The sequence below is a fragment of the Lissotriton vulgaris genome, chromosome 8 (assembly GCF_964263255.1).
Source record: "Lissotriton vulgaris chromosome 8, aLisVul1.2, whole genome shotgun sequence".
Lineage (NCBI taxonomy): Eukaryota > Metazoa > Chordata > Amphibia > Caudata > Salamandridae > Lissotriton > Lissotriton vulgaris.
The window spans coordinates 545,463,731-545,607,225 of NC_141696.1; the positions used below are offsets into that span (position 1 = coordinate 545,463,731).

General features: G+C 40.2%; 51 non-coding genes across 51 annotated transcripts; all 51 read right to left on the reverse strand.

The window, feature by feature from the left end:
• Positions 1-1,522: 1,522 nt before the first annotated feature.
• Positions 1,523-1,595, reverse strand: TRNAV-CAC (transfer RNA valine (anticodon CAC)). The gene has a single exon. It is a non-coding gene; the product is annotated as a tRNA-Val (tRNA).
• Positions 1,596-4,544: 2,949 nt separating this feature from the next.
• Positions 4,545-4,616, reverse strand: TRNAP-UGG (transfer RNA proline (anticodon UGG)). Its single transcript has one exon. It is a non-coding gene; the product is annotated as a tRNA-Pro (tRNA).
• Positions 4,617-12,313: 7,697 nt separating this feature from the next.
• On the reverse strand, positions 12,314-12,386 carry TRNAV-CAC (transfer RNA valine (anticodon CAC)). The gene has a single exon. It is a non-coding gene; the product is annotated as a tRNA-Val (tRNA).
• An 8,223-nt stretch (positions 12,387-20,609) lies between these two features.
• Positions 20,610-20,682, reverse strand: TRNAV-CAC (transfer RNA valine (anticodon CAC)). The gene has a single exon. It is a non-coding gene; the product is annotated as a tRNA-Val (tRNA).
• A 5,200-nt stretch (positions 20,683-25,882) lies between these two features.
• TRNAV-CAC (transfer RNA valine (anticodon CAC)) lies at positions 25,883-25,955 on the reverse strand. Its single transcript has one exon. It is a non-coding gene; the product is annotated as a tRNA-Val (tRNA).
• A 300-nt stretch (positions 25,956-26,255) lies between these two features.
• TRNAP-UGG (transfer RNA proline (anticodon UGG)) lies at positions 26,256-26,327 on the reverse strand. Its single transcript has one exon. It is a non-coding gene; the product is annotated as a tRNA-Pro (tRNA).
• An 8,651-nt stretch (positions 26,328-34,978) lies between these two features.
• TRNAV-CAC (transfer RNA valine (anticodon CAC)) lies at positions 34,979-35,051 on the reverse strand. The gene has a single exon. It is a non-coding gene; the product is annotated as a tRNA-Val (tRNA).
• Positions 35,052-35,351: 300 nt separating this feature from the next.
• TRNAP-UGG (transfer RNA proline (anticodon UGG)) lies at positions 35,352-35,423 on the reverse strand. Its single transcript has one exon. It is a non-coding gene; the product is annotated as a tRNA-Pro (tRNA).
• A 2,184-nt stretch (positions 35,424-37,607) lies between these two features.
• On the reverse strand, positions 37,608-37,680 carry TRNAV-CAC (transfer RNA valine (anticodon CAC)). Its single transcript has one exon. It is a non-coding gene; the product is annotated as a tRNA-Val (tRNA).
• Positions 37,681-40,239: 2,559 nt separating this feature from the next.
• TRNAV-CAC (transfer RNA valine (anticodon CAC)) lies at positions 40,240-40,312 on the reverse strand. Its single transcript has one exon. It is a non-coding gene; the product is annotated as a tRNA-Val (tRNA).
• Positions 40,313-40,612: 300 nt separating this feature from the next.
• On the reverse strand, positions 40,613-40,684 carry TRNAP-UGG (transfer RNA proline (anticodon UGG)). Its single transcript has one exon. It is a non-coding gene; the product is annotated as a tRNA-Pro (tRNA).
• A 2,446-nt stretch (positions 40,685-43,130) lies between these two features.
• TRNAV-CAC (transfer RNA valine (anticodon CAC)) lies at positions 43,131-43,203 on the reverse strand. The gene has a single exon. It is a non-coding gene; the product is annotated as a tRNA-Val (tRNA).
• Positions 43,204-43,503: 300 nt separating this feature from the next.
• Positions 43,504-43,575, reverse strand: TRNAP-UGG (transfer RNA proline (anticodon UGG)). Its single transcript has one exon. It is a non-coding gene; the product is annotated as a tRNA-Pro (tRNA).
• Positions 43,576-48,697: 5,122 nt separating this feature from the next.
• On the reverse strand, positions 48,698-48,770 carry TRNAV-CAC (transfer RNA valine (anticodon CAC)). Its single transcript has one exon. It is a non-coding gene; the product is annotated as a tRNA-Val (tRNA).
• Positions 48,771-53,887: 5,117 nt separating this feature from the next.
• On the reverse strand, positions 53,888-53,960 carry TRNAV-CAC (transfer RNA valine (anticodon CAC)). Its single transcript has one exon. It is a non-coding gene; the product is annotated as a tRNA-Val (tRNA).
• A 2,514-nt stretch (positions 53,961-56,474) lies between these two features.
• TRNAV-CAC (transfer RNA valine (anticodon CAC)) lies at positions 56,475-56,547 on the reverse strand. Its single transcript has one exon. It is a non-coding gene; the product is annotated as a tRNA-Val (tRNA).
• Positions 56,548-59,124: 2,577 nt separating this feature from the next.
• TRNAV-CAC (transfer RNA valine (anticodon CAC)) lies at positions 59,125-59,197 on the reverse strand. Its single transcript has one exon. It is a non-coding gene; the product is annotated as a tRNA-Val (tRNA).
• Positions 59,198-61,702: 2,505 nt separating this feature from the next.
• Positions 61,703-61,775, reverse strand: TRNAV-CAC (transfer RNA valine (anticodon CAC)). The gene has a single exon. It is a non-coding gene; the product is annotated as a tRNA-Val (tRNA).
• A 2,539-nt stretch (positions 61,776-64,314) lies between these two features.
• Positions 64,315-64,387, reverse strand: TRNAV-CAC (transfer RNA valine (anticodon CAC)). The gene has a single exon. It is a non-coding gene; the product is annotated as a tRNA-Val (tRNA).
• Positions 64,388-66,952: 2,565 nt separating this feature from the next.
• Positions 66,953-67,025, reverse strand: TRNAV-CAC (transfer RNA valine (anticodon CAC)). Its single transcript has one exon. It is a non-coding gene; the product is annotated as a tRNA-Val (tRNA).
• Positions 67,026-69,560: 2,535 nt separating this feature from the next.
• Positions 69,561-69,633, reverse strand: TRNAV-CAC (transfer RNA valine (anticodon CAC)). Its single transcript has one exon. It is a non-coding gene; the product is annotated as a tRNA-Val (tRNA).
• Positions 69,634-72,202: 2,569 nt separating this feature from the next.
• TRNAV-CAC (transfer RNA valine (anticodon CAC)) lies at positions 72,203-72,275 on the reverse strand. The gene has a single exon. It is a non-coding gene; the product is annotated as a tRNA-Val (tRNA).
• Positions 72,276-74,814: 2,539 nt separating this feature from the next.
• TRNAV-CAC (transfer RNA valine (anticodon CAC)) lies at positions 74,815-74,887 on the reverse strand. Its single transcript has one exon. It is a non-coding gene; the product is annotated as a tRNA-Val (tRNA).
• Positions 74,888-77,528: 2,641 nt separating this feature from the next.
• On the reverse strand, positions 77,529-77,601 carry TRNAV-CAC (transfer RNA valine (anticodon CAC)). Its single transcript has one exon. It is a non-coding gene; the product is annotated as a tRNA-Val (tRNA).
• Positions 77,602-80,148: 2,547 nt separating this feature from the next.
• TRNAV-CAC (transfer RNA valine (anticodon CAC)) lies at positions 80,149-80,221 on the reverse strand. The gene has a single exon. It is a non-coding gene; the product is annotated as a tRNA-Val (tRNA).
• Positions 80,222-82,730: 2,509 nt separating this feature from the next.
• On the reverse strand, positions 82,731-82,803 carry TRNAV-CAC (transfer RNA valine (anticodon CAC)). The gene has a single exon. It is a non-coding gene; the product is annotated as a tRNA-Val (tRNA).
• A 2,515-nt stretch (positions 82,804-85,318) lies between these two features.
• Positions 85,319-85,391, reverse strand: TRNAV-CAC (transfer RNA valine (anticodon CAC)). Its single transcript has one exon. It is a non-coding gene; the product is annotated as a tRNA-Val (tRNA).
• A 300-nt stretch (positions 85,392-85,691) lies between these two features.
• On the reverse strand, positions 85,692-85,763 carry TRNAP-AGG (transfer RNA proline (anticodon AGG)). Its single transcript has one exon. It is a non-coding gene; the product is annotated as a tRNA-Pro (tRNA).
• A 2,169-nt stretch (positions 85,764-87,932) lies between these two features.
• On the reverse strand, positions 87,933-88,005 carry TRNAV-CAC (transfer RNA valine (anticodon CAC)). Its single transcript has one exon. It is a non-coding gene; the product is annotated as a tRNA-Val (tRNA).
• A 2,539-nt stretch (positions 88,006-90,544) lies between these two features.
• TRNAV-CAC (transfer RNA valine (anticodon CAC)) lies at positions 90,545-90,617 on the reverse strand. The gene has a single exon. It is a non-coding gene; the product is annotated as a tRNA-Val (tRNA).
• A 2,645-nt stretch (positions 90,618-93,262) lies between these two features.
• On the reverse strand, positions 93,263-93,335 carry TRNAV-CAC (transfer RNA valine (anticodon CAC)). The gene has a single exon. It is a non-coding gene; the product is annotated as a tRNA-Val (tRNA).
• A 2,547-nt stretch (positions 93,336-95,882) lies between these two features.
• On the reverse strand, positions 95,883-95,955 carry TRNAV-CAC (transfer RNA valine (anticodon CAC)). Its single transcript has one exon. It is a non-coding gene; the product is annotated as a tRNA-Val (tRNA).
• Positions 95,956-98,450: 2,495 nt separating this feature from the next.
• On the reverse strand, positions 98,451-98,523 carry TRNAV-CAC (transfer RNA valine (anticodon CAC)). Its single transcript has one exon. It is a non-coding gene; the product is annotated as a tRNA-Val (tRNA).
• A 2,535-nt stretch (positions 98,524-101,058) lies between these two features.
• Positions 101,059-101,131, reverse strand: TRNAV-CAC (transfer RNA valine (anticodon CAC)). Its single transcript has one exon. It is a non-coding gene; the product is annotated as a tRNA-Val (tRNA).
• Positions 101,132-101,431: 300 nt separating this feature from the next.
• Positions 101,432-101,503, reverse strand: TRNAP-UGG (transfer RNA proline (anticodon UGG)). Its single transcript has one exon. It is a non-coding gene; the product is annotated as a tRNA-Pro (tRNA).
• A 2,386-nt stretch (positions 101,504-103,889) lies between these two features.
• TRNAV-CAC (transfer RNA valine (anticodon CAC)) lies at positions 103,890-103,962 on the reverse strand. The gene has a single exon. It is a non-coding gene; the product is annotated as a tRNA-Val (tRNA).
• Positions 103,963-106,505: 2,543 nt separating this feature from the next.
• On the reverse strand, positions 106,506-106,578 carry TRNAV-CAC (transfer RNA valine (anticodon CAC)). Its single transcript has one exon. It is a non-coding gene; the product is annotated as a tRNA-Val (tRNA).
• A 2,591-nt stretch (positions 106,579-109,169) lies between these two features.
• On the reverse strand, positions 109,170-109,242 carry TRNAV-CAC (transfer RNA valine (anticodon CAC)). The gene has a single exon. It is a non-coding gene; the product is annotated as a tRNA-Val (tRNA).
• Positions 109,243-112,185: 2,943 nt separating this feature from the next.
• On the reverse strand, positions 112,186-112,258 carry TRNAV-CAC (transfer RNA valine (anticodon CAC)). Its single transcript has one exon. It is a non-coding gene; the product is annotated as a tRNA-Val (tRNA).
• A 2,499-nt stretch (positions 112,259-114,757) lies between these two features.
• TRNAV-CAC (transfer RNA valine (anticodon CAC)) lies at positions 114,758-114,830 on the reverse strand. Its single transcript has one exon. It is a non-coding gene; the product is annotated as a tRNA-Val (tRNA).
• Positions 114,831-117,383: 2,553 nt separating this feature from the next.
• Positions 117,384-117,456, reverse strand: TRNAV-CAC (transfer RNA valine (anticodon CAC)). Its single transcript has one exon. It is a non-coding gene; the product is annotated as a tRNA-Val (tRNA).
• Positions 117,457-119,994: 2,538 nt separating this feature from the next.
• TRNAV-CAC (transfer RNA valine (anticodon CAC)) lies at positions 119,995-120,067 on the reverse strand. Its single transcript has one exon. It is a non-coding gene; the product is annotated as a tRNA-Val (tRNA).
• Positions 120,068-122,594: 2,527 nt separating this feature from the next.
• Positions 122,595-122,667, reverse strand: TRNAV-CAC (transfer RNA valine (anticodon CAC)). The gene has a single exon. It is a non-coding gene; the product is annotated as a tRNA-Val (tRNA).
• A 2,534-nt stretch (positions 122,668-125,201) lies between these two features.
• TRNAV-CAC (transfer RNA valine (anticodon CAC)) lies at positions 125,202-125,274 on the reverse strand. Its single transcript has one exon. It is a non-coding gene; the product is annotated as a tRNA-Val (tRNA).
• A 2,533-nt stretch (positions 125,275-127,807) lies between these two features.
• Positions 127,808-127,880, reverse strand: TRNAV-CAC (transfer RNA valine (anticodon CAC)). Its single transcript has one exon. It is a non-coding gene; the product is annotated as a tRNA-Val (tRNA).
• Positions 127,881-130,447: 2,567 nt separating this feature from the next.
• TRNAV-CAC (transfer RNA valine (anticodon CAC)) lies at positions 130,448-130,520 on the reverse strand. The gene has a single exon. It is a non-coding gene; the product is annotated as a tRNA-Val (tRNA).
• A 2,854-nt stretch (positions 130,521-133,374) lies between these two features.
• On the reverse strand, positions 133,375-133,447 carry TRNAV-CAC (transfer RNA valine (anticodon CAC)). The gene has a single exon. It is a non-coding gene; the product is annotated as a tRNA-Val (tRNA).
• A 2,531-nt stretch (positions 133,448-135,978) lies between these two features.
• Positions 135,979-136,051, reverse strand: TRNAV-CAC (transfer RNA valine (anticodon CAC)). The gene has a single exon. It is a non-coding gene; the product is annotated as a tRNA-Val (tRNA).
• Positions 136,052-138,578: 2,527 nt separating this feature from the next.
• TRNAV-CAC (transfer RNA valine (anticodon CAC)) lies at positions 138,579-138,651 on the reverse strand. Its single transcript has one exon. It is a non-coding gene; the product is annotated as a tRNA-Val (tRNA).
• Positions 138,652-138,951: 300 nt separating this feature from the next.
• TRNAP-UGG (transfer RNA proline (anticodon UGG)) lies at positions 138,952-139,023 on the reverse strand. Its single transcript has one exon. It is a non-coding gene; the product is annotated as a tRNA-Pro (tRNA).
• Positions 139,024-141,173: 2,150 nt separating this feature from the next.
• TRNAV-CAC (transfer RNA valine (anticodon CAC)) lies at positions 141,174-141,246 on the reverse strand. Its single transcript has one exon. It is a non-coding gene; the product is annotated as a tRNA-Val (tRNA).
• Positions 141,247-143,495: the final 2,249 nt, after the last annotated feature.

The following is a 143,495-nucleotide window of genomic DNA, read 5'->3' on the forward strand; positions in this document are numbered from 1 at the left end:
CCTTCTGACTATCATAGGATTGCTTGTAAGAGTGGCCAGGGTCAGAGAAAAAACTTTCAACCCTTCTTAGTGTTCTATCCAGAAGCAGGCATTTTCTGTGCCTTTAATGTCAGGCTTTTCCCAGCAGTCTCTGTTCTGCCTATGTAAATTAACAAAAGCAGTGCTTATTCCTCACTTACTCTAATGTCCTTACTGTCCAGAAAGCTCTGCCTAAGTATGCTTTTTTTCTTTTTCAGTGAAATTCTAAATGTTTTTTCTGCCCAGTCTATGGCAGTAGAATGCTGCTTATGATGCCACATTTTGTTGAATCACCAAGGTACAACTACAGAGGAATATATGAGTCTGAACGGCATGGAACTCTTAGCTAACACATCACAATGTGTGATGCTTGCCAACCAAGCACTAGATTCTGGAGCGCTGATGATCAGAACATTCTGCTCCAGAAGGAAAGGAAAGACAGCTTGATGGAAAATAAAGTCTCAGTTTATATTAACGCTCTCTCTCTCCCAATATCTATCTATCTATCTATCTATCTATCTATCTATCTATCTATCTATCTATCTATCTATCTATCTATCTATCTATCTATCTATCTATCTATCTATCTATCTATCTATCTATCTATCTATCTATCTATCTATCTATCTTTATATATGGATACCTGCGTACACATACATATAGATATGCCATGCATTCCTTTAGATTTGTTCCAACCTCTTACCATTTATTTGAGAATCCCTACTTTTCAAGTGACTGCAAATGAAGTCATCTCCGGCACTTTTTGGCCGGTGCAAGGGGACAAAAACACATGACAACTTTTAATAAAAATCATTGGTCTCTTTATTAACGCGCACTGTCAAACATGGGGCTTTCACACGTCAGGTAAACATGATAACCAATACACAACAGAAGCAGATGTAGATTGCTTATCAATGCCGGGATAGAACAGTTGTGAATTGAGTAGAAGAAGGGCCCCTGAATTGATACTTATTATATACAGCCTGTAAGATAGTGAAAAATGCAGGCTAGGAAAGGAGATGCAAATATCAATGTATTAGAAAAATACATAAAGAGGAGTGATTTGGTTTTATTCATTCAAGGCTAGAAAAAATCAACATACTATTGCAAGCATTCATACACCACCAAATAGAAATAAACAATTCTGACATTAAACGTAAAGGTGACGATGCATTTGTATCATCACCTTGAGAAGGGTCACCGAGGAATTGAGCCCAGGGCTTCTGCACTTAAACACCAGAAACACTCCACTAAACTAAGATGCCTGTTGGTGCCAACAATTCCCAAAGTTAATGCATGTTCTAGGTGAGCAATGAACAGAATGCAGGGCTCTTATGAAAGTGAGGTCTGTGAATCAACAGATACATCCACATGCCAATTACTTTAGTGTTTTCAAGAGAATTCACTTTCTTGGAACGAGTCTGCATGAAACCATCTTCAGGGCCTGGACAATTTCATGGCAAAACAGCACCTCTCAACATTGCAGCCAAGACAATATAACAACTGTTTCTGCCTGGTTTCGAACCGGGGACCTTTCGCGTGTGAGGCGAACGTGATAACCACTACACTACAGAAACAGATGTCTACAGTTGATTCTTCTGTGATGAAACTTCTCAAAACAGGCTATTCCAAGGGCCTCTGGTTTTAGATTTCTTTCATGCAACCTTCCCAGGCAGCCCTAGCTGAACGCTTGTATATGCCATGCAAGTTCAGCATTTTTGCAAAATGCTTAAAGAGAAATGTTTCCTATTTGCTCAGGCAGGGCAAGGTTAAAAGCATGAGACTCTAGCAAATATTCATCCACTACTGCAAAGAGAAAATTGATATTGGCTTTGAAATGCATACTTCAATACTACTTTAAAAAAGCACCAATGAAAGGGCTCGCCTGGGATTTGAACCCGGGACCTCTCGTACCCAAAGCGAGAATCATACCCCTAGACCAACAAGCCTTCGAAAGGCCCGCACCTCTGAAAAGCTAATACCAGCTCTAAGCACGCAATGAAGATCATGCTAGGGACTTTTTCATGCTTGGTCTGTGAATACACATGAAATTCAGTGTCAACTTACCCTTTCTCAAATGATATCACTATCATTTATAAGTGTCCCCTTTTATTTTGTCCCAGAATTGGACACGTCTTACAGGAAGTCAGCACTTATTTATCTATTTCTGCAGTGGCTAGACCCTAAAGAGAAAGAAGAAAAAGCTGTTCATAACAACATAAGAAACACATGTTGCATTTTTTCTCAAATGCTTATTCCCTTTGTGCAAATCGGAATGCCAAGCTTAATAACTTGGTCACAGATTCTGGCTAATTATCTTTCCCTTGAATGCAAGTAGCAATAAAAACTGCCTAATGCAGGACTAAAGCATTCCTTGCAAGCCTCTAACATCATAACATAACTGAGCTGCTGGTAGCAAGCTAAGCAATACCTTCCCAAAATGAGAAGTACATGTGCTAATCCGCTCAATCAGTGCTCAATCAGGCTCGATCAGGCGAGATATAGAAAAGGTGGAAAGGGTCCAAATGGCTGTCCTTTCCTTTTTAGGGTGGGTCCTTCTGACTATCATAGGATTGCTTGTACGAGTGGCCAGGGTCAGAGAAAACACTTTCAACCCTTCTCAGTGTTCTATCCAGAAGCAGGCATTTTCTGTGCCTTTAATTTCAGGCTTTTCCCAGCAGTCTCTGTTCTGCCTATGTAAATTAACAAAAGCAGTGCTTATTCATCACTTACTCTAATGTCCTTACTGTCCAGAAAGCTCTGCCTAAGTATGCTTTTTTTCTTTTTCAGTGAAATTCTAAATGTTTTTTCTGCCCAGTCTATGGCAGTAGAATGCTGCTTATGATGCCACATTTTGTTGAATCACCAAGGTACAACTACAGAGGAATATATGAGTCTGAAAGACATGGAACTCTTAGCTAACACATCACAATGTGTGATGCTTGCCAACCAAGCACTAGATTCTGGAGCGCTGATGATCAGAACATTCTGCTCCTGAAGGAAAGGAAAGACAGCTTGATGGAAAATAAAGTCTCAGTTTATATTAACGCTCTCTCTCTCCCAATATCTATCTATCTATCTATCTATCTATCTATCTATCTATCTATCTATCTATCTATCTATCTATCTATCTATCTATCTATCTATCTATCTATCTATCTATCTATCTATCTATCTATCTATCTATCTATCTATCTATCTATCTATCTATCTATCTATCTATCTATCTATCTATCTATCTATCTATCTATCTATCTATCTATCTATCTATCTATCTTTATATATGGATACCTGCGTACACATACATATAGATATGCCATGCATTCCTTTAGATTTGTTCCAACCTCTTACCATTTATTTGAGAATCCCTACTTTTCAAGTGACTGCAAATGAAGTCATTTCCGGCACTTTTTGGCCGGTGCAAGGTAACAAAAACACATGACAACTTTTAATAAAAATCATTGGTCTCTTTATTAACGCGCACTGTCAAACATGGGGCTTTCACACGTCAGGTAAACATGATAACCAATACACAACAGAAGCAGATGTAGATTGCTTATCAATGCCGGGATAGAACAGTTGTGAATTGAGTAGAAGAAGGGCCCCTGAATTGATACTTATTATATACAGCCTGTAAGATAGTGAAAAATGCGGGCTAGGAAAGGAGATGCAAATATCAATGTATTAGAAAAATACATAAAGAGGAGTGATTTGCTTTTATTCATTCAAGGCTAGAAAAAAATCAACATACTATTGCAAGCATTCATACACCACCAAATAGAAATAAACAATTCTGACATTAAACGTAAAGGTGACAATGCATTTGTATCATCACCTTGAGAAGGGTCACCGAGGAATTGAGCCCAGGGCTTCTGCACTTAAACACCAGAAACACTCCACTAAACTAAGATGCCTGTTGGTGCCAACAATTCCCAAAGTTAATGCATGTTCTAGGTGAGCAATGAACAGAATGCAGGGCTCTTATGAAAGCGAGGTCTGTGAATCAACAGATACATCCACATGCCTATTACTTTAGTGTTTTCAAGAGAATTCACTTTCTTGGAACGAGTCTGCATGAAACCATCTTCAGGGCCTGGACAATTTCATGGCAAAACGGCACCTCTCAACATTGCAGCCAAGACAATATAACAACTGTTTCTGCCTGGTTTCGAACCAGGGACCTCTCGCGTGTGAGGCGAACGTGATAACCACTACACTTCAGAAACAGATGTCTACAGTTGATTCTTCTGTGATGAAACTTCTCAAAACAGGCTATTCCAAGGGCCTCTGGTTTTAGATTTCTTTCATGCAACCTTCCCAGACAGCCCTAGCTGAACGCTTGTATATGCCATGCAAGTTCAGCATTTTTGCAAAATGCTTAAAGAGAAATGTTTCCTATTTGCTCAGGCAGGGCAAGGTTAAAAGCATGAGACTCTAGCAAATATTCATCCACTACTGCAAAGAGAAAATTGATATTGGCTTTGAAATGCATACTTCAATACTACTTTAAAAAAGCACCAATGAAAGGGCTCATCCGGGATTTGAACCCGGGACCTCTCGCACCCAAAGCGAGAATCATACCCCTAGACCAACGAGCCTTCGAAAGGCCCGCACCTCTGAAAAGCTAATACCAGCTCTAAGCACGCAATGAAGATCATGCTAGGGACTTTTTCATGCTTGGTCTGTGAATACACATGAAATTCAGTGTCAACTTACCCTTTCTCAAATGATATCACTATCATTTATAAGTGTCCCCTTTTATTTTGTCCCAGAATTGGACACGTCTTACAGGAAGTCAGCACTTATTTATCTATTTCTGCAGTGGCTAGACCCTAAAGAGAAAGAATAAAAAGCTGTTCATAACAACATAAGAAACACATGTTGCATTTCTTCTCAAATGCTTATTCCCTTTGTGCAAATCGGAATGCCAAGCTGAATAACTGGGCCACAGATTCTGGCTAATTATCTTTCCCTTGAATGCAAGTAGCAATAAAAACTGCCTAATGCAGGACTAAAGCATTCCTTGCAAGCCTCTAACATCATAACATAACTGAGCTGCTGGTAGCAAGCTAAGCAATACCTTCCCAAAATGAGAAGTACATGTGCTAATCCGCTCAATCAGTGCTCGATCAGGCTCGATCAGGCGAGATATAGAAAAGGTGGAAAGGGTCCAAATGGCTGTCCCTTCCTATTTAGGGTGGGTCCTTCTGACTATCATAGGATTGCTTGTAAGAGTGGCCAGGGTCAGAGAAAAACTTTCAACCCTTCTTAGTGTTCTATCCAGAAGCAGGCATTTTCTGTGCCTTTAATTTCAGGCTTTTCCCAGCAGTCTCTGTTCTGCCTATGTAAATTAACAAAAGCAGTGCTTATTCATCACTTACTCTAATGTCCTTACTGTCCAGAAAGCTCTGCCTAAGTATGCTTTTTTTCTTTTTCAGTGAAATTCTAAATGTTTTTTCTGCCCAGTCTATGGCAGTAGAATGCTGCTTATGATGCCACATTTTGTTGAATCACCAAGGTACAACTACAGAGGAATATATGAGTCTGAACGACATGGAACTCTTAGCTAACACATCACAATGTGTGATGCTTGCCAACCAAGCACTAGATTCTGGAGCGCTGATGATCAGAACATTCTGCTCCTGAAGGAAAGGAAAGACAGCTTGATGGAAAATAAAGTCTCAGTTTATATTAACGCTCTCTCTCTCCCAATATCTATCTATCTATCTATCTATCTATCTATCTATCTATCTATCTATCTATCTATCTATCTATCTATCTATCTATCTATCTATCTATCTATCTATCTATCTATCTATCTATCTATCTATCTATCTATCTATCTATCTATCTATCTATCTATCTATCTATCTATCTATCTATCTATCTATCTATCTATCTATCTATCTATCTATCTATCTATCTTTATATATGGATACCTGCGTACACATACATATAGATATGCCATGCATTCCTTTAGATTTGTTCCAACCTCTTACCATTTATTTGAGAATCCCTACTTTTCAAGTGACTGCAAATGAAGTCATTTCCGGCACTTTTTGGCCGGTGCAAGGTAACAAAAACACATGACAACTTTTAATAAAAATCATTGGTCTCTTTATTAACGCGCACTGTCAAACATGGGGCTTTCACACGTCAGGTAAACATGATAACCAATACACAACAGAAGCAGATGTAGATTGCTTATCAATGCCGGGATAGAACAGTTGTGAATTGAGTAGAAGAAGGGCCCCTGAATTGATACTTATTATATACAGCCTGTAAGATAGTGAAAAATGCAGGCTAGGAAAGGAGATGCAAATATCAATGTATTAGAAAAATACATAAAGAGGAGTGATTTGCTTTTATTCATTCAAGGCTAGAAAAAATAAACATACTGTAGTATTGAAGTAGACTGGACAATAAGTAAGCTTGTAGGTTAGGTTTATTCAGCTTAGGAGAAGCACAGCGACAGGCACCAGGCACAAGCTATCAACTGCCAGAAGGCAACATTCTATTACAGAGCTATAGAACATAGGAACACAAGGGTTCCAACTACAGGTGCCAGGAAGGCACAGAACAGTGAATACTACATTATCCTCTTTTCAGTAAAACAAAAGAAGAAGCGTTCGTACAAGGAGAAGAAGAGGAGAAAAGGAAAAAGAGAAAAAGAAAAGGGGAAAGAAAAGAAGAGAAAAGAAACCAGAAAATTAGAACAAGAATAGTAGAGGAAAGAAAGCACAACTGGTAGAGAAGGAGAAGGCAGAGGCAACAGGTTATCTGAACCTGGCAGGAATCTTACACACTCTATGACTCCTGCGAGGTCCAGGAACAGAAGCATCAACAACATTACCGCCATTACCATTAATAGCAACAGTACCAGAACGTTTGTCACTTGAAACAGAGCAGGGATTGGGCTGAGAAACACCAGTGTAAGCATCATCACTACTAACTTTAACAATTTTGCAGATGTTCCACCAATCCTTATTATTCACACGTACAGCATTACCACAGACCTTGTCAACTACAACAGGTTGAGAAAACTTGCTCCTACCTTTGGTGACATGGACAGGATTTTTAATTCGAACCACATCACCAACACAGATGTCATGGGCAACAGATCTCTTTCTTTCATCAAAATAAGTTTTTTGCTTCTTCTGAGCATCGGACACATTGTCTCTGACAAAAACATCAACTCCATCCATAACATTCATTTTTACCCACTTGGACATCCAACCCGGACAAATTTTGGTGGAGGGTTTTCTACCCCTCAGGAGCTCAAAGGGGGAGACCCCAGTAGAAGAATGGGCTGTAGTACGATAAAACCACAACATGGAACGCACAGCATTCTCAACTACACACTTGCTAGCAATGGCCCACTGGATGCAGTTGTTGAGAACACGGTTCATCCTCTCAACAAGGCCATTGGCCTGGGGGTGGTAAAGGGAACTTTTCTTATGTGTCACACCACCTTGTTTGAGGAAAGATTCAAACTCACAACTGACAAATTGGACACCATTGTCAGTCATGACAACAGAAGGAAACCCCTCTCTCAAGAAGATGTCTTTCAAAAAGGAAATTACACTAGCAGAGGAGGCTTCACTGACGAAGCGAATTTCCGGCCATTTGGAGTAGTAATCAATGGCAACAATGGCAAAACGGGAACATGAAGGTAAAAGGTAAAAAGGACCGACCAAGTCAACCCCAATCTTTTCCCACGCCCTTTCCGGAAGTTGAACGGGCTCCATGGGGGGAGACCTAACCTTATGACTTTTATCTGAGGACTTACAAATTACACAGTTGTCAATCAAGGAATCAACGCACACGTCCTCTGCGGCCACCAGAACACATCTCTCAACCTACGTTTGGTGAAAGTCTTCCCTAAATGCCCTTCATGTGCACCATCCACCAGACGCTTCCGCAAGCTCTCAGGAGGAATGAGCCTCCCACACCGCATGAGAATGCCATCCTCAACAGTGAGCTCGTCAGCAACCTTGACAAAAGTTTGGAAGAGCCCAGTAACATTCTTCTCCTTGGGCCAACCAGACTTCAGATAGTCGACAACTTGTAGGAGAACTGCATCCTTCAATAACTCTCTTTTCCACTCACCCTCACTGATTGCACACATCCCTTCAAGATCCAGACCTGCGACAAAACAATCCTCAAGATCTTCATCTTTTTCAACCTCGGAGTCATTATCAGTTAAAGGAAAGCGAGAAAAATAGTCGGCTCTGACATTCTTTGAGCCTGGTAGATAAACAACCTTAAAGTCATACTGAAGAAGCTTAGTGGACAGCCTCGCGATTCTAGGGGTGTGCTCCTTAATTTTTTCCCCGGACAAAATAGAAACTAGTGGGCTGTGATCGGTACGAATAGTGAAATGACTACCCCAGAGATAGGGATTGAACTTCCTGACTGCCCACCAACAGGCCAAAAGCTCTTTCTCAATAACAGAGAAGTTAACTTCTGCTCCACGCAGTACCCTAGAGGCATATGCGATGGTGTTGTCGACTTGTCCATTCCTCTGAGTAAGGACAGCCCCAAGTCCAAACCCACTTGCATCAACAGTCACCACACACTCCTTGTTGGGATCGAAGGGTTTGAGAATGCTCTCCCCAACCAGCTGAGATTTGATCCACTTGAAAATCTCTTGGCAATTTTCATCCCAAACGAAAGGCACACTTTTCTTTAACATGTTAGTCAAAGGCTGAACCTTTGACGCGTAGTCTTTGATGAATCTGGAGTAAAATTCACTGAGACCAATAAAAGATTTTAGTCCAGACTTGTCGGTAGGTGGAGGAACATCAACAATGGCTTTCACTAAACCAGGACGTGGTTCGACACCTGCATGAGAAACAACATGACCTAGAAATTCCATCTTTTCTTTTAAGAAAACACATTTCTCTTTCTTTAAAACAATACCCTTGTCTTGCATGATTTCCAGGACCTGATTTAAGGAAAAGTCATGATCCGCCTTGTTCTCGCCAAAAATCAAAACGTCATCCTGGAAGACAATCACTCCAGGAGTATCCCTAAACATCTGACTCATCAACCTTTGGAAAACTGCGGCCGCTGACGCAAGGCCAAACGGCATCCTACAGTACTGAAAACTGCCAAAGGGGGAGACAAAAGCAGTCAGATGTCTAGAAGATTGACTCAACACCACCTGGTGATAAGCGGAGGCCAAGTCCAGCTTAGTGTACCATCTTGCCCCCCTGGTAAGGGACAACAAATCTGTTATTTTTGGTAAGGGGTGTGAGTCAATCCAAATGTTCTTATTGAGGCTGCGCAAATCCACACAGACGCGCAAATCCCCATTCCTTTTTCTGGCGACAACAAGGGGAGACAACCACAAGGACGACTCAATGGGTTCTATGACTCCTTTTCTGCAAAGGCCCGTCAACTCCTTTTCTAAATCATCCCTCACGCTGAAAGGAACACTCCTCACCTTATGTTTTACAGGGATGGCACCATCCTTCACTCTAATTTCGTGGTTAAAACCCTTGATGATGCCAAGGCCACTCCCAAAAACTCTTGGGAATTTTGAAATTAGACTCTCAACATTGTCACCTGAAACGATAACAGCTAAACTCTCAACATTATCACAAGATTCATCAATACTGATCTGTTCTTTGGACCCTGGTCTAAGGATCATCTTGAACAACCCCTGGTGGAACCAACCCAAGATGTTTAGGCCCTTCAAGGAAACATACACTTTACCAAAGATCCTCCTTCCCCTGAACTGAATAATGTCTTCAAAGAACCCTAGAAGAGCAATTCTACGCCCTTCATAAGAAACAGGGGTCCTATCAGGAGGTAGGAGGTTCCTTTCAGGCCAAGTTACATCAAACAACTTTTGCGTAATCATAGTTACTCTAGCTCCAGAGTCCACTAATAGGGTAATTATCTTGTCACCCACACCAAAATCTTCGAGAGGATCAACACAGTCAGATGGATCACCTATAATGACCCCATCATCTCGTACTACTACAACCATGTCTCTGAGATCGTCTTGGATGCCATTCATGGAGTCAGAGTCATCATCGGTATTTCCATAGGACTCTGAGACATTCCCAATAGTGTTGACGGTACTCAGACTCTGAGACTTGTTGCTGAAAGTGGAATTTCCCTGTTTAGAGATTTGGCAAATTTTCGCAAAGTGCCCAAACTTCCCACAGTTGCGACAGGTAGAGTTCCTGGCAGGGCAAAACTTGTTATTTTTATTATGGGAGGGATTTCCACATCTGTAACAAATGTCATTTCTTGAAAAAGCATTCCTCTCAAAACGTTGAGAACCAGGAGTGTTGTTTCTGTCAAAACGTTGACTGCCAACCACTTTACTGTCTTTGTTCTCCTTGGTTCTAACTATCGAAACTCCCTCATCACATTTCTTTTCAAGTTCCTTTACTTCTTTTTTTGACAGCTCTATACTCTTGGCCACACGAATAGTCTCTTCAAGTGTGGGATTGCCCAAAGTAAGAAGCTTCTGCTGAATAGATTTATCGGAGCACTTGCAAACGTATTGATCCCTTATTAATTGCTCTCGAAAGCCTTCGAATTCACAATCAGCACTTAGTTGTCTTAGACAGGAAACATACGTCTCAACATCCTCCCCAGATAGTTGTTCTCTCTTGAAGAACTTGTGCCTTATGACAACAAGACTTGGCTTGATATCAAAACGTAACTCAAGCCTTAATCTTGTTTCTGTGTACTCATCTACGTCCTCTTCAGCGTTGTTTCTTACTAAGGGAGGTAAATGTTTGAAGATTTCTCTTCCCTCGAAACCCAAAGAGTGCAGTAGAAGACACTTCTTCCTTTCTGCGCGATATCTGGACGCGCCTATAGCCCCCAAATAAGTCTCAAAGGCATCAAACCATTTTTTCCAGACTATGGGAGGATTGCCTGGGGTCTCGAGAAAAGGAGGAGGAGGAGAAACAGATTGCATACTGGAAAAGATTGGAAATTTCCCTCTTTATAGACTCTGCCGCTGTGCAAAAGAAATTCAGTATGCAAAAATAGATTTTCCTTGAGAAAGGATCATGTGATAATTTTTCCCACCACTAGATGGCACCAACGTGTAGAAATAACACTAGACGAACACCTTTCCTAAAGAGGAAGTGAAGTCTGTGATTAAAGATGAAGACGCTTTTCTTTATGTTCGTGTGTCTTTATTTCCAATGAGAATGGTGCCAAAGTGTGGACGATGCAGGTCGCTTCCGAAGAGTTAGCGCTGGATAGAGACGCGAACAGGCTCAGAGACGCGTTGCCAGGGAGACGCGTCTAGTTGGAGGTGCGCACGTCAGGCGATTGTTGTAGATCGCTATGGAGACGCGTCAGGTCAGGGAAACGCGTGCCAGGTGGTTGCGTTAGCAACAGAGCCTCGCGCTGATGTCAATGACGTGGCGCGCTCGCGCTGGAGATGACGCTGCGGCTTCCTCGTCAAACAATCTCGCGCTGACACCAATGACGTTGTGCGCTCATAAATTAAGCTGATTAAAGGCTTAAAATTAGCTTAAAACGCGCAAAATGAAAGCGGACCACTTATCTTCACTGAAGATCTTCACCAGAGAGTCGAACAGCTGCACTTCAAGTACACTCGATCCACAGTGTAATCTCGGCAGGAATACGAGGAGAAACGAGGTAAAGGCAGGTTCTTTTACCTTCTCCTAAGCAGCATCGTCGCCAACAATTTTGTAGTATTGAAGTAGACTGGACAATAAGTAAGCTTGTAGGTTAGGTTTATTCAGCTTAGGAGAAGCACAGCGACAGGCACCAGGCACAAGCTATCAACTGCCAGAAGGCAACATTCTATTACAGAGCTATAGAACATAGGAACACAAGGGTTCCAACTACAGGTGCCAGGAAGGCACAGAACAGTGAATACTACACATACTATTGCAAGCATTCATACACCACCAAATAGAAATAAACAATTCTGACATTAAACGTAAAGGTGACGATGCATTTGTATCATCACCTTGAGAAGGGTCACCGGGGAATTGAGCCCAGGGCTTCTGCACTTAAACACCAGAAACACTCCACTAAACTAAGATGCCTGTTGGTGCCAACAATTCCCAAAGTTAATGCATGTTCTAGGTGAGCAATGAACAGAATGCAGGGCTCTTATGAAAGCGAGGTCTGTGAATCAACAGATACATCCACATGCCAATTACTTTAGTGTTTTTAAGAGAATTCACTTTCTTGGAACGAGTCTGCATGAAACCATCTTCAGGGCCTGGACAATTTAATGGCAAAACGGCACCTCTCAACATTGCAGCCAAGACAATATAAGAACTGTTTCTGCCCGGTTTCGAACCGGGGACCTTTCGCGTGTGAGGCGAACGTGATAACCACTACACTACAGAAACAGATGTCTACAGTTGATTCTTCTGTGATGAAACTTCTCAAAACAGGCTATTCCAAGGGCCTCTGGTTTTAGATTTCTTTCATGCAACCTTCCCAGACAGCCCTAGCTGAACGCTTGTATATGCCATGCAAGTTCAGCATTTTTGCAAAATGCTTAAAGAGAAATGTTTCCTATTTGCTCAGGCAGGGCAAGGTTAAAAGCATGAGACTCTAGCAAATATTCATCCACTACTGCAAAGAGAAAATTGATATTGGCTTTGAAATGCATACTTCAATACTACTTTAAAAAAGCACCAATGAAAGGGCTCGCCTGGGATTTGAACCCGGGACCTCTCGCACCCAAAGCGAGAATCATACCCCTAGACCAACGAGCCTTCGAAAGGCCCGCACCTCTGAAAAGCTAATACCAGCTCTAAGCACGCAATGAAGATCATGCTAGGGACTTTTTCATGCTTGGTCTGTGAATACACATGAAATTCAGTGTCAACTTACCCTTTCTCAAATGATATCACTATCATTTATAAGTGTCCCCTTTTATTTTGTCCCCGAATTGGACACGTCTTACAGGAAGTCAGCACTTATTTATCTATTTCTGCAGTGGCTAGACCCTAAAGAGAAAGAAGAAAAAGCTGTTCATAACAACATAAGAAACACATGTTGCATTTTTTCTCAAATGCTTATTCCCTTTGTGCAAATCGGAATGCCAAGCTTAATAACTGGGTCACAGATTCTGGCTAATTATCTTTCCCTTGAATGCAAGTAGCAATAAAAACTGCCTAATGCAGGACTAAAGCATTCCTTGCAAGCCTCTAACATCATAACATAACTGAGCTGCTGGTAGCAAGCTAAGCAATACCTTCCCAAAATGAGAAGTACATGTGCTAATCCGCTCAATCAGTGCTCGATCAGGCTCGATAGAGAAAAGGTGGAAAGGGTCCAAATGGCTGTCCCTTCCTTTTTAGGGTGGGTCCTTCTGACTATCATAGGATTGCTTGTAAGAGTGGCCAGGGTCAGAGAAAAACTTTCAACCCTTCTTAGTGTTCTATCCAGAAGCAGGCATTTTCTGTGCCTTTAATTTCAGGCTTTTCCCAGCAGTCTCTGTTCTGCCTATGTAAATTAACAAAAGCAGTGCTTATTCATCACTTACTCTAATGTCCTTACTGTCCAGAAAGCTCTGCCTAAGTATGCTTTTTTTCTTTTTCAGTGAAATTCTAAATGTTTTTTCTGCCCAGTCTATGGCAGTAGAATGCTGCTTATGATGCCACATTTTGTTGAATCACCAAGGTACAACTACAGAGGAATATATGAGTCTGAACGACATGGAACTCTTAGCTAACACATCACAATGTGTGATGCTTGCCAACCAAGCACTAGATTCTGGAGCGCTGATGATCAGAACATTCTGCTCCTGAAGGAAAGGAAAGACAGCTTGATGGAAAATAAAGTCTCAGTTTATATTAACGCTCTCTCTCTCCCAATATCTATCTATCTATCTATCTATCTATCTATCTATCTATCTATCTATCTATCTATCTATCTATCTATCTATCTATCTATCTATCTATCTATCTATCTATCTATCTATCTATCTATCTATCTATCTATCTATCTTATCTATCTATCTATCTATCTATCTATCTATCTATCTATCTATCTATCTATCTATCTATCTATCTATCTATCTATCTATCTATCTGTCTGTCTGTCTGTCTGTCTGTCTGTCTGTCTGTCTGTCTGTCTGTCTGTCTGTCTATCTATCTATCTATCTATCTATCTATCTATCTATCTATCTATCTATCTATCTATCTATCTATCTATCTATCTATCTATCTATCTATCTATCTATTTATCTATCTATCTTTATATATGGATACCTGCGTACACATACATATAGATATGCCATGCATTCCTTTAGATTTGTTCCAACCTCTTACCATTTATTTGAGAATCCCTACTTTTCAAGTGACTGCAAATGAAGTCATTTCCGGCACTTTTTGGCCGGTGCAAGGTAACAAAAACACATGACAACTTTTAATAAAAATCATTGGTCTCTTTATTAACGCGCACTGTCAAACATGGGGCTTTCACACGTCAGGTAAACATGATAACCAATACACAACAGAAGCAGATGTAGATTGCTTATCAATGCCGGGATAGAACAGTTGTGAATTGAGTAGAAGAAGGGCCCCTGAATTGATACTTATTATATACAGCCTGTAAGATAGTGAAAAATGCAGGCTAGGAAAGGAGATGCAAATATCAATGTATTAGAAAAATACATAAAGAGGAGTGATTTGCTTTTATTCATTCAAGGCTAGAAAAAATCAACATACTGTTGCAAGCATTCATACACCACCAAATAGAAATAAACAATTCTGACTTTAAACGTAAAGGTGACGATGCATTTGTATCATCACCTTGAGAAGGGTCACCGAGGAATTGAGCCCAGGGCTTCTGCACTTAAACACCAGAAACACTCCACTAAACTAAGATGCCTGTTGGTGCCAACAATTCCCAAAGTTAATGCATGTTCTAGGTGAGCAATGAACAGAATGCAGGGCTCTTATAAAAGTGAGGTCTGTGAATCAACAGATACATCCACATGCCAATTACTTTAGTGTTTTCAAGAGAATTCACTTTCTTGGAACGAGTCTGCATGAAACCATCTTCAGGGCCTGGACAATTTCATGGCAAAACAGCACCTCTCAACATTGCAGCCAAGACAATATAACAACTGTTTCTGCCTGGTTTCGAACCGGGGACCTTTCGCGTGTGAGGCGGACGTGATAACCACTACACTACAGAAACAGATGTCTACAGTTGATTCTTCTGTGATGAAACTTCTCAAAACAGGCTATTCCAACGGCCTCTGGTTTTAGATTTCTTTCATGCAACCTTCCCAGACAGCCCTAGCTGAACGCTTGTATATGCCATGCAAGTTCAGCATTTTTGCAAAATGCTTAAAGAGAAATGTTTCCTATTTGCTCAGGCAGGGCAAGGTTAAAAGCATGAGACTCTAGCAAATATTCATCCACTACTGCAAAGAGAAAATTGATATTGGCTTTGAAATGCATACTTCAATACTACTTTAAAAAAGCACCAATGAAAGGGCTTCCCTGGGATTTGAACCCGGGACCTCTCGCACCCAAAGCGAGAATCATACCCCTAGACCAACGAGCCTTCGAAAGGCCCGCACCTCTGAAAAGCTAATACCAGCTCTAAGCACGCAATGAAGATCATGCTAGGGACTTTTTCATGCTTGGTCTGTGAATACACATGAAATTCAGTGTCAACTTACCCTTTCTCAATTGATATCACTATCATTTATAAGTGTCCCCTTTTATTTTGTCCCAGAATTGGACACGTCTTACAGGAAGTCAGCACTTATTTATCTATTTCTGCAGTGGCTAGACCATAAAGAGAAAGAATAAAAAGCTGTTCATAACAACATAAGAAACACATGTTGCATTTTTTCTCAAATGCTTATTCCCTTTGTGCAAATCGGAATGCCAAGCTTAATAACTGGGTCACAGATTCTGGCTAATTATCTTTCCCTTGAATGCAAGTAGCAATAAAAACTGCCTAATGCAGGACTAAAGCATTCCTTGCAAGCCTCTAACATCATAACATAACTGAGCTGCTGGTAGCAAGCTAAGCAATACCTTCCCAAAATGAGAAGTACATGTGCTAATCGCTCAATCAGCGCTCGATCAGGCTCAATCAGGTGAGATATAGAAAAGGTGGAAAGGGTCCAAATGGCTGTCCCTTCCTTTTTAGGGTGGGTCCTTCTAACTATCATAGGATTGCTTGTAGGAGTGGCCAGGGTCAGAGAAAAAACTTTCAACCCTTCTTAGTGTTCTATCCAGAAGCAGGCATTTTCTGTGCCTTTAATGTCAGGCTTTTCCCAGCAGTCTCTGTTCTGCCTATGTAAATTAACAAAAGCAGTGCTTATTCATCACTTACTCTAATGTCCTTACTGTCCAGAAAGCTCTGCCTAAGTATGCTTTTTTTCTTTTTCAGTGAAATTCTAAATGTTTTTTCTGCCCAGTCTATGGCAGTAGAATGCTGCTTATGATGCCACATTTTGTTGAATCACCAAGGTACAACTACAGAGGAATATATGAGTCTGAACGACATGGAACTCTTAGCTAACACATCACAATGTGTGATGCTTGCCAACCAAGCACTAGATTCTGGAGCGCTGATGATCAGAACATTCTGCTCCTGAAGGAAAGGAAAGACAGCTTGATGGAAAATAAAGTCTCAGTTTATATTAACGCTCTCTCTCTCCCAATATCTATCTATCTATCTATCTATCTATCTATCTATCTATCTATCTATCTATCTATCTATCTATCTATCTATCTATCTATCTATCTATCTATCTATCTATCTATCTATCTATCTATCTATCTATCTATCTATCTATCTATCTATCTATCTATCTATCTATCTATCTATCTATCTATCTATCTATCTATCTATCTTTATATATGGATACCTGCGTACACATACATATAGATATGCCATGCATTCCTTTAGATTTGTTCCAACCTCTTACCATTTATTTGAGAATCCCTACTTTTCAAGTGACTGCAAATGAAGTCATTTCCGGCACTTTTTGGCCGGTGTAAGGTAACAAAAACACATGCCAACTTTTAATACAAATCATTGGTCTCTTTATTAACGCGCACTGTCAAACATGGGGCTTTCACACGTCAGGTAAACATGATAACCAATACACAACAGAAGCAGATGTAGATTGCTTATCAATGCCAGGATAGAATAGTTGTGAATTGAGTAATAGAAGGGCCCCTGAATTGATACTTATTATATACAGCCTGTAAGATAGTGAAAAATGCAGGCTAGGAAAGGAGATGCAAATATCAATGTATTAGAAAAATACATAAAGAGGAGTGATTTGCTTTTATTCATTCAAGGCTAGAAAAAATCAACATACTATTGCAAGCATTCATACACCACCAAATAGAAATAAACAATTCTGACATTAAACGTAAAGGTGACGATGCATTTGTATCATCACCTTGAGAAGGGTCACCGAGGAATTGAGCCCAGGGCTTCTGCACTTAAACACCAGAAACACTCCACTAAACTAAGATGCCTGTTGGTGCCAACAATTCCCAAAGTTAATGCATGTTCTAGGTGAGCAATGAACAGAATGCAGGGCTCTTATGAAAGCGAGGTCTGTGAATCAACAGATACATCCACATGCCAATTACTTTAGTGTTTTCAAGAGAATTCACTTTCTTGGAACGAGTCTGCATGAAACCATCTTCAGGGCCTGGACAATTTCATGGCAAAACGGCACCTCTCAACATTGCAGCCAAGACAATATAACAACTGTTTCTGCCTGGTTTCGAACCGGGGACCTTTTGCGTGTGAGGCGAATGTGATAACCACTACACTACAGAAACAGATGTCTACAGTTGATTCTTCTGTGATGAAACTTCTCAAAACAGGCTATTCCAAGGGCCTCTGGTTTTAGATTTCTTTCATGCAACCTTCCCAGACAGCCCTAGCTGAACGCTTGTATATGCCATGCAAGTTCGGCATTTTTGCAAAATGCTTAAAGAGAAATGTTTCCTATTTGCTCAGGCAGGGCAAGGTTAAAAGCATGAGACTCTAGCAAATATTCATCCACTACTGCAAAGAGAAAATTGATATTGGCTTTGAAATGCATACTTCAATACTACTTTACAAAAAGCACCAATGAAAGGGCTCGTCTGGGATTTGAACCCGGGACTTCTCGCACCCAAAGCGAGAATCATACCCCTAGACCAACGAGCCTTCGAAAGGCCCGCACCTCTGAAAAGCTAATACCAGCTCTAAGCACGCAATGAAGATCCTGCTGGGGACTTTTTCATGCTTGGTCTGTGAATACACATGAAATTCAGTGCCAACTTACCCTTTCTCAAATGATATCACTATCATTTATAAGTGTCCCCTTTTATTTTGTCCCAGAATTGGACACGTATTACAGGAAGTCAGCACTTATTTATCTATTTCTGCAGTGGCTAGACCCTAAAGAGAAAGAATAAAAAGCTATTCATAACAACATAAGAAACACATGTTGCATTTTTTCTCAAATGCTTATTCCCTTTGTGCAAATCGGAATGCCAAGCTGAATAACTGGGTCACAGATTCTGGCTAATTATCTTTCCCTTGAATGCAAGTAGCAATAAAAACTGCCTAATGCAGGACTAAAGCATTCCTTGCAAGCCTCTAAGATCATAACATAACTGAGCTGCTGGTAGCAAGCTAAGCAATACCTTCCCAAAATGAGAAGTACATGTGCTAATCCGCTCAATCAGCGCTCGATCAGGCTCGTCAGGCGAGATATAGAAAAGGTGGAAAGGGTCCAAATGGCTGTCCCTTCCTTTTTAGGGTGGGTCCTTCTGACTATCATAGGATTGCTTGTAAGAGTGGCCAGGGTCAGAGAAAAAACTTTCAACCCTTCTTAGTGTTCTATCCAGAAGCAGGCATTTTCTGTGCCTTTAATTTCAGGCTTTTCCCAGCAGTCTCTGTTCTGCCTATGTAAATTAACTAAAGCAGTGCTTATTCATCACTTACTCTAATGTCCTTACTGTCTAAAAAGCTCTGCCTAAGTATGCTTTTTTTCTTTTTCAGTGAAATTCTAAATGTTTTTCTGCCCAGTCTATGGCAGTAGAATGCTGCTTATGATGCCACATTTTGTTGAATCACCAAGGTACAACTACAGAGGAATATATGAGTCTGAACGACATGGAACTCTTAGCTAACACATCACAATGTGTGATGCTTGCCAACCAAGCACTAGATTCTGGAGCGCTGATGATCAGAACATTCTGCTCCTGAAGGAAAGGAAAGACAGCTTGATGGAAAATAAAGTCTCAGTTTATATTAACGCTCTCTCTCTCCCAATATCTATCTATCTATCTATCTATCTATCTATCTATCTATCTATCTATCTATCTATCTATCTATCTATCTATCTATCTATCTATCTATCTATCTATCTATCTATCTATCTATCTATCTATCTATCTATCTATCTATCTATCTATCTATCTATCTATCTATCTATCTATCTATCTATCTATCTATCTATCTATCTATCTGACTGTCTGTCTGGCTGTCTGTCTGTCTGTCTGTCTGTCTGTCTGTCTGTCTGTCTGTCTGTCTGTCTGTCTGTCTGTCTGTCTGTCTGTCTGTCTGTCTGTCTGTCTATCTATCTATCTATCTATCTATCTATCTATCTATCTATCTATCTATCTATCTATCTATCTATCTATCTATCTATCTATCTATCTATCTATCTAACTATCTATCTATCTATCTATCTATCTATCTTTATATATGGATACCTGCGTACACATACATATAGATATGCCATGCATTCCTTTAGATTTGTTCCAACCTCTTACCATTTATTTGAGAATCCCTACTTTTCAAGTGACTGCAAATGAAGTCATTTCCGGCACTTTTTGGCCGGTGCAAGGTAACAAAAACACATGCCAACTTTTAATACAAATCATTGGTCTCTTTATTAACGCGCACTGTCAAACATGGGGCTTTCACACGTCAGGTAAACATGATAACCAATACACAACAGAAGCAGATGTAGATTGCTTATCAATGCCAGGATAGAATAGTTGTGAATTGAGTAATAGAAGGGCCCCTGAATTGATACTTATTATATACAGCCTGTAAGATAGTGAAAAATGCAGGCTAGGAAAGGAGATGCAAATATCAATGTATTAGAAAAATACATAAAGAGGAGTGATTTGCTTTTATTCATTCAAGGCTAGAAAAAATCAACATACTATTGCAAGCATTCATACACCACCAAATAGAAATAAACAATTCTGACATTAAACGTAAAGGTGACGATGCATTTGTATCATCACCTTGAGAAGGGTCACCGAGGAATTGAGCCCAGGGCTTCTGCACTTAAACACCAGAAACACTCCACTAAGCTAAGATGCCTGTTGGTGCCAACAATTCCCAAAGTTAATGCATGTTCTAGGTGAGCAATGAACAGAATGCAGGGCTCTTATGAAAGCGAGGTCTGTGAATCAACAGATACATCCACATGCCAATTACTTTAGTGTTTTCAAGAGAATTCACTTTCTTGGAACGAGTCTGCATGAAACCATCTTCAGGGCCTGGACAATTTCATGGCAAAACGGCACCTCTCAACATTGCAGCCAAGACAATATAACAACTGTTTCTGCCTGGTTTCGAACCGGGGACCTTTCGCGTGTGAGGCGAACGTGATAACCACTACACTACAGAAACAGATGTCTACAGTTGATTCTTCTGTGATGAAACTTCTCAAAACAGGCTATTCCAAGGGCCTCTGGTTTTAGATTTCTTTCATGCAACCTTCCCAGACAGCCCTAGCTGAACGCTTGTATATGCCATGCAAGTTCGGCATTTTTGCAAAATGCTTAAAGAGAAATGTTTCCTATTTGCTCAGGCAGGGCAAGGTTAAAAGCATGAGACTCTAGCAAATATTCATCCACTACTGCAAAGAGAAAATTGATATTGGCTTTGAAATGCATACTTCAATACTACTTTAAAAAAAAGGACCAATGAAAGGGCTTGTCAGGGATTTGAACCCGGGACCTCTCGCACCCAAAGCGAGAATCATACCCCTAGACCAACGCACCTTCGAAAGGCCCGCACCTCTGAAAAGCTAATACCAGCTCTAAGCACGCAATGAAGATCATGCTGGGGACTTTTTCATGCTTGGTCTGTGAATACACATGAAATTCAGTGTCAACTTACCCTTTCTCAAATGATATCACTATCATTTATAAGTGTCCCCTTTTATTTTGTCCCAGAATTGGACACGTATTACAGGAAGTCAGCACTTATTCATCTATTTCTGCAGTGGCTAGACCCTAAAGAGAAAGAATAAAAAGCTATTCATAACAACATAAGAAACACATGTTGCATTTTTTCTCAAATGCTTATTCCCTTTGTGCAAATCGGAATGCCAAGGTGAATAGCTGGGCCACAGATTCTGGCTAATGATCTTTCCCTTGAATGCAATAAGCAATAAAAACTGCCTAATGCGGGACTAAAGCATTCCTTGCAAGCCTCTAAGATCATAACATAACTGAGCTGCTGGTAGCAAGCTAAGCAATACCTTCCCAAAATGAGAAGTACATGTGCTAATCCGCTCAATCAGCGCTCGATCAGGCGAGATATAGAAAAGGTGGAAAGGGTCCAAATGGCTGTCCCTTCCTTTTTAGGTTGGGTCCTTCTGACTATCATAGGATTGCTTGTAAGAGTGGCCAGGGTCAGAGAAAAAACTTTCAACCCTTCTTAGTGTTCTATCCAGAAGCAGGCATTTTCTGTGCCTTTAATGTCAGGCTTTTCCCAGCAGTCTCTGTTCTGCCTATGTAAATTAACAAAAGCAGTGCTTATTCATCACTTACTCTAATGTCCTTACTGTCCAGAAAGCTCTGCCTAAGTATGCTTTTTTTCTTTTTCAGTGAAATTCTAAATGTTTTTTCTGCCCAGTCTATGGCAGTAGAATGCTGCTTATGATGCCACATTTTGTTGAATCACCAAGGTACAACTACAGAGGAATATATGAGTCTGAACGACATGGTACTCTTAGATAACACATCACAATGTGTGATGCTTGCCAACCACGCACTAGATTCTGGAGCGCTGATGATCAGAACATTCTGCTCCTGAAGGAAAGGAAAGACAGCTTGATGGAAAATAAAGTCTCAGTTTATATTAACGCTCTCTCTCTCCCAATATCTATCTATCTATCTATCTATCTATCTATCTATCTATCTATCTATCTATCTATCTATCTATCTATCTATCTATCTATCTATCTATCTATCTATCTATCTATCTATCTATCTATCTATCTATCTATCTATCTATCTATCTATCTATCTATCTATCTATCTATCTATCTATCTATCTATCTATCTATCTATCTATCTTTATATATGGATACCTGCGTACACATACATATAGATATGCCATGCATTCCTTTAGATTTGTTCCAACCTCTTACCATTTATTTGAGAATCCATACTTTTCAAGTGACTGCAAATGAAGTCATTTCCGGCACTTTTTGGCCGGTGCAAGGTAACAAAAACACATGACAACTTTTAATAAAAATCATTGGTCTCTTTATTAACGCGCACTGTCAAACATGGGGCTTTCACACGTCAGGTAAACATGATAACCAATACACAACAGAAGCAGATGTAGATTGCTTATCAATGCCGGGATAGAACAGTTGTGAATTGATTAGAAGAAGGGCCCTTGAATTGATACTTATTATATACAGCCTGTAAGATAGTGAAAAATGCAGGCTAGGAAAGGAGATGCAAATATCAATGTATTAGAAAAATACATAAAGAGGAGTGATTTGCTTTTATTCATTCAAGGCTTGAAAAAATCAACATACTATTGCAAGCATTCATACACCACCAAATAGAAATAAACAATTCTGACATTAAACGTAAAGGTGACGATGCATTTGTATCATCACCTTGAGAAGGGTCACCGAGGAATTGAGCCCAGGGCTTCTGCACTTAAACACCAGAAACACTCCACTAAACTAAGATGCCTGTTGGTGCCAACAATTCCCAAAGTTAATGCATGTTCTAGGTGAGCAATGAACAGAATGCAGGGCTCTTATGAAAGCGAGGTCTGTGAATCAACAGATACATCCACATGCCAATTACTTTAGTGTTTTCAAGAGAATTCACTTTCTTGGAACGAGTCTGCATGAAACCATCTTCAGGGCCTGGACAATTTCATGGCAAAACGGCACCTCTCAACATTGCAGCCAAGACAATATAACAACTGTTTCTGCCTGGTTTCGAACCGGGGACCTTTTGCGTGTGAGGCGAATGTGATAACCACTACACTACAGAAACAGATGTCTACAGTTGATTCTTCTGTGATGAAACTTCTCAAAACAGGCTATTCCAAGGGCCTCTGGTTTTAGATTTCTTTCATGCAACCTTCCCAGACAGCCCTAGCTGAACGCTTGTATATGCCATGCAAGTTCGGCATTTTTGCAAAATGCTTAAAGAGAAATGTTTCCTATTTGCTCAGGCAGGGCACGGTTAAAAGCATGAGACTCTAGCAAATATTCATCCACTACTGCAAAGAGAAAATTGATATTGGCTTTGAAATGCATACTTCAATACTACTTTACAAAAAGCACCAATGAAAGGGCTCGTCTGGGATTTGAACCCGGGACTTCTCGCACCCAAAGCGAGAATCATACCCCTAGACCAACGAGCCTTCGAAAGGCCCGCACCTCTGAAAAGCTAATACCAGCTCTAAGCACGCAATGAAGATCCTGCTGGGGACTTTTTCATGCTTGGTCTGTGAATACACATGAAATTCAGTGTCAACTTACCCTTTCTCAAATGATATCACTATCATTTATAAGTGTCCCCTTTTATTTTGTCCCAGAATTGGACACGTATTACAGGAAGTCAGCACTTATTTATCTATTTCTGCAGTGGCTAGACCCTAAAGAGAAAGAATAAAAAGCTATTCATAACAACATAAGAAACACATGTTGCATTTTTTTTCAAATGCTTATTCCCTTTGTGCAAATCGGAATGCCAAGCTGAATAACTGGGTCACAGATTCTGGCTAATTATCTTTCCCTTGAATGCAAGTAGCAATAAAAACTGCCTAATGCAGGACTAAAGCATTCCTTGCAAGCCTCTAAGATCATAACATAACTGAGCTGCTGGTAGCAAGCTAAGCAATACCTTCCCAAAATGAGAAGTACATGTGCTAATCCGCTCAATCAGCGCTCGATCAGGCTCGTCAGGCGAGATATAGAAAAGGTGGAAAGGGTCCAAATGGCTGTCCCTTCCTTTTTAGGGTGGGTCCTTCTGACTATCATAGGATTGCTTGTAAGAGTGGCCAGGGTCAGAGAAAAAACTTTCAACCCTTCTTAGTGTTCTATCCAGAAGCAGGCATTTTCTGTGCCTTTAATTTCAGGCTTTTCCCAGCAGTCTCTGTTCTGCCTATGTAAATTAACTAAAGCAGTGCTTATTCATCACTTACTCTAATGTCCTTACTGTCTAAAAAGCTCTGCCTAAGTATGCTTTTTTTCTTTTTCAGTGAAATTCTAAATGTTTTTCTGCCCAGTCTATGGCAGTAGAATGCTGCTTATGATGCCACATTTTGTTGAATCACCAAGGTACAACTACAGAGGAATATATGAGTCTGAACGACATGGAACTCTTAGCTAACACATCACAATGTGTGATGCTTGCCAACCAAGCACTAGATTCTGGAGCGCTGATGATCAGAACATTCTGCTCCTGAAGGAAAGGAAAGACAGCTTGATGGAAAATAAAGTCTCAGTTTATATTAACGCTCTCTCTCTCCCAATATCTATCTATCTATCTATCTATCTATCTATCTATCTATCTATCTATCTATCTATCTATCTATCTATCTATCTATCTATCTATCTATCTATCTATCTATCTATCTATCTATCTATCTATCTATCTATCTATCTATCTATCTATCTATCTATCTATCTATCTATCTATCTATCTATCTATCTATCTATCTATCTTATCTATCTATCTTATCTATCTTTATATATGGATACCTGCGTACACATACATATAGATATGCCATGCATTCCTTTAGATTTGTTCCAACCTCTTACCATTTATTTGAGAATCCCTACTTTTCAAGTGACTGCAAATGAAGTCATTTCCGGCACTTTTTGGCCGGTGCAAGGTAACAAAAACACATGACAACTTTTAATAAAAATCATTGGTCTCTTTATTAACGCGCACTGTCAAACATGGGGCTTTCACACGTCAGGTAAACATGATAACCAATACACAACAGAAGCAGATGTAGATTGCTTATCAATGCCGGGATAAAACAGTTGTGAATTGAGTAGAAGAAGGGCCCCTGAATTGATACTTATTATATACAGCCTGTAAGATAGTGAAAAATGCAGGCTAGGAAAGGAGATGCAAATATCAATGTATTAGAAAAATACATAAAGAGGAGTGATTTGGTTTTATTCATTCAAGGCTAGAAAAAATCAACATACTATTGCAAGCATTCATACACCACCAAATAGAAATAAACAATTCTGACATTAAACGTAAAGGTGACGATGCATTTGTATCATCACCTTGAGAAGGGTCACCGAGGAATTGAGCCCAGGGCTTCTGCACTTAAACACCAGAAACACTCCACTAAACTAAGATGCCTGTTGGTGCCAGCAATTCCCAAAGTTAATGCATGTTCTAGGTGAGCAATGCACAGAATGCAGGGCTCTTATGAAAGCGAGGTCTGTGAATCAACAGATACATCCACATGCCAATTACTTTAGTGTTTTTAAGAGAATTCACTTTCTTGGAACAAGTCTGCATGAAACCATCTTCAGGGCCTGGACAATTTCATGGCAAAACGGCACCTCACAACATTACAGCCAAGACAATATAACAACTGTTTCTGCCCGGTTTCGAACCGGGGACCTTTCGCGTGTGAGGCGAACGTGATAACCACTACACTACAAAAACAGATGTCTACAGTTGATTCTTCTGTGATGAAACTTCTCAAAACAGGCTATTTCAAGGGCCTCTGGTTTTAGATTTCTTTCATGCAACCTTCCCAGACAGCCCTAGCTGAACGCTTGTATATGGCATGCAAGTTTAGCATTTTTGCAAAATGCTTAAAGAGAAATGTTTCCCATTTGCTCAGGCAGGGCAAGGTTAAAAGCATGAGACTCTAGCAAATATTCATCCACTACTGCAAAGAGAAAATTGATATTGGCTTTGAAATGCATACTTCAATACTACTTTAAAAAAGCACCAATGAAAGGGCTCGTCCGGGATTTGAACCCGGGACCTCTCGCACCCAAAGCGAGAATCATACCCCTAGACCAACGAGCCTTCGAAAGGCCCGCACCTCTGAAAAGCTAATACCAGCTCTAAGCACGCAATGAAGATCATGCTGGGGACTTTTTCATGCTTGGTCTGTGAATACACATGAAATTCAGTGTCAACTTACCCTTTCTCAAATGATATCACTATCATTTATAAGTGTCCCCTTTTATTTTGTCCCAGCATTGGACACGTCTTACAGGAAGTCAGCACTTATTTATCTATTTCTGCAGTGGCTAGACCCTAAAGAGAAAGAACAAAAAGCTGTTCATAACAACATAAGAAACACATGTTGCATTTTTTTCTCAAATGCTTATTCCCTTTGTGCAAATCGGAATGCCAAGGTGAATAGCTGGGCCACAGATTCTGGCTAATGATCTTTCCCTTGAATGCAATAAGCAATAAAAACTGCCTAATGCAGGACTAAAGCATTCCTTGCAAGCCTCTAACATCATTACATAACTGAGCTGCTGGTAGCAAGCTAAGCAATACCTTCCCAAAATGAGAAGTACATGTGCTAATCCGCTCAATCAGCGCTCGATCAGGCGAGATATAGAAAAGGTGGAAAGGGTCCAAATGGCTGTCCCTTCTTTTTTAGGGTGGGTCCTTCTGACTATCATAGGATTGCTTGTAAGAGTGGCCAGGGTCAGAGAAAAAACTTTCAACCCTTCTTAGTGTTCTATCCAGAAGCAGGCATTTTCTGTGCCTTTAATTTCAGGCTTTTCCCAGCAGTCTCTGTTCTGCCTATGTAAATTAACAAAAGCAGTGCTTATTCATCACTTACTCTAATGTCCTTACTGTCCAGAAAGCTCTGCCTAAGTATGCTTTTTTTCTTTTTCAGTGAAATTCTAAATGTTTTTTCTGCCCAGTCTATGGCAGTAGAATGCTGCTTATGATGCCACATTTTGTTGAATCACCAAGGTACAACTACAGAGGAATATATGAGTCTGAACGACATGGAACTCTTAGCTAACAAATCACAATGTGTGATGCTTGCCAACCAAGCACTAGATTCTGGAGCGCTGATGATCAGAACATTCTGCTCCTGAAGGAAAGGAAAGACAGCTTGATGGAAAATAAAGTCTCAGTTTATATTAACGCTCTCTCTCTCCCAATATCTATCTATCTATCTATCTATCTATCTATCTATCTATCTATCTATCTATCTATCTATCTATCTATCTATCTATCTATCTATCTATCTATCTATCTATCTATCTATCTATCTATCTATCTATCTATCTATCTATCTATCTATCTATCTATCTATCTATCTATCTATCTATCTATCTATCTATCTTTATATATGGATACCTGCGTACACATACATATAGATATGCCATGCATTCCTTTTTTTTTTTTTTTTTTAAATATATTTTTATTGCAGAGTTACAAACCACAGGATACAATTAAACAGCCAGTGCACTTGTGGGCTCCCCCCGTCCAATGATAATTCACAGTTGTACACAGCCATTCAGCCCGCATCCCGGAGGCCGGGCGGCATATCACATCGCTCAAAAGGAACACATCACAGTGCACGTCCCATTGGGACCCTGGCGGAAGGTCGTTTTGTGTATCTGCTTTTACCCCTCCACCCACAACAACAGTCCCATCAGCCATCTCCGTGATAATCAACGATATCGCCCTTACAGGGCCTGCCCTAAACTATATGGGCCTGCGCACCTGGCCGTTCCACCCAGTCAGTCTGCCCTCCACTCAGTGCCCACCGTCCCAGTAGGTCCAAGGCCCTAACAAGCAACCCTCCAATGGCTTCCGGCCCTCCCCAAACCCCCTATAACCAACCCCCCCAACACCCCCCCTCCCCTGGCAACTGCTAAGGTGTGTGCTTCGCCCTATCGAATTGGATGGGTCCACTACAGTGCGTAGTACCATACTTCTGTGTTCGCCCCGCGGCGTCCAGCGGCTTAGTTCTCGCCTTCCTCATCCTCAACCAAAGAATCACGCAAAGCCTGTACCACTAACTCCCATGCTCGCGCCGCATCCAGTACCTTCTCATTCCCCAACTTTACTGCTTGCGTCATCCGGAGCACACTCTCGCAGTCAGACCACCGCAGCAACTCATTCTTCCATCTACGCAGTGAGGGACCTCCCCTGGACTTCCAGTGCCACGATATTTCCCTCTGTGCCAATATCAGACCCAGGTCTATGAATTTACTTGTCACCTTGGTGTGCTTAGTATGCGGGAACCAGAGCAATAGGCACGCTGCCATGTCAAATTCTACCTCCCTGTCAGTCACTTCATTCAGGAGGTCCCCTACCTCCGCCCAATAGGTCCCCAGTTGCGGGCACCCCCAAAACAAATGGTCCATGTCCGCCCCTAGGGACGAACACCGGGGGCAACAGGCATCCGGCACCCGAAAGTACCGCTGTAGTTTCTCAGGAGTTAAATAGGCCCTATGGAGCACATAGAAATGGACCTGCTGAAAGCGCGCGTTCCTAGTGCCCTTCCACGTGCGTCGCAGGATATGGCCCCATGCCGTATCCGGTATGGGCCGGCCAACGCTCACCTCCCATTTAGCTTTGAGCCCGTGGAGTGGTTCCAGCCCTTCGCTCAGCATCCTATTATGGAGGCACGTCACAGCTTTGAATGTACCAGCCGCCATTACCACATATTGGCACGCCATAGTCGTCGCGGGTTCCGAGAGCCCCTCTCTCCAGTGCTTTTGTACGGCAGCCACAACTGCCGCATGTAGGAGAAAGCCCCCCTCAGGCAGTCCGAACTGGTCCCGGAGCACTTCGAACGGCGCCAGAGCCCCATCTATGTACAAGTCGCCCACCACCTGCAACCCCGCCTCCTCCCAATCCAACAGCGGGGACCAATCTCCACCGTGCGGCAACGCCGTCAACATCCCGATCGGGATCTCCGGGGCATAAGGCCGCGATGCCCTCGCTCTCCGAAGGCTCCTCTGCCAGCACAGCCGGAGCGTCCGCTCTTCCATGGTGAGGGCCCGTAGCTCGAGCCGCTGCTGCATGATGATGTATGACAGCACGTGGCGCTGTATCCCCCGATCCCGGTCCTCCTCCGGTCCCCGGAACACCCTGGCTACGTTCTGCGTAAGGACCTGCAACTGCGCCGCCAGATAATACAGCTCTAGGTCGGGCACGGCCATGCCCCCTTCCAGCTTGGGGCGAAGTAGCGTGCTCAGGGCTATTCTGCGGCGGCCATGCCCCCATAGAAAGCCAGTTATCATTGACCGCAGTTCCCTAAACACCCCCTGGGGAATCCAGACAGGCAGCGTTCGGAAATAATAGAGGAGGCAGGGGAGCGCCACCATTTTCAACAGTGCTATCCTGCCTAGGACTGTCAGCGGGAGGGTTGACCAGAAAGACAAGCTGCCCCGCAGCGCCCGGACACAGCGGCCAATGTTACCCTCCAAAAGGTCAGCAGCCGAGTGGTAAATGCGGACACCCAAGTAGGTGATGCAAGAGGGTTCCCATGCCACACCCAAATCGCTGCTAGGGGCTGGCGATCCCGCTCTCAGCGGGAACACGCAAGTCTTCGCCCAATTGACCTTAAGGCCCGACAGCCGGCCGAACTCAGACAACAGATCCATCGCTCCAACCAATGCCCCCGAGGTGTCAGCTAGGTACAGGAGCAAGTCATCCGCATAGAGCGATATATAATGCCATTGCCCATCACTCACTATCCCCGCGTATCGGTCGCCTGACCGCGCATGGACCGCCAAGGGTTCCATCGCCAGGGCAAACAACAGAGGGGAGAGAGAGCATCCCTGTCGTGTTCCCCTGCCCACCGGGTACGCTGCAGACACCATGCCGCCCAATCGTACCCTCGCCGTCGCCGAGGTATATAAGACCCTCGTCCACCTTCGAAACCCGTCGCCCATGCCAAACCTCTCCAGCACTCCATCCAGGAAAGGCCATTCCAAGCTATCGAAGGCCTTCTCGATGTCCACAGACAGAACCGCCGGCACTCCCTCCCCATCCAAGATGGCGTCCATTATTCCCACCAGGCGGCGGATATTCATCGCCGTGCTCCTCGTGGGTATAAACCCGGCCTGGTCCCTGTGCACCAGGCCCGTCATATGCGGGGCCAGTCTGGTGGCTAGGATGCGACTCAGGATCTTATAGTCCACCGTCAGCATGGATAGCGGGCGATAAGACCTCACGTCCGCGGCATCCCGGCCAGGCTTGAGGAGCGGTACTATCAAGGCCTCCCGCATGGAGCCAGGCAATGCCCCCTTCTCGAAGGCTTCCATATACACCACCAGCAGCCTGGGCGCCAGATTGTCCGCATAGTGTTGATAGAACTCGGTTGGCAGTCCGTCCACCCCGGGCGTCTTGTTACGGGCCATATGTTTAATGGCCACCCGAATTTCCGTAAGCGTGATCGGGCTACCCAGTTCCTTCGCGTCCTCCTCGTCCAGGACCGGAAGCGGCCTCTCCCCCAGGTACTCCGCGATGTCCTGAACCCCCACCCCCAGCTGACTCCGGTATAGTTCCTCATAATATCCCCTGAAGCGGTCCAATATAGCTGCCTGGGAGTACACCATCTCTCCCTGCGCATTATTAATGCTGAGGATCGGGCAGCCCCTAAGTTCCGGGTTAGCTAGTCTGGCCAAGAGGGTACCCACCTTGTCCCTTTCCGCGTGTGCCCTGATAATGTACTGCCTATAGTCGTAACATCTCAAACGTTCCGTCTCCGCGGCTACCACTTCCTTCGCCTCCAACAACTGGGCCTGTAGACCTGGCCTAGTTGGCCTGCGGCGCTCCAAGTCCCTCAAAGCTTCCTCCGCTTTCATTAGGTCATTCAGCACAGTCGTACGAGCATTCGAGAACCTGCCCAAACACACCCCTCTCACCACCACTTTCATTGCATCCCATTCAGTAGATCTACTCGCAGCCGTGCCTTCATTCACACCGAAATAACTATCAATGCCTTGCCGGACCGCATCGTCAAACACAGAATCCTCCAGCGTCTCCGGCCGAAGCCGCCATGTTGGTATCACTGAGCGCTCCCTCTGCCACTGAATATGCACCAATAGGGGGTTATGATCGGATATAGTCCTAGCCAGGTACTCCGCATGGGTAATCAACGGGGCTAGGGATCCCCCGCAAAGCACCGAATCGATCCTGACATGTAGATCATGGAGAGCGGAATAAAAGGAATAATCCCTGGTTCCCCTGTGCCTCTCCCGCCAGACATCCAGCAGCCCCCATCGTTCTTGCCAGTCCTTCCTGTGCGCGGCCAGCCTGCGCACAGGAGAGTCTACTAGGGGGGGATGGGACCTATCCAGAGCAACATCAGTAATCGAGTTGAAGTCCCCCCCTAGCACTATCGGACCCGCCAGGAAAGAGGCCAAGGACCCCGAGAGGCCATCAAAGTATCGGCCTTGGTCAGTGTTCGGTGCATAAACACAACAAAAAACCACATCCCGTCCATATAACCTCCCCTCCACCGCTACAAACCTGCCATCCGGATCTACTGCCTGATTCAGCACCTGGAAGGGTACCCCCGCCCTCACCCAGATCAAGACCCCCCTGGCATATGCTGAGTAAGTGGTGCCAAAGACCTGGCCCCGCCATCTTTTCTGCAAGGCAGCGCACTCTTTTTTGGTGAGATGAGTCTCCTGGAGCATAGCAATCTGAACCCCCCTGCGTACCAGGTATGCATGTACTTTGTGACGTTTCACCATAGTCCGCAGCCCCCGGACATTCCACGTTAGGCATTTCAAGTTAGGTAATGTCCCCATTCCAACTCCGTACAGTCCGAATCAAATAACAACGGTCCATGGCCCCCCCAATGCAGTTGCCCCCCCCCAAACAGTCCCAAAACTGAAACATTCCCCAAACCCCACTCCCCAGGACAGAGCACACGAACCCAATGGCCGCCCCCATCCAAACCTTGATCCAACTCCTCACACACTTACCCTGTGGTCTCCACCACAGTCGACCTTAAGGGCCTGAGGGGGGTGAGTCGCCGCCGACCCCAGCTAGCGGATCCCGCGTCCCGCACTTCATCCCCTCCAAAACACACAGCTCCCCCTCCCGGCAACCCGCCCCCCAGCAACAGGATAACACCCTACCATGAAGTCCCGATCTAGTCCCAGTTCTATCTCAGCCGCAGAAAATAACCTCCGAAGTCTGTGGGGTTACTATCGGCCCCTTCTGGCTCTCCGCCTCCGAAAGTTCCTCTCCTGTTCGGCTGCCTTCCCCTCCCGAGTCCGTTTCGGCCCGTTCACTGTTCTGTTGCGACCCTGTAATGGCCGCCGTCGCTGCGAGTGCATCCCTCTTCTCCGCCGCCATTTGAGCCTCCCGTTTCTCCCGCTGGCGCCTGTTGCGGGATCTGATGCGTTGTGACTGCCGCACCCGGGGCTGCTTGGGTTGGTCTCGCCGACTTTGGTGTGATCTGTCCGTCCCCGCTCTGTACGACTCAAGCCATTGCCAAACTTCGTCCGGAGTCTGGAAAAAGTGCGTGGTGCCATCCATGATAATCTGCAGCTTGGCCGGGTAGAGCAAGGAGTACTGGATGCCTTCCTCCCTGAGCTCCTTCTTCACAGCAAGGAACGATGCCCTGTCCTTCTGGACCGCCTGCGTATAGTCCGGGAAGATCGTTACCTTGCTGTTCTCCACCTCATAAGGGCCCGACATCCTGGCCCGCTGGATGAGGAGATCTCGGTCCTTGTAGTGGAGGAGCCGTACCACCATCGGTCGGGGGGGGGCGGCCAAGCCCCGGCGGGCGAGCGGGCACCCGGTGGGCTCGCTCCAGAGTGAAAAATGGAGTAAGCCCCTCCGGCGCCACCACAGTGCGGAACCAGTTCTCCATGTAGGCCACCGCATCCTCCCCCTCAATCCGTTCCGGCAGGCCTACGACCCGCACGTTGTTCCGCCTATTGCGGCCTTCGGCATCCTCCGCCCTCCGCTCCAGTGTGCCCAGTCGGGCCAAAATGTCCGTGATCCTGTGCTCCGCGGTCACCACCGAGGGCTTCAGGTCCAGCAACAGTTGGTCATGATCCTTGACCCGATCCGCCAGCTTCGCGTGATCCGCGCGTAGCAGCCCCAGGCCCGTGGCCACTTGGGCAATGTCATTGTGCAATGCCTCCTTAGTGGAGGTGATCGCCTCAAGGATGGCATCCAAACGCCGGTTCAGCCGCTGTTCCTGGTCAAGCTCCGTGGAGGGACTCTCACTCTGCCGAGTCGATGTCGCCGAGTCCCCCTCGCGGCTCCCGGGCATCGGCCCTCCGATCGCCGCCATGTCAGGGCGCTGCATCACAAGTCTGGTCACCCGTTCTGCGAGTACGCCCGTGGGTCCGTGCCAGCCACCGGGCACCGGGCAGTGCTATGTCCCCGACGGCGTTCACAGGGACAATGGCCAGGCGGACGAGCTCCGTTCCGTCACCCCCTTTGGCCTGCGGGGGGAAGTATGAGTCTTAGGGCGGTGGCCGACGAGGGCCCCCGATCTTCTGGGTGGATCGGGTCAGCGTCCCCTGGTCTCAGGGCATCGCCCCGCCAATCCTAGTGTGTCGGGCAGCCGGGTGCAGGGTCCCTTGCTACTTGGCGACAACCGGGCTCAGGGCTGAAGTTCGGGACCGTCCGACCTCCTCGCCGCCATTTTCTTCACACCCTGGGCTACACCTCGGCCGCCTCCTCTCTCGATCTCCTCGGGGCCAGCAGTCCCCCAGCGACTCTCCGATTACGCCCAGCTGTCCCCTTACACTTCAGAGGGCAGGAGCGTCGTCTCCGGGTCGCCTAGGGTCCCGAAAAACAGGAGAATTAGCGGGATTCCGCGCGGAGCTGCGAGCTCACGCATCCATCCCGATCGGCGTCCAAGCCACGCCCCATATGCCATGCATTCCTTTAGATTTGTTCCAACCTCTTACCATTTATTTGAGAATCCCTACTTTTCAAGTGACTGCAAATGAAGTCATTTCCGGCACTTTTTGGCCGGTGCAAGGTAACAAAAACACATGACAACTTTTAATAAAAATCATTGGTCTCTTTATTAACGCGCACTGTCAAACATGGGGCTTTCACACGTCAGGTAAACATGATAACCAATACACAACAGAAGCAGATGTAGATTGCTTATCAATGCCGGGATAGAACAGTTGTGAATTGAGTAGAAGAAGGGCCCCTGAATTGATACTTATTATATACAGCCTGTAAGATAGTGAAAAATGCAGGCTAGGAAAGGAGATGCAAATATCAATGTATTAGAAAAATACATAAAGAGGAGTGATTTGCTTTTATTCATTCAAGGCTAGAAAAAATAAACATACTATTGCAAGCATTCATACACCACCAAATAGAAATAAACAATTCTGACATTAAACGTAAAGGTGACGATGCATTTGTATCATCACCTTGAGAAGGGTCACCGGGGAATTGAGCCCAGGGCTTCTGCACTTAAACACCAGAAACACTCCACTAAACTAAGATGCCTGTTGGTGCCAACAATTCCCAAAGTTAATGCATGTTCTAGGTGAGCAATGAACAGAATGCAGGGCTCTTATGAAAGCGAGGTCTGTGAATCAACAGATACATCCACATGCCAATTACTTTAGTGTTTTTAAGAGAATTCACTTTCTTGGAACGAGTCTGCATGAAACCATCTTCAGGGCCTGGACAATTTCATGGCAAAACGGCACCTCTCAACATTGCAGCGAAGACAATATAACAACTGTTTCTGCCCGGTTTCGAACCGGGGACCTTTCGCGTGTGAGGCGAACGTGATAACCACTACACTACAGAAACAGATGTCTACAGTTGATTCTTCTGTGATGAAACTTCTCAAAACAGGCTATTCCAAGGGCCTCTGGTTTTAGATTTCTTTCATGCAACCTTCCCAGCCAGCCCTAGCTGAACGCTTGTATATGCCATGCAAGTTCAGCATTTTTGCAAAATGCTTAAAGAGAAATATTTCCTATTTGCTCAGGCAGGGCAAGGTTAAAAGCATGAGACTCTAGCAAATATTCATCCACTACTGCAAAGAGAAAATTGATATTGGCTTTGAAATGCATACTTCAATACTACTTTAAAAAAGCACCAATGAAAGGGCTCGTCCGGGATTTGAACCCGGGACCTCTCGCACCCAAAGCGAGAATCATACCCCTAGACCAACGAGCCTTCGAAAGGCCCGCACCTCTGAATAGCTAATACCAGCTCTAAGCACGCAATGAAGATCATGCTGGGGACTTTTTCATGCTTGGTCTGTGAATACACATGAAATTCAGTGTCAACTTACCCTTTCTCAAATGATATCACTATCATTTATAAGTGTCCCCTTTTATTTTGTCCCAGCATTGGACACGTCTTACAGGAAGTCAGCACTTATTTATCTATTTCTGCAGTGGCTAGACCCTAAAGAGAAAGAACAAAAAGCTGTTCATAACAACATAAGAAACACATGTTGCATTTTTTCTCAAATGCTTATTCCCTTTGTGCAAATCGGAATGCCAAGCTGAATAACTGGGCCACAGATTCTGGCTAATTATCTTTCCCTTGAATGCAAGTAGCAATAAAAACTGCCTAATGCAGGACTAAAGCATTCCTTGCAAGCCTCTAACATCATAACATAACTGAGCTGCTGGTAGCAAGCTAAGCAATACCTTCCCAAAATGAGAAGTACATGTGCTAATCCGCTCAATCAGCGCTCGATCAGGCTCAATCAGGCGAGATATAGAAAAGGTGGAAAGGGTCCAAATGGCTGTCCCTTCCTTTTTAGGGTGGGTCCTTCTGACTATCATAGGATTGCTTGTAGGAGTGGCAGGGTCAGAGAAAAAACTTTCAACCCTTCTTAGTGTTCTATCCAGAAGCAGGCATTTTCTGTGCCTTTAATGTCAGGCTTTTCCCAGCAGTCTCTGTTCTGCCTATGTAAATTAACAAAAGCAGTGCTTATTCATCACTTACTCTAATGTCCTTACTGTCCAGAAAGCTCTGCCTAAGTATGCTTTTTTTCTTTTTCAGTGAAATTCTAAATGTTTTTTCTGCCCAGTCTATGGCAGTAGAATGCTGCTTATGATGCCACATTTTGTTGAATCACCAAGGTACAACTACAGAGGAATATATGAGTCTGAACGACATGGAACTCTTAGCTAACACATCACAATGTGTGATGCTTGCCAACAAAGCACTAGATTCTGGAGCGCTGATGATCAGAACATTCTGCTCCTGAAGGAAAGGAAAGACAGCTTGATGGAAAATAAAGTCTCATTTTATATTAACGCTCTCTCTCTCCCAATATCTATCTATCTATCTATCTATCTATCTATCTATCTATCTATCTATCTATCTATCTATCTATCTATCTATCTATCTATCTATCTATCTATCTATCTATCTATCTATCTATCTATCTATCTATCTATCTATCTATCTATCTATCTATCTATCTATCTATCTATCTATCTATCTATCTATCTATATCTATCTATCTTTATATATGGATACCTGCGTACACATACATATAGATATGCCATGCATTCCTTTAGATTTGTTCCAACCTCTTACCATTTATTTGAGAATCCCTACTTTTCAAGTGACTGCAAATGAAGTCATTTCCGGCACTTTTTGGCCGGTGCAAGGTAACAAAAACACATGACAACTTTTAATAAAAATCATTGGTCTCTTTATTAACGCGCACTGTCAAACATGGGGCTTTCACACGTCAGGTAAACATGATAACCAATACACAACAGAAGCAGATGTAGATTGCTTATCAATGCCGGGATAGAACAGTTGTGAATTGAGTAGAAGAAGGGCCCCTGAATTGATACTTATTATATACAGCCTGTAAGATAGTGAAAAATGCAGGCTAGGAAAGGAGATGCAAATATCAATGTATTAGAAAAATACATAAAGAGGAGTGATATGCTTTTATTCATTCAAGGCTAGAAAAAATCAACATACTATTGCAAGCATTCATACACCACCAAATAGAAATAAACAGTTCTGACATTAAACGTAAAGGTGACAATGCATTTGTATCATCACCTTGAGAAGGGTCACCGAGGAATTGAGCCCAGGGCTTCTGCACTTAAACACCAGAAACACTCCACTAAACTAAGATGCCTGTTGGTGCCAACAATTCCCAAAGTTAATGCATGTTCTAGGTGAGCAATGAACAGAATGCAGGGCTCTTATAAAAGTGAGGTCTGTGAATCAACAGATACATCCACATGCCAATTACTTTAGTGTTTTCAAGAGAATTCACTTTCTTGGAACGAGTCTGCATGAAACCATCTTCAGGGCCTGGACAATTTCATGGCAAAACAGCACCTCTCAACATTGCAGCCAAGACAATATAACAACTGTTTCTGCCTGGTTTCGAACCGGGGACCTTTCGCGTGTGAGGCGAACGTGATAACCACTACACTACAGAAACAGATGTCTACAGTTGATTCTTCTGTGATGAAACTTCTCAAAACAGGCTATTCCAAGGGCCTCTGGTTTTAGATTTCTTTCATGCAACCTTCCCAGACAGCCCTAGCTGAACGCTTGTATATGCCATGCAAGTTCAGCATTTTTGCAAAATGCTTAAAGAGAAATGTTTCCTATTTGCTCAGGCAGGGCAAGGTTAAAAGCATGAGACTCTAGCAAATATTCATCCACTACTGCAAAGAGAAAATTGATATTGGCTTTGAAATGCATACTTCAATACTACTTTAAAAAAGCACCAATGAAAGGGCTTCCCTGGGATTTGAACCCGGGACCTCTCGCACCCAAAGCGAGAATCATACCCCTAGACCAACGAGCCTTCGAAAGGCCCGCACCTCTGAAAAGCTAATACCAGCTCTAAGCACGCAATGAAGATCATGCTAGGGACTTTTTCATGCTTGGTCTGTGAATACACATGAAATTCAGTGTCAACTTACCCTTTCTCAAATGATATCACTATCATTTATAAGTGTCCCCTTTTATTTTGTCCCAGAATTGGACACGTCTTACAGGAAGTCAGCACTTATTTATCTATTTCTGCAGTGGCTAGACCCTAAAGAGAAAGAATAAAAAGCTGTTCATAACAACATAAGAAACACATGTTGCATTTTTTCTCAAATGCTTATTCCCTTTGTGCAAATCGGAATGCCAAGCTTAATAACTGGGTCACAGATTCTGGCTAATTATCTTTCCCTTGAATGCAAGTAGCAATAAAAACTGCCTAATGCAGGACTAAAGCATTCCTTGCAAGCCTCTAACATCATAACATAACTGAGCTGCTGGTAGCAAGCTAAGCAATACCTTCCCAAAATGAGAAGTACATGTGCTAATCCGCTCAATCAGCGCTCGATCAGGCTCGATCAGGTGAGATATAGAAAAGGTGGAAAGGGTCCAAATGGCTGTCCCTTCCTTTTTAGGGTGGGTCCTTCTGACTATCATAGGATTGCTTGTAGGAGTGGCCAGGGTCAGAGAAAAAACTTTCAACCCTTCTTAGTGTTCTATCCAGAAGCAGGCATTTTCTATGCCTTTAATGTCAGGCTTTTCCCAGCAGTCTCTGTTCTGCCTATGTAAATTAACAAAAGCAGTGCTTATTCATCACTTACTCTAATGTCCTTACTGTCCAGAAAGCTCTGCCTAAGTATGCTTTTTTTCTTTTTCAGTGAAATTCTAAATGTTTTTTCTGCCCAGTCTATGGCAGTAGAATGCTGCTTATGATGCCACATTTTGTTGAATCACCATGGTACAACTACAGAGGAATATATGAGTCTGAACGACATGGAACTCTTAGCTAACACATCACAATGTGTGATGCTTGCCAACCAAGCACTAGATTTTGGAGCGCTGATGATCAGAACATTCTGCTCCTGAAGGAAAGGAAAGACAGCTTGATGGAAAATAAAGTCTCAGTTTATATTAACGCTCTCTCTCTCCCAATATCTATCTATCTATCTATCTATCTATCTATCTATCTATCTATCTATCTATCTATCTATCTATCTATCTATCTATCTATCTATCTATCTATCTATCTATCTATCTATCTATCTATCTATCTATCTATCTATCTATCTATCTATCTATCTATCTATCTATCTATCTATCTATCTATCTATCTATCTATCTATCTATCTTTATATATGGATACCTGCGTACACATACATATAGATATGCCATGCATTCCTTTAGATTTGTTCCAACCTCTTACCATTTATTTGAGAATCCCTACTTTTCAAGTGACTGCAAATGAAGTCATTTCCGGCACTTTTTGGCCGGTGCAAGGTAACAAAAACACATGACAACTTTTAATAAAAATCATTGGTCTCTTTATTAACGCGCACTGTCAAACATGGGGCTTTCACACGTCAGGTAAACATGATAACCAATACACAACAGAAGCAGATGTAGATTGCTTATCAATGCCGGGATAGAACAGTTTTGAATTGAGTAGAAGAAGGGCCCCTGAATTGATACTTATTATATACAGCCTGTAAGATAGTGAAAAATGCAGGCTAGGAAAGGAGATGCAAATATCAATGTATTAGAAAAATACATAAAGAGGAGTGATTTGCTTTTATTCATTCAAGGCTAGAAAAAATAAACATACTATTGCAAGCATTCATACACCACCAAATAGAAATAAACAATTCTGACATTAAACGTAAAGGTGACGATGCATTTGTATCATCACCTTGAGAAGGGTCACCGGGGAATTGAGCCCAGGGCTTCTGCACTTAAACACCAGAAACACTCCACTAAACTAAGATGCCTGTTGGTGCCAACAATTCCCAAAGTTAATGCATGTTCTAGGTGAGCAATGAACAGAATGCAGGGCTCTTATGAAAGCGAGGTCTGTGAATCAACAGATACATCCACATGCCAATTACTTTAGTGTTTTTAAGAGAATTCACTTTCTTGGAACGAGTCTGCATGAAACCATCTTCAGGGCCTGGACAATTTCATGGCAAAACGGCACCTCTCAACATTGCAGCCAAGACAATATAACAACTGTTTCTGCCCGGTTTCGAACCGGGGACCTTTCGCGTGTGAGGCGAACGTGATAACCACTACACTACAGAAACAGATGTCTACAGTTGATTCTTCTGTGATGAAACTTCTCAAAACAGGCTATTCCAAGGGCCTCTGGTTTTAGATTTCTTTCATGCAACCTTCCCAGCCAGCCCTAGCTGAACGCTTGTATATGCCATGCAAGTTCAGCATTTTTGCAAAATGCTTAAAGAGAAATATTTCCTATTTGCTCAGGCAGGGCAAGGTTAAAAGCATGAGACTCTAGCAAATATTCATCCACTACTGCAAAGAGACAATTGATATTGGCTTTGAAATGCATACTTCAATACTACTTTAAAAAAGCACCAATGAAAGGGCTCGTCCGGGATTTGAACCCGGGACCTCTCGCACCCAAAGCGAGAATCATACCCCTAGACCAACGAGCCTTCGAAAGGCCTGCACCTCTGAATAGCTAATACCAGCTCTAAGCACGCAATGAAGATCATGCTGGGGACTTTTTCATGCTTGGTCTGTGAATACACATGAAATTCAGTGTCAACTTACCCTTTCTCAAATGATATCACTATCATTTACAAGTGTCCCCTTTTATTTTGTCCCAGCATTGGACACGTCTTACAGGAAGTCAGCACTTATTTATCTATTTCTGCAGTGGCTAGACCCTAAAGAGAAAGAACAAAAAGCTGTTCATAACAACATAAGAAACACATGTTGCATTTTTTCTCAAATGCTTATTCCCTTTGTGCAAATCGGAATGCCAAGCTGAATAACTGGGCCACAGATTCTGGCTAATTATCTTTCCCTTGAATGCAAGTAGCAATAAAAACTGCCTAATGCAGGACTAAAGCATTCCTTGCAAGCCTCTAACATCATAACATAACTGAGCTGCTGGTAGCAAGCTAAGCAATACCTTCCCAAAATGAGAAGTACATGTGCTAATCCGCTCAATCAGCGCTCGATCAGGCGAGATCAGGCGAGATATAGAAAAGGTGGAAAGGGTCCAAATGGCTGTCCCTTCCTTTTTAGGGTGGGTCCTTCTGACTATCATAGGATTGCTTGTAGGAGTGGCAGGGTCAGAGAAAAAACTTTCAACCCTTCTTAGTGTTCTATCCAGAAGCAGGCATTTTCTGTGCCTTTAATGTCAGGCTTTTCCCAGCAGTCTCTGTTCTGCCTATGTAAATTAACAAAAGCAGTGCTTATTCATCACTTACTCTAATGTCCTTACTGTCCAGAAAGCTCTGCCTAAGTATGCTTTTTTTCTTTTTCAGTGAAATTCTAAATGTTTTTTCTGCCCAGTCTATGGCAGTAGAATGCTGCTTATGATGCCACATTTTGTTGAATCACCAAGGTACAACTACAGAGGAATATATGAGTCTGAACGACATGGAACTCTTAGCTAACACATCACAATGTGTGATGCTTGCCAACAAAGCACTAGATTCTGGAGCGCTGATGATCAGAACATTCTGCTCCTGAAGGAAAGGAAAGACAGCTTGATGGAAAATAAAGTCTCAGTTTATATTAACGCTCTCTCTCTCCCAATATCTATCTATCTATCTATCTATCTATCTATCTATCTATCTATCTATCTATCTATCTATCTATCTATCTATCTATCTATCTATCTATCTATCTATCTATCTATCTATCTATCTATCTATCTATCTATCTATCTATCTATCTATCTATCTATCTATCTATCTATCTATCTATCTACCTACCTACCTATCTATCTATCTATCTATCTATCTATCTATCTATCTATCTATCTATCTATCTATCTATCTATCTATCTATCTATCTATCTATCTATCTATCTATCTATCTATCTATCTATCTATCTATCTATCTATCTATCTATCTATCTATCTATCTATCTATCTATCTATCTAACTATCTATCTATCTATCTATCTATCTATCTATCTATCTATCTATCTATCTATCTATCTATCTATCTATCTATCTATCTATCTATCTATCTATTTATCTATCTATCTTTATATATGGATACCTGCGTACACATACATATAGATATGCCATGCATTCCTTTAGATTTGTTCCAACCTCTTACCATTTATTTGAGAATCCCTACTTTTCAAGTGACTGCAAATGAAGTCATTTCCGGCACTTTTTGGCCGGTGCAAGGTAACAAAAACACATGACAACTTTTAATAAAAATCATTGGTCTCTTTATTAACGCGCACTGTCAAACATGGGGCTTTCACACGCCAGGTAAACATGATAACCAATACACAACAGAAGCAGATGTAGATTGCTTATCAATGCCGGGATAGAACAGTTGTGAATTGAGTAGAAGAAGGGCCCCTGAATTGATACTTATTATATACAGCCTGTAAGATAGTGAAAAATGCAGGCTAGGAAAGGAGATGCAAATATCAATGTATTAGAAAAATACATAAAGAGGAGTGATTTGCTTTTATTCATTCAAGGCTAGAAAAAATCAACATACTATTGCAAGCATTCATACACCACCAAATAGAAATAAACAATTCTGACATTAAACGTAAAGGTGACAATGCATTTGTATCATCACCTTGAGAAGGGTCACCGAGGAATTGAGCCCAGGGCTTCTGCACTTAAACACCAGAAACACTCCACTAAACTAAGATGCCTGTTGGTGCCAACAATTCCCAAAGTTAATGCATGTTCTAGGTGAGCAATGAACAGAATGCAGGGCTCTTATAAAAGTGAGGTCTGTGAATCAACAGATACATCCACATGCCAATTACTTTAGTGTTTTCAAGAGAATTCACTTTCTTGGAACGAGTCTGCATGAAACCATCTTCAGGGCCTGGACAATTTCATGGCAAAACAGCACCTCTCAACATTGCAGCCAAGACAATATAACAACTGTTTCTGCCCGGTTTCGAACCGGGGACCTTTCGCGTGTGAGGCGAACGTGATAACCACTACACTACAGAAACAGATGTCTACAGTTGATTCTTCTGTGATGAAACTTCTCAAAACAGGCTATTCCAAGGGCCTCTGGTTTTAGATTTCTTTCATGCAACCTTCCCAGCCAGCCCTAGCTGAACGCTTGTATATGCCATGCAAGTTCAGCATTTTTGCAAAATGCTTAAAGAGAAATATTTCCTATTTGCTCAGGCAGGGCAAGGTTAAAAGCATGAGACTCTAGCAAATATTCATCCACTACTGCAAAGAGAAAATTGATATTGGCTTTGAAATGCATACTTCAATACTACTTTAAAAAAGCACCAATGAAAGGGCTCGTCCGGGATTTGAACCCGGGACCTCTCGCACCCAAAGCGAGAATCATACCCCTAGACCAACGAGCCTTCGAAAGGCCTGCACCTCTGAATAGCTAATACCAGCTCTAAGCACGCAATGAAGATCATGCTGGGGACTTTTTCATGCTTGGTCTGTGAATACACATGAAATTCAGTGTCAACTTACCCTTTCTCAAATGATATCACTATCATTTACAAGTGTCCCCTTTTATTTTGTCCCAGCATTGGACACGTCTTACAGGAAGTCAGCACTTATTTATCTATTTCTGCAGTGGCTAGACCCTAAAGAGAAAGAACAAAAAGCTGTTCATAACAACATAAGAAACACATGTTGCATTTTTTCTCAAATGCTTATTCCCTTTGTGCAAATCGGAATGCCAAGCTGAATAACTGGGCCACAGATTCTGGCTAATTATCTTTCCCTTGAATGCAAGTAGCAATAAAAACTGCCTAATGCAGGACTAAAGCATTCCTTGCAAGCCTCTAACATCATAACATAACTGAGCTGCTGGTAGCAAGCTAAGCAATACCTTCCCAAAATGAGAAGTACATGTGCTAATCCGCTCAATCAGCGCTCGATCAGGCGAGATCAGGCGAGATATAGAAAAGGTGGAAAGGGTCCAAATGGCTGTCCCTTCCTTTTTAGGGTGGGTCCTTCTGACTATCATAGGATTGCTTGTAGGAGTGGCAGGGTCAGAGAAAAAACTTTCAACCCTTCTTAGTGTTCTATCCAGAAGCAGGCATTTTCTGTGCCTTTAATGTCAGGCTTTTCCCAGCAGTCTCTGTTCTGCCTATGTAAATTAACAAAAGCAGTGCTTATTCATCACTTACTCTAATGTCCTTACTGTCCAGAAAGCTCTGCCTAAGTATGCTTTTTTTCTTTTTCAGTGAAATTCTAAATGTTTTTTCTGCCCAGTCTATGGCAGTAGAATGCTGCTTATGATGCCACATTTTGTTGAATCACCAAGGTACAACTACAGAGGAATATATGAGTCTGAACGACATGGAACTCTTAGCTAACACATCACAATGTGTGATGCTTGCCAACAAAGCACTAGATTCTGGAGCGCTGATGATCAGAACATTCTGCTCCTGAAGGAAAGGAAAGACAGCTTGATGGAAAATAAAGTCTCAGTTTATATTAACGCTCTCTCTCTCCCAATATCTATCTATCTATCTATCTATCTATCTATCTATCTATCTATCTATCTATCTATCTATCTATCTATCTATCTATCTATCTATCTATCTATCTATCTATCTATCTATCTATCTATCTATCTATCTATCTATCTATCTATCTATCTATCTATCTATCTATCTATCTATCTATCTATCTATCTATCTATCTATCTATCTATCTATCTATCTATCTATCTATCTATCTACCTACCTACCTATCTATCTATCTATCTATCTATCTATCTATCTATCTATCTATCTATCTATCTATCTATCTATCTATCTATCTATCTATCTATCTATCTATCTATCTATCTATCTATCTATCTATCTATCTATCTATCTATCTATCTATCTATCTATCTATCTATCTATCTATCTATCTATCTATCTATCTATCTATCTATCTATCTATCTATCTATCTATCTATCTATCTATCTATCTAACTATCTATCTATCTATCTATCTATCTATCTATCTATCTATCTATCTATCTATCTATCTATCTATCTATCTATTTATCTATCTATCTTTATATATGGATACCTGCGTACACATACATATAGATATGCCATGCATTCCTTTAGATTTGTTCCAACCTCTTACCATTTATTTGAGAATCCCTACTTTTCAAGTGACTGCAAATGAAGTCATTTCCGGCACTTTTTGGCCGGTGCAAGGTAACAAAAACACATGACAACTTTTAATAAAAATCATTGGTCTCTTTATTAACGCGCACTGTCAAACATGGGGCTTTCACACGCCAGGTAAACATGATAACCAATACACAACAGAAGCAGATGTAGATTGCTTATCAATGCCGGGATAGAACAGTTGTGAATTGAGTAGAAGAAGGGCCCCTGAATTGATACTTATTATATACAGCCTGTAAGATAGTGAAAAATGCAGGCTAGGAAAGGAGATGCAAATATCAATGTATTAGAAAAATACATAAAGAGGAGTGATTTGCTTTTATTCATTCAAGGCTAGAAAAAATCAACATACTATTGCAAGCATTCATACACCACCAAATAGAAATAAACAATTCTGACATTAAACGTAAAGGTGACAATGCATTTGTATCATCACCTTGAGAAGGGTCACCGAGGAATTGAGCCCAGGGCTTCTGCACTTAAACACCAGAAACACTCCACTAAACTAAGATGCCTGTTGGTGCCAACAATTCCCAAAGTTAATGCATGTTCTAGGTGAGCAATGAACAGAATGCAGGGCTCTTATAAAAGTGAGGTCTGTGAATCAACAGATACATCCACATGCCAATTACTTTAGTGTTTTCAAGAGAATTCACTTTCTTGGAACGAGTCTGCATGAAACCATCTTCAGGGCCTGGACAATTTCATGGCAAAACAGCACCTCTCAACATTGCAGCCAAGACAATATAACAACTGTTTCTGCCTGGTTTAGAACCGGGGACCTTTCGCGTGTGAGGCGAACGTGATAACCACTACACTACAGAAACAGATGTCTACAGTTGATTCTTCTGTGATGAAACTTCTCAAAACAGGCTATTCCAAGGGCCTCTGGTTTTAGATTTCTTTCATGCAACCTTCCCAGACAGCCCTAGCTGAACGCTTGTATATGCCATGCAAGTTCAGCATTTTTGCAAAATGCTTAAAGAGAAATGTTTCCTATTTGCTCAGGCAGGGCAAGGTTAAAAGCATGAGACTCTAGCAAATATTCATCCACTACTGCAAAGAGAAAATTGATATTGGCTTTGAAATGCATACTTCAATACTACTTTAAAAAAGCACCAATGAAAGGGCTTCCCTGGGATTTGAACCCGGGACCTCTCGCACCCAAAGCGAGAATCATACCCCTAGACCAACGAGCCTTCGAAAGGCCCGCACCTCTGAAAAGCTAATACCAGCTCTAAGCACGCAATGAAGATCATGCTAGGGACTTTTTCATGCTTGGTCTGTGAATACACATGAAATTCAGTGTCAACTTACCCTTTCTCAAATGATATCACTATCATTTATAAGTGTCCCCTTTTATTTTGTCCCAGAATTGGACACGTCTTACAGGAAGTCAGCACTTATTTATCTATTTCTGCAGTGGCTAGACCCTAAAGAGAAAGAATAAAAAGCTGTTCATAACAACATAAGAAACACATGTTGCATTTTTTCTCAAATGCTTATTCCCTTTGTGCAAATCGGAATGCCAAGCTTAATAACTGGGTCACAGATTCTGGCTAATTATCTTTCCCTTGAATGCAAGTAGCAATAAAAACTGCCTAATGCAGGACTAAAGCATTCCTTGCAAGCCTCTAACATCATAACATAACTGAGCTGCTGGTAGCAAGCTAAGCAATACCTTCCCAAAATGAGAAGTACATGTGCTAATCCGCTCAATCAGCGCTCGATCAGGCTCGATCAGGTGAGATATAGAAAAGGTGGAAAGGGTCCAAATGGCTGTCCCTTCCTTTTTAGGGTGGGTCCTTCTGACTATCATAGGATTGCTTGTAGGAGTGGCCAGGGTCAGAGAAAAAACTTTCAACCCTTCTTAGTGTTCTATCCAGAAGCAGGCATTTTCTATGCCTTTAATGTCAGGCTTTTCCCAGCAGTCTCTGTTCTGCCTATGTAAATTAACAAAAGCAGTGCTTATTCATCACTTACTCTAATGTCCTTACTGTCCAGAAAGCTTTGCCTAAGTATGCTTTTTTTCTTTTTCAGTGAAATTCTAAATGTTTTTTCTGCCCAGTCTATGGCAGTAGAATGCTGCTTATGATGCCACATTTTGTTGAATCACCAAGGTACAACTACAGAGGAATATATGAGTCTGAACGACATGGAACTCTTAGCTAACACATCACAATGTGTGATGCTTGCCAACCAAGCACTAGATTCTGGAGCGCTGATGATCAGAACATTCTGCTCCTGAAGGAAAGGAAAGACAGCTTGATGGAAAATAAAGTCTCAGTTTATATTAACGCTCTCTCTCTCCCAATATCTATCTATCTATCTATCTATCTATCTATCTATCTATCTATCTATCTATCTATCTATCTATCTATCTATCTATCTATCTATCTATCTATCTATCTATCTATCTATCTATCTATCTATCTATCTATCTATCTATCTATCTATCTTTATATATGGATACCTGCGTACACATACATATAGATATGCCATGCATTCCTTTAGATTTGTTCCAACCTCTTACCATTTATTTGAGAATCCCTACTTTTCAAGTGACTGCAAATGAAGTCATTTCCGGCACTTTTTGGCCGGTGCAAGGTAACAAAAACACATGACAACTTTTAATAAAAATCATTGGTCTCTTTATTAACGCGCACTGTCAAACATGGGGCTTTCACACGTCAGGTAAACATGATAACCAATACACAACAGAAGCAGATGTAGATTGCTTATCAATGCTGGGATAGAACAGTTGTGAATTGAGTAGAAGAAGGGCCCCTGAATTGATACTTATTATATACAGCCTGTAAGATAGTGAAATATGCAGGCTAGGAAAGGAGATGCAAATATCAATGTATTAGAAAAATACATAAAGAGGAGTGATTTGCTTTTATTCATTCAAGGCTAGAAAAAATCAACATACTATTGCAAGCATTCATACACCACCAAATAGAAATAAACAATTCTGACATTAAACGTAAAGGTGACGATGCATTTGTATCATCACCTTGAGAAGGGTCACCGAGGAATTGAGCCCAGGGCTTCTGCACTTAAACACCAGAAACACTCCACTAAACTAAGATGCCTGTTGGTGCCAACAATTCCCAAAGTTAATGCATGTTCTAGGTGAGCAATGAACAGAATGCAGGGCTCTTATAAAAGTGAGGTCTGTGAATCAACAGATACATCCACATGCCAATTACTTTAGTGTTTTCAAGAGAATTCACTTTCTTGGAACGAGTCTGCATGAAACCATCTTCAGGGCCTGGACAATTTCATGGCAAAACAGCACCTCTCAACATTGCAGCCAAGACAATATAACAACTGTTTCTGCCTGGTTTCGAACCGGGGACCTTTCGCGTGTGAGGCGAACGTGATAACCACTACACTACAGAAACAGATGTCTACAGTTGATTCTTCTGTGATGAAACTTCTCAAAACAGGCTATTCCAAGGGCCTCTGGTTTTAGATTTCTTTCATGCAACCTTCCCAGACAGCCCTAGCTGAACGCTTGTATATGCCATGCAAGTTCAGCATTTTTGCAAAATGCTTAAAGAGAAATGTTTCCTATTTGCTCAGGCAGGGCAAGGTTAAAAGCATGAGACTCTAGCAAATATTCATCCACTACTGCAAAGAGAAAATTGATATTGGCTTTGAAATGCATACTTCAATACTACTTTAAAAAAGCACCAATGAAAGGGCTTCCCTGGGATTTGAACCCGGGACCTCTCGCACCCAAAGCGAGAATCATACCCCTAGACCAACGAGCCTTCGAAAGGCCCGCACCTCTGAAAAGCTAATACCAGCTCTAAGCACGCAATGAAGATCATGCTAGGGACTTTTTCATGCTTGGTCTGTGAATACACATGAAATTCAGTGTCAACTTACCCTTTCTCAAATGATATCACTATCATTTATAAGTGTCCCCTTTTATTTTGTCCCAGAATTGGACACGTCTTACAGGAAGTCAGCACTTATTTATCTATTTCTGCAGTGGCTAGACCCTAAAGAGAAAGAATAAAAAGCTGTTCATAACAACATAAGAAACACATGTTGCATTTTTTCTCAAATGCTTATTCCCTTTGTGCAAATCGGAATGCCAAGCTTAATAACTGGGTCACAGATTCTGGCTAATTATCTTTCCCTTGAATGCAAGTAGCAATAAAAACTGCCTAATGCAGGACTAAAGCATTCCTTGCAAGCCTCTAACATCATAACATAACTGAGCTGCTGGTAGCAAGCTAAGCAATACCTTCCCAAAATGAGAAGTACATGTGCTAATCCGCTCAATCAGCGCTCGATCAGGCTCGATCAGGTGAGATATAGAAAAGGTGGAAAGGGTCCAAATGGCTGTCCCTTCCTTTTTAGGGTGGGTCCTTCTGACTATCATAGGATTGCTTGTAGGAGTGGCCAGGGTCAGAGAAAAAACTTTCAACCCTTCTTAGTGTTCTATCCAGAAGCAGGCATTTTCTATGCCTTTAATGTCAGGCTTTTCCCAGCAGTCTCTGTTCTGCCTATGTAAATTAACAAAAGCAGTGCTTATTCATCACTTACTCTAATGTCCTTACTGTCCAGAAAGCTCTGCCTAAGTATGCTTTTTTTCTTTTTCAGTGAAATTCTAAATGTTTTTTCTGCCCAGTCTATGGCAGTAGAATGCTGCTTATGATGCCACATTTTGTTGAATCACCAAGGTACAACTACAGAGGAATATATGAGTCTGAACGACATGGAACTCTTAGCTAACACATCACAATGTGTGATGCTTGCCAACCAAGCACTAGATTCTGGAGCGCTGATGATCAGAACATTCTGCTCCTGAAGGAAAGGAAAGACAGCTTGATGGAAAATAAAGTCTCAGTTTATATTAACGCTCTCTCTCTCCCAATATCTATCTATCTATCTATCTATCTATCTATCTATCTATCTATCTATCTATCTATCTATCTATCTATCTATCTATCTATCTATCTATCTATCTATCTATCTATCTATCTATCTATCTATCTATCTATCTATCTATCTATCTATCTATCTATCTATCTATCTATCTATCTATCTATCTATCTATCTATCTATCTTTATATATGGATACCTGCGTACACATACATATAGATATGCCATGCATTCCTTTAGATTTGTTCCAACCTCTTACCATTTGTTTGAGAATCCCTACTTTTCAAGTGACTGCAAATGAAGTCATTTCCGGCACTTTTTGGCCGGTGCAAGGTAACAAAAACACATGACAACTTTTAATAAAAATCATTGGTCTCTTTATTAACGCGCACTGTCAAACATGGGGCTTTCACACGTCAGGTAAACATGATAACCAATACACAACAGAAGCAGATGTAGATTGCTTATCAATGCCGGGATAGAACAGTTGTGAATTGAGTAGAAGAAGGGCCCCTGAATTGATACTTATTATATACAGCCTGTAAGATAGTGAAATATGCAGGCTAGGAAAGGAGATGCAAATATCAATGTATTAGAAAAATACATAAAGAGGAGTGATTTGCTTTTATTCATTCAAGGCTAGAAAAAATCAACATACTATTGCAAGCATTCATACACCACCAAATAGAAATAAACAATTCTGACATTAAACGTAAAGGTGACGATGCATTTGTATCATCACCTTGAGAAGGGTCACCGAGGAATTGAGCCCAGGGCTTCTGCACTTAAACACCAGAAACACTCCACTAAACTAAGATGCCTGTTGGTGCCAACAATTCCCAAAGTTAATGCATGTTCTAGGTGAGCAATGAACAGAATGCAGGGCTCTTATGAAAGCGAGGTCTGTGAATCAACAGATACATCCACATGCCTATTACTTTAGTGTTTTCAAGAGAATTCATTTTCTTGGAACGAGTCTGCATGAAACCATCTTCAGGGCCTGGACAATTTCATGGCAAAACGGCACCTCTCAACATTGCAGCCAAGACAATATAACAACTGTTTCTGCCTGGTTTCGAACCGGGGACCTCGCGCGTGTGAGGCGAACGTGATAACCACTACACTACAGAAACAGATGTCTACAGTTGATTCTTCTGTGATGAAACTTCTCAAAACAGGCTATTCCAAGGGCCTCTGGTTTTAGATTTCTTTCATGCAACCTTCCCAGACAGCCCTAGCTGAACGCTTGTATATGCCATGCAAGTTCAGCTTTTTTGCAAAATGCTTAAAGAGAAATGTTTCCTATTTGCTCAGGCAGGGCAAGGTTAAAAGCATGAGACTCTAGCAAATATTCATCCACTACTGCAAAGAGAAAATTGATATTGGCTTTGAAATGCATACTTCAATACTACTTTAAAAAAGCACCAATGAAAGGGCTCGTCTGGGATTTGAACCCGGGACCTCTCGCACCCAAAGCGAGAATCATACCCCTAGACCAACGAGCCTTCGAAAGGCCCGCACCTCTGAAAAGCTAATACCAGCTCTAAGCACGCAATGAAGATCATGCTAGGGACTTTTTCATGCTTGGTCTGTGAATACACATGAAATTCAGTGTCAACTTACCCTTTCTCAAATGATATCACTATCATTTATAAGTGTCCCCTTTTATTTTGTCCCAGAATTGGACACGTCTTACAGGAAGTCAGCACTTATTTATCTATTTCTGCAGTGGCTAGACCCTAAAGAGAAAGAATAAAAAGCTGTTCATAACAACATAAGAAACACATGTTGCATTTCTTCTCAAATGCTTATTCCCTTTGTGCAAATCGGAATGCCAAGCTGAATAACTGGGCCACAGATTCTGGCTAATTATCTTTCCCTTGAATGCAAGTAGCAATAAAAACTGCCTAATGCAGGACTAAAGCATTCCTTGCAAGCCTCTAACATCATAACATAACTGAGCTGCTGGTAGCAAGCTAAGCAATACCTTCCCAAAATGAGAAGTACATGTGCTAATCCGCTCAATCAGCGCTCGATCAGGCGAGATATAGAAAAGGTGGAAAGGGTCCAAATGGCTGTCCCTTCCTTTTTAGGGTGGGTCCTTCTGACTATCATAGGATTGCTTGTAAGAGTGGCCAGGGTCAGAGAAAAAACTTTCAACCCTTCTTAGTGTTCTATCCAGAAGCAGGCATTTTCTGTGCCTTTAATTTCAGGCTTTTCCCAGCAGTCTCTGTTCTGCCTATGTAAATTAACTAAAGCAGTGCTTATTCATCACTTACTCTAATGTACTTACTGTCTAAAAATCTCTGCCTAAGTATGCTTTTTTTCTTTTTCAGTGAAATTCTAAATGTTTTTTCTGCCCAGTCTATGGCAGTAGAATGCTGCTTATGATGCCACATTTTGTTGAATCACCAAGGTACAACTACAGAGGAATATATGAGTCTGAACGACATGGAACTCTTAGCTAACACATCACAATGTGTGATGCTTGCCAACCAAGCACTAGATTCTGGAGCGCTGATGATCAGAACATTCTGCTCCTGAAGGAAAGGAAAGACAGCTTGATGGAAAATAAAGTCTCAGTTTATATTAACGCTCTCTCTCTCCCAATATCTATCTATCTATCTATCTATCTATCTATCTATCTATCTATCTATCTATCTATCTATCTATCTATCTATCTATCTATCTATCTATCTATCTATCTATCTATCTATCTATCTATCTATCTATCTATCTATCTATCTTTATATATGGATACCTGCGTACACATACATATAGATATGCCATGCATTCCTTTAGATTTGTTCCAACCTCTTACCATTTATTTGAGAATCCCTACTTTTCAAGTGACTGCAAATGAAGTCATTTCCGGCACTTTTTGGCCGGTGCAAGGTAACAAAAACACATGACAACTTTTAATAAAAATCATTGGTCTCTTTATTAACGCGCACTGTCAAACATGGGGCTTTCACACGTCAGGTAAACATGATAACCAATACACAACAGAAGCAGATGTAGATTGCTTATCAATGCCGGGATAGAACAGTTGTGAATTGAGTAGAAGAAGGGCCCCTGAATTGATACTTATTATATACAGCCTGTAAGATAGTGAAATATGCAGGCTAGGAAAGGAGATGCAAATATCAATGTATTAGAAAAATACATAAAGAGGAGTGATTTGCTTTTATTCATTCAAGGCTAGAAAAAATCAACATACTATTGCAAGCATTCATACACCACCAAATAGAAATAAACAATTCTGACATTAAACGTAAAGGTGACGATGCATTTGTATCATCACCTTGAGAAGGGTCACCGAGGAATTGAGCCCAGGGCTTCTGCACTTAAACACCAGAAACACTCCACTAAACTAAGATGCCTGTTGGTGCCAACAATTCCCAAAGTTAATGCATGTTCTAGGTGAGCAATGAACAGAATGCAGGGCTCTTATAAAAGTGAGGTCTGTGAATCAACAGATACATCCACATGCCAATTACTTTAGTGTTTTCAAGAGAATTCACTTTCTTGGAACGAGTCTGCATGAAACCATCTTCAGGGCCTGGACAATTTCATGGCAAAACAGCACCTCTCAACATTGCAGCCAAGACAATATAACAACTGTTTCTGCCTGGTTTCGAACCGGGGACCTTTCGCGTGTGAGGCGAACGTGATAACCACTACACTACAGAAACAGATGTCTACAGTTGATTCTTCTGTGATGAAACTTCTCAAAACAGGCTATTCCAAGGGCCTCTGGTTTTAGATTTCTTTCATGCAACCTTCCCAGACAGCCCTAGCTGAACGCTTGTATATGCCATGCAAGTTCAGCATTTTTGCAAAATGCTTAAAGAGAAATGTTTCCTATTTGCTCAGGCAGGGCAAGGTTAAAAGCATGAGACTCTAGCAAATATTCATCCACTACTGCAAAGAGAAAATTGATATTGGCTTTGAAATGCATACTTCAATACTACTTTAAAAAAGCACCAATGAAAGGGCTTCCCTGGGATTTGAACCCGGGACCTCTCGCACCCAAAGCGAGAATCATATCCCTAGACCAACGAGCCTTCGAAAGGCCCGCACCTCTGAAAAGCTAATACCAGCTCTAAGCACGCAATGAAGATCATGCTAGGGACTTTTTCATGCTTGGTCTGTGAATACACATGAAATTCAGTGTCAACTTACCCTTTCTCAAATGATATCACTATCATTTATAAGTGTCCCCTTTTATTTTGTCCCAGAATTGGACACGTCTTACAGGAAGTCAGCACTTATTTATCTATTTCTGCAGTGGCTAGACCCTAAAGAGAAAGAATAAAAAGCTGTTCATAACAACATAAGAAACACATGTTGCATTTTTTCTCAAATGCTTATTCCCTTTGTGCAAATCGGAATGCCAAGCTTAATAACTGGGTCACAGATTCTGGCTAATTATCTTTCCCTTGAATGCAAGTAGCAATAAAAACTGCCTAATGCAGGACTAAAGCATTCCTTGCAAGCCTCTAACATCATAACATAACTGAGCTGCTGGTAGCAAGCTAAGCAATACCTTCCCAAAATGAGAAGTACATGTGCTAATCCGCTCAATCAGCGCTCGATCAGGCTCGATCAGGTGAGATATAGAAAAGGTGGAAAGGGTCCAAATGGCTGTCCCTTCCTTTTTAGGGTGGGTCCTTCTGACTATCATAGGATTGCTTGTAGGAGTGGCCAGGGTCAGAGAAAAAACTTTCAACCCTTCTTAGTGTTCTATCCAGAAGCAGGCATTTTCTATGCCTTTAATGTCAGGCTTTTCCCAGCAGTCTCTGTTCTGCCTATGTAAATTAACAAAAGCAGTGCTTATTCATCACTTACTCTAATGTCCTTACTGTCCAGAAAGCTCTGCCTAAGTATGCTTTTTTTCTTTTTCAGTGAAATTCTAAATGTTTTTTCTGCCCAGTCTATGGCAGTAGAATGCTGCTTATGATGCCACATTTTGTTGAATCACCAAGGTACAACTACAGAGGAATATATGAGTCTGAACGACATGGAACTCTTAGCTAACACATCACAATTTGTGATGCTTGCCAACCAAGCACTAGATTCTGGAGCGCTGATGATCAGAACATTCTGCTCCTGAAGGAAAGGAAAGACAGCTTGATGGAAAATAAAGTCTCAGTTTATATTAACGCTCTCTCTCTCCCAATATCTATCTATCTATCTATCTATCTATCTATCTATCTATCTATCTATCTATCTATCTATCTATCTATCTATCTATCTATCTATCTATCTATCTATCTATCTATCTATCTATCTATCTATCTATCTATCTATCTATCTATCTATCTATCTATCTATCTATCTTTATATATGGATACCTGCGTACACATACATATAGATATGCCATGCATTCCTTTAGATTTGTTCCAACCTCTTACCATTTGTTTGAGAATCCCTACTTTTCAAGTGACTGCAAATGAAGTCATTTCCGGCACTTTTTGGCCGGTGCAAGGTAACAAAAACACATGACAACTTTTAATAAAAATCATTGGTCTCTTTATTAACGCGCACTGTCAAACATGGGGCTTTCACACGTCAGGTAAACATGATAACCAATACACAACAGAAGCAGATGTAGATTGCTTATCAATGCCGGGATAGAACAGTTGTGAATTGAGTAGAAGAAGGGCCCCTGAATTGATACTTATTATATACAGCCTGTAAGATAGTGAATTATGCAGGCTAGGAAAGGAGATGCAAATATCAATGTATTAGAAAAATACATAAAGAGGAGTGATTTGCTTTTATTCATTCAAGGCTAGAAAAAATCAACATACTATTGCAAGCATTCATACACCACCAAATAGAAATAAACAATTCTGACATTAAACGTAAAGGTGACGATGCATTTGTATCATCACCTTGAGAAGGGTCACCGAGGAATTGAGCCCAGGGCTTCTGCACTTAAACACTCCACTAAACTAAGATGCCTGTTGGTGCCAACAATTCCCAAAGTTAATGCATGTTCTAGGTGAGCAATGAACAGAATGCAGGGCTCTTATGAAAGCGAGGTCTGTGAATCAACAGATACATCCACATGCCTATTACTTTAGTGTTTTCAAGAGAATTCATTTTCTTGGAACGAGTCTGCATGAAACCATCTTCAGGGCCTGGACAATTTCATGGCAAAACGGCACCTCTCAACATTGCAGCCAAGACAATATAACAACTGTTTCTGCCTGGTTTCGAACCGGGGACCTCTCGCGTGTGAGGCGAACGTGATAACCACTACACTACAGAAACAGATGTCTACAGTTGATTCTTCTGTGATGAAACTTCTCAAAACAGGCTATTCCAAGGGCCTCTGGTTTTAGATTTCTTTCATGCAACCTTCCCAGACAGCCCTAGCTGAACGCTTGTATATGCCATGCAAGTTCAGCATTTTTGCAAAATGCTTAAAGAGAAATGTTTCCTATTTGCTCAGGCAGGGCAAGGTTAAAAGCATGAGACTCTAGCAAATATTCATCCACTACTGCAAAGAGAAAATTGATATTGGCTTTGAAATGCATACTTCAATACTACTTTAAAAAAGCACCAATGAAAGGGCTCGTCTGGGATTTGAACCCGGGACCTCTCGCACCCAAAGCGAGAATCATACCCCTAGACCAACGAGCCTTCGAAAGGCCCGCACCTCTGAAAAGCTAATACCAGCTCTAAGCACGCAATGAAGATCATGCTAGGGACTTTTTCATGCTTGGTCTGTGAATACACATGAAATTCAGTGTCAACTTACCCTTTCTCAAATGATATCACTATCATTTATAAGTGTCCCCTTTTATTTTGTCCCAGAATTGGACACGTCTTACAGGAAGTCAGCACTTATTTATCTATTTCTGCAGTGGCTAGACCCTAAAGAGAAAGAATAAAAAGCTGTTCATAACAACATAAGAAACACATGTTGCATTTCTTCTCAAATGCTTATTCCCTTTGTGCAAATCGGAATGCCAAGCTGAATAACTGGGCCACAGATTCTGGCTAATTATCTTTCCCTTGAATGCAAGTAGCAATAAAAACTGCCTAATGCAGGACTAAAGCATTCCTTGCAAGCCTCTAACATCATAACATAACTGAGCTGCTGGTAGCAAGCTAAGCAATACCTTCCCAAAATGAGAAGTACATGTGCTAATCCGCTCAATCAGCGCTCGATCAGGCGAGATATAGAAAAGGTGGAAAGGGTCCAAATGGCTGTCCCTTCCTTTTTAGGGTGGGTCCTTCTGACTATCATAGGATTGCTTGTAAGAGTGGCCAGGGTCAGAGAAAAAACTTTCAACCCTTCTTAGTGTTCTATCCAGAAGCAGGCATTTTCTGTGCCTTTAATTTCAGGCTTTTCCCAGCAGTCTCTGTTCTGCCTATGTAAATTAACTAAAGCAGTGCTTATTCATCACTTACTCTAATGTACTTACTGTCTAAAAATCTCTGCCTAAGTATGCTTTTTTTCTTTTTCAGTGAAATTCTAAATGTTTTTTCTGCCCAGTCTATGGCAGTAGAATGCTGCTTATGATGCCACATTTTGTTGAATCACCAAGGTACAACTACAGAGGAATATATGAGTCTGAACGACATGGAACTCTTAGCTAACACATCACAATGTGTGATGCTTGCCAACCAAGCACTAGATTCTGGAGCGCTGATGATCAGAACATTCTGCTCCTGAAGGAAAGGAAAGACAGCTTGATGGAAAATAAAGTCTCAGTTTATATTAACGCTCTCTCTCTCCCAATATCTATCTATCTATCTATCTATCTATCTATCTATCTATCTATCTATCTATCTATCTATCTATCTATCTATCTATCTATCTATCTATCTATCTATCTATCTATCTATCTATCTATCTATCTATCTATCTATCTATCTATCTATCTATCTATCTATCTATCTATCTATCTATCTATCTATCTATCTATCTATCTATCTATCTATCTATCTATCTATCTATCTATCTTTATATATGGATACCTGCGTACACATACATATAGATATGCCATGCATTCCTTTAGATTTGTTCCAACCTCTTACCATTTATTTGAGAATCCCTACTTTTCAAGTGACTGCAAATGAAGTCATTTCCGGCACTTTTTGGCCGGTGCAAGGTAACAAAAACACATGACAACTTTTAATAAAAATCATTGGTCTCTTTATTAACGCGCACTGTCAAACATGGGGCTTTCACACGTCAGGTAAACATGATAACCAATACACAACAGAAGCAGATGTAGATTGCTTATCAATGCCGGGATAGAACAGTTGTGAATTGAGTAGAAGAAGGGCCCCTGAATTGATACTTATTATATACAGCCTGTAAGATAGTGAAATATGCAGGCTAGGAAAGGAGATGCAAATATCAATGTATTAGAAAAATACATAAAGAGGAGTGATTTGCTTTTATTCATTCAAGGCTAGAAAAAATCAACATACTATTGCAAGCATTCATACACCACCAAATAGAAATAAACAATTCTGACATTAAACGTAAAGGTGACGATGCATTTGTATCATCACCTTGAGAAGGGTCACCGAGGAATTGAGCCCAGGGCTTCTGCACTTAAACACCAGAAACACTCCACTAAACTAAGATGCCTGTTGGTGCCAACAATTCCCAAAGTTAATGCATGTTCTAGGTGAGCAATGAACAGAATGCAGGGCTCTTATGAAAGCGAGGTCTGTGAATCAACAGATACATCCACATGCCTATTACTTTAGTGTTTTCAAGAGAATTCATTTTCTTGGAACGAGTCTGCATGAAACCATCTTCAGGGCCTGGACAATTTCATGGCAAAACGGCACCTCTCAACATTGCAGCCAAGACAATATAACAACTGTTTCTGCCTGGTTTCGAACCGGGGACCTCTCGCGTGTGAGGCGAACGTGATAACCACTACACTACAGAAACAGATGTCTACAGTTGATTCTTCTGTGATGAAACTTCTCAAAACAGGCTATTCCAAGGGCCTCTGGTTTTAGATTTCTTTCATGCAACCTTCCCAGACAGCCCTAGCTGAACGCTTGTATATGCCATGCAAGTTCAGCATTTTTGCAAAATGCTTAAAGAGAAATGTTTCCTATTTGCTCAGGCAGGGCAAGGTTAAAAGCATGAGACTCTAGCAAATATTCATCCACTACTGCAAAGAGAAAATTGATATTGGCTTTGAAATGCATACTTCAATACTACTTTAAAAAAGCACCAATGAAAGGGCTCGTCTGGGATTTGAACCCGGGACCTCTCGCACCCAAAGCGAGAATCATACCCCTAGACCAACGAGCCTTCGAAAGGCCCGCACCTCTGAAAAGCTAATACCAGCTCTAAGCACGCAATGAAGATCATGCTAGGGACTTTTTCATGCTTGGTCTGTGAATACACATGAAATTCAGTGTCAACTTACCCTTTCTCAAATGATATCACTATCATTTATAAGTGTCCCCTTTTATTTTGTCCCAGAATTGGACACGTCTTACAGGAAGTCAGCACTTATTTATCTATTTCTGCAGTGGCTAGACCCTAAAGAGAAAGAATAAAAAGCTGTTCATAACAACATAAGAAACACATGTTGCATTTCTTCTCAAATGCTTATTCCCTTTGTGCAAATCGGAATGCCAAGCTGAATAACTGGGCCACAGATTCTGGCTAATTATCTTTCCCTTGAATGCAAGTAGCAATAAAAACTGCCTAATGCAGGACTAAAGCATTCCTTGCAAGCCTCTAACATCATAACATAACTGAGCTGCTGGTAGCAAGCTAAGCAATACCTTCCCAAAATGAGAAGTACATGTGCTAATCCGCTCAATCAGCGCTCGATCAGGCGAGATATAGAAAAGGTGGAAAGGGTCCAAATGGCTGTCCCTTCCTTTTTAGGGTGGGTCCTTCTGACTATCATAGGATTGCTTGTAAGAGTGGCCAGGGTCAGAGAAAAAACTTTCAACCCTTCTTAGTGTTCTATCCAGAAGCAGGCATTTTCTGTGCCTTTAATTTCAGGCTTTTCCCAGCAGTCTCTGTTCTGCCTATGTAAATTAACTAAAGCAGTGCTTATTCATCACTTACTCTAATGTACTTACTGTCTAAAAATCTCTGCCTAAGTATGCTTTTTTTCTTTTTCAGTGAAATTCTAAATGTTTTTTCTGCCCAGTCTATGGCAGTAGAATCCTGCTTATGATGCCACATTTTGTTGAATCACCAAGGTACAACTACAGAGGAATATATGAGTCTGAACGACATGGAACTCTTAGCTAACACATCACAATGTGTGATGCTTGCCAACCAAGCACTAGATTCTGGAGCGCTGATGATCAGAACATTCTGCTCCTGAAGGAAAGGAAAGACAGCTTGATGGAAAATAAAGTCTCAGTTTATATTAACGCTCTCTCTCTCCCAATATCTATCTATCTATCTATCTATCTATCTATCTATCTATCTATCTATCTATCTATCTATCTATCTATCTATCTATCTATCTATCTATCTATCTATCTATCTATCTATCTATCTATCTATCTATCTATCTATCTATCTATCTATCTATCTATCTTTATATATGGATACCTGCGTACACATACATATAGATATGCCATGCATTCCTTTAGATTTGTTCCAACCTCTTACCATTTATTTGAGAATCCCTACTTTTCAAGTGACTGCAAATGAAGTCATTTCCGGCACTTTTTGGCCGGTGCAAGGTAACAAAAACACATGACAACTTTTAATAAAAATCATTGGTCTCTTTATTAACGCGCACTGTCAAACATGGGGCTTTCACACGTCAGGTAAACATGATAACCAATACACAACAGAAGCAGATGTAGATTGCTTATCAATGCCGGGATAGAACAGTTGTGAATTGAGTAGAAGAAGGGCCCCTGAATTGATACTTATTATATACAGCCTGTAAGATAGTGAAATATGCAGGCTAGGAAAGGAGATGCAAATATCAATGTATTAGAAAAATACATAAAGAGGAGTGATTTGCTTTTATTCATTCAAGGCTAGAAAAAATCAACATACTATTGCAAGCATTCATACACCACCAAATAGAAATAAACAATTCTGACATTAAACGTAAAGGTGACGATGCATTTGTATCATCACCTTGAGAAGGGTCACCGAGGAATTGAGCCCAGGGCTTCTGCACTTAAACACCAGAAACACTCCACTAAACTAAGATGCCTGTTGGTGCCAACAATTCCCAAAGTTAATGCATGTTCTAGGTGAGCAATGAACAGAATGCAGGGCTCTTATAAAAGTGAGGTCTGTGAATCAACAGATACATCCACATGCCAATTACTTTAGTGTTTTCAAGAGAATTCACTTTCTTGGAACGAGTCTGCATGAAACCATCTTCAGGGCCTGGACAATTTCATGGCAAAACAGCACCTCTCAACATTGCAGCCAAGACAATATAACAACTGTTTCTGCCTGGTTTCGAACCGGGGACCTTTCGCGTGTGAGGCGAACGTGATAACCACTACACTACAGAAACAGATGTCTACAGTTGATTCTTCTGTGATGAAACTTCTCAAAACAGGCTATTCCAAGGGCCTCTGGTTTTAGATTTCTTTCATGCAACCTTCCCAGACAGCCCTAGCTGAACGCTTGTATATGCCATGCAAGTTCAGCATTTTTGCAAAATGCTTAAAGAGAAATGTTTCCTATTTGCTCAGGCAGGGCAAGGTTAAAAGCATGAGACTCTAGCAAATATTCATCCACTACTGCAAAGAGAAAATTGATATTGGCTTTGAAATGCATACTTCAATACTACTTTAAAAAAGCACCAATGAAAGGGCTTCCCTGGGATTTGAACCCGGGACCTCTCGCACCCAAAGCGAGAATCATACCCCTAGACCAACGAGCCTTCGAAAGGCCCGCACCTCTGAAAAGCTAATACCAGCTCTAAGCACGCAATGAAGATCATGCTAGGGACTTTTTCATGCTTGGTCTGTGAATACACATGAAATTCAGTGTCAACTTACCCTTTCTCAAATGATATCACTATCATTTATAAGTGTCCCCTTTTATTTTGTCCCAGAATTGGACACGTCTTACAGGAAGTCAGCACTTATTTATCTATTTCTGCAGTGGCTAGACCCTAAAGAGAAAGAATAAAAAGCTGTTCATAACAACATAAGAAACACATGTTGCATTTTTTCTCAAATGCTTATTCCCTTTGTGCAAATCGGAATGCCAAGCTTAATAACTGGGTCACAGATTCTGCCTAATTATCTTTCCCTTGAATGCAAGTAGCAATAAAAACTGCCTAATGCAGGACTAAAGCATTCCTTGCAAGCCTCTAACATCATAACATAACTGAGCTGCTGGTAGCAAGCTAAGCAATACCTTCCCAAAATGAGAAGTACATGTGCTAATCCGCTCAATCAGCGCTCGATCAGGCTCGATCAGGTGAGATATAGAAAAGGTGGAAAGGGTCCAAATGGCTGTCCCTTCCTTTTTAGGGTGGGTCCTTCTGACTATCATAGGATTGCTTGTAGGAGTGGCCAGGGTCAGAGAAAAAACTTTCAACCCTTCTCAGTGTTCTATCCAGAAGCAGGCATTTTCTATGCCTTTAATGTCAGGCTTTTCCCAGCAGTCTCTGTTCTGCCTATGTAAATTAACAAAAGCAGTGCTTATTCATCACTTACTCTAATGTCCTTACTGTCCAGAAAGCTCTGCCTAAGTATGCTTTTTTTCTTTTTCAGTGAAATTCTAAATGTTTTTTCTGCCCAGTCTATGGCAGTAGAATGCTGCTTATGATGCCACATTTTGTTGAATCACCAAGGTACAACTACAGAGGAATATATGAGTCTGAACGACATGGAACTCTTAGCTAACACATCACAATTTGTGATGCTTGCCAACCAAGCACTAGATTCTGGAGCGCTGATGATCAGAACATTCTGCTCCTGAAGGAAAGGAAAGACAGCTTGATGGAAAATAAAGTCTCAGTTTATATTAACGCTCTCTCTCTCCCAATATCTATCTATCTATCTATCTATCTATCTATCTATCTATCTATCTATCTATCTATCTATCTATCTATCTATCTATCTATCTATCTATCTATCTATCTATCTATCTATCTATCTATCTATCTATCTATCTATCTATCTATCTATCTATCTATCTATCTATCTATCTATCTATCTATCTTTATATATGGATACCTGCGTACACATACATATAGATATGCCATGCATTCCTTTAGATTTGTTCCAACCTCTTACCATTTGTTTGAGAATCCCTACTTTTCAAGTGACTGCAAATGAAGTCATTTCCGGCACTTTTTGGCCGGTGCAAGGTAACAAAAACACATGACAACTTTTAATAAAAATCATTGGTCTCTTTATTAACGCGCACTGTCAAACATGGGGCTTTCACACGTCAGGTAAACATGATAACCAATACACAACAGAAGCAGATGTAGATTGCTTATCAATGCCGGGATAGAACAGTTGTGAATTGAGTAGAAGAAGGGCCCCTGAATTGATACTTATTATATACAGCCTGTAAGATAGTGAAATATGCAGGCTAGGAAAGGAGATGCAAATATCAATGTATTAGAAAAATACATAAAGAGGAGTGATTTGCTTTTATTCATTCAAGGCTAGAAAAAATCAACATACTATTGCAAGCATTCATACACCACCAAATAGAAATAAACAATTCTGACATTAAACGTAAAGGTGACGATGCATTTGTATCATCACCTTGAGAAGGGTCACCGAGGAATTGAGCCCAGGGCTTCTGCACTTAAACACCAGAAACACTCCACTAAACTAAGATGCCTGTTGGTGCCAACAATTCCCAAAGTTAATGCATGTTCTAGGTGAGCAATGAACAGAATGCAGGGCTCTTATGAAAGCGAGGTCTGTGAATCAACAGATACATCCACATGCCTATTACTTTAGTGTTTTCAAGAGAATTCATTTTCTTGGAACGAGTCTGCATGAAACCATCTTCAGGGCCTGGACAATTTCATGGCAAAACGGCACCTCTCAACATTGCAGCCAAGACAATATAACAACTGTTTCTGCCTGGTTTCGAACCGGGGACCTCTCGCGTGTGAGGCGAACGTGATAACCACTACACTACAGAAACAGATGTCTACAGTTGATTCTTCTGTGATGAAACTTCTCAAAACAGGCTATTCCAAGGGCCTCTGGTTTTAGATTTCTTTCATGCAACCTTCCCAGACAGCCCTAGCTGAACGCTTGTATATGCCATGCAAGTTCAGCATTTTTGCAAAATGCTTAAAGAGAAATGTTTCCTATTTGCTCAGGCAGGGCAAGGTTAAAAGCATGAGACTCTAGCAAATATTCATCCACTACTGCAAAGAGAAAATTGATATTGGCTTTGAAATGCATACTTCAATACTACTTTAAAAAAGCACCAATGAAAGGGCTCGTCTGGGATTTGAACCTGGGACCTCTCGCACCCAAAGCGAGAATCATACCCCTAGACCAACGAGCCTTCGAAAGGCCCGCACCTCTGAAAAGCTAATACCAGCTCTAAGCACGCAATGAAGATCATGCTAGGGACTTTTTCATGCTTGGTCTGTGAATACACATGAAATTCAGTGTCAACTTACCCTTTCTCAAATGATATCACTATCATTTATAAGTGTCCCCTTTTATTTTGTCCCAGAATTGGACACGTCTTACAGGAAGTCAGCACTTATTTATCTATTTCTGCAGTGGCTAGACCCTAAAGAGAAAGAATAAAAAGCTGTTCATAACAACATAAGAAACACATGTTGCATTTCTTCTCAAATGCTTATTCCCTTTGTGCAAATCGGAATGCCAAGCTGAATAACTGGGCCACAGATTCTGGCTAATTATCTTTCCCTTGAATGCAAGTAGCAATAAAAACTGCCTAATGCAGGACTAAAGCATTCCTTGCAAGCCTCTAACATCATAACATAACTGAGCTGCTGGTAGCAAGCTAAGCAATACCTTCCCAAAATGAGAAGTACATGTGCTAATCCGCTCAATCAGCGCTCGATCAGGCGAGATATAGAAAAGGTGGAAAGGGTCCAAATGGCTGTCCCTTCCTTTTTAGGGTGGGTCCTTCTGACTATCATAGGATTGCTTGTAAGAGTGGCCAGGGTCAGAGAAAAAACTTTCAACCCTTCTTAGTGTTCTATCCAGAAGCAGGCATTTTCTGTGCCTTTAATTTCAGGCTTTTCCCAGCAGTCTCTGTTCTGCCTATGTAAATTAACTAAAGCAGTGCTTATTCATCACTTACTCTAATGTACTTACTGTCTAAAAATCTCTGCCTAAGTATGCTTTTTTTCTTTTTCAGTGAAATTCTAAATGTTTTTTCTGCCCAGTCTATGGCAGTAGAATGCTGCTTATGATGCCACATTTTGTTGAATCACCAAGGTACAACTACAGAGGAATATATGAGTCTGAACGACATGGAACTCTTAGCTAACACATCACAATGTGTGATGCTTGCCAACCAAGCACTAGATTCTGGAGCGCTGATGATCAGAACATTCTGCTCCTGAAGGAAAGGAAAGACAGCTTGATGGAAAATAAAGTCTCAGTTTATATTAACGCTCTCTCTCTCCCAATATCTATCTATCTATCTATCTATCTATCTATCTATCTATCTATCTATCTATCTATCTATCTATCTATCTATCTATCTATCTATCTATCTATCTATCTATCTATCTATCTATCTATCTATCTATCTATCTATCTATCTATCTATCTATCTATCTATCTATCTATCTATCTATCTATCCATCTATCTATCTATCTATCTATCTATCTATCTATCTTTATATATGGATACCTGCGTACATATACATATAGATATGCCATGCATTCCTTTAGATTTGTTCCAACCTCTTACCATTTATTTGAGAATCCCTACTTTTCAAGTGACTGCAAATGAAGTCATTTCCGGCACTTTTTGGCCGGTGCAAGGTAACAAAAACACATGACAACTTTTAATAAAAATCATTGGTCTCTTTATTAACGCGCACTGTCAAACATGGGGCTTTCACACGTCAGGTAAACATGATAACCAATACACAACAGAAGCAGATGTAGATTGCTTATCAATGCCGGGATAGAACAGTTGTGAATTGAGTAGAAGAAGGGCCCCTGAATTGATACTTATTATATACAGCCTGTAAGATAGTGAAATATGCAGGCTAGGAAAGGAGATGCAAATATCAATGTATTAGAAAAATACATAAAGAGGAGTGATTTGCTTTTATTCATTCAAGGCTAGAAAAAATCAACATACTATTGCAAGCATTCATACACCACCAAATAGAAATAAACAATTCTGACATTAAACGTAAAGGTGACGATGCATTTGTATCATCACCTTGAGAAGGGTCACCGAGGAATTGAGCCCAGGGCTTCTGCACTTAAACACCAGAAACACTCCACTAAACTAAGATGCCTGTTGGTGCCAACAATTCCCAAAGTTAATGCATGTTCTAGGTGAGCAATGAACAGAATGCAGGGCTCTTATAAAAGTGAGGTCTGTGAATCAACAGATACATCCACATGCCAATTACTTTAGTGTTTTCAAGAGAATTCACTTTCTTGGAACGAGTCTGCATGAAACCATCTTCAGGGCCTGGACAATTTCATGGCAAAACAGCACCTCTCAACATTGCAGCCAAGACAATATAACAACTGTTTCTGCCTGGTTTCGAACCGGGGACCTTTCGCGTGTGAGGCGAACGTGATAACCACTACACTACAGAAACAGATGTCTACAGTTGATTCTTCTGTGATGAAACTTCTCAAAACAGGCTATTCCAAGGGCCTCTGGTTTTAGATTTCTTTCATGCAACCTTCCCAGACAGCCCTAGCTGAACGCTTGTATATGCCATGCAAGTTCAGCATTTTTGCAAAATGCTTAAAGAGAAATGTTTCCTATTTGCTCAGGCAGGGCAAGGTTAAAAGCATGAGACTCTAGCAAATATTCATCCACTACTGCAAAGAGAAAATTGATATTGGCTTTGAAATGCATACTTCAATACTACTTTAAAAAAGCACCAATGAAAGGGCTTCCCTGGGATTTGAACCCGGGACCTCTCGCACCCAAAGCGAGAATCATACCCCTAGACCAACGAGCCTTCGAAAGGCCCGCACCTCTGAAAAGCTAATACCAGCTCTAAGCACGCAATGAAGATCATGCTAGGGACTTTTTCATGCTTGGTCTGTGAATACACATGAAATTCAGTGTCAACTTACCCTTTCTCAAATGATATCACTATCATTTATAAGTGTCCCCTTTTATTTTGTCCCAGAATTGGACACGTCTTACAGGAAGTCAGCACTTATTTATCTATTTCTGCAGTGGCTAGACCCTAAAGAGAAAGAATAAAAAGCTGTTCATAACAACATAAGAAACACATGTTGCATTTTTTCTCAAATGCTTATTCCCTTTGTGCAAATCGGAATGCCAAGCTTAATAACTGGGTCACAGATTCTGGCTAATTATCTTTCCCTTCAATGCAAGTAGCAATAAAAACTGCCTAATGCAGGACTAAAGCATTCCTTGCAAGCCTCTAACATCATAACATAACTGAGCTGCTGGTAGCAAGCTAAGCAATACCTTCCCAAAATGAGAAGTACATGTGCTAATCCGCTCAATCAGCGCTCGATCAGGCTCGATCAGGTGAGATATAGAAAAGGTGGAAAGGGTCCAAATGGCTGTCCCTTCCTTTTTAGGGTGGGTCCTTCTGACTATCATAGGATTGCTTGTAGGAGTGGCCAGGGTCAGAGAAAAAACTTTCAACCCTTCTCAGTGTTCTATCCAGAAGCAGGCATTTTCTATGCCTTTAATGTCAGGCTTTTCCCAGCAGTCTCTGTTCTGCCTATGTAAATTAACAAAAGCAGTGCTTATTCATCACTTACTCTAATGTCCTTACTGTCCAGAAAGCTCTGCCTAAGTATGCTTTTTTTCTTTTTCAGTGAAATTCTAAATGTTTTTTCTGCCCAGTCTATGGCAGTAGAATGCTGCTTATGATGCCACATTTTGTTGAATCACCAAGGTACAACTACAGAGGAATATATGAGTCTGAACGACATGGAACTCTTAGCTAACACATCACAATTTGTGATGCTTGCCAACCAAGCACTAGATTCTGGAGCGCTGATGATCAGAACATTCTGCTCCTGAAGGAAAGGAAAGACAGCTTGATGGAAAATAAAGTCTCAGTTTATATTAACGCTCTCTCTCTCCCAATATCTATCTATCTATCTATCTATCTATCTATCTATCTATCTATCTATCTATCTATCTATCTATCTATCTATCTATCTATCTATCTATCTATCTATCTATCTATCTATCTATCTATCTATCTATCTATCTATCTATCTATCTATCTATCTATCTATCTATCTATCTATCTATCTTTATATATGGATACCTGCGTACACATACATATAGATATGCCATGCATTCCTTTAGATTTGTTCCAACCTCTTACCATTTGTTTGAGAATCCCTACTTTTCAAGTGACTGCAAATGAAGTCATTTCCGGCACTTTTTGGCCGGTGCAAGGTAACAAAAACACATGACAACTTTTAATAAAAATCATTGGTCTCTTTATTAACGCGCACTGTCAAACATGGGGCTTTCACACGTCAGGTAAACATGATAACCAATACACAACAGAAGCAGATGTAGATTGCTTATCAATGCCGGGATAGAACAGTTGTGAATTGAGTAGAAGAAGGGCCCCTGAATTGATACTTATTATATACAGCCTGTAAGATAGTGAAATATGCAGGCTAGGAAAGGAGATGCAAATATCAATGTATTAGAAAAATACATAAAGAGGAGTGATTTGCTTTTATTCATTCAAGGCTAGAAAAAATCAACATACTATTGCAAGCATTCATACACCACCAAATAGAAATAAACAATTCTGACATTAAACGTAAAGGTGACGATGCATTTGTATCATCACCTTGAGAAGGGTCACCGAGGAATTGAGCCCAGGGCTTCTGCACTTAAACACCAGAAACACTCCACTAAACTAAGATGCCTGTTGGTGCCAACAATTCCCAAAGTTAATGCATGTTCTAGGTGAGCAATGAACAGAATGCAGGGCTCTTATGAAAGCGAGGTCTGTGAATCAACAGATACATCCACATGCCTATTACTTTAGTGTTTTCAAGAGAATTCATTTTCTTGGAACGAGTCTGCATGAAACCATCTTCAGGGCCTGGACAATTTCATGGCAAAACGGCACCTCTCAACATTGCAGCCAAGACAATATAACAACTGTTTCTGCCTGGTTTCGAACCGGGGACCTCTCGCGTGTGAGGCGAACGTGATAACCACTACACTACAGAAACAGATGTCTACAGTTGATTCTTCTGTGATGAAACTTCTCAAAACAGGCTATTCCAAGGGCCTCTGGTTTTAGATTTCTTTCATGCAACCTTCCCAGACAGCCCTAGCTGAACGCTTGTATATGCCATGCAAGTTCAGCATTTTTGCAAAATGCTTAAAGAGAAATGTTTCCTATTTGCTCAGGCAGGGCAAGGTTAAAAGCATGAGACTCTAGCAAATATTCATCCACTACTGCAAAGAGAAAATTGATATTGGCTTTGAAATGCATACTTCAATACTACTTTAAAAAAGCACCAATGAAAGGGCTCGTCTGGGATTTGAACCCGGGACCTCTCGCACCCAAAGCGAGAATCATACCCCTAGACCAACGAGCCTTCGAAAGGCCCGCACCTCTGAAAAGCTAATACCAGCTCTAAGCACGCAATGAAGATCATGCTAGGGACTTTTTCATGCTTGGTCTGTGAATACACATGAAATTCAGTGTCAACTTACCCTTTCTCAAATGATATCACTATCATTTATAAGTGTCCCCTTTTATTTTGTCCCAGAATTGGACACGTCTTACAGGAAGTCAGCACTTATTTATCTATTTCTGCAGTGGCTAGACCCTAAAGAGAAAGAATAAAAAGCTGTTCATAACAACATAAGAAACACATGTTGCATTTCTTCTCAAATGCTTATTCCCTTTGTGCAAATCGGAATGCCAAGCTGAATAACTGGGCCACAGATTCTGGCTAATTATCTTTCCCTTGAATGCAAGTAGCAATAAAAACTGCCTAATGCAGGACTAAAGCATTCCTTGCAAGCCTCTAACATCATAACATAACTGAGCTGCTGGTAGCAAGCTAAGCAATACCTTCCCAAAATGAGAAGTACATGTGCTAATCCGCTCAATCAGCGCTCGATCAGGCGAGATATAGAAAAGGTGGAAAGGGTCCAAATGGCTGTCCCTTCCTTTTTAGGGTGGGTCCTTCTGACTATCATAGGATTGCTTGTAAGAGTGGCCAGGGTCAGAGAAAAAACTTTCAACCCTTCTTAGTGTTCTATCCAGAAGCAGGCATTTTCTGTGCCTTTAATTTCAGGCTTTTCCCAGCAGTCTCTGTTCTGCCTATGTAAATTAACTAAAGCAGTGCTTATTCATCACTTACTCTAATGTACTTACTGTCTAAAAATCTCTGCCTAAGTATGCTTTTTTTCTTTTTCAGTGAAATTCTAAATGTTTTTTCTGCCCAGTCTATGGCAGTAGAATGCTGCTTATGATGCCACATTTTGTTGAATCACCAAGGTACAACTACAGAGGAATATATGAGTCTGAACGACATGGAACTCTTAGCTAACACATCACAATGTGTGATGCTTGCCAACCAAGCACTAGATTCTGGAGCGCTGATGATCAGAACATTCTGCTCCTGAAGGAAAGGAAAGACAGCTTGATGGAAAATAAAGTCTCAGTTTATATTAACGCTCTCTCTCTCCCAATATCTATCTATCTATCTATCTATCTATCTATCTATCTATCTATCTATCTATCTATCTATCTATCTATCTATCTATCTATCTATCTATCTATCTATCTATCTATCTATCTATCTATCTATCTATCTATCTATCTATCTATCTATCTATCTATCTATCTATCTATCTATCTATCTATCTATCTATCTATCTATCTATCTATCTATCTATCTATCTATCTTTATATATGGATACCTGCGTACACATACATATAGATATGCCATGCATTCCTTTAGATTTGTTCCAACCTCTTACCATTTATTTGAGAATCCCTACTTTTCAAGTGACTGCAAATGAAGTCATTTCCGGCACTTTTTGGCCGGTGCAAGGTAACAAAAACACATGACAACTTTTAATAAAAATCATTGGTCTCTTTATTAACGCGCACTGTCAAACATGGGGCTTTCACACGTCAGGTAAACATGATAACCAATACACAACAGAAGCAGATGTAGATTGCTTATCAATGCCGGGATAGAACAGTTGTGAATTGAGTAGAAGAAGGGCCCCTGAATTGATACTTATTATATACAGCCTGTAAGATAGTGAAATATGCAGGCTAGGAAAGGAGATGCAAATATCAATGTATTAGAAAAATACATAAAGAGGAGTGATTTGCTTTTATTCATTCAAGGCTAGAAAAAATCAACATACTATTGCAAGCATTCATACACCACCAAATAGAAATAAACAATTCTGACATTAAACGTAAAGGTGACGATGCATTTGTATCATCACCTTGAGAAGGGTCACCGAGGAATTGAGCCCAGGGCTTCTGCACTTAAACACCAGAAACACTCCACTAAACTAAGATGCCTGTTGGTGCCAACAATTCCCAAAGTTAATGCATGTTCTAGGTGAGCAATGAACAGAATGCAGGGCTCTTATAAAAGTGAGGTCTGTGAATCAACAGATACATCCACATGCCAATTACTTTAGTGTTTTCAAGAGAATTCACTTTCTTGGAACGAGTCTGCATGAAACCATCTTCAGGGCCTGGACAATTTCATGGCAAAACAGCACCTCTCAACATTGCAGCCAAGACAATATAACAACTGTTTCTGCCTGGTTTCGAACCGGGGACCTTTCGCGTGTGAGGCGAACGTGATAACCACTACACTACAGAAACAGATGTCTACAGTTGATTCTTCTGTGATGAAACTTCTCAAAACAGGCTATTCCAAGGGCCTCTGGTTTTAGATTTCTTTCATGCAACCTTCCCAGACAGCCCTAGCTGAACGCTTGTATATGCCATGCAAGTTCAGCATTTTTGCAAAATGCTTAAAGAGAAATGTTTCCTATTTGCTCAGGCAGGGCAAGGTTAAAAGCATGAGACTCTAGCAAATATTCATCCACTACTGCAAAGAGAAAATTGATATTGGCTTTGAAATGCATACTTCAATACTACTTTAAAAAAGCACCAATGAAAGGGCTTCCCTGGGATTTGAACCCGGGACCTCTCGCACCCAAAGCGAGAATCATACCCCTAGACCAACGAGCCTTCGAAAGGCCCGCACCTCTGAAAAGCTAATACCAGCTCTAAGCACGCAATGAAGATCATGCTAGGGACTTTTTCATGCTTGGTCTGTGAATACACATGAAATTCAGTGTCAACTTACCCTTTCTCAAATGATATCACTATCATTTATAAGTGTCCCCTTTTATTTTGTCCCAGAATTGGACACGTCTTACAGGAAGTCAGCACTTATTTATCTATTTCTGCAGTGGCTAGACCCTAAAGAGAAAGAATAAAAAGCTGTTCATAACAACATAAGAAACACATGTTGCATTTTTTCTCAAATGCTTATTCCCTTTGTGCAAATCGGAATGCCAAGCTTAATAACTGGGTCACAGATTCTGGCTAATTATCTTTCCCTTGAATGCAAGTAGCAATAAAAACTGCCTAATGCAGGACTAAAGCATTCCTTGCAAGCCTCTAACATCATAACATAACTGAGCTGCTGGTAGCAAGCTAAGCAATACCTTCCCAAAATGAGAAGTACATGTGCTAATCCGCTCAATCAGCGCTCGATCAGGCTCGATCAGGTGAGATATAGAAAAGGTGGAAAGGGTCCAAATGGCTGTCCCTTCCTTTTTAGGGTGGGTCCTTCTGACTATCATAGGATTGCTTGTAGGAGTGGCCAGGGTCAGAGAAAAAACTTTCAACCCTTCTCAGTGTTCTATCCAGAAGCAGGCATTTTCTATGCCTTTAATGTCAGGCTTTTCCCAGCAGTCTCTGTTCTGCCTATGTAAATTAACAAAAGCAGTGCTTATTCATCACTTACTCTAATGTCCTTACTGTCCAGAAAGCTCTGCCTAAGTATGCTTTTTTTCTTTTTCAGTGAAATTCTAAATGTTTTTTCTGCCCAGTCTATGGCAGTAGAATGCTGCTTATGATGCCACATTTTGTTGAATCACCAAGGTACAACTACAGAGGAATATATGAGTCTGAACGACATGGAACTCTTAGCTAACACATCACAATTTGTGATGCTTGCCAACCAAGCACTAGATTCTGGAGCGCTGATGATCAGAACATTCTGCTCCTGAAGGAAAGGAAAGACAGCTTGATGGAAAATAAAGTCTCAGTTTATATTAACGCTCTCTCTCTCCCAATATCTATCTATCTATCTATCTATCTATCTATCTATCTATCTATCTATCTATCTATCTATCTATCTATCTATCTATCTATCTATCTATCTATCTATCTATCTATCTATCTATCTATCTATCTATCTATCTATCTATCTATCTATCTATCTATCTATCTATCTATCTATCTATCTATCTTTATATATGGATACCTGCGTACACATACATATAGATATGCCATGCATTCCTTTAGATTTGTTCCAACCTCTTACCATTTGTTTGAGAATCCCTACTTTTCAAGTGACTGCAAATGAAGTCATTTCCGGCACTTTTTGGCCGGTGCAAGGTAACAAAAACACATGACAACTTTTAATAAAAATCATTGGTCTCTTTATTAACGCGCACTGTCAAACATGGGGCTTTCACACGTCAGGTAAACATGATAACCAATACACAACAGAAGCAGATGTAGATTGCTTATCAATGCCGGGATAGAACAGTTGTGAATTGAGTAGAAGAAGGGCCCCTGAATTGATACTTATTATATACAGCCTGTAAGATAGTGAAATATGCAGGCTAGGAAAGGAGATGCAAATATCAATGTATTAGAAAAATACATAAAGAGGAGTGATTTGCTTTTATTCATTCAAGGCTAGAAAAAATCAACATACTATTGCAAGCATTCATACACCACCAAATAGAAATAAACAATTCTGACATTAAACGTAAAGGTGACGATGCATTTGTATCATCACCTTGAGAAGGGTCACCGAGGAATTGAGCCCAGGGCTTCTGCACTTAAACACCAGAAACACTCCACTAAACTAAGATGCCTGTTGGTGCCAACAATTCCCAAAGTTAATGCATGTTCTAGGTGAGCAATGAACAGAATGCAGGGCTCTTATGAAAGCGAGGTCTGTGAATCAACAGATACATCCACATGCCTATTACTTTAGTGTTTTCAAGAGAATTCATTTTCTTGGAACGAGTCTGCATGAAACCATCTTCAGGGCCTGGACAATTTCATGGCAAAACGGCACCTCTCAACATTGCAGCCAAGACAATATAACAACTGTTTCTGCCTGGTTTCGAACCGGGGACCTCTCGCGTGTGAGGCGAACGTGATAACCACTACACTACAGAAACAGATGTCTACAGTTGATTCTTCTGTGATGAAACTGCTCAAAACAGGCTATTCCAAGGGCCTCTGGTTTTAGATTTCTTTCATGCAACCTTCCCAGACAGCCCTAGCTGAACGCTTGTATATGCCATGCAAGTTCAGCATTTTTGCAAAATGCTTAAAGAGAAATGTTTCCTATTTGCTCAGGCAGGGCAAGGTTAAAAGCATGAGACTCTAGCAAATATTCATCCACTACTGCAAAGAGAAAATTGATATTGGCTTTGAAATGCATACTTCAATACTACTTTAAAAAAGCACCAATGAAAGGGCTCGTCTGGGATTTGAACCCGGGACCTCTCGCACCCAAAGCGAGAATCATACCCCTAGACCAACGAGCCTTCGAAAGGCCCGCACCTCTGAAAAGCTAATACCAGCTCTAAGCACGCAATGAAGATCATGCTAGGGACTTTTTCATGCTTGGTCTGTGAATACACATGAAATTCAGTGTCAACTTACCCTTTCTCAAATGATATCACTATCATTTATAAGTGTCCCCTTTTATTTTGTCCCAGAATTGGACACGTCTTACAGGAAGTCAGCACTTATTTATCTATTTCTGCAGTGGCTAGACCCTAAAGAGAAAGAATAAAAAGCTGTTCATAACAACATAAGAAACACATGTTGCATTTCTTCTCAAATGCTTATTCCCTTTGTGCAAATCGGAATGCCAAGCTGAATAACTGGGCCACAGATTCTGGCTAATTATCTTTCCCTTGAATGCAAGTAGCAATAAAAACTGCCTAATGCAGGACTAAAGCATTCCTTGCAAGCCTCTAACATCATAACATAACTGAGCTGCTGGTAGCAAGCTAAGCAATACCTTCCCAAAATGAGAAGTACATGTGCTAATCCGCTCAATCAGCGCTCGATCAGGCGAGATATAGAAAAGGTGGAAAGGGTCCAAATGGCTGTCCCTTCCTTTTTAGGGTGGGTCCTTCTGACTATCATAGGATTGCTTGTAAGAGTGGCCAGGGTCAGAGAAAAAACTTTCAACCCTTCTTAGTGTTCTATCCAGAAGCAGGCATTTTCTGTGCCTTTAATTTCAGGCTTTTCCCAGCAGTCTCTGTTCTGCCTATGTAAATTAACTAAAGCAGTGCTTATTCATCACTTACTCTAATGTACTTACTGTCTAAAAATCTCTGCCTAAGTATGCTTTTTTTCTTTTTCAGTGAAATTCTAAATGTTTTTTCTGCCCAGTCTATGGCAGTAGAATGCTGCTTATGATGCCACATTTTGTTGAATCACCAAGGTACAACTACAGAGGAATATATGAGTCTGAACGACATGGAACTCTTAGCTAACACATCACAATGTGTGATGCTTGCCAACCAAGCACTAGATTCTGGAGCGCTGATGATCAGAACATTCTGCTCCTGAAGGAAAGGAAAGACAGCTTGATGGAAAATAAAGTCTCAGTTTATATTAACGCTCTCTCTCTCCCAATATCTATCTATCTATCTATCTATCTATCTATCTATCTATCTATCTATCTATCTATCTATCTATCTATCTATCTATCTATCTATCTATCTATCTATCTATCTATCTATCTATCTATCTATCTATCTATCTATCTATCTATCTATCTATCTATCTATCTATCTATCTATCTATCTATCTATCTATCCATCTATCTATCTATCTATCTATCTATCTATCTATCTATCTATCTATCTATCTATCTATCTATCTATCTATCTATCTATCTATCTATCTATCTATCTATCTATCTTTATATATGGATACCTGCGTACATATACATATAGATATGCCATGCATTCCTTTAGATTTGTTCCAACCTCTTACCATTTATTTGAGAATCCCTACTTTTCAAGTGACTGCAAATGAAGTCATTTCCGGCACTTTTTGGCCGGTGCAAGGTAACAAAAACACATGACAACTTTTAATAAAAATCATTGGTCTCTTTATTAACGCGCACTGTCAAACATGGGGCTTTCACACGTCAGGTAAACATGATAACCAATACACAACAGAAGCAGATGTAGATTGCTTATCAATGCCGGGATAGAACAGTTGTGAATTGAGTAGAAGAAGGGCCCCTGAATTGATACTTATTATATACAGCCTGTAAGATAGTGAAATATGCAGGCTAGGAAAGGAGATGCAAATATCAATGTATTAGAAAAATACATAAAGAGGAGTGATTTGCTTTTATTCATTCAAGGCTAGAAAAAATCAACATACTATTGCAAGCATTCATACACCACCAAATAGAAATAAACAATTCTGACATTAAACGTAAAGGTGACGATGCATTTGTATCATCACCTTGAGAAGGGTCACCGAGGAATTGAGCCCAGGGCTTCTGCACTTAAACACCAGAAACACTCCACTAAACTAAGATGCCTGTTGGTGCCAACAATTCCCAAAGTTAATGCATGTTCTAGGTGAGCAATGAACAGAATGCAGGGCTCTTATAAAAGTGAGGTCTGTGAATCAACAGATACATCCACATGCCAATTACTTTAGTGTTTTCAAGAGAATTCACTTTCTTGGAACGAGTCTGCATGAAACCATCTTCAGGGCCTGGACAATTTCATGGCAAAACAGCACCTCTCAACATTGCAGCCAAGACAATATAACAACTGTTTCTGCCTGGTTTCGAACCGGGGACCTTTCGCGTGTGAGGCGAACGTGATAACCACTACACTACAGAAACAGATGTCTACAGTTGATTCTTCTGTGATGAAACTTCTCAAAACAGGCTATTCCAAGGGCCTCTGGTTTTAGATTTCTTTCATGCAACCTTCCCAGACAGCCCTAGCTGAACGCTTGTATATGCCATGCAAGTTCAGCATTTTTGCAAAATGCTTAAAGAGAAATGTTTCCTATTTGCTCAGGCAGGGCAAGGTTAAAAGCATGAGACTCTAGCAAATATTCATCCACTACTGCAAAGAGAAAATTGATATTGGCTTTGAAATGCATACTTCAATACTACTTTAAAAAAGCACCAATGAAAGGGCTTCCCTGGGATTTGAACCCGGGACCTCTCGCACCCAAAGCGAGAATCATACCCCTAGACCAACGAGCCTTCGAAAGGCCCGCACCTCTGAAAAGCTAATACCAGCTCTAAGCACGCAATGAAGATCATGCTAGGGACTTTTTCATGCTTGGTCTGTGAATACACATGAAATTCAGTGTCAACTTACCCTTTCTCAAATGATATCACTATCATTTATAAGTGTCCCCTTTTATTTTGTCCCAGAATTGGACACGTCTTACAGGAAGTCAGCACTTATTTATCTATTTCTGCAGTGGCTAGACCCTAAAGAGAAAGAATAAAAAGCTGTTCATAACAACATAAGAAACACATGTTGCATTTTTTCTCAAATGCTTATTCCCTTTGTGCAAATCGGAATGCCAAGCTTAATAACTGGGTCACAGATTCTGGCTAATTATCTTTCCCTTCAATGCAAGTAGCAATAAAAACTGCCTAATGCAGGACTAAAGCATTCCTTGCAAGCCTCTAACATCATAACATAACTGAGCTGCTGGTAGCAAGCTAAGCAATACCTTCCCAAAATGAGAAGTACATGTGCTAATCCGCTCAATCAGCGCTCGATCAGGCTCGATCAGGTGAGATATAGAAAAGGTGGAAAGGGTCCAAATGGCTGTCCCTTCCTTTTTAGGGTGGGTCCTTCTGACTATCATAGGATTGCTTGTAGGAGTGGCCAGGGTCAGAGAAAAAACTTTCAACCCTTCTTAGTGTTCTATCCAGAAGCAGGCATTTTCTATGCCTTTAATGTCAGGCTTTTCCCAGCAGTCTCTGTTCTGCCTATGTAAATTAACAAAAGCAGTGCTTATTCATCACTTACTCTAATGTCCTTACTGTCCAGAAAGCTCTGCCTAAGTATGCTTTTTTTCTTTTTCAGTGAAATTCTAAATGTTTTTTCTGCCCAGTCTATGGCAGTAGAATGCTGCTTATGATGCCACATTTTGTTGAATCACCAAGGTACAACTACAGAGGAATATATGAGTCTGAACGACATGGAACTCTTAGCTAACACATCACAATTTGTGATGCTTGCCAACCAAGCACTAGATTCTGGAGCGCTGATGATCAGAACATTCTGCTCCTGAAGGAAAGGAAAGACAGCTTGATGGAAAATAAAGTCTCAGTTTATATTAACGCTCTCTCTCTCCCAATATCTATCTATCTATCTATCTATCTATCTATCTATCTATCTATCTATCTATCTATCTATCTATCTATCTATCTATCTATCTATCTATCTATCTATCTATCTATCTATCTATCTATCTATCTATCTATCTATCTATCTATCTATCTATCTATCTATCTATCTATCTATCTATCTATCTATCTATCTTTATATATGGATACCTGCGTACACATACATATAGATATGCCATGCATTCCTTTAGATTTGTTCCAACCTCTTACCATTTGTTTGAGAATCCCTACTTTTCAAGTGACTGCAAATGAAGTCATTTCCGGCACTTTTTGGCCGGTGCAAGGTAACAAAAACACATGACAACTTTTAATAAAAATCATTGGTCTCTTTATTAACGCGCACTGTCAAACATGGGGCTTTCACACGTCAGGTAAACATGATAACCAATACACAACAGAAGCAGATGTAGATTGCTTATCAATGCCGGGATAGAACAGTTGTGAATTGAGTAGAAGAAGGGCCCCTGAATTGATACTTATTATATACAGCCTGTAAGATAGTGAAATATGCAGGCTAGGAAAGGAGATGCAAATATCAATGTATTAGAAAAATACATAAAGAGGAGTGATTTGCTTTTATTCATTCAAGGCTAGAAAAAATCAACATACTATTGCAAGCATTCATACACCACCAAATAGAAATAAACAATTCTGACATTAAACGTAAAGGTGACGATGCATTTGTATCATCACCTTGAGAAGGGTCACCGAGGAATTGAGCCCAGGGCTTCTGCACTTAAACACCAGAAACACTCCACTAAACTAAGATGCCTGTTGGTGCCAACAATTCCCAAAGTTAATGCATGTTCTAGGTGAGCAATGAACAGAATGCAGGGCTCTTATGAAAGCGAGGTCTGTGAATCAACAGATACATCCACATGCCTATTACTTTAGTGTTTTCAAGAGAATTCATTTTCTTGGAACGAGTCTGCATGAAACCATCTTCAGGGCCTGGACAATTTCATGGCAAAACGGCACCTCTCAACATTGCAGCCAAGACAATATAACAACTGTTTCTGCCTGGTTTCGAACCGGGGACCTCTCGCGTGTGAGGCGAACGTGATAACCACTACACTACAGAAACAGATGTCTACAGTTGATTCTTCTGTGATGAAACTTCTCAAAACAGGCTATTCCAAGGGCCTCTGGTTTTAGATTTCTTTCATGCAACCTTCCCAGACAGCCCTAGCTGAACGCTTGTATATGCCATGCAAGTTCAGCATTTTTGCAAAATGCTTAAAGAGAAATGTTTCCTATTTGCTCAGGCAGGGCAAGGTTAAAAGCATGAGACTCTAGCAAATATTCATCCACTACTGCAAAGAGAAAATTGATATTGGCTTTGAAATGCATACTTCAATACTACTTTAAAAAAGCACCAATGAAAGGGCTCGTCTGGGATTTGAACCCGGGACCTCTCGCACCCAAAGCGAGAATCATACCCCTAGACCAACGAGCCTTCGAAAGGCCCGCACCTCTGAAAAGCTAATACCAGCTCTAAGCACGCAATGAAGATCATGCTAGGGACTTTTTCATGCTTGGTCTGTGAATACACATGAAATTCAGTGTCAACTTACCCTTTCTCAAATGATATCACTATCATTTATAAGTGTCCCCTTTTATTTTGTCCCAGAATTGGACACGTCTTACAGGAAGTCAGCACTTATTTATCTATTTCTGCAGTGGCTAGACCCTAAAGAGAAAGAATAAAAAGCTGTTCATAACAACATAAGAAACACATGTTGCATTTCTTCTCAAATGCTTATTCCCTTTGTGCAAATCGGAATGCCAAGCTGAATAACTGGGCCACAGATTCTGGCTAATTATCTTTCCCTTGAATGCAAGTAGCAATAAAAACTGCCTAATGCAGGACTAAAGCATTCCTTGCAAGCCTCTAACATCATAACATAACTGAGCTGCTGGTAGCAAGCTAAGCAATACCTTCCCAAAATGAGAAGTACATGTGCTAATCCGCTCAATCAGCGCTCGATCAGGCGAGATATAGAAAAGGTGGAAAGGGTCCAAATGGCTGTCCCTTCCTTTTTAGGGTGGGTCCTTCTGACTATCATAGGATTGCTTGTAAGAGTGGCCAGGGTCAGAGAAAAAACTTTCAACCCTTCTTAGTGTTCTATCCAGAAGCAGGCATTTTCTGTGCCTTTAATTTCAGGCTTTTCCCAGCAGTCTCTGTTCTGCCTATGTAAATTAACTAAAGCAGTGCTTATTCATCACTTACTCTAATGTACTTACTGTCTAAAAATCTCTGCCTAAGTATGCTTTTTTTCTTTTTCAGTGAAATTCTAAATGTTTTTTCTGCCCAGTCTATGGCAGTAGAATCCTGCTTATGATGCCACATTTTGTTGAATCACCAAGGTACAACTACAGAGGAATATATGAGTCTGAACGACATGGAACTCTTAGCTAACACATCACAATGTGTGATGCTTGCCAACCAAGCACTAGATTCTGGAGCGCTGATGATCAGAACATTCTGCTCCTGAAGGAAAGGAAAGACAGCTTGATGGAAAATAAAGTCTCAGTTTATATTAACGCTCTCTCTCTCCCAATATCTATCTATCTATCTATCTATCTATCTATCTATCTATCTATCTATCTATCTATCTATCTATCTATCTATCTATCTATCTATCTATCTATCTATCTATCTATCTATCTATCTATCTATCTATCTATCTATCTATCTATCTATCTATCTATCTATCTTTATATATGGATACCTGCGTACATATACATATAGATATGCCATGCATTCCTTTAGATTTGTTCCAACCTCTTACCATTTATTTGAGAATCCCTACTTTTCAAGTGACTGCAAATGAAGTCATTTCCGGCACTTTTTGGCCGGTGCAAGGTAACAAAAACACATGACAACTTTTAATAAAAATCATTGGTCTCTTTATTAACGCGCACTGTCAAACATGGGGCTTTCACACGTCAGGTAAACATGATAACCAATACACAACAGAAGCAGATGTAGATTGCTTATCAATGCCGGGATAGAACAGTTGTGAATTGAGTAGAAGAAGGGCCCCTGAATTGATACTTATTATATACAGCCTGTAAGATAGTGAAATATGCAGGCTAGGAAAGGAGATGCAAATATCAATGTATTAGAAAAATACATAAAGAGGAGTGATTTGCTTTTATTCATTCAAGGCTAGAAAAAATCAACATACTATTGCAAGCATTCATACACCACCAAATAGAAATAAACAATTCTGACATTAAACGTAAAGGTGACGATGCATTTGTATCATCACCTTGAGAAGGGTCACCGAGGAATTGAGCCCAGGGCTTCTGCACTTAAACACCAGAAACACTCCACTAAACTAAGATGCCTGTTGGTGCCAACAATTCCCAAAGTTAATGCATGTTCTAGGTGAGCAATGAACAGAATGCAGGGCTCTTATAAAAGTGAGGTCTGTGAATCAACAGATACATCCACATGCCAATTACTTTAGTGTTTTCAAGAGAATTCACTTTCTTGGAACGAGTCTGCATGAAACCATCTTCAGGGCCTGGACAATTTCATGGCAAAACAGCACCTCTCAACATTGCAGCCAAGACAATATAACAACTGTTTCTGCCTGGTTTCGAACCGGGGACCTTTCGCGTGTGAGGCGAACGTGATAACCACTACACTACAGAAACAGATGTCTACAGTTGATTCTTCTGTGATGAAACTTCTCAAAACAGGCTATTCCAAGGGCCTCTGGTTTTAGATTTCTTTCATGCAACCTTCCCAGACAGCCCTAGCTGAACGCTTGTATATGCCATGCAAGTTCAGCATTTTTGCAAAATGCTTAAAGAGAAATGTTTCCTATTTGCTCAGGCAGGGCAAGGTTAAAAGCATGAGACTCTAGCAAATATTCATCCACTACTGCAAAGAGAAAATTGATATTGGCTTTGAAATGCATACTTCAATACTACTTTAAAAAAGCACCAATGAAAGGGCTTCCCTGGGATTTGAACCCGGGACCTCTCGCACCCAAAGCGAGAATCATACCCCTAGACCAACGAGCCTTCGAAAGGCCCGCACCTCTGAAAAGCTAATACCAGCTCTAAGCACGCAATGAAGATCATGCTAGGGACTTTTTCATGCTTGGTCTGTGAATACACATGAAATTCAGTGTCAACTTACCCTTTCTCAAATGATATCACTATCATTTATAAGTGTCCCCTTTTATTTTGTCCCAGAATTGGACACGTCTTACAGGAAGTCAGCACTTATTTATCTATTTCTGCAGTGGCTAGACCCTAAAGAGAAAGAATAAAAAGCTGTTCATAACAACATAAGAAACACATGTTGCATTTTTTCTCAAATGCTTATTCCCTTTGTGCAAATCGGAATGCCAAGCTTAATAACTGGGTCACAGATTCTGGCTAATTATCTTTCCCTTGAATGCAAGTAGCAATAAAAACTGCCTAATGCAGGACTAAAGCATTCCTTGCAAGCCTCTAACATCATAACATAACTGAGCTGCTGGTAGCAAGCTAAGCAATACCTTCCCAAAATGAGAAGTACATGTGCTAATCCGCTCAATCAGCGCTCGATCAGGCTCGATCAGGTGAGATATAGAAAAGGTGGAAAGGGTCCAAATGGCTGTCCCTTCCTTTTTAGGGTGGGTCCTTCTGACTATCATAGGATTGCTTGTAGGAGTGGCCAGGGTCAGAGAAAAAACTTTCAACCCTTCTTAGTGTTCTATCCAGAAGCAGGCATTTTCTATGCCTTTAATGTCAGGCTTTTCCCAGCAGTCTCTGTTCTGCCTATGTAAATTAACAAAAGCAGTGCTTATTCATCACTTACTCTAATGTCCTTACTGTCCAGAAAGCTCTGCCTAAGTATGCTTTTTTTCTTTTTCAGTGAAATTCTAAATGTTTTTTCTGCCCAGTCTATGGCAGTAGAATGCTGCTTATGATGCCACATTTTGTTGAATCACCAAGGTACAACTACAGAGGAATATATGAGTCTGAACGACATGGAACTCTTAGCTAACACATCACAATGTGTGATGCTTGCCAACCAAGCACTAGATTCTGGAGCGCTGATGATCAGAACATTCTGCTCCTGAAGGAAAGGAAAGACAGCTTGATGGAAAATAAAGTCTCAGTTTATATTAACGCTCTCTCTCTCCCAATATCTATCTATCTATCTATCTATCTATCTATCTATCTATCTATCTATCTATCTATCTATCTATCTATCTATCTATCTATCTATCTATCTATCTATCTATCTATCTATCTATCTATCTATCTATCTATCTATCTATCTATCTATCTATCTATCTTTATATATGGATACCTGCGTACACATACATATAGATATGCCATGCATTCCTTTAGATTTGTTCCAACCTCTTACCATTTATTTGAGAATCCCTACTTTTCAAGTGACTGCAAATGAAGTCATTTCCGGCACTTTTTGGCCGGTGCAAGGTAACAAAAACACATGACAACTTTTAATAAAAATCATTGGTCTCTTTATTAACGCGCACTGTCAAACATGGGGCTTTCACACGTCAGGTAAACATGATAACCAATACACAACAGAAGCAGATGTAGATTGCTTATCAATGCCGGGATAGAACAGTTGTGAATTGAGTAGAAGAAGGGCCCCTGAATTGATACTTATTATATACAGCCTGTAAGATAGTGAAAAATGCAGGCTAGGAAAGGAGATGCAAATATCAATGTATTAGAAAAATACATAAAGAGGAGTGATTTGCTTTTATTCATTCAAGGCTAGAAAAAATAAACATACTATTGCAAGCATTCATACACCACCAAATAGAAATAAACAATTCTGACATTAAACGTAAAGGTGACGATGCATTTGTATCATCACCTTGAGAAGGGTCACCGGGGAATTGAGCCCAGGGCTTCTGCACTTAAACACCAGAAACACTCCACTAAACTAAGATGCCTGTTGGTGCCAACAATTCCCAAAGTTAATGCATGTTCTAGGTGAGCAATGAACAGAATGCAGGGCTCTTATGAAAGCGAGGTCTGTGAATCAACAGATACATCCACATGCCAATTACTTTAGTGTTTTTAAGAGAATTCACTTTCTTGGAACGAGTCTGCATGAAACCATCTTCAGGGCCTGGACAATTTCATGGCAAAACGGCACCTCTCAACATTGCAGCCAAGACAATATAACAACTGTTTCTGCCCGGTTTCGAACCGGGGACCTTTCGCGTGTGAGGCGAACGTGATAACCACTACACTACAGAAACAGATGTCTACAGTTGATTCTTCTGTGATGAAACTTCTCAAAACAGGCTATTCCAAGGGCCTCTGGTTTTAGATTTCTTTCATGCAACCTTCCCAGCCAGCCCTAGCTGAACGCTTGTATATGCCATGCAAGTTCAGCATTTTTGCAAAATGCTTAAAGAGAAATATTTCCTATTTGCTCAGGCAGGGCAAGGTTAAAAGCATGAGACTCTAGCAAATATTCATCCACTACTGCAAAGAGAAAATTGATATTGGCTTTGAAATGCATACTTCAATACTACTTTAAAAAAGCACCAATGAAAGGGCTCGTCCGGGATTTGAACCCGGGACCTCTCGCACCCTAAGCGAGAATCATACCCCTAGACCAACGAGCCTTCGAAAGGCCCGCACCTCTGAATAGCTAATACCAGCTCTAAGCACGCAATGAAGATCATGCTGGGGACTTTTTCATGCTTGGTCTGTGAATACACATGAAATTCAGTGTCAACTTACCCTTTCTCAAATGATATCACTATCATTTACAAGTGTCCCCTTTTATTTTGTCCCAGCATTGGACACGTCTTACAGGAAGTCAGCACTTATTTACCTATTTCTGCAGTGGCTAGACCCTAAAGAGAAAGAACAAAAAGCTGTTCATAACAACATAAGAAACACATGTTGCATTTTTTCTCAAATGCTTATTCCCTTTGTGCAAATCGGAATGCCAAGCTGAATAACTGGGCCACAGATTCTGGCTAATTATCTTTCCCTTGAATGCAAGTAGCAATAAAAACTGCCTAATGCAGGACTAAAGCATTCCTTGCAAGCCTCTAACATCATAACATAACTGAGCTGCTGGTAGCAAGCTAAGCAATACCTTCCCAAAATGAGAAGTACATGTGCTAATCCGCTCAATCAGCGCTCGATCAGGCGAGATATAGAAAAGGTGGAAAGGGTCCAAATGGCTGTCCCTTCCTTTTTAGGGTGGGTCCTTCTGACTATCATAGGATTGCTTGTAAGAGTGGCCAGGGTCAGAGAAAAAACTTTCAACCCTTCTTAGTGTTCTATCCAGAAGCAGGCATTTTCTGTGCCTTTAATTTCAGGCTTTTCCCAGCAGTCTCTGTTCTGCCTATGTAAATTAACTAAAGCAGTGCTTATTCATCACTTACTCTAATGTACTTACTGTCTAAAAATCTCTGCCTAAGTATGCTTTTTTTCTTTTTCAGTGAAATTCTAAATGTTTTTTCTGCCCAGTCTATGGCAGTAGAATGCTGCTTATGATGCCACATTTTGTTGAATCACCAAGGTACAACTACAGAGGAATATATGAGTCTGAACGACATGGAACTCTTAGCTAACACATCACAATGTGTGATGCTTGCCAACCAAGCACTAGATTCTGGAGCGCTGATGATCAGAACATTCTGCTCCTGAAGGAAAGGAAAGACAGCTTGATGGAAAATAAAGTCTCAGTTTATATTAACGCTCTCTCTCTCCCAATATCTATCTATCTATCTATCTATCTATCTATCTATCTATCTATCTATCTATCTATCTATCTATCTATCTATCTATCTATCTATCTATCTATCTATCTATCTATCTATCTATCTATCTATCTATCTATCTATCTATCTATCTATCTATCTATCTATCTATCTATCTATCTATCTATCTATCTATCTATCTTTATATATGGATACCTGCGTACACATACATATAGATATGCCATGCATTCCTTTAGATTTGTTCCAACCTCTTACCATTTATTTGAGAATCCCTACTTTTCAAGTGACTGCAAATGAAGTCATTTCCGGCACTTTTTGGCCGGTGCAAGGTAACAAAAACACATGACAACTTTTAATAAAAATCATTGGTCTCTTTATTAACGCGCACTGTCAAACATGGGGCTTTCACACGTCAGGTAAACATGATAACCAATACACAACAGAAGCAGATGTAGATTGCTTATCAATGCCGGGATAGAACAGTTGTGAATTGAGTAGAAGAAGGGCCCCTGAATTGATACTTATTATATACAGCCTGTAAGATAGTGAAATATGCAGGCTAGGAAAGGAGATGCAAATATCAATGTATTAGAAAAATACATAAAGAGGAGTGATTTGCTTTTATTCATTCAAGGCTAGAAAAAATCAACATACTATTGCAAGCATTCATACACCACCAAATAGAAATAAACAATTCTGACATTAAACGTAAAGGTGACGATGCATTTGTATCATCACCTTGAGAAGGGTCACCGAGGAATTGAGCCCAGGGCTTCTGCACTTAAACACCAGAAACACTCCACTAAACTAAGATGCCTGTTGGTGCCAACAATTCCCAAAGTTAATGCATGTTCTAGGTGAGCAATGAACAGAATGCAGGGCTCTTATAAAAGTGAGGTCTGTGAATCAACAGATACATCCACATGCCAATTACTTTAGTGTTTTCAAGAGAATTCACTTTCTTGGAACGAGTCTGCATGAAACCATCTTCAGGGCCTGGACAATTTCATGGCAAAACAGCACCTCTCAACATTGCAGCCAAGACAATATAACAACTGTTTCTGCCTGGTTTCGAACCGGGGACCTTTCGCGTGTGAGGCGAACGTGATAACCACTACACTACAGAAACAGATGTCTACAGTTGATTCTTCTGTGATGAAACTTCTCAAAACAGGCTATTCCAAGGGCCTCTGGTTTTAGATTTCTTTCATGCAACCTTCCCAGACAGCCCTAGCTGAACGCTTGTATATGCCATGCAAGTTCAGCATTTTTGCAAAATGCTTAAAGAGAAATGTTTCCTATTTGCTCAGGCAGGGCAAGGTTAAAAGCATGAGACTCTAGCAAATATTCATCCACTACTGCAAAGAGAAAATTGATATTGGCTTTGAAATGCATACTTCAATACTACTTTAAAAAAGCACCAATGAAAGGGCTTCCCTGGGATTTGAACCCGGGACCTCTCGCACCCAAAGCGAGAATCATACCCCTAGACCAACGAGCCTTCGAAAGGCCCGCACCTCTGAAAAGCTAATACCAGCTCTAAGCACGCAATGAAGATCATGCTAGGGACTTTTTCATGCTTGGTCTGTGAATACACATGAAATTCAGTGTCAACTTACCCTTTCTCAAATGATATCACTATCATTTATAAGTGTCCCCTTTTATTTTGTCCCAGAATTGGACACGTCTTACAGGAAGTCAGCACTTATTTATCTATTTCTGCAGTGGCTAGACCCTAAAGAGAAAGAATAAAAAGCTGTTCATAACAACATAAGAAACACATGTTGCATTTTTTCTCAAATGCTTATTCCCTTTGTGCAAATCGGAATGCCAAGCTTAATAACTGGGTCACAGATTCTGGCTAATTATCTTTCCCTTGAATGCAAGTAGCAATAAAAACTGCCTAATGCAGGACTAAAGCATTCCTTGCAAGCCTCTAACATCATAACATAACTGAGCTGCTGGTAGCAAGCTAAGCAATACCTTCCCAAAATGAGAAGTACATGTGCTAATCCGCTCAATCAGCGCTCGATCAGGCTCGATCAGGTGAGATATAGAAAAGGTGGAAAGGGTCCAAATGGCTGTCCCTTCCTTTTTAGGGTGGGTCCTTCTGACTATCATAGGATTGCTTGTAGGAGTGGCCAGGGTCAGAGAAAAAACTTTCAACCCTTCTCAGTGTTCTATCCAGAAGCAGGCATTTTCTATGCCTTTAATGTCAGGCTTTTCCCAGCAGTCTCTGTTCTGCCTATGTAAATTAACAAAAGCAGTGCTTATTCATCACTTACTCTAATGTCCTTACTGTCCAGAAAGCTCTGCCTAAGTATGCTTTTTTTCTTTTTCAGTGAAATTCTAAATGTTTTTTCTGCCCAGTCTATGGCAGTAGAATGCTGCTTATGATGCCACATTTTGTTGAATCACCAAGGTACAACTACAGAGGAATATATGAGTCTGAACGACATGGAACTCTTAGCTAACACATCACAATTTGTGATGCTTGCCAACCAAGCACTAGATTCTGGAGCGCTGATGATCAGAACATTCTGCTCCTGAAGGAAAGGAAAGACAGCTTGATGGAAAATAAAGTCTCAGTTTATATTAACGCTCTCTCTCTCCCAATATCTATCTATCTATCTATCTATCTATCTATCTATCTATCTATCTATCTATCTATCTATCTATCTATCTATCTATCTATCTATCTATCTATCTATCTATCTATCTATCTATCTATCTATCTATCTATCTATCTATCTATCTATCTATCTATCTATCTATCTATCTATCTATCTATCTTTATATATGGATACCTGCGTACACATACATATAGATATGCCATGCATTCCTTTAGATTTGTTCCAACCTCTTACCATTTGTTTGAGAATCCCTACTTTTCAAGTGACTGCAAATGAAGTCATTTCCGGCACTTTTTGGCCGGTGCAAGGTAACAAAAACACATGACAACTTTTAATAAAAATCATTGGTCTCTTTATTAACGCGCACTGTCAAACATGGGGCTTTCACACGTCAGGTAAACATGATAACCAATACACAACAGAAGCAGATGTAGATTGCTTATCAATGCCGGGATAGAACAGTTGTGAATTGAGTAGAAGAAGGGCCCCTGAATTGATACTTATTATATACAGCCTGTAAGATAGTGAAATATGCAGGCTAGGAAAGGAGATGCAAATATCAATGTATTAGAAAAATACATAAAGAGGAGTGATTTGCTTTTATTCATTCAAGGCTAGAAAAAATCAACATACTATTGCAAGCATTCATACACCACCAAATAGAAATAAACAATTCTGACATTAAACGTAAAGGTGACGATGCATTTGTATCATCACCTTGAGAAGGGTCACCGAGGAATTGAGCCCAGGGCTTCTGCACTTAAACACCAGAAACACTCCACTAAACTAAGATGCCTGTTGGTGCCAACAATTCCCAAAGTTAATGCATGTTCTAGGTGAGCAATGAACAGAATGCAGGGCTCTTATGAAAGCGAGGTCTGTGAATCAACAGATACATCCACATGCCTATTACTTTAGTGTTTTCAAGAGAATTCATTTTCTTGGAACGAGTCTGCATGAAACCATCTTCAGGGCCTGGACAATTTCATGGCAAAACGGCACCTCTCAACATTGCAGCCAAGACAATATAACAACTGTTTCTGCCTGGTTTCGAACCGGGGACCTCTCGCGTGTGAGGCGAACGTGATAACCACTACACTACAGAAACAGATGTCTACAGTTGATTCTTCTGTGATGAAACTGCTCAAAACAGGCTATTCCAAGGGCCTCTGGTTTTAGATTTCTTTCATGCAACCTTCCCAGACAGCCCTAGCTGAACGCTTGTATATGCCATGCAAGTTCAGCATTTTTGCAAAATGCTTAAAGAGAAATGTTTCCTATTTGCTCAGGCAGGGCAAGGTTAAAAGCATGAGACTCTAGCAAATATTCATCCACTACTGCAAAGAGAAAATTGATATTGGCTTTGAAATGCATACTTCAATACTACTTTAAAAAAGCACCAATGAAAGGGCTCGTCTGGGATTTGAACCCGGGACCTCTCGCACCCAAAGCGAGAATCATACCCCTAGACCAACGAGCCTTCGAAAGGCCCGCACCTCTGAAAAGCTAATACCAGCTCTAAGCACGCAATGAAGATCATGCTAGGGACTTTTTCATGCTTGGTCTGTGAATACACATGAAATTCAGTGTCAACTTACCCTTTCTCAAATGATATCACTATCATTTATAAGTGTCCCCTTTTATTTTGTCCCAGAATTGGACACGTCTTACAGGAAGTCAGCACTTATTTATCTATTTCTGCAGTGGCTAGACCCTAAAGAGAAAGAATAAAAAGCTGTTCATAACAACATAAGAAACACATGTTGCATTTCTTCTCAAATGCTTATTCCCTTTGTGCAAATCGGAATGCCAAGCTGAATAACTGGGCCACAGATTCTGGCTAATTATCTTTCCCTTGAATGCAAGTAGCAATAAAAACTGCCTAATGCAGGACTAAAGCATTCCTTGCAAGCCTCTAACATCATAACATAACTGAGCTGCTGGTAGCAAGCTAAGCAATACCTTCCCAAAATGAGAAGTACATGTGCTAATCCGCTCAATCAGCGCTCGATCAGGCGAGATATAGAAAAGGTGGAAAGGGTCCAAATGGCTGTCCCTTCCTTTTTAGGGTGGGTCCTTCTGACTATCATAGGATTGCTTGTAAGAGTGGCCAGGGTCAGAGAAAAAACTTTCAACCCTTCTTAGTGTTCTATCCAGAAGCAGGCATTTTCTGTGCCTTTAATTTCAGGCTTTTCCCAGCAGTCTCTGTTCTGCCTATGTAAATTAACTAAAGCAGTGCTTATTCATCACTTACTCTAATGTACTTACTGTCTAAAAATCTCTGCCTAAGTATGCTTTTTTTCTTTTTCAGTGAAATTCTAAATGTTTTTTCTGCCCAGTCTATGGCAGTAGAATGCTGCTTATGATGCCACATTTTGTTGAATCACCAAGGTACAACTACAGAGGAATATATGAGTCTGAACGACATGGAACTCTTAGCTAACACATCACAATGTGTGATGCTTGCCAACCAAGCACTAGATTCTGGAGCGCTGATGATCAGAACATTCTGCTCCTGAAGGAAAGGAAAGACAGCTTGATGGAAAATAAAGTCTCAGTTTATATTAACGCTCTCTCTCTCCCAATATCTATCTATCTATCTATCTATCTATCTATCTATCTATCTATCTATCTATCTATCTATCTATCTATCTATCTATCTATCTATCTATCTATCTATCTATCTATCTATCTATCTATCTATCTATCTATCTATCTATCTATCTATCTATCTATCTATCTATCTATCTATCTATCTATCTATCTATCTATCTATCCATCTATCTATCTATCTATCTATCTATCTATCTATCTATCTATCTATCTATCTATCTATCTATCTATCTATCTATCTATCTATCTATCTATCTATCTATCTTTATATATGGATACCTGCGTACATATACATATAGATATGCCATGCATTCCTTTAGATTTGTTCCAACCTCTTACCATTTATTTGAGAATCCCTACTTTTCAAGTGACTGCAAATGAAGTCATTTCCGGCACTTTTTGGCCGGTGCAAGGTAACAAAAACACATGACAACTTTTAATAAAAATCATTGGTCTCTTTATTAACGCGCACTGTCAAACATGGGGCTTTCACACGTCAGGTAAACATGATAACCAATACACAACAGAAGCAGATGTAGATTGCTTATCAATGCCGGGATAGAACAGTTGTGAATTGAGTAGAAGAAGGGCCCCTGAATTGATACTTATTATATACAGCCTGTAAGATAGTGAAATATGCAGGCTAGGAAAGGAGATGCAAATATCAATGTATTAGAAAAATACATAAAGAGGAGTGATTTGCTTTTATTCATTCAAGGCTAGAAAAAATCAACATACTATTGCAAGCATTCATACACCACCAAATAGAAATAAACAATTCTGACATTAAACGTAAAGGTGACGATGCATTTGTATCATCACCTTGAGAAGGGTCACCGAGGAATTGAGCCCAGGGCTTCTGCACTTAAACACCAGAAACACTCCACTAAACTAAGATGCCTGTTGGTGCCAACAATTCCCAAAGTTAATGCATGTTCTAGGTGAGCAATGAACAGAATGCAGGGCTCTTATAAAAGTGAGGTCTGTGAATCAACAGATACATCCACATGCCAATTACTTTAGTGTTTTCAAGAGAATTCACTTTCTTGGAACGAGTCTGCATGAAACCATCTTCAGGGCCTGGACAATTTCATGGCAAAACAGCACCTCTCAACATTGCAGCCAAGACAATATAACAACTGTTTCTGCCTGGTTTCGAACCGGGGACCTTTCGCGTGTGAGGCGAACGTGATAACCACTACACTACAGAAACAGATGTCTACAGTTGATTCTTCTGTGATGAAACTTCTCAAAACAGGCTATTCCAAGGGCCTCTGGTTTTAGATTTCTTTCATGCAACCTTCCCAGACAGCCCTAGCTGAACGCTTGTATATGCCATGCAAGTTCAGCATTTTTGCAAAATGCTTAAAGAGAAATGTTTCCTATTTGCTCAGGCAGGGCAAGGTTAAAAGCATGAGACTCTAGCAAATATTCATCCACTACTGCAAAGAGAAAATTGATATTGGCTTTGAAATGCATACTTCAATACTACTTTAAAAAAGCACCAATGAAAGGGCTTCCCTGGGATTTGAACCCGGGACCTCTCGCACCCAAAGCGAGAATCATACCCCTAGACCAACGAGCCTTCGAAAGGCCCGCACCTCTGAAAAGCTAATACCAGCTCTAAGCACGCAATGAAGATCATGCTAGGGACTTTTTCATGCTTGGTCTGTGAATACACATGAAATTCAGTGTCAACTTACCCTTTCTCAAATGATATCACTATCATTTATAAGTGTCCCCTTTTATTTTGTCCCAGAATTGGACACGTCTTACAGGAAGTCAGCACTTATTTATCTATTTCTGCAGTGGCTAGACCCTAAAGAGAAAGAATAAAAAGCTGTTCATAACAACATAAGAAACACATGTTGCATTTTTTCTCAAATGCTTATTCCCTTTGTGCAAATCGGAATGCCAAGCTTAATAACTGGGTCACAGATTCTGGCTAATTATCTTTCCCTTCAATGCAAGTAGCAATAAAAACTGCCTAATGCAGGACTAAAGCATTCCTTGCAAGCCTCTAACATCATAACATAACTGAGCTGCTGGTAGCAAGCTAAGCAATACCTTCCCAAAATGAGAAGTACATGTGCTAATCCGCTCAATCAGCGCTCGATCAGGCTCGATCAGGTGAGATATAGAAAAGGTGGAAAGGGTCCAAATGGCTGTCCCTTCCTTTTTAGGGTGGGTCCTTCTGACTATCATAGGATTGCTTGTAGGAGTGGCCAGGGTCAGAGAAAAAACTTTCAACCCTTCTTAGTGTTCTATCCAGAAGCAGGCATTTTCTATGCCTTTAATGTCAGGCTTTTCCCAGCAGTCTCTGTTCTGCCTATGTAAATTAACAAAAGCAGTGCTTATTCATCACTTACTCTAATGTCCTTACTGTCCAGAAAGCTCTGCCTAAGTATGCTTTTTTTCTTTTTCAGTGAAATTCTAAATGTTTTTTCTGCCCAGTCTATGGCAGTAGAATGCTGCTTATGATGCCACATTTTGTTGAATCACCAAGGTACAACTACAGAGGAATATATGAGTCTGAACGACATGGAACTCTTAGCTAACACATCACAATTTGTGATGCTTGCCAACCAAGCACTAGATTCTGGAGCGCTGATGATCAGAACATTCTGCTCCTGAAGGAAAGGAAAGACAGCTTGATGGAAAATAAAGTCTCAGTTTATATTAACGCTCTCTCTCTCCCAATATCTATCTATCTATCTATCTATCTATCTATCTATCTATCTATCTATCTATCTATCTATCTATCTATCTATCTATCTATCTATCTATCTATCTATCTATCTATCTATCTATCTATCTATCTATCTATCTATCTATCTATCTATCTATCTATCTATCTATCTATCTATCTATCTATCTATCTATCTTTATATATGGATACCTGCGTACACATACATATAGATATGCCATGCATTCCTTTAGATTTGTTCCAACCTCTTACCATTTGTTTGAGAATCCCTACTTTTCAAGTGACTGCAAATGAAGTCATTTCCGGCACTTTTTGGCCGGTGCAAGGTAACAAAAACACATGACAACTTTTAATAAAAATCATTGGTCTCTTTATTAACGCGCACTGTCAAACATGGGGCTTTCACACGTCAGGTAAACATGATAACCAATACACAACAGAAGCAGATGTAGATTGCTTATCAATGCCGGGATAGAACAGTTGTGAATTGAGTAGAAGAAGGGCCCCTGAATTGATACTTATTATATACAGCCTGTAAGATAGTGAAATATGCAGGCTAGGAAAGGAGATGCAAATATCAATGTATTAGAAAAATACATAAAGAGGAGTGATTTGCTTTTATTCATTCAAGGCTAGAAAAAATCAACATACTATTGCAAGCATTCATACACCACCAAATAGAAATAAACAATTCTGACATTAAACGTAAAGGTGACGATGCATTTGTATCATCACCTTGAGAAGGGTCACCGAGGAATTGAGCCCAGGGCTTCTGCACTTAAACACCAGAAACACTCCACTAAACTAAGATGCCTGTTGGTGCCAACAATTCCCAAAGTTAATGCATGTTCTAGGTGAGCAATGAACAGAATGCAGGGCTCTTATGAAAGCGAGGTCTGTGAATCAACAGATACATCCACATGCCTATTACTTTAGTGTTTTCAAGAGAATTCATTTTCTTGGAACGAGTCTGCATGAAACCATCTTCAGGGCCTGGACAATTTCATGGCAAAACGGCACCTCTCAACATTGCAGCCAAGACAATATAACAACTGTTTCTGCCTGGTTTCGAACCGGGGACCTCTCGCGTGTGAGGCGAACGTGATAACCACTACACTACAGAAACAGATGTCTACAGTTGATTCTTCTGTGATGAAACTTCTCAAAACAGGCTATTCCAAGGGCCTCTGGTTTTAGATTTCTTTCATGCAACCTTCCCAGACAGCCCTAGCTGAACGCTTGTATATGCCATGCAAGTTCAGCATTTTTGCAAAATGCTTAAAGAGAAATGTTTCCTATTTGCTCAGGCAGGGCAAGGTTAAAAGCATGAGACTCTAGCAAATATTCATCCACTACTGCAAAGAGAAAATTGATATTGGCTTTGAAATGCATACTTCAATACTACTTTAAAAAAGCACCAATGAAAGGGCTCGTCTGGGATTTGAACCCGGGACCTCTCGCACCCAAAGCGAGAATCATACCCCTAGACCAACGAGCCTTCGAAAGGCCCGCACCTCTGAAAAGCTAATACCAGCTCTAAGCACGCAATGAAGATCATGCTAGGGACTTTTTCATGCTTGGTCTGTGAATACACATGAAATTCAGTGTCAACTTACCCTTTCTCAAATGATATCACTATCATTTATAAGTGTCCCCTTTTATTTTGTCCCAGAATTGGACACGTCTTACAGGAAGTCAGCACTTATTTATCTATTTCTGCAGTGGCTAGACCCTAAAGAGAAAGAATAAAAAGCTGTTCATAACAACATAAGAAACACATGTTGCATTTCTTCTCAAATGCTTATTCCCTTTGTGCAAATCGGAATGCCAAGCTGAATAACTGGGCCACAGATTCTGGCTAATTATCTTTCCCTTGAATGCAAGTAGCAATAAAAACTGCCTAATGCAGGACTAAAGCATTCCTTGCAAGCCTCTAACATCATAACATAACTGAGCTGCTGGTAGCAAGCTAAGCAATACCTTCCCAAAATGAGAAGTACATGTGCTAATCCGCTCAATCAGCGCTCGATCAGGCGAGATATAGAAAAGGTGGAAAGGGTCCAAATGGCTGTCCCTTCCTTTTTAGGGTGGGTCCTTCTGACTATCATAGGATTGCTTGTAAGAGTGGCCAGGGTCAGAGAAAAAACTTTCAACCCTTCTTAGTGTTCTATCCAGAAGCAGGCATTTTCTGTGCCTTTAATTTCAGGCTTTTCCCAGCAGTCTCTGTTCTGCCTATGTAAATTAACTAAAGCAGTGCTTATTCATCACTTACTCTAATGTACTTACTGTCTAAAAATCTCTGCCTAAGTATGCTTTTTTTCTTTTTCAGTGAAATTCTAAATGTTTTTTCTGCCCAGTCTATGGCAGTAGAATCCTGCTTATGATGCCACATTTTGTTGAATCACCAAGGTACAACTACAGAGGAATATATGAGTCTGAACGACATGGAACTCTTAGCTAACACATCACAATGTGTGATGCTTGCCAACCAAGCACTAGATTCTGGAGCGCTGATGATCAGAACATTCTGCTCCTGAAGGAAAGGAAAGACAGCTTGATGGAAAATAAAGTCTCAGTTTATATTAACGCTCTCTCTCTCCCAATATCTATCTATCTATCTATCTATCTATCTATCTATCTATCTATCTATCTATCTATCTATCTATCTATCTATCTATCTATCTATCTATCTATCTATCTATCTATCTATCTATCTATCTATCTATCTATCTATCTATCTATCTATCTATATATGGATACCTGCGTACATATACATATAGATATGCCATGCATTCCTTTAGATTTGTTCCAACCTCTTACCATTTATTTGAGAATCCCTACTTTTCAAGTGACTGCAAATGAAGTCATTTCCGGCACTTTTTGGCCGGTGCAAGGTAACAAAAACACATGACAACTTTTAATAAAAATCATTGGTCTCTTTATTAACGCGCACTGTCAAACATGGGGCTTTCACACGTCAGGTAAACATGATAACCAATACACAACAGAAGCAGATGTAGATTGCTTATCAATGCCGGGATAGAACAGTTGTGAATTGAGTAGAAGAAGGGCCCCTGAATTGATACTTATTATATACAGCCTGTAAGATAGTGAAATATGCAGGCTAGGAAAGGAGATGCAAATATCAATGTATTAGAAAAATACATAAAGAGGAGTGATTTGCTTTTATTCATTCAAGGCTAGAAAAAATCAACATACTATTGCAAGCATTCATACACCACCAAATAGAAATAAACAATTCTGACATTAAACGTAAAGGTGACGATGCATTTGTATCATCACCTTGAGAAGGGTCACCGAGGAATTGAGCCCAGGGCTTCTGCACTTAAACACCAGAAACACTCCACTAAACTAAGATGCCTGTTGGTGCCAACAATTCCCAAAGTTAATGCATGTTCTAGGTGAGCAATGAACAGAATGCAGGGCTCTTATAAAAGTGAGGTCTGTGAATCAACAGATACATCCACATGCCAATTACTTTAGTGTTTTCAAGAGAATTCACTTTCTTGGAACGAGTCTGCATGAAACCATCTTCAGGGCCTGGACAATTTCATGGCAAAACAGCACCTCTCAACATTGCAGCCAAGACAATATAACAACTGTTTCTGCCTGGTTTCGAACCGGGGACCTTTCGCGTGTGAGGCGAACGTGATAACCACTACACTACAGAAACAGATGTCTACAGTTGATTCTTCTGTGATGAAACTTCTCAAAACAGGCTATTCCAAGGGCCTCTGGTTTTAGATTTCTTTCATGCAACCTTCCCAGACAGCCCTAGCTGAACGCTTGTATATGCCATGCAAGTTCAGCATTTTTGCAAAATGCTTAAAGAGAAATGTTTCCTATTTGCTCAGGCAGGGCAAGGTTAAAAGCATGAGACTCTAGCAAATATTCATCCACTACTGCAAAGAGAAAATTGATATTGGCTTTGAAATGCATACTTCAATACTACTTTAAAAAAGCACCAATGAAAGGGCTTCCCTGGGATTTGAACCCGGGACCTCTCGCACCCAAAGCGAGAATCATACCCCTAGACCAACGAGCCTTCGAAAGGCCCGCACCTCTGAAAAGCTAATACCAGCTCTAAGCACGCAATGAAGATCATGCTAGGGACTTTTTCATGCTTGGTCTGTGAATACACATGAAATTCAGTGTCAACTTACCCTTTCTCAAATGATATCACTATCATTTATAAGTGTCCCCTTTTATTTTGTCCCAGAATTGGACACGTCTTACAGGAAGTCAGCACTTATTTATCTATTTCTGCAGTGGCTAGACCCTAAAGAGAAAGAATAAAAAGCTGTTCATAACAACATAAGAAACACATGTTGCATTTTTTCTCAAATGCTTATTCCCTTTGTGCAAATCGGAATGCCAAGCTTAATAACTGGGTCACAGATTCTGGCTAATTATCTTTCCCTTGAATGCAAGTAGCAATAAAAACTGCCTAATGCAGGACTAAAGCATTCCTTGCAAGCCTCTAACATCATAACATAACTGAGCTGCTGGTAGCAAGCTAAGCAATACCTTCCCAAAATGAGAAGTACATGTGCTAATCCGCTCAATCAGCGCTCGATCAGGCTCGATCAGGTGAGATATAGAAAAGGTGGAAAGGGTCCAAATGGCTGTCCCTTCCTTTTTAGGGTGGGTCCTTCTGACTATCATAGGATTGCTTGTAGGAGTGGCCAGGGTCAGAGAAAAAACTTTCAACCCTTCTTAGTGTTCTATCCAGAAGCAGGCATTTTCTATGCCTTTAATGTCAGGCTTTTCCCAGCAGTCTCTGTTCTGCCTATGTAAATTAACAAAAGCAGTGCTTATTCATCACTTACTCTAATGTCCTTACTGTCCAGAAAGCTCTGCCTAAGTATGCTTTTTTTCTTTTTCAGTGAAATTCTAAATGTTTTTTCTGCCCAGTCTATGGCAGTAGAATGCTGCTTATGATGCCACATTTTGTTGAATCACCAAGGTACAACTACAGAGGAATATATGAGTCTGAACGACATGGAACTCTTAGCTAACACATCACAATGTGTGATGCTTGCCAACCAAGCACTAGATTCTGGAGCGCTGATGATCAGAACATTCTGCTCCTGAAGGAAAGGAAAGACAGCTTGATGGAAAATAAAGTCTCAGTTTATATTAACGCTCTCTCTCTCCCAATATCTATCTATCTATCTATCTATCTATCTATCTATCTATCTATCTATCTATCTATCTATCTATCTATCTATCTATCTATCTATCTATCTATCTATCTATCTATCTATCTATCCATCTATCTATCTATCTATCTATCTATCTATCTATCTATCTATCTATCTATCTATCTATCTTTATATATGGATACCTGCGTACACATACATATAGATATGCCATGCATTCCTTTAGATTTGTTCCAACCTCTTACCATTTATTTGAGAATCCCTACTTTTCAAGTGACTGCAAATGAAGTCATTTCCGGCACTTTTTGGCCGGTGCAAGGTAACAAAAACACATGACAACTTTTAATAAAAATCATTGGTCTCTTTATTAACGCGCACTGTCAAACATGGGGCTTTCACACGTCAGGTAAACATGATAACCAATACACAACAGAAGCAGATGTAGATTGCTTATCAATGCCGGGATAGAACAGTTGTGAATTGAGTAGAAGAAGGGCCCCTGAATTGATACTTATTATATACAGCCTGTAAGATAGTGAAAAATGCAGGCTAGGAAAGGAGATGCAAATATCAATGTATTAGAAAAATACATAAAGAGGAGTGATTTGCTTTTATTCATTCAAGGCTAGAAAAAATAAACATACTATTGCAAGCATTCATACACCACCAAATAGAAATAAACAATTCTGACATTAAACGTAAAGGTGACGATGCATTTGTATCATCACCTTGAGAAGGGTCACCGGGGAATTGAGCCCAGGGCTTCTGCACTTAAACACCAGAAACACTCCACTAAACTAAGATGCCTGTTGGTGCCAACAATTCCCAAAGTTAATGCATGTTCTAGGTGAGCAATGAACAGAATGCAGGGCTCTTATGAAAGCGAGGTCTGTGAATCAACAGATACATCCACATGCCAATTACTTTAGTGTTTTTAAGAGAATTCACTTTCTTGGAACGAGTCTGCATGAAACCATCTTCAGGGCCTGGACAATTTCATGGCAAAACGGCACCTCTCAACATTGCAGCCAAGACAATATAACAACTGTTTCTGCCCGGTTTCGAACCGGGGACCTTTCGCGTGTGAGGCGAACGTGATAACCACTACACTACAGAAACAGATGTCTACAGTTGATTCTTCTGTGATGAAACTTCTCAAAACAGGCTATTCCAAGGGCCTCTGGTTTTAGATTTCTTTCATGCAACCTTCCCAGCCAGCCCTAGCTGAACGCTTGTATATGCCATGCAAGTTCAGCATTTTTGCAAAATGCTTAAAGAGAAATATTTCCTATTTGCTCAGGCAGGGCAAGGTTAAAAGCATGAGACTCTAGCAAATATTCATCCACTACTGCAAAGAGAAAATTGATATTGGCTTTGAAATGCATACTTCAATACTACTTTAAAAAAGCACCAATGAAAGGGCTCGTCCGGGATTTGAACCCGGGACCTCTCGCACCCAAAGCGAGAATCATACCCCTAGACCAACGAGCCTTCGAAAGGCCCGCACCTCTGAATAGCTAATACCAGCTCTAAGCACGCAATGAAGATCATGCTGGGGACTTTTTCATGCTTGGTCTGTGAATACACATGAAATTCAGTGTCAACTTACCCTTTCTCAAATGATATCACTATCATTTACAAGTGTCCCCTTTTATTTTGTCCCAGCATTGGACACGTCTTACAGGAAGTCAGCACTTATTTACCTATTTCTGCAGTGGCTAGACCCTAAAGAGAAAGAACAAAAAGCTGTTCATAACAACATAAGAAACACATGTTGCATTTTTTCTCAAATGCTTATTCCCTTTGTGCAAATCGGAATGCCAAGCTGAATAACTGGGCCACAGATTCTGGCTAATTATCTTTCCCTTGAATGCAAGTAGCAATAAAAACTGCCTAATGCAGGACTAAAGCATTCCTTGCAAGCCTCTAACATCATAACATAACTGAGCTGCTGGTAGCAAGCTAAGCAATACCTTCCCAAAATGAGAAGTACATGTGCTAATCCGCTCAATCAGCGCTCGATCAGGCTCGATCAGGCGAGATATAGAAAAGGTGGAAAGGGTCCAAATGGCTGTCCCTTCCTTTTTAGGGTGGGTCCTTCTGACTATCATAGGATTGCTTGTAGGAGTGGCAGGGTCAGAGAAAAAACTTTCAACCCTTCTTAGTGTTCTATCCAGAAGCAGGCATTTTCTGTGCCTTTAATGTCAGGCTTTTCCCAGCAGTCTCTGTTCTGCCTATGTAAATTAACAAAAGCAGTGCTTATTCATCACTTACTCTAATGTCCTTACTGTCCAGAAAGCTCTGCCTAAGTATGCTTTTTTTCTTTTTCAGTGAAATTCTAAATGTTTTTTCTGCCCAGTCTATGGCAGTAGAATGCTGCTTATGATGCCACATTTTGTTGAATCACCAAGGTACAACTACAGAGGAATATATGAGTCTGAACGACATGGAACTCTTAGCTAACACATCACAATGTGTGATGCTTGCCAACAAAGCACTAGATTCTGGAGCGCTGATGATCAGAACATTCTGCTCCTGAAGGAAAGGAAAGACAGCTTGATGGAAAATAAAGTCTCAGTTTATATTAACGCTCTCTCTCTCCCAATATCTATCTATCTATCTATCTATCTATCTATCTATCTATCTATCTATCTATCTATCTATCTATCTATCTATCTATCTATCTATCTATCTATCTATCTATCTATCTATCTATCTATCTATCTATCTATCTATCTATCTATCTATCTATCTATCTATCTACCTACCTACCTACCTACCTACCTACCTATCTATCTATCTATCTATCTATCTATCTATCTATCTATCTATCTATCTATCTATCTATCTATCTATCTATCTATCTATCTATCTATCTATCTATCTATCTATCTATCTATCTATCTATCTATCTATCTATCTAACTATCTATCTATCTATCTATCTATCTATCTATCTATCTATCTATCTATCTATCTATCTATCTATTTATCTATCTATCTTTATATATGGATACCTGCGTACACATACATATAGATATGCCATGCATTCCTTTAGATTTGTTCCAACCTCTTACCATTTATTTGAGAATCCCTACTTTTCAAGTGACTGCAAATGAAGTCATTTCCGGCACTTTTTGGCCGGTGCAAGGTAACAAAAACACATGACAACTTTTAATAAAAATCATTGGTCTCTTTATTAACGCGCACTGTCAAACATGGGGCTTTCACACGCCAGGTAAACATGATAACCAATACACAACAGAAGCAGATGTAGATTGCTTATCAATGCCGGGATAGAACAGTTGTGAATTGAGTAGAAGAAGGGCCCCTGAATTGATACTTATTATATACAGCCTGTAAGATAGTGAAAAATGCAGGCTAGGAAAGGAGATGCAAATATCAATGTATTAGAAAAATACATAAAGAGGAGTGATTTGCTTTTATTCATTCAAGGCTAGAAAAAATCAACATACTATTGCAAGCATTCATACACCACCAAATAGAAATAAACAATTCTGACATTAAATGTAAAGGTGACAATGCATTTGTATCATCACCTTGAGAAGGGTCACCGAGGAATTGAGCCCAGGGCTTCTGCACTTAAACACCAGAAACACTCCACTAAACTAAGATGCCTGTTGGTGCCAACAATTCCCAAAGTTAATGCATGTTCTAGGTGAGCAATGAACAGAATGCAGGGCTCTTATAAAAGTGAGGTCTGTGAATCAACAGATACATCCACATGCCAATTACTTTAGTGTTTTCAAGAGAATTCACTTTCTTGGAACGAGTCTGCATGAAACCATCTTCAGGGCCTGGACAATTTCATGGCAAAACAGCACCTCTCAACATTGCAGCCAAGACAATATAACAACTGTTTCTGCCTGGTTTCGAACCGGGGACCTTTCGCGTGTGAGGCGAACGTGATAACCACTACACTACAGAAACAGATGTCTACAGTTGATTCTTCTGTGATGAAACTTCTCAAAACAGGCTATTCCAAGGGCCTCTGGTTTTAGATTTCTTTCATGCAACCTTCCCAGACAGCCCTAGCTGAACGCTTGTATATGCCATGCAAGTTCAGCATTTTTGCAAAATGCTTAAAGAGAAATGTTTCCTATTTGCTCAGGCAGGGCAAGGTTAAAAGCATGAGACTCTAGCAAATATTCATCCACTACTGCAAAGAGAAAATTGATATTGGCTTTGAAATGCATACTTCAATACTACTTTAAAAAAGCACCAATGAAAGGGCTTCCCTGGGATTTGAACCCAGGACCTCTCGCACCCAAAGCGAGAATCATACCCCTAGACCAACGAGCCTTCGAAAGGCCCGCACCTCTGAAAAGCTAATACCAGCTCTAAGCACGCAATGAAGATCATGCTAGGGACTTTTTCATGCTTGGTCTGTGAATACACATGAAATTCAGTGTCAACTTACCCTTTCTCAAATGATATCACTATCATTTATAAGTGTCCCCTTTTATTTTGTCCCAGAATTGGACACGTCTTACAGGAAGTCAGCACTTATTTATCTATTTCTGCAGTGGCTAGACCCTAAAGAGAAAGAATAAAAAGCTGTTCATAACAACATAAGAAACACATGTTACATTTTTTCTCAAATGCTTATTCCCTTTGTGCAAATCGGAATGCCAAGCTTAATAACTGGGTCACAGATTCTGGCTAATTATCTTTCCCTTGAATGCAAGTAGCAATAAAAACTGCCTAATGCAGGACTAAAGCATTCCTTGCAAGCCTCTAACATCATAACATAACTGAGCTGCTGGTAGCAAGCTAAGCAATACCTTCCCAAAATGAGAAGTACATGTGCTAATCCGCTCAATCAGCGCTCGATCAGGCTCGATCAGGTGAGATATAGAAAAGGTGGAAAGGGTCCAAATGGCTGTCCCTTCCTTTTTAGGGTGGGTCCTTCTGACTATCATAGGATTGCTTGTAGGAGTGGCCAGGGTCAGAGAAAAAACTTTCAACCCTTCTTAGTGTTCTATCCAGAAGCAGGCATTTTCTATGCCTTTAATGTCAGGCTTTTCCCAGCAGTCTCTGTTCTGCCTATGTAAATTAACAAAAGCAGTGCTTATTCATCACTTACTCTAATGTCCTTACTGTCCAGAAAGCTTTGCCTAAGTATGCTTTTTTTCTTTTTCAGTGAAATTCTAAATGTTTTTTCTGCCCAGTCTATGGCAGTAGAATGCTGCTTATGATGCCACATTTTGTTGAATCACCAAGGTACAACTACAGAGGAATATATGAGTCTGAACGACATGGAACTCTTAGCTAACACATCACAATGTGTGATGCTTGCCAACCAAGCACTAGATTCTGGAGCGCTGATGATCAGAACATTCTGCTCCTGAAGGAAAGGAAAGACAGCTTGATGGAAAATAAAGTCTCAGTTTATATTAACGCTCTCTCTCTCCCAATATCTATCTATCTATCTATCTATCTATCTATCTATCTATCTATCTATCTATCTATCTATCTATCTATCTATCTATCTATCTATCTATCTATCTATCTATCTATCTATCTATCTATCTATCTATCTATCTATCTATCTATCTATCTATCTATCTATCTATCTATCTATCTATCTATCTATCTTTATATATGGATACCTGCGTACACATACATATAGATATGCCATGCATTCCTTTAGATTTGTTCCAACCTCTTACCATTTATTTGAGAATCCCTACTTTTCAAGTGACTGCAAATGAAGTCATTTCCGGCACTTTTTGGCCGGTGCAAGGTAACAAAAACACATGACAACTTTTAATAAAAATCATTGGTCTCTTTATTAACGCGCACTGTCAAACATGGGGCTTTCACACGTCAGGTAAACATGATAACCAATACACAACAGAAGCAGATGTAGATTGCTTATCAATGCCGGGATAGAACAGTTGTGAATTGAGTAGAAGAAGGGCCCCTGAATTGATACTTATTATATACAGCCTGTAAGATAGTGAAATATGCAGGCTAGGAAAGGAGATGCAAATATCAATGTATTAGAAAAATACATAAAGAGGAGTGATTTGCTTTTATTCATTCAAGGCTAGAAAAAATCAACATACTATTGCAAGCATTCATACACCACCAAATAGAAATAAACAATTCTGACATTAAACGTAAAGGTGACGATGCATTTGTATCATCACCTTGAGAAGGGTCACCGAGGAATTGAGCCCAGGGCTTCTGCACTTAAACACCAGAAACACTCCACTAAACTAAGATGCCTGTTGGTGCCAACAATTCCCAAAGTTAATGCATGTTCTAGGTGAGCAATGAACAGAATGCAGGGCTCTTATAAAAATGAGGTCTGTGAATCAACAGATACATCCACATGCCAATTACTTTAGTGTTTTCAAGAGAATTCACTTTCTTGGAACGAGTCTGCATGAAACCATCTTCAGGGCCTGGACAATTTCATGGCAAAACAGCACCTCTCAACATTGCAGCCAAGACAATATAACAACTGTTTCTGCCTGGTTTCGAACCGGGGACCTTTCGCGTGTGAGGCGAACGTGATAACCACTACACTACAGAAACAGATGTCTACAGTTGATTCTTCTGTGATGAAACTTCTCAAAACAGGCTATTCCAAGGGCCTCTGGTTTTAGATTTCTTTCATGCAACCTTCCCAGACAGCCCTAGCTGAACGCTTGTATATGCCATGCAAGTTCAGCATTTTTGCAAAATGCTTAAAGAGAAATGTTTCCTATTTGCTCAGGCAGGGCAAGGTTAAAAGCATGAGACTCTAGCAAATATTCATCCACTACTGCAAAGAGAAAATTGATATTGGCTTTGAAATGCATACTTCAATACTACTTTAAAAAAGCACCAATGAAAGGGCTTCCCTGGGATTTGAACCCGGGACCTCTCGCACCCAAAGCGAGAATCATACCCCTAGACCAACGAGCCTTCGAAAGGCCCGCACCTCTGAAAAGCTAATACCAGCTCTAAGCACGCAATGAAGATCATGCTAGGGACTTTTTCATGCTTGGTCTGTGAATACACATGAAATTCAGTGTCAACTTACCCTTTCTCAAATGATATCACTATCATTTATAAGTGTCCCCTTTTATTTTGTCCCAGAATTGGACACGTCTTACAGGAAGTCAGCACTTATTTATCTATTTCTGCAGTGGCTAGACCCTAAAGAGAAAGAATAAAAAGCTGTTCATAACAACATAAGAAACACATGTTGCATTTTTTCTCAAATGCTTATTCCCTTTGTGCAAATCGGAATGCCAAGCTTAATAACTGGGTCACAGATTCTGGCTAATTATCTTTCCCTTGAATGCAAGTAGCAATAAAAACTGCCTAATGCAGGACTAAAGCATTCCTTGCAAGCCTCTAACATCATAACATAACTGAGCTGCTGGTAGCAAGCTAAGCAATACCTTCCCAAAATGAGAAGTACATGTGCTAATCCGCTCAATCAGCGCTCGATCAGGCTCGATCAGGTGAGATATAGAAAAGGTGGAAAGGGTCCAAATGGCTGTCCCTTCCTTTTTAGGGTGGGTCCTTCTGACTATCATAGGATTGCTTGTAGGAGTGGCCAGGGTCAGAGAAAAAACTTTCAACCCTTCTTAGTGTTCTATCCAGAAGCAGGCATTTTCTATGCCTTTAATGTCAGGCTTTTCCCAGCAGTCTCTGTTCTGCCTATGTAAATTAACAAAAGCAGTGCTTATTCACCACTTACTCTAATGTCCTTACTGTCCAGAAAGCTCTGCCTAAGTATGCTTTTTTTCTTTTTCAGTGAAATTCTAAATGTTTTTTCTGCCCAGTCTATGGCAGTAGAATGCTGCTTATGATGCCACATTTTGTTGAATCACCAAGGTACAACTACAGAGGAATATATGAGTCTGAACGACATGGAACTCTTAGCTAACACATCACAATGTGTGATGCTTGCCAACCAAGCACTAGATTCTGGAGCGCTGATGATCAGAACATTCTGCTCCTGAAGGAAAGGAAAGACAGCTTGATGGAAAATAAAGTCTCAGTTTATATTAACGCTCTCTCTCTCCCAATATCTATCTATCTATCTATCTATCTATCTATCTATCTATCTATCTATCTATCTATCTATCTATCTATCTATCTATCTATCTATCTATCTATCTATCTATCTATCTATCTATCTATCTATCTATCTATCTATCTATCTATCTATCTATCTATCTATCTATCTATCTATCTATCTATCTATCTATCTATCTATCTATCTATCTATCTATCTATCTATCTATCTATCTATCTTTATATATGGATACCTGCGTACACATACATATAGATATGCCATGCATTCCTTTAGATTTGTTCCAACCTCTTACCATTTGTTTGAGAATCCCTACTTTTCAAGTGACTGCAAATGAAGTCATTTCCGGCACTTTTTGGCCGGTGCAAGGTAACAAAAACACATGACAACTTTTAATAAAAATCATTGGTCTCTTTATTAACGCGCACTGTCAAACATGGGGCTTTCACACGTCAGGTAAACATGATAACCAATACACAACAGAAGCAGATGTAGATTGCTTATCAATGCCGGGATAGAACAGTTGTGAATTGAGTAGAAGAAGGGCCCCTGAATTGATACTTATTATATACAGCCTGTAAGATAGTGAAATATGCAGGCTAGGAAAGGAGATGCAAATATCAATGTATTAGAAAAATACATAAAGAGGAGTGATTTGCTTTTATTCATTCAAGGCTAGAAAAAATCAACATACTATTGCAAGCATTCATACACCACCAAATAGAAATAAACAATTCTGACATTAAACGTAAAGGTGACGATGCATTTGTATCATCACCTTGAGAAGGGTCACCGAGGAATTGAGCCCAGGGCTTCTGCACTTAAACACCAGAAACACTCCACTAAACTAAGATGCCTGTTGGTGCCAACAATTCCCAAAGTTAATGCATGTTCTAGGTGAGCAATGAACAGAATGCAGGGCTCTTATGAAAGCGAGGTCTGTGAATCAACAGATACATCCACATGCCTATTACTTTAGTGTTTTCAAGAGAATTCATTTTCTTGGAACGAGTCTGCATGAAACCATCTTCAGGGCCTGGACAATTTCATGGCAAAACGGCACCTCTCAACATTGCAGCCAAGACAATATAACAACTGTTTCTGCCTGGTTTCGAACCGGGGACCTCTCGCGTGTGAGGCGAACGTGATAACCACTACACTACAGAAACAGATGTCTACAGTTGATTCTTCTGTGATGAAACTTCTCAAAACAGGCTATTCCAAGGGCCTCTGGTTTTAGATTTCTTTCATGCAACCTTCCCAGACAGCCCTAGCTGAACGCTTGTATATGCCATGCAAGTTCAGCATTTTTGCAAAATGCTTAAAGAGAAATGTTTCCTATTTGCTCAGGCAGGGCAAGGTTAAAAGCATGAGACTCTAGCAAATATTCATCCACTACTGCAAAGAGAAAATTGATATTGGCTTTGAAATGCATACTTCAATACTACTTTAAAAAAGCACCAATGAAAGGGCTCGTCTGGGATTTGAACCCGGGACCTCTCGCACCCAAAGCGAGAATCATACCCCTAGACCAACGAGCCTTCGAAAGGCCCGCACCTCTGAAAAGCTAATACCAGCTCTAAGCACGCAATGAAGATCATGCTAGGGACTTTTTCATGCTTGGTCTGTGAATACACATGAAATTCAGTGTCAACTTACCCTTTCTCAAATGATATCACTATCATTTATAAGTGTCCCCTTTTATTTTGTCCCAGAATTGGACACGTCTTACAGGAAGTCAGCACTTATTTATCTATTTCTGCAGTGGCTAGACCCTAAAGAGAAAGAATAAAAAGCTGTTCATAACAACATAAGAAACACATGTTGCATTTCTTCTCAAATGCTTATTCCCTTTGTGCAAATCGGAATGCCAAGCTGAATAACTGGGCCACAGATTCTGGCTAATTATCTTTCCCTTGAATGCAAGTAGCAATAAAAACTGCCTAATGCAGGACTAAAGCATTCCTTGCAAGCCTCTAACATCATAACATAACTGAGCTGCTGGTAGCAAGCTAAGCAATACCTTCCCAAAATGAGAAGTACATGTGCTAATCCGCTCAATCAGCGCTCGATCAGGCTCGATCAGGCGAGATATAGAAAAGGTGGAAAGGGTCCAAATGGCTGTCCCTTCCTTTTTAGGGTGGGTCCTTCTGACTATCATAGGATTGCTTGTAGGAGTGGCAGGGTCAGAGAAAAAACTTTCAACCCTTCTTAGTGTTCTATCCAGAAGCAGGCATTTTCTGTGCCTTTAATGTCAGGCTTTTCCCACCAGTCTCTGTTCTGCCTATGTAAATTAACAAAAGCAGTGCTTATTCATCACTTACTCTAATGTCCTTACTGTCCAGAAAGCTCTGCCTAAGTATGCTTTTTTTCTTTTTCAGTGAAATTCTAAATGTTTTTTCTGCCCAGTCTATGGCAGTAGAATGCTGCTTATGATGCCACATTTTGTTGAATCACCAAGGTACAACTACAGAGGAATATATGAGTCTGAACGACATGGAACTCTTAGCTAACACATCACAATGTGTGATGCTTGCCAACAAAGCACTAGATTCTGGAGCGCTGATGATCAGAACATTCTGCTCCTGAAGGAAAGGAAAGACAGCTTGATGGAAAATAAAGTCTCAGTTTATATTAACGCTCTCTCTCTCCCAATATCTATCTATCTATCTATCTATCTATCTATCTATCTATCTATCTATCTATCTATCTATCTATCTATCTATCTATCTATCTATCTATCTATCTATCTATCTATCTATCTATCTATCTATCTATCTATCTATCTATCTATCTATCTATCTATCTATCTATCTATCTACCTACCTACCTACCTACCTATCTATCTATCTATCTATCTATCTATCTATCTATCTATCTATCTATCTATCTATCTATCTATCTATCTATCTATCTATCTATCTATCTATCTATCTATCTATCTATCTATCTATCTATCTACCTATCTACCTATCTACCTATCTATCTATCTATCTATCTATCTATCTATCTATTCTATCTATCTATCTATCTATCTATCTATCTATCTATCTATCTATCTATCTATCTATCTATCTATCTATCTATCTATCTATCTATCTATCTATCTATCTATCTATCTATCTATCTATCTATCTATCTATCTATCTAACTATCTATCTATCTATCTATCTATCTATCTATCTATCTATCTATCTATCTATCTATCTATCTATCTATCTATTTATCTATCTATCTTTATATATGGATACCTGCGTACACATACATATAGATATGCCATGCATTCCTTTAGATTTGTTCCAACCTCTTACCATTTATTTGAGAATCCCTACTTTTCAAGTGACTGCAAATGAAGTCATTTCCGGCACTTTTTGGCCGGTGCAAGGTAACAAAAACACATGACAACTTTTAATAAAAATCATTGGTCTCTTTATTAACGCGCACTGTCAAACATGGGGCTTTCACACGCCAGGTAAACATGATAACCAATACACAACAGAAGCAGATGTAGATTGCTTATCAATGCCGGGATAGAACAGTTGTGAATTGAGTAGAAGAAGGGCCCCTGAATTGATACTTATTATATACAGCCTGTAAGATAGTGAAAAATGCAGGCTAGGAAAGGAGATGCAAATATCAATGTATTAGAAAAATACATAAAGAGGAGTGATTTGCTTTTATTCATTCAAGGCTAGAAAAAATCAACATACTATTGCAAGCATTCATACACCACCAAATAGAAATAAACAATTCTGACATTAAATGTAAAGGTGACAATGCATTTGTATCATCACCTTGAGAAGGGTCACCGAGGAATTGAGCCCAGGGCTTCTGCACTTAAACACCAGAAACACTCCACTAAACTAAGATGCCTGTTGGTGCCAACAATTCCCAAAGTTAATGCATGTTCTAGGTGAGCAATGAACAGAATGCAGGGCTCTTATAAAAGTGAGGTCTGTGAATCAACAGATACATCCACATGCCAATTACTTTAGTGTTTTCAAGAGAATTCACTTTCTTGGAACGAGTCTGCATGAAACCATCTTCAGGGCCTGGACAATTTCATGGCAAAACGGCACCTCTCAACATTGCAGCCAAGACAATATAACAACTGTTTCTGCCTGGTTTCGAACCGGGGACCTTTCGCGTGTGAGGCGAACGTGATAACCACTACACTACAGAAACAGATGTCTACAGTTGATTCTTCTGTGATGAAACTTCTCAAAACAGGCTATTCCAAGGGCCTCTGGTTTTAGATTTCTTTCATGCAACCTTCCCAGACAGCCCTAGCTGAACGCTTGTATATGCCATGCAAGTTCAGCATTTTTGCAAAATGCTTAAAGAGAAATGTTTCCTATTTGCTCAGGCAGGGCAAGGTTAAAAGCATGAGACTCTAGCAAATATTCATCCACTACTGCAAAGAGAAAATTGATATTGGCTTTGAAATGCATACTTCAATACTACTTTAAAAAAGCACCAATGAAAGGGCTTCCCTGGGATTTGAACCCGGGACCTCTCGCACCCAAAGCGAGAATCATACCCCTAGACCAACGAGCCTTCGAAAGGCCTGCACCTCTGAAAAGCTAATACCAGCTCTAAGCACGCAATGAAGATCATGCTAGGGACTTTTTCATGCTTGGTCTGTGAATACACATGAAATTCAGTGTCAACTTACCCTTTCTCAAATGATATCACTATCATTTATAAGTGTCCCCTTTTATTTTGTCCCAGAATTGGACACGTCTTACAGGAAGTCAGCACTTATTTATCTATTTCTGCAGTGGCTAGACCCTAAAGAGAAAGAATAAAAAGCTGTTCATAACAACATAAGAAACACATGTTGCATTTTTTCTCAAATGCTTATTCCCTTTGTGCAAATCGGAATGCCAAGCTTAATAACTGGGTCACAGATTCTGGCTAATTATCTTTCCCTTGAATGCAAGTAGCAATAAAAACTGCCTAATGCAGGACTAAAGCATTCCTTGCAAGCCTCTAACATCATAACATAACTGAGCTGCTGGTAGCAAGCTAAGCAATACCTTCCCAAAATGAGAAGTACATGTGCTAATCCGCTCAATCAGCGCTCGATCAGGCTCGATCAGGTGAGATATAGAAAAGGTGGAAAGGGTCCAAATGGCTGTCCCTTCCTTTTTAGGGTGGGTCCTTCTGACTATCATAGGATTGCTTGTAGGAGTGGCCAGGGTCAGAGAAAAAACTTTCAACCCTTCTTAGTGTTCTATCCAGAAGCAGGCATTTTCTATGCCTTTAATGTCAGGCTTTTCCCAGCAGTCTCTGTTCTGCCTATGTAAATTAACAAAAGCAGTGCTTATTCATCACTTACTCTAATGTCCTTACTGTCCAGAAAGCTCTGCCTAAGTATGCTTTTTTTCTTTTTCAGTGAAATTCTAAATGTTTTTTCTGCCCAGTCTATGGCAGTAGAATGCTGCTTATGATGCCACATTTTGTTGAATCACCAAGGTACAACTACAGAGGAATATATGAGTCTGAACGACATGGAACTCTTAGCTAACACATCACAATGTGTGATGCTTGCCAACCAAGCACTAGATTCTGGAGCGCTGATGATCAGAACATTCTGCTCCTGAAGGAAAGGAAAGACAGCTTGATGGAAAATAAAGTCTCAGTTTATATTAACGCTCTCTCTCTCCCTCTATCTATCTATCTATCTATCTATCTATCTATCTATCTATCTATCTATCTATCTATCTATCTATCTATCTATCTATCTATCTATCTATCTATCTATCTATCTATCTATCTATCTATCTATCTATCTATCTATCTATCTTTATATATGGATACCTGCGTACACATACATATAGATATGCCATGCATTCCTTTAGATTTGTTCCAACCTCTTACCATTTGTTTGAGAATCCCTACTTTTCAAGTGACTGCAAATGAAGTCATTTCCGGCACTTTTTGGCCGGTGCAAGGTAACAAAAACACATGACAACTTTTAATAAAAATCATTGGTCTCTTTATTAACGCGCACTGTCAAACATGGGGCTTTCACACGTCAGGTAAACATGATAACCAATACACAACAGAAGCAGATGTAGATTGCTTATCAATGCCGGGATAGAACAGTTGTGAATTGAGTAGAAGAAGGGCCCCTGAATTGATACTTATTATATACAGCCTGTAAGATAGTGAAATATGCAGGCTAGGAAAGGAGATGCAAATATCAATGTATTAGAAAAATACATAAAGAGGAGTGATTTGCTTTTATTCATTCAAGGCTAGAAAAAATCAACATACTATTGCAAGCATTCATACACCACCAAATAGAAATAAACAATTCTGACATTAAACGTAAAGGTGACAATGCATTTGTATCATCACCTTGAGAAGGGTCACCGAGGAATTGAGCCCAGGGCTTCTGCACTTAAACACCAGAAACACTCCACTAAACTAAGATGCCTGTTGGTGCCAACAATTCCCAAAGTTAATGCATGTTCTAGGTGAGCAATGAACAGAATGCAGGGCTCTTATGAAAGCGAGGTCTGTGAATCAACAGATACATCCACATGCCTATTACTTTAGTGTTTTCAAGAGAATTCATTTTCTTGGAACGAGTCTGCATGAAACCATCTTCAGGGCCTGGACAATTTCATGGCAAAACGGCACCTCTCAACATTGCAGCCAAGACAATATAACAACTGTTTCTGCCTGGTTTCGAACCGGGGACCTCTCGCGTGTGAGGCGAACGTGATAACCACTACACTACAGAAACAGATGTCTACAGTTGATTCTTCTGTGATGAAACTTCTCAAAACAGGCTATTCCAAGGGCCTCTGGTTTTAGATTTCTTTCATGCAACCTTCCCAGACAGCCCTAGCTGAACGCTTGTATATGCCATGCAAGTTCAGCATTTTTGCAAAATGCTTAAAGAGAAATGTTTCCTATTTGCTCAGGCAGGGCAAGGTTAAAAGCATGAGACTCTAGCAAATATTCATCCACTACTGCAAAGAGAAAATTGATATTGGCTTTGAAATGCATACTTCAATACTACTTTAAAAAAGCACCAATGAAAGGGCTCGTCTGGGATTTGAACCCGGGACCTCTCGCACCCAAAGCGAGAATCATACCCCTAGACCAACGAGCCTTCGAAAGGCCCGCACCTCTGAAAAGCTAATACCAGCTCTAAGCACGCAATGAAGATCATGCTAGGGACTTTTTCATGCTTGGTCTGTGAATACACATGAAATTCAGTGTCAACTTACCCTTTCTCAAATGATATCACTATCATTTATAAGTGTCCCCTTTTATTTTGTCCCAGAATTGGACACGTCTTACAGGAAGTCAGCACTTATTTATCTATTTCTGCAGTGGCTAGACCCTAAAGAGAAAGAATAAAAAGCTGTTCATAACAACATAAGAAACACATGTTGCATTTCTTCTCAAATGCTTATTCCCTTTGTGCAAATCGGAATGCCAAGCTGAATAACTGGGCCACAGATTCTGGCTAATTATCTTTCCCTTGAATGCAAGTAGCAATAAAAACTGCCTAATGCAGGACTAAAGCATTCCTTGCAAGCCTCTAACATCATAACATAACTGAGCTGCTGGTAGCAAGCTAAGCAATACCTTCCCAAAATGAGAAGTACATGTGCTAATCCGCTCAATCAGCGCTCGATCAGGCGAGATATAGAAAAGGTGGAAAGGGTCCAAATGGCTGTCCCTTCCTTTTTAGGGTGGGTCCTTCTGACTATCATAGGATTGCTTGTAAGAGTGGCCAGGGTCAGAGAAAAAACTTTCAACCCTTCTTAGTGTTCTATCCAGAAGCAGGCATTTTCTGTGCCTTTAATTTCAGGCTTTTCCCAGCAGTCTCTGTTCTGCCTATGTAAATTAACTAAAGCAGTGCTTATTCATCACTTACTCTAATGTACTTACTGTCTAAAAATCTCTGCCTAAGTATGCTTTTTTTCTTTTTCAGTGAAATTCTAAATGTTTTTTCTGCCCAGTCTATGGCAGTAGAATGCTGCTTATGATGCCACATTTTGTTGAATCACCAAGGTACAACTACAGAGGAATATATGAGTCTGAACGACATGGAACTCTTAGCTAACACATCACAATGTGTGATGCTTGCCAACCAAGCACTAGATTCTGGAGCGCTGATGATCAGAACATTCTGCTCCTGAAGGAAAGGAAAGACAGCTTGATGGAAAATAAAGTCTCAGTTTATATTAACGCTCTCTCTCTCCCAATATCTATCTATCTATCTATCTATCTATCTATCTATCTATCTATCTATCTATCTATCTATCTATCTATCTATCTATCTATCTATCTATCTATCTATCTATCTATCTATCTATCTATCTATCTATCTATCTATCTATCTATCTATCTATCTATCTATCTATCTATCTATCTATCTATCTATCTATCTATCTATCTATCTATCTTTATATATGGATACCTGCGTACACATACATATAGATATGCCATGCATTCCTTTAGATTTGTTCCAACCTCTTACCATTTATTTGAGAATCCCTACTTTTCAAGTGACTGCAAATGAAGTCATTTCCGGCACTTTTTGGCCGGTGCAAGGTAACAAAAACACATGACAACTTTTAATAAAAATCATTGGTCTCTTTATTAACGCGCACTGTCAAACATGGGGCTTTCACACGTCAGGTAAACATGATAACCAATACACAACAGAAGCAGATGTAGATTGCTTATCAATGCCGGGATAGAACAGTTGTGAATTGAGTAGAAGAAGGGCCCCTGAATTGATACTTATTATATACAGCCTGTAAGATAGTGAAAAATGCAGGCTAGGAAAGGAGATGCAAATATCAATGTATTAGAAAAATACATAAAGAGGAGTGATTTGCTTTTATTCATTCAAGGCTAGAAAAAATCAACATACTATTGCAAGCATTCATACACCACCAAATAGAAATAAACAATTCTGACATTAAATGTAAAGGTGACAATGCATTTGTATCATCACCTTGAGAAGGGTCACCGAGGAATTGAGCCCAGGGCTTCTGCACTTAAACACCAGAAACACTCCACTAAACTAAGATGCCTGTTGGTGCCAACAATTCCCAAAGTTAATGCATGTTCTAGGTGAGCAATGAACAGAATGCAGGGCTCTTATAAAAGTGAGGTCTGTGAATCAACAGATACATCCACATGCCAATTACTTTAGTGTTTTCAAGAGAATTCACTTTCTTGGAACGAGTCTGCATGAAACCATCTTCAGGGCCTGGACAATTTCATGGCAAAACAGCACCTCTCAACATTGCAGCCAAGACAATATAACAACTGTTTCTGCCTGGTTTCGAACCGGGGACCTTTCGCGTGTGAGGCGAACGTGATAACCACTACACTACAGAAACAGATGTCTACAGTTGATTCTTCTGTGATGAAACTTCTCAAAACAGGCTATTCCAAGGGCCTCTGGTTTTAGATTTCTTTCATGCAACCTTCCCAGACAGCCCTAGCTGAACGCTTGTATATGCCATGCAAGTTCAGCATTTTTGCAAAATGCTTAAAGAGAAATGTTTCCTATTTGCTCAGGCAGGGCAAGGTTAAAAGCATGAGACTCTAGCAAATATTCATCCACTACTGCAAAGAGAAAATTGATATTGGCTTTGAAATGCATACTTCAATACTACTTTAAAAAAGCACCAATGAAAGGGCTTCCCTGGGATTTGAACCCAGGACCTCTCGCACCCAAAGCGAGAATCATACCCCTAGACCAACGAGCCTTCGAAAGGCCCGCACCTCTGAAAAGCTAATACCAGCTCTAAGCACGCAATGAAGATCATGCTAGGGACTTTTTCATGCTTGGTCTGTGAATACACATGAAATTCAGTGTCAACTTACCCTTTCTCAAATGATATCACTATCATTTATAAGTGTCCCCTTTTATTTTGTCCCAGAATTGGACACGTCTTACAGGAAGTCAGCACTTATTTATCTATTTCTGCAGTGGCTAGACCCTAAAGAGAAAGAATAAAAAGCTGTTCATAACAACATAAGAAACACATGTTACATTTTTTCTCAAATGCTTATTCCCTTTGTGCAAATCGGAATGCCAAGCTTAATAACTGGGTCACAGATTCTGGCTAATTATCTTTCCCTTGAATGCAAGTAGCAATAAAAACTGCCTAATGCAGGACTAAAGCATTCCTTGCAAGCCTCTAACATCATAACATAACTGAGCTGCTGGTAGCAAGCTAAGCAATACCTTCCCAAAATGAGAAGTACATGTGCTAATCCGCTCAATCAGCGCTCGATCAGGCTCGATCAGGTGAGATATAGAAAAGGTGGAAAGGGTCCAAATGGCTGTCCCTTCCTTTTTAGGGTGGGTCCTTCTGACTATCATAGGATTGCTTGTAGGAGTGGCCAGGGTCAGAGAAAAAACTTTCAACCCTTCTTAGTGTTCTATCCAGAAGCAGGCATTTTCTATGCCTTTAATGTCAGGCTTTTCCCAGCAGTCTCTGTTCTGCCTATGTAAATTAACAAAAGCAGTGCTTATTCATCACTTACTCTAATGTCCTTACTGTCCAGAAAGCTTTGCCTAAGTATGCTTTTTTTCTTTTTCAGTGAAATTCTAAATGTTTTTTCTGCCCAGTCTATGGCAGTAGAATGCTGCTTATGATGCCACATTTTGTTGAATCACCAAGGTACAACTACAGAGGAATATATGAGTCTGAACGACATGGAACTCTTAGCTAACACATCACAATGTGTGATGCTTGCCAACCAAGCACTAGATTCTGGAGCGCTGATGATCAGAACATTCTGCTCCTGAAGGAAAGGAAAGACAGCTTGATGGAAAATAAAGTCTCAGTTTATATTAACGCTCTCTCTCTCCCATCACTATCTATCTATCTATCTATCTATCTATCTATCTATCTATCTATCTATCTATCTATCTATCTATCTATCTATCTATCTATCTATCTATCTATCTATCTATCTATCTATCTATCTATCTATCTATCTATCTATCTATCTATCTATCTATCTATCTATCTATCTATCTATCTATCTTTATATATGGATACCTGCGTACACATACATATAGATATGCCATGCATTCCTTTAGATTTGTTCCAACCTCTTACCATTTATTTGAGAATCCCTACTTTTCAAGTGACTGCAAATGAAGTCATTTCCGGCACTTTTTGGCCGGTGCAAGGTAACAAAAACACATGACAACTTTTAATAAAAATCATTGGTCTCTTTATTAACGCGCACTGTCAAACATGGGGCTTTCACACGTCAGGTAAACATGATAACCAATACACAACAGAAGCAGATGTAGATTGCTTATCAATGCCGGGATAGAACAGTTGTGAATTGAGTAGAAGAAGGGCCCCTGAATTGATACTTATTATATACAGCCTGTAAGATAGTGAAATATGCAGGCTAGGAAAGGAGATGCAAATATCAATGTATTAGAAAAATACATAAAGAGGAGTGATTTGCTTTTATTCATTCAAGGCTAGAAAAAATCAACATACTATTGCAAGCATTCATACACCACCAAATAGAAATAAACAATTCTGACATTAAACGTAAAGGTGACGATGCATTTGTATCATCACCTTGAGAAGGGTCACCGAGGAATTGAGCCCAGGGCTTCTGCACTTAAACACCAGAAACACTCCACTAAACTAAGATGCCTGTTGGTGCCAACAATTCCCAAAGTTAATGCATGTTCTAGGTGAGCAATGAACAGAATACAGGGCTCTTATAAAAATGAGGTCTGTGAATCAACAGATACATCCACATGCCAATTACTTTAGTGTTTTCAAGAGAATTCACTTTCTTGGAACGAGTCTGCATGAAACCATCTTCAGGGCCTGGACAATTTCATGGCAAAACAGCACCTCTCAACATTGCAGCCAAGACAATATAACAACTGTTTCTGCCTGGTTTCGAACCGGGGACCTTTCGCGTGTGAGGCGAACGTGATAACCACTACACTACAGAAACAGATGTCTACAGTTGATTCTTCTGTGATGAAACTTCTCAAAACAGGCTATTCCAAGGGCCTCTGGTTTTAGATTTCTTTCATGCAACCTTCCCAGACAGCCCTAGCTGAACGCTTGTATATGCCATGCAAGTTCAGCATTTTTGCAAAATGCTTAAAGAGAAATGTTTCCTATTTGCTCAGGCAGGGCAAGGTTAAAAGCATGAGACTCTAGCAAATATTCATCCACTACTGCAAAGAGAAAATTGATATTGGCTTTGAAATGCATACTTCAATACTACTTTAAAAAAGCACCAATGAAAGGGCTTCCCTGGGATTTGAACCCGGGACCTCTCGCACCCAAAGCGAGAATCATACCCCTAGACCAACGAGCCTTCGAAAGGCCCGCACCTCTGAAAAGCTAATACCAGCTCTAAGCACGCAATGAAGATCATGCTAGGGACTTTTTCATGCTTGGTCTGTGAATACACATGAAATTCAGTGTCAACTTACCCTTTCTCAAATGATATCACTATCATTTATAAGTGTCCCCTTTTATTTTGTCCCAGAATTGGACACGTCTTACAGGAAGTCAGCACTTATTTATCTATTTCTGCAGTGGCTAGACCCTAAAGAGAAAGAATAAAAAGCTGTTCATAACAACATAAGAAACACATGTTGCATTTTTTCTCAAATGCTTATTCCCTTTGTGCAAATCGGAATGCCAAGCTTAATAACTGGGTCACAGATTCTGGCTAATTATCTTTCCCTTGAATGCAAGTAGCAATAAAAACTGCCTAATGCAGGACTAAAGCATTCCTTGCAAGCCTCTAACATCATAACATAACTGAGCTGCTGGTAGCAAGCTAAGCAATACCTTCCCAAAATGAGAAGTACATGTGCTAATCCGCTCAATCAGCGCTCGATCAGGCTCGATCAGGTGAGATATAGAAAAGGTGGAAAGGGTCCAAATGGCTGTCCCTTCCTTTTTAGGGTGGGTCCTTCTGACTATCATAGGATTGCTTGTAGGAGTGGCCAGGGTCAGAGAAAAAACTTTCAACCCTTCTTAGTGTTCTATCCAGAAGCAGGCATTTTCTATGCCTTTAATGTCAGGCTTTTCCCAGCAGTCTCTGTTCTGCCTATGTAAATTAACAAAAGCAGTGCTTATTCATCACTTACTCTAATGTCCTTACTGTCCAGAAAGCTCTGCCTAAGTATGCTTTTTTTCTTTTTCAGTGAAATTCTAAATGTTTTTTCTGCCCAGTCTATGGCAGTAGAATGCTGCTTATGATGCCACATTTTGTTGAATCACCAAGGTACAACTACAGAGGAATATATGAGTCTGAACGACATGGAACTCTTAGCTAAAACATCACAATGTGTGATGCTTGCCAACCAAGCACTAGATTCTGGAGCGCTGATGATCAGAACATTCTGCTCCTGAAGGAAAGGAAAGACAGCTTGATGGAAAATAAAGTCTCAGTTTATATTAACGCTCTCTCTCTCTATCTATCTATCTATCTATCTATCTATCTATCTATCTATCTATCTATCTATCTATCTATCTATCTATCTATCTATCTATCTATCTATCTATCTATCTATCTATCTATCTATCTATCTATCTATCTATCTATCTATCTATCTATCTATCTATCTATCTATCTATCTATCTTTATATATGGATACCTGCGTACACATACATATAGATATGCCATGCATTCCTTTAGATTTGTTCCAACCTCTTACCATTTATTTGAGAATCCCTACTTTTCAAGTGACTGCAAATGAAGTCATTTCCGGCACTTTTTGGCCGGTGCAAGGTAACAAAAACACATGACAACTTTTAATAAAAATCATTGGTCTCTTTATTAACGCGCACTGTCAAACATGGGGCTTTCACACGTCAGGTAAACATGATAACCAATACACAACAGAAGCAGATGTAGATTGCTTATCAATGCCGGGATAGAACAGTTGTGAATTGAGTAGAAGAAGGGCCCCTGAATTGATACTTATTATATACAGCCTGTAAGATAGTGAAAAATGCAGGCTAGGAAAGGAGATGCAAATATCAATGTATTAGAAAAATACATAAAGAGGAGTGATTTGCTTTTATTCATTCAAGGCTAGAAAAAATCAACATACTATTGCAAGCATTCATACACCACCAAATAGAAATAAACAATTCTGACATTAAATGTAAAGGTGACAATGCATTTGTATCATCACCTTGAGAAGGGTCACCGAGGAATTGAGCCCAGGGCTTCTGCACTTAAACACCAGAAACACTCCACTAAACTAAGATGCCTGTTGGTGCCAACAATTCCCAAAGTTAATGCATGTTCTAGGTGAGCAATGAACAGAATGCAGGGCTCTTATAAAAGTGAGGTCTGTGAATCAACAGATACATCCACATGCCAATTACTTTAGTGTTTTCAAGAGAATTCACTTTCTTGGAACGAGTCTGCATGAAACCATCTTCAGGGCCTGGACAATTTCATGGCAAAACAGCACCTCTCAACATTGCAGCCAAGACAATATAACAACTGTTTCTGCCTGGTTTCGAACCGGGGACCTTTCGCGTGTGAGGCGAACGTGATAACCACTACACTACAGAAACAGATGTCTACAGTTGATTCTTCTGTGATGAAACTTCTCAAAACAGGCTATTCCAAGGGCCTCTGGTTTTAGATTTCTTTCATGCAACCTTCCCAGACAGCCCTAGCTGAACGCTTGTATATGCCATGCAAGTTCAGCATTTTTGCAAAATGCTTAAAGAGAAATGTTTCCTATTTGCTCAGGCAGGGCAAGGTTAAAAGCATGAGACTCTAGCAAATATTCATCCACTACTGCAAAGAGAAAATTGATATTGGCTTTGAAATGCATACTTCAATACTACTTTAAAAAAGCACCAATGAAAGGGCTTCCCTGGGATTTGAACCCAGGACCTCTCGCACCCAAAGCGAGAATCATACCCCTAGACCAACGAGCCTTCGAAAGGCCCGCACCTCTGAAAAGCTAATACCAGCTCTAAGCACGCAATGAAGATCATGCTAGGGACTTTTTCATGCTTGGTCTGTGAATACACATGAAATTCAGTGTCAACTTACCCTTTCTCAAATGATATCACTATCATTTATAAGTGTCCCCTTTTATTTTGTCCCAGAATTGGACACGTCTTACAGGAAGTCAGCACTTATTTATCTATTTCTGCAGTGGCTAGACCCTAAAGAGAAAGAATAAAAAGCTGTTCATAACAACATAAGAAACACATGTTACATTTTTTCTCAAATGCTTATTCCCTTTGTGCAAATCGGAATGCCAAGCTTAATAACTGGGTCACAGATTCTGGCTAATTATCTTTCCCTTGAATGCAAGTAGCAATAAAAACTGCCTAATGCAGGACTAAAGCATTCCTTGCAAGCCTCTAACATCATAACATAACTGAGCTGCTGGTAGCAAGCTAAGCAATACCTTCCCAAAATGAGAAGTACATGTGCTAATCCGCTCAATCAGCGCTCGATCAGGCTCGATCAGGTGAGATATAGAAAAGGTGGAAAGGGTCCAAATGGCTGTCCCTTCCTTTTTAGGGTGGGTCCTTCTGACTATCATAGGATTGCTTGTAGGAGTGGCCAGGGTCAGAGAAAAAACTTTCAACCCTTCTTAGTGTTCTATCCAGAAGCAGGCATTTTCTATGCCTTTAATGTCAGGCTTTTCCCAGCAGTCTCTGTTCTGCCTATGTAAATTAACAAAAGCAGTGCTTATTCATCACTTACTCTAATGTCCTTACTGTCCAGAAAGCTTTGCCTAAGTATGCTTTTTTTCTTTTTCAGTGAAATTCTAAATGTTTTTTCTGCCCAGTCTATGGCAGTAGAATGCTGCTTATGATGCCACATTTTGTTGAATCACCAAGGTACAACTACAGAGGAATATATGAGTCTGAACGACATGGAACTCTTAGCTAACACATCACAATGTGTGATGCTTGCCAACCAAGCACTAGATTCTGGAGCGCTGATGATCAGAACATTCTGCTCCTGAAGGAAAGGAAAGACAGCTTGATGGAAAATAAAGTCTCAGTTTATATTAACGCTCTCTCTCTCCCAATATCTATCTATCTATCTATCTATCTATCTATCTATCTATCTATCTATCTATCTATCTATCTATCTATCTATCTATCTATCTATCTATCTATCTATCTATCTATCTATCTATCTATCTATCTATCTATCTATCTATCTATCTATCTATCTATCTATCTATCTATCTATCTATCTTATATATGGATACCTGCGTACACATACATATAGATATGCCATGCATTCCTTTAGATTTGTTCCAACCTCTTACCATTTATTTGAGAATCCCTACTTTTCAAGTGACTGCAAATGAAGTCATTTCCGGCACTTTTTGGCCGGTGCAAGGTAACAAAAACACATGACAACTTTTAATAAAAATCATTGGTCTCTTTATTAACGCGCACTGTCAAACATGGGGCTTTCACACGTCAGGTAAACATGATAACCAATACACAACAGAAGCAGATGTAGATTGCTTATCAATGCCGGGATAGAACAGTTGTGAATTGAGTAGAAGAAGGGCCCCTGAATTGATACTTATTATATACAGCCTGTAAGATAGTGAAATATGCAGGCTAGGAAAGGAGATGCAAATATCAATGTATTAGAAAAATACATAAAGAGGAGTGATTTGCTTTTATTCATTCAAGGCTAGAAAAAATCAACATACTATTGCAAGCATTCATACACCACCAAATAGAAATAAACAATTCTGACATTAAACGTAAAGGTGACGATGCATTTGTATCATCACCTTGAGAAGGGTCACCGAGGAATTGAGCCCAGGGCTTCTGCACTTAAACACCAGAAACACTCCACTAAACTAAGATGCCTGTTGGTGCCAACAATTCCCAAAGTTAATGCATGTTCTAGGTGAGCAATGAACAGAATACAGGGCTCTTATAAAAATGAGGTCTGTGAATCAACAGATACATCCACATGCCAATTACTTTAGTGTTTTCAAGAGAATTCACTTTCTTGGAACGAGTCTGCATGAAACCATCTTCAGGGCCTGGACAATTTCATGGCAAAACAGCACCTCTCAACATTGCAGCCAAGACAATATAACAACTGTTTCTGCCTGGTTTCGAACCGGGGACCTTTCGCGTGTGAGGCGAACGTGATAACCACTACACTACAGAAACAGATGTCTACAGTTGATTCTTCTGTGATGAAACTTCTCAAAACAGGCTATTCCAAGGGCCTCTGGTTTTAGATTTCTTTCATGCAACCTTCCCAGACAGCCCTAGCTGAACGCTTGTATATGCCATGCAAGTTCAGCATTTTTGCAAAATGCTTAAAGAGAAATGTTTCCTATTTGCTCAGGCAGGGCAAGGTTAAAAGCATGAGACTCTAGCAAATATTCATCCACTACTGCAAAGAGAAAATTGATATTGGCTTTGAAATGCATACTTCAATACTACTTTAAAAAAGCACCAATGAAAGGGCTTCCCTGGGATTTGAACCCGGGACCTCTCGCACCCAAAGCGAGAATCATACCCCTAGACCAACGAGCCTTCGAAAGGCCCGCACCTCTGAAAAGCTAATACCAGCTCTAAGCACGCAATGAAGATCATGCTAGGGACTTTTTCATGCTTGGTCTGTGAATACACATGAAATTCAGTGTCAACTTACCCTTTCTCAAATGATATCACTATCATTTATAAGTGTCCCCTTTTATTTTGTCCCAGAATTGGACACGTCTTACAGGAAGTCAGCACTTATTTATCTATTTCTGCAGTGGCTAGACCCTAAAGAGAAAGAATAAAAAGCTGTTCATAACAACATAAGAAACACATGTTGCATTTTTTCTCAAATGCTTATTCCCTTTGTGCAAATCGGAATGCCAAGCTTAATAACTGGGTCACAGATTCTGGCTAATTATCTTTCCCTTGAATGCAAGTAGCAATAAAAACTGCCTAATGCAGGACTAAAGCATTCCTTGCAAGCCTCTAACATCATAACATAACTGAGCTGCTGGTAGCAAGCTAAGCAATACCTTCCCAAAATGAGAAGTACATGTGCTAATCCGCTCAATCAGCGCTCGATCAGGCTCGATCAGGTGAGATATAGAAAAGGTGGAAAGGGTCCAAATGGCTGTCCCTTCCTTTTTAGGGTGGGTCCTTCTGACTATCATAGGATTGCTTGTAGGAGTGGCCAGGGTCAGAGAAAAAACTTTCAACCCTTCTTAGTGTTCTATCCAGAAGCAGGCATTTTCTATGCCTTTAATGTCAGGCTTTTCCCAGCAGTCTCTGTTCTGCCTATGTAAATTAACAAAAGCAGTGCTTATTCATCACTTACTCTAATGTCCTTACTGTCCAGAAAGCTCTGCCTAAGTATGCTTTTTTTCTTTTTCAGTGAAATTCTAAATGTTTTTTCTGCCCAGTCTATGGCAGTAGAATGCTGCTTATGATGCCACATTTTGTTGAATCACCAAGGTACAACTACAGAGGAATATATGAGTCTGAACGACATGGAACTCTTAGCTAAAACATCACAATGTGTGATGCTTGCCAACCAAGCACTAGATTCTGGAGCGCTGATGATCAGAACATTCTGCTCCTGAAGGAAAGGAAAGACAGCTTGATGGAAAATAAAGTCTCAGTTTATATTAACGCTCTCTCTCTCCCAATATCTATCTATCTATCTATCTATCTATCTATCTATCTATCTATCTATCTATCTATCTATCTATCTATCTATCTATCTATCTATCTATCTATCTATCTATCTATCTATCTATCTATCTATCTATCTATCTATCTATCTATCTATCTATCTATCTATCTATCTATCTATCTATCTATATATGGATACCTGCGTACACATACATATAGATATGCCATGCATTCCTTTAGATTTGTTCCAACCTCTTACCATTTGTTTGAGAATCCCTACTTTTCAAGTGACTGCAAATGAAGTCATTTCCGGCACTTTTTGGCCGGTGCAAGGTAACAAAAACACATGACAACTTTTAATAAAAATCATTGGTCTCTTTATTAACGCGCACTGTCAAACATGGGGCTTTCACACGTCAGGTAAACATGATAACCAATACACAACAGAAGCAGATGTAGATTGCTTATCAATGCCGGGATAGAACAGTTGTGAATTGAGTAGAAGAAGGGCCCCTGAATTGATACTTATTATATACAGCCTGTAAGATAGTGAAATATGCAGGCTAGGAAAGGAGATGCAAATATCAATGTATTAGAAAAATACATAAAGAGGAGTGATTTGCTTTTATTCATTCAAGGCTAGAAAAAATCAACATACTATTGCAAGCATTCATACACCACCAAATAGAAATAAACAATTCTGACATTAAACGTAAAGGTGACGATGCATTTGTATCATCACCTTGAGAAGGGTCACCGAGGAATTGAGCCCAGGGCTTCTGCACTTAAACACCAGAAACACTCCACTAAACTAAGATGCCTGTTGGTGCCAACAATTCCCAAAGTTAATGCATGTTCTAGGTGAGCAATGAACAGAATGCAGGGCTCTTATAAAAATGAGGTCTGTGAATCAACAGATACATCCACATGCCAATTACTTTAGTGTTTTCAAGAGAATTCACTTTCTTGGAACGAGTCTGCATGAAACCATCTTCAGGGCCTGGACAATTTCATGGCAAAACAGCACCTCTCAACATTGCAGCCAAGACAATATAACAACTGTTTCTGCCTGGTTTCGAACCGGGGACCTTTCGCGTGTGAGGCGAACGTGATAACCACTACACTACAGAAACAGATGTCTACAGTTGATTCTTCTGTGATGAAACTTCTCAAAACAGGCTATTCCAAGGGCCTCTGGTTTTAGATTTCTTTCATGCAACCTTCCCAGACAGCCCTAGCTGAACGCTTGTATATGCCATGCAAGTTCAGCATTTTTGCAAAATGCTTAAAGAGAAATGTTTCCTATTTGCTCAGGCAGGGCAAGGTTAAAAGCATGAGACTCTAGCAAATATTCATCCACTACTGCAAAGAGAAAATTGATATTGGCTTTGAAATGCATACTTCAATACTACTTTAAAAAAGCACCAATGAAAGGGCTTCCCTGGGATTTGAACCCGGGACCTCTCGCACCCAAAGCGAGAATCATACCCCTAGACCAACGAGCCTTCGAAAGGCCCGCACCTCTGAAAAGCTAATACCAGCTCTAAGCACGCAATGAAGATCATGCTAGGGACTTTTTCATGCTTGGTCTGTGAATACACATGAAATTCAGTGTCAACTTACCCTTTCTCAAATGATATCACTATCATTTATAAGTGTCCCCTTTTATTTTGTCCCAGAATTGGACACGTCTTACAGGAAGTCAGCACTTATTTATCTATTTCTGCAGTGGCTAGACCCTAAAGAGAAAGAATAAAAAGCTGTTCATAACAACATAAGAAACACATGTTGCATTTTTTCTCAAATGCTTATTCCCTTTGTGCAAATCGGAATGCCAAGCTTAATAACTGGGTCACAGATTCTGGCTAATTATCTTTCCCTTGAATGCAAGTAGCAATAAAAACTGCCTAATGCAGGACTAAAGCATTCCTTGCAAGCCTCTAACATCATAACATAACTGAGCTGCTGGTAGCAAGCTAAGCAATACCTTCCCAAAATGAGAAGTACATGTGCTAATCCGCTCAATCAGCGCTCGATCAGGCTCGATCAGGTGAGATATAGAAAAGGTGGAAAGGGTCCAAATGGCTGTCCCTTCCTTTTTAGGGTGGGTCCTTCTGACTATCATAGGATTGCTTGTAGGAGTGGCCAGGGTCAGAGAAAAAACTTTCAACCCTTCTTAGTGTTCTATCCAGAAGCAGGCATTTTCTATGCCTTTAATGTCAGGCTTTTCCCAGCAGTCTCTGTTCTGCCTATGTAAATTAACAAAAGCAGTGCTTATTCATCACTTACTCTAATGTCCTTACTGTCCAGAAAGCTCTGCCTAAGTATGCTTTTTTTCTTTTTCAGTGAAATTCTAAATGTTTTTTCTGCCCAGTCTATGGCAGTAGAATGCTGCTTATGATGCCACATTTTGTTGAATCACCAAGGTACAACTACAGAGGAATATATGAGTCTGAACGACATGGAACTCTTAGCTAACACATCACAATGTGTGATGCTTGCCAACCAAGCACTAGATTCTGGAGCGCTGATGATCAGAACATTCTGCTCCTGAAGGAAAGGAAAGACAGCTTGATGGAAAATAAAGTCTCAGTTTATATTAACGCTCTCTCTCTCCCAATATCTATCTATCTATCTATCTATCTATCTATCTATCTATCTATCTATCTATCTATCTATCTATCTATCTATCTATCTATCTATCTATCTATCTATCTATCTATCTATCTATCTATCTATCTATCTATCTATCTATCTATCTATCTATCTATCTATCTATCTATCTATCTATCTATCTATCTATCTATCTATCTATCTATCTATCTTTATATATGGATACCTGCGTACACATACATATAGATATGCCATGCATTCCTTTAGATTTGTTCCAACCTCTTACCATTTGTTTGAGAATCCCTACTTTTCAAGTGACTGCAAATGAAGTCATTTCCGGCACTTTTTGGCCGGTGCAAGGTAACAAAAACACATGACAACTTTTAATAAAAATCATTGGTCTCTTTATTAACGCGCACTGTCAAACATGGGGCTTTCACACGTCAGGTAAACATGATAACCAATACACAACAGAAGCAGATGTAGATTGCTTATCAATGCCGGGATAGAACAGTTGTGAATTGAGTAGAAGAAGGGCCCCTGAATTGATACTTATTATATACAGCCTGTAAGATAGTGAAATATGCAGGCTAGGAAAGGAGATGCAAATATCAATGTATTAGAAAAATACATAAAGAGGAGTGATTTGCTTTTATTCATTCAAGGCTAGAAAAAATCAACATACTATTGCAAGCATTCATACACCACCAAATAGAAATAAACAATTCTGACATTAAACGTAAAGGTGACGATGCATTTGTATCATCACCTTGAGAAGGGTCACCGAGGAATTGAGCCCAGGGCTTCTGCACTTAAACACCAGAAACACTCCACTAAACTAAGATGCCTGTTGGTGCCAACAATTCCCAAAGTTAATGCATGTTCTAGGTGAGCAATGAACAGAATGCAGGGCTCTTATGAAAGCGAGGTCTGTGAATCAACAGATACATCCACATGCCTATTAATTTAGTGTTTTCAAGAGAATTCATTTTCTTGGAACGAGTCTGCATGAAACCATCTTCAGGGCCTGGACAATTTCATGGCAAAACGGCACCTCTCAACATTGCAGCCAAGACAATATAACAACTGTTTCTGCCTGGTTTCGAACCGGGGACCTCTCGCGTGTGAGGCGAACGTGATAACCACTACACTACAGAAACAGATGTCTACAGTTGATTCTTCTGTGATGAAACTTCTCAAAACAGGCTATTCCAAGGGCCTCTGGTTTTAGATTTCTTTCATGCAACCTTCCCAGACAGCCCTAGCTGAACGCTTGTATATGCCATGCAAGTTCAGCATTTTTGCAAAATGCTTAAAGAGAAATGTTTCCTATTTGCTCAGGCAGGGCAAGGTTAAAAGCATGAGACTCTAGCAAATATTCATCCACTACTGCAAAGAGAAAATTGATATTGGCTTTGAAATGCATACTTCAATACTACTTTAAAAAAGCACCAATGAAAGGGCTCGTCTGGGATTTGAACCCGGGACCTCTCGCACCCAAAGCGAGAATCATACCCCTAGACCAACGAGCCTTCGAAAGGCCCGCACCTCTGAAAAGCTAATACCAGCTCTAAGCACGCAATGAAGATCATGCTAGGGACTTTTTCATGCTTGGTCTGTGAATACACATGAAATTCAGTGTCAACTTACCCTTTCTCAAATGATATCACTATCATTTATAAGTGTCCCCTTTTATTTTGTCCCAGAATTGGACACGTCTTACAGGAAGTCAGCACTTATTTATCTATTTCTGCAGTGGCTAGACCCTAAAGAGAAAGAATAAAAAGCTGTTCATAACAACATAAGAAACACATGTTGCATTTCTTCTCAAATGCTTATTCCCTTTGTGCAAATCGGAATGCCAAGCTGAATAACTGGGCCACAGATTCTGGCTAATTATCTTTCCCTTGAATGCAAGTAGCAATAAAAACTGCCTAATGCAGGACTAAAGCATTCCTTGCAAGCCTCTAACATCATAACATAACTGAGCTGCTGGTAGCAAGCTAAGCAATACCTTCCCAAAATGAGAAGTACATGTGCTAATCCGCTCAATCAGCGCTCGATCAGGCTCGATCAGGCGAGATATAGAAAAGGTGGAAAGGGTCCAAATGGCTGTCCCTTCCTTTTTAGGGTGGGTCCTTCTGACTATCATAGGATTGCTTGTAGGAGTGGCAGGGTCAGAGAAAAAACTTTCAACCCTTCTTAGTGTTCTATCCAGAAGCAGGCATTTTCTGTGCCTTTAATGTCAGGCTTTTCCCACCAGTCTCTGTTCTGCCTATGTAAATTAACAAAAGCAGTGCTTATTCATCACTTACTCTAATGTCCTTACTGTCCAGAAAGCTCTGCCTAAGTATGCTTTTTTTCTTTTTCAGTGAAATTCTAAATGTTTTTTCTGCCCAGTCTATGGCAGTAGAATGCTGCTTATGATGCCACATTTTGTTGAATCACCAAGGTACAACTACAGAGGAATATATGAGTCTGAACGACATGGAACTCTTAGCTAACACATCACAATGTGTGATGCTTGCCAACAAAGCACTAGATTCTGGAGGGCTGATGATCAGAACATTCTGCTCCTGAAGGAAAGGAAAGACAGCTTGATGGAAAATAAAGTCTCAGTTTATATTAACGCTCTCTCTCTCCCAATATCTATCTATCTATCTATCTATCTATCTATCTATCTATCTATCTATCTATCTATCTATCTATCTATCTATCTATCTATCTATCTATCTATCTATCTATCTATCTATCTATCTATCTATCTATCTATCTATCTATCTATCTATCTATCTATCTATCTATCTATCTATCTATCTATCTATCTATCTATCTATCTATCTACCTACCTACCTACCTACCTATCTATCTATCTATCTATCTATCTATCTATCTATCTATCTATCTATCTATCTATCTATCTATCTATCTATCTATCTATCTATCTATCTATCTATCTATCTATCTATCTATCTATCTATCTATCTATCTATCTATCTATCTATCTATCTATCTATCTATCTATCTACCTATCTACCTATCTACCTATCTATCTATCTATCTATCTATCTATCTATCTATCTATCTATCTATCTATCTATCTATCTATCTATCTATCTATCTATCTATCTATCTATCTTTATATATGGATACCTGCGTACACATACATATAGATATGCCATGCATTCCTTTAGATTTGTTCCAACCTCTTACCATTTATTTGAGAATCCCTACTTTTCAAGTGACTGCAAATGAAGTCATTTCCGGCACTTTTTGGCCGGTGCAAGGTAACAAAAACACATGACAACTTTTAATAAAAATCATTGGTCTCTTTATTAACGCGCACTGTCAAACATGGGGCTTTCACACGCCAGGTAAACATGATAACCAATACACAACAGAAGCAGATGTAGATTGCTTATCAATGCCGGGATAGAACAGTTGTGAATTGAGTAGAAGAAGGGCCCCTGAATTGATACTTATTATATACAGCCTGTAAGATAGTGAAAAATGCAGGCTAGGAAAGGAGATGCAAATATCAATGTATTAGAAAAATACATAAAGAGGAGTGATTTGCTTTTATTCATTCAAGGCTAGAAAAAATCAACATACTATTGCAAGCATTCATACACCACCAAATAGAAATAAACAATTCTGACATTAAATGTAAAGGTGACAATGCATTTGTATCATCACCTTGAGAAGGGTCACCGAGGAATTGAGCCCAGGGCTTCTGCACTTAAACACCAGAAACACTCCACTAAACTAAGATGCCTGTTGGTGCCAACAATTCCCAAAGTTAATGCATGTTCTAGGTGAGCAATGAACAGAATGCAGGGCTCTTATAAAAGTGAGGTCTGTGAATCAACAGATACATCCACATGCCAATTACTTTAGTGTTTTCAAGAGAATTCACTTTCTTGGAACGAGTCTGCATGAAACCATCTTCAGGGCCTGGACAATTTCATGGCAAAACAGCACCTCTCAACATTGCAGCCAAGACAATATAACAACTGTTTCTGCCTGGTTTCGAACCGGGGACCTTTCGCGTGTGAGGCGAACGTGATAACCACTACACTACAGAAACAGATGTCTACAGTTGATTCTTCTGTGATGAAACTTCTCAAAACAGGCTATTCCAAGGGCCTCTGGTTTTAGATTTCTTTCATGCAACCTTCCCAGACAGCCCTAGCTGAACGCTTGTATATGCCATGCAAGTTCAGCATTTTTGCAAAATGCTTAAAGAGAAATGTTTCCTATTTGCTCAGGCAGGGCAAGGTTAAAAGCATGAGACTCTAGCAAATATTCATCCACTACTGCAAAGAGAAAATTGATATTGGCTTTGAAATGCATACTTCAATACTACTTTAAAAAAGCACCAATGAAAGGGCTTCCCTGGGATTTGAACCCGGGACCTCTCGCACCCAAAGCGAGAATCATACCCCTAGACCAACGAGCCTTCGAAAGGCCTGCACCTCTGAAAAGCTAATACCAGCTCTAAGCACGCAATGAAGATCATGCTAGGGACTTTTTCATGCTTGGTCTGTGAATACACATGAAATTCAGTGTCAACTTACCCTTTCTCAAATGATATCACTATCATTTATAAGTGTCCCCTTTTATATTGTCCCAGAATTGGACACGTCTTACAGGAAGTCAGCACTTATTTATCTATTTCTGCAGTGGCTAGACCCTAAAGAGAAAGAATAAAAAGCTGTTCATAACAACATAAGAAACACATGTTGCATTTTTTCTCAAATGCTTATTCCCTTTGTGCAAATCGGAATGCCAAGCTTAATAACTGGGTCACAGATTCTGGCTAATTATCTTTCCCTTGAATGCAAGTAGCAATAAAAACTGCCTAATGCAGGACTAAAGCATTCCTTGCAAGCCTCTAACATCATAACATAACTGAGCTGCTGGTAGCAAGCTAAGCAATACCTTCCCAAAATGAGAAGTACATGTGCTAATCCGCTCAATCAGCGCTCGATCAGGCTCGATCAGGTGAGATATAGAAAAGGTGGAAAGGGTCCAAATGGCTGTCCCTTCCTTTTTAGGGTGGGTCCTTCTGACTATCATAGGATTGCTTGTAGGAGTGGCCAGGGTCAGAGAAAAAACTTTCAACCCTTCTTAGTGTTCTATCCAGAAGCAGGCATTTTCTATGCCTTTAATGTCAGGCTTTTCCCAGCAGTCTCTGTTCTGCCTATGTAAATTAACAAAAGCAGTGCTTATTCATCACTTACTCTAATGTCCTTACTGTCCAGAAAGCTCTGCCTAAGTATGCTTTTTTTCTTTTTCAGTGAAATTCTAAATGTTTTTTCTGCCCAGTCTATGGCAGTAGAATGCTGCTTATGATGCCACATTTTGTTGAATCACCAAGGTACAACTACAGAGGAATATATGAGTCTGAACGACATGGAACTCTTAGCTAACACATCACAATGTGTGATGCTTGCCAACCAAGCACTAGATTCTGGAGCGCTGATGATCAGAACATTCTGCTCCTGAAGGAAAGGAAAGACAGCTTGATGGAAAATAAAGTCTCAGTTTATATTAACGCTCTCTCTCTCCCTCTATCTATCTATCTATCTATCTATCTATCTATCTATCTATCTATCTATCTATCTATCTATCTATCTATCTATCTATCTATCTATCTATCTATCTATCTATCTATCTATCTATCTATCTATCTATCTATCTATCTATCTATCTATCTATCTATCTATCTATCTATCTATCTTTATATATGGATACCTGCGTACACATACATATAGATATGCCATGCATTCCTTTAGATTTGTTCCAACCTCTTACCATTTGTTTGAGAATCCCTACTTTTCAAGTGACTGCAAATGAAGTCATTTCCGGCACTTTTTGGCCGGTGCAAGGTAACAAAAACACATGACAACTTTTAATAAAAATCATTGGTCTCTTTATTAACGCGCACTGTCAAACATGGGGCTTTCACACGTCAGGTAAACATGATAACCAATACACAACAGAAGCAGATGTAGATTGCTTATCAATGCCGGGATAGAACAGTTGTGAATTGAGTAGAAGAAGGGCCCCTGAATTGATACTTATTATATACAGCCTGTAAGATAGTGAAATATGCAGGCTAGGAAAGGAGATGCAAATATCAATGTATTAGAAAAATACATAAAGAGGAGTGATTTGCTTTTATTCATTCAAGGCTAGAAAAAATCAACATACTATTGCAAGCATTCATACACCACCAAATAGAAATAAACAATTCTGACATTAAACGTAAAGGTGACAATGCATTTGTATCATCACCTTGAGAAGGGTCACCGAGGAATTGAGCCCAGGGCTTCTGCACTTAAACACCAGAAACACTCCACTAAACTAAGATGCCTGTTGGTGCCAACAATTCCCAAAGTTAATGCATGTTCTAGGTGAGCAATGAACAGAATGCAGGGCTCTTATGAAAGCGAGGTCTGTGAATCAACAGATACATCCACATGCCTATTACTTTAGTGTTTTCAAGAGAATTCATTTTCTTGGAACGAGTCTGCATGAAACCATCTTCAGGGCCTGGACAATTTCATGGCAAAACGGCACCTCTCAACATTGCAGCCAAGACAATATAACAACTGTTTCTGCCTGGTTTCGAACCGGGGACCTCTCGCGTGTGAGGCGAACGTGATAACCACTACACTACAGAAACAGATGTCTACAGTTGATTCTTCTGTGATGAAACTTCTCAAAACAGGCTATTCCAAGGGCCTCTGGTTTTAGATTTCTTTCATGCAACCTTCCCAGACAGCCCTAGCTGAACGCTTGTATATGCCATGCAAGTTCAGCATTTTTGCAAAATGCTTAAAGAGAAATGTTTCCTATTTGCTCAGGCAGGGCAAGGTTAAAAGCATGAGACTCTAGCAAATATTCATCCACTACTGCAAAGAGAAAATTGATATTGGCTTTGAAATGCATACTTCAATACTACTTTAAAAAAGCACCAATGAAAGGGCTCGTCTGGGATTTGAACCCGGGACCTCTCGCACCCAAAGCGAGAATCATACCCCTAGACCAACGAGCCTTCGAAAGGCCCGCACCTCTGAAAAGCTAATACCAGCTCTAAGCACGCAATGAAGATCATGCTAGGGACTTTTTCATGCTTGGTCTGTGAATACACATGAAATTCAGTGTCAACTTACCCTTTCTCAAATGATATCACTATCATTTATAAGTGTCCCCTTTTATTTTGTCCCAGAATTGGACACGTCTTACAGGAAGTCAGCACTTATTTATCTATTTCTGCAGTGGCTAGACCCTAAAGAGAAAGAATAAAAAGCTGTTCATAACAACATAAGAAACACATGTTGCATTTCTTCTCAAATGCTTATTCCCTTTGTGCAAATCGGAATGCCAAGCTGAATAACTGGGCCACAGATTCTGGCTAATTATCTTTCCCTTGAATGCAAGTAGCAATAAAAACTGCCTAATGCAGGACTAAAGCATTCCTTGCAAGCCTCTAACATCATAACATAACTGAGCTGCTGGTAGCAAGCTAAGCAATACCTTCCCAAAATGAGAAGTACATGGGCTAATCCGCTCAATCAGCGCTCGATCAGGCTCGATCAGGCGAGATATAGAAAAGGTGGAAAGGGTCCAAATGGCTGTCCCTTCCTTTTTAGGGTGGGTCCTTCTGACTATCATAGGATTGCTTGTAAGAGTGGCCAGGGTCAGAGAAAAAACTTTCAACCCTTCTTAGTGTTCTATCCAGAAGCAGGCATTTTCTGTGCCTTTAATTTCAGGCTTTTCCCAGCAGTCTCTGTTCTGCCTATGTAAATTAACTAAAGCAGTGCTTATTCATCACTTACTCTAATGTACTTACTGTCTAAAAATCTCTGCCTAAGTATGCTTTTTTTCTTTTTCAGTGAAATTCTAAATGTTTTTTCTGCCCAGTCTATGGCAGTAGAATGCTGCTTATGATGCCACATTTTGTTGAATCACCAAGGTACAACTACAGAGGAATATATGAGTCTGAACGACATGGAACTCTTAGCTAACACATCACAATGTGTGATGCTTGCCAACCAAGCACTAGATTCTGGAGCGCTGATGATCAGAACATTCTGCTCCTGAAGGAAAGGAAAGACAGCTTGATGGAAAATAAAGTCTCAGTTTATATTAACGCTCTCTCTCTCCCAATATCTATCTATCTATCTATCTATCTATCTATCTATCTATCTATCTATCTATCTATCTATCTATCTATCTATCTATCTATCTATCTATCTATCTATCTATCTATCTATCTATCTATCTATCTATCTATCTATCTATCTATCTATCTATCTATCTATCTATCTATCTTTATATATGGATACCTGCGTACATATACATATAGATATGCCATGCATTCCTTTAGATTTGTTCCAACCTCTTACCATTTATTTGAGAATCCCTACTTTTCAAGTGACTGCAAATGAAGTCATTTCCGGCACTTTTTGGCCGGTGCAAGGTAACAAAAACACATGACAACTTTTAATAAAAATCATTGGTCTCTTTATTAACGCGCACTGTCAAACATGGGGCTTTCACACGTCAGGTAAACATGATAACCAATACACAACAGAAGCAGATGTAGATTGCTTATCAATGCCGGGATAGAACAGTTGTGAATTGAGTAGAAGAAGGGCCCCTGAATTGATACTTATTATATACAGCCTGTAAGATAGTGAAATATGCAGGCTAGGAAAGGAGATGCAAATATCAATGTATTAGAAAAATACATAAAGAGGAGTGATTTGCTTTTATTCATTCAAGGCTAGAAAAAATCAACATACTATTGCAAGCATTCATACACCACCAAATAGAAATAAACAATTCTGACATTAAACGTAAAGGTGACGATGCATTTGTATCATCACCTTGAGAAGGGTCACCGAGGAATTGAGCCCAGGGCTTCTGCACTTAAACACCAGAAACACTCCACTAAACTAAGATGCCTGTTGGTGCCAACAATTCCCAAAGTTAATGCATGTTCTAGGTGAGCAATGAACAGAATGCAGGGCTCTTATAAAAGTGAGGTCTGTGAATAAACAGATACATCCACATGCCAATTACTTTAGTGTTTTCAAGAGAATTCACTTTCTTGGAACGAGTCTGCATGAAACCATCTTCAGGGCCTGGACAATTTCATGGCAAAACAGCACCTCTCAACATTGCAGCCAAGACAATATAACAACTGTTTCTGCCTGGTTTCGAACCGGGGACCTTTCGCGTGTGAGGCGAACGTGATAACCACTACACTACAGAAACAGATGTCTACAGTTGATTCTTCTGTGATGAAACTTCTCAAAACAGGCTATTCCAAGGGCCTCTGGTTTTAGATTTCTTTCATGCAACCTTCCCAGACAGCCCTAGCTGAACGCTTGTATATGCCATGCAAGTTCAGCATTTTTGCAAAATGCTTAAAGAGAAATGTTTCCTATTTGCTCAGGCAGGGCAAGGTTAAAAGCATGAGACTCTAGCAAATATTCATCCACTACTGCAAAGAGAAAATTGATATTGGCTTTGAAATGCATACTTCAATACTACTTTAAAAAAGCACCAATGAAAGGGCTCGTCCGGGATTTGAACCCGGGACCTCTCGCACCCAAAGCGAGAATCATACCCCTAGACCAACGAGCCTTCGAAAGGCCCGCACCTCTGAATAGCCAATACCAGCTCTAAGCACGCAATGAAGATCATGCTGGGGACTTTTTCATGCTTGGTCTGTGAATACACATGAAATTCAGTGTCAACTTACCCTTTCTCAAATGATATCACTATCATTTACAAGTGTCCCCTTTTATTTTGTCCCAGCATTGGACACGTCTTACAGGAAGTCAGCACTTATTTATCTATTTCTGCAGTGGCTAGACCCTAAAGAGAAAGAACAAAAAGCTGTTCATAACAACATAAGAAACACATGTTGCATTTTTTCTCAAATGCTTATTCCCTTTGTGCAAATCGGAATGCCAAGCTGAATAACTGGGCCACAGATTCTGGCTAATTATCTTTCCCTTGAATGCAAGTAGCAATAAAAACTGCCTAATGCAGGACTAAAGCATTCCTTGCAAGCCTCTAACATCATAACATAACTGAGCTGCTGGTAGCAAGCTAAGCAATACCTTCCCAAAATGAGAAGTACATGTGCTAATCCGCTCAATCAGCGCTCGATCAGGCTCGATCAGGCGAGATATAGAAAAGGTGGAAAGGGTCCAAATGGCTGTCCCTTCCTTTTTAGGGTGGGTCCTTCTGACTATCATAGGATTGCTTGTAGGAGTGGCAGGGTCAGAGAAAAAACTTTCAACCCTTCTTAGTGTTCTATCCAGAAGCAGGCATTTTCTGTGCCTTTAATGTCAGGCTTTTCCCAGCAGTCTCTGTTCTGCCTATGTAAATTAACAAAAGCAGTGCTTATTCATCACTTACTCTAATGTCCTTACTGTCCAGAAAGCTCTGCCTAAGTATGCTTTTTTTCTTTTTCAGTGAAATTCTAAATGTTTTTTCTGCCCAGTCTATGGCAGTAGAATGCTGCTTATGATGCCACATTTTGTTGAATCACCAAGGTACAACTACAGAGGAATATATGAGTCTGAACGACATGGAACTCTTAGCTAACACATCACAATGTGTGATGCTTGCCAACAAAGCACTAGATTCTGGAGCGCTGATGATCAGAACATTCTGCTCCTGAAGGAAAGGAAAGACAGCTTGATGGAAAATAAAGTCTCAGTTTATATTAACGCTCTCTCTCTCCCAATATCTATCTATCTATCTATCTATCTATCTATCTATCTATCTATCTATCTATCTATCTATCTATCTATCTATCTATCTATCTATCTATCTATCTATCTATCTATCTATCTATCTATCTATCTATCTATCTATCTATCTATCTATCTATCTATCTATCTATCTTTATATATGGATACCTGCGTACACATACATATAGATATGCCATGCATTCCTTTAGATTTGTTCCAACCTCTTACCATTTATTTGAGAATCCCTACTTTTCAAGTGACTGCAAATGAAGTCATTTCCGGCACTTTTTGGCCGGTGCAAGGTAACAAAAACACATGACAACTTTTAATAAAAATCATTGGTCTCTTTATTAACGCGCACTGTCAAACATGGGGCTTTCACACGCCAGGTAAACATGATAACCAATACACAACAGAAGCAGATGTAGATTGCTTATCAATGCCGGGATAGAACAGTTGTGAATTGAGTAGAAGAAGGGCCCCTGAATTGATACTTATTATATACAGCCTGTAAGATAGTGAAAAATGCAGGCTAGGAAAGGAGATGCAAATATCAATGTATTAGAAAAATACATAAAGAGGAGTGATTTGCTTTTATTCATTCAAGGCTAGAAAAAATCAACATACTATTGCAAGCATTCATACACCACCAAATAGAAATAAACAATTCTGACATTAAATGTAAAGGTGACAATGCATTTGTATCATCACCTTGAGAAGGGTCACCGAGGAATTGAGCCCAGGGCTTCTGCACTTAAACACCAGAAACACTCCACTAAACTAAGATGCCTGTTGGTGCCAACAATTCCCAAAGTTAATGCATGTTCTAGGTGAGCAATGAACAGAATGCAGGGCTCTTATAAAAGTGAGGTCTGTGAATCAACAGATACATCCACATGCCAATTACTTTAGTGTTTTCAAGAGAATTCACTTTCTTGGAACGAGTCTGCATGAAACCATCTTCAGGGCCTGGACAATTTCATGGCAAAACAGCACCTCTCAACATTGCAGCCAAGACAATATAACAACTGTTTCTGCCTGGTTTCGAACCGGGGACCTTTCGCGTGTGAGGCGAACGTGATAACCACTACACTACAGAAACAGATGTCTACAGTTGATTCTTCTGTGATGAAACTTCTCAAAACAGGCTATTCCAAGGGCCTCTGGTTTTAGATTTCTTTCATGCAACCTTCCCAGACAGCCCTAGCTGAACGCTTGTATATGCCATGCAAGTTCAGCATTTTTGCAAAATGCTTAAAGAGAAATGTTTCCTATTTGCTCAGGCAGGGCAAGGTTAAAAGCATGAGACTCTAGCAAATATTCATCCACTACTGCAAAGAGAAAATTGATATTGGCTTTGAAATGCATACTTCAATACTACTTTAAAAAAGCACCAATGAAAGGGCTTCCCTGGGATTTGAACCCAGGACCTCTCGCACCCAAAGCGAGAATCATACCCCTAGACCAACGAGCCTTCGAAAGGCCCGCACCTCTGAAAAGCTAATACCAGCTCTAAGCACGCAATGAAGATCATGCTAGGGACTTTTTCATGCTTGGTCTGTGAATACACATGAAATTCAGTGTCAACTTACCCTTTCTCAAATGATATCACTATCATTTATAAGTGTCCCCTTTTATTTTGTCCCAGAATTGGACACGTCTTACAGGAAGTCAGCACTTATTTATCTATTTCTGCAGTGGCTAGACCCTAAAGAGAAAGAATAAAAAGCTGTTCATAACAACATAAGAAACACATGTTGCATTTTTTCTCAAATGCTTATTCCCTTTGTGCAAATCGGAATGCCAAGCTTAATAACTGGGTCACAGATTCTGGCTAATTATCTTTCCCTTGAATGCAAGTAGCAATAAAAACTGCCTAATGCAGGACTAAAGCATTCCTTGCAAGCCTCTAACATCATAACATAACTGAGCTGCTGGTAGCAAGCTAAGCAATACCTTCCCAAAATGAGAAGTACATGTGCTAATCCGCTCAATCAGCGCTCGATCAGGCTCGATCAGGTGAGATATAGAAAAGGTGGAAAGGGTCCAAATGGCTGTCCCTTCCTTTTTAGGGTGGGTCCTTCTGACTATCATAGGATTGCTTGTAGGAGTGGCCAGGGTCAGAGAAAAAACTTTCAACCCTTCTTAGTGTTCTATCCAGAAGCAGGCATTTTCTATGCCTTTAATGTCAGGCTTTTCCCAGCAGTCTCTGTTCTGCCTATGTAAATTAACAAAAGCAGTGCTTATTCATCACTTACTCTAATGTCCTTACTGTCCAGAAAGCTTTGCCTAAGTATGCTTTTTTTCTTTTTCAGTGAAATTCTAAATGTTTTTTCTGCCCAGTCTATGGCAGTAGAATGCTGCTTATGATGCCACATTTTGTTGAATCACCAAGGTACAACTACAGAGGAATATATGAGTCTGAACGACATGGAACTCTTAGCTAACACATCACAATGTGTGATGCTTGCCAACCAAGCACTAGATTCTGGAGCGCTGATGATCAGAACATTCTGCTCCTGAAGGAAAGGAAAGACAGCTTGATGGAAAATAAAGTCTCAGTTTATATTAACGCTCTCTCTCTCCCAATATCTATCTATCTATCTATCTATCTATCTATCTATCTATCTATCTATCTATCTATCTATCTATCTATCTATCTATCTATCTATCTATCTATCTATCTATCTATCTATCTATATATCTATCTATCTATCTATCTATCTATCTATCTATCTATCTATCTTTATATATGGATACCTGCGTACACATACATATAGATATGCCATGCATTCCTTTAGATTTGTTCCAACCTCTTACCATTTATTTGAGAATCCCTACTTTTCAAGTGACTGCAAATGAAGTCATTTCCGGCACTTTTTGGCCGGTGCAAGGTAACAAAAACACATGACAACTTTTAATAAAAATCATTGGTCTCTTTATTAACGCGCACTGTCAAACATGGGGCTTTCACACGTCAGGTAAACATGATAACCAATACACAACAGAAGCAGATGTAGATTGCTTATCAATGCCGGGATAGAACAGTTGTGAATTGAGTAGAAGAAGGGCCCCTGAATTGATACTTATTATATACAGCCTGTAAGATAGTGAAATATGCAGGCTAGGAAAGGAGATGCAAATATCAATGTATTAGAAAAATACATAAAGAGGAGTGATTTGCTTTTATTCATTCAAGGCTAGAAAAAATCAACATACTATTGCAAGCATTCATACACCACCAAATAGAAATAAACAATTCTGACATTAAACGTAAAGGTGACGATGCATTTGTATCATCACCTTGAGAAGGGTCACCGAGGAATTGAGCCCAGGGCTTCTGCACTTAAA